The sequence below is a fragment of the Danio aesculapii genome, chromosome 14, assembly GCF_903798145.1.
Source record: "Danio aesculapii chromosome 14, fDanAes4.1, whole genome shotgun sequence".
NCBI lineage: Eukaryota > Metazoa > Chordata > Actinopteri > Cypriniformes > Danionidae > Danio > Danio aesculapii.
Window position 1 is genome coordinate 26,059,422 of NC_079448.1, and position 139,722 is coordinate 26,199,143.

The window sequence follows — 139,722 nt, forward strand, 5'->3', positions numbered from 1 at the left end:
CTACAGTTTACATTATAAATACAACCCCAAATCAGAAAAAGTTATGACAGCATAGAAAATGCTAATAAAAATGAAAGTAGTGATTTCTAGTGAGTTCTTTGACCTGTATTTCATCGCAGGCAATATGAACACAAAATATTTCATGTTAATATTCTGTCTGGTCAACTTCATTTTGTTTATTAAATATACATCCTTTCCTGTCATTCAGACCTGCAGCACATTCTAAAAAAAGTTGGGACAGGAGGAGTTTAGGGCTAATAATCAGGTAAATTGGTTAAATAATGATGTGATTTGAAACATGTGATGTCAACAGGTGATGGTAAATATAATTAGGTACAAAAGCGGCCAAGAAAGGTCTAGTCCTTTAGGAGCAAAGATGGGACAAAAAAAAATTGCCAGTTTGCCAACGAATATGTTCAAAAATTATTGAAATGTTTAAATACAATGTTTCTCAAAGAAAGATAGGAAGACATTTGCATATTTAACCTTTAACAGTGCATAACATAATCTAGAGAAATTTCAGTGAGTAAAGAACAAGGGTGCAAGTCTAAGCTGAACAACCATGATCTCCGATCCCTCAGGCGGCATTGCATGGAGAATCGTCATTCATCTGTAAGTGATATCCCCACATGGGCTCAGGACTACTTTGACAAACCTTTGTCAAGTACCACAATACATAGTTACATCCACAAATGTCAGTTAAAACTGTACTGTGCCAAAAGGAATACCTATGTTGACAGTATGCAGAAGCGGCGTCAACTTCTCTGGGCTCTGAGGCATCTGGGATGGACCATCACACAGTGGAAATGTGTACTGTGGTCAGATGAATCAGTATTAGGTATTTTTTGGGAGAAATTGACACCGTGTCCTCCAGAGAAAAGAATAAAATGATCATCCAGACTGTTACTAGCAAGTCCAAAAGCCAGGGTCGTTCATGGTATGGGGTTGTGTCAGTGGTAACTTGCACTTCTGTGATGGCACCATTGATGCTGAAAAGTACATGGAGATTTTGGAGCACAATATCCTGCCTTCTTTTCCAGCTATGCATATTTCACATTTTTCACACACATTTGCACACTTTACAAAGTTCAGACTGCGGAGGAAGAGGATACAGATACTTGACTGGCCTGCCTGCAGTCCCAACCTGTCTCCAATAAAGAATGTGTACCTCATTTTGAAGCACAAAATGTGATAACGAAGACCCTGTACTGTTGCCCACCTTAAGACTTTTTTGAAGGAAGAATGGGACAAAGTTACACCCAAAACACTTCATCACTTAGTGTCTTCAGTCCCCCCTTTTAAGTGGTGTGAAAAAAATGGCAACATTGCAAAGTGGTAAATGCTTTACTGTTGCAATTTTTTTAAATGTGTTGCAAGAACAAAAAGTAGAACACGTGTTTATTAAAAAAACACACACATTAAATAATGATTGTTGTATTGTCTGTAATTAAATACAAGTCAAAGTAAAATTAGAAATCACTTCTTTCTTTTTTATTTGCGTTTTCCATACTCTCAACTTTTTCTGATATGTGGTTGTATTATTACTATATTAATAAATGTTATTAATTACAAATGTTTCAGATTCTATCATGTGTTATGTGGAATGTGTCTTTACTGATTCATTTAAACTAACATAATGCAGACTAAAACATCCAAGCACCTTATCTGGACCCTGTCTACTTCCACAAAGGGGGCCATCAGCTGCACTACAATTACTTTATTTATAAACTCCATCTGGTTAAAACTGGACTAGACAGAGACACGGATTAGACAGGACACACTCACACACAGCACACTCGTATTTTGTGGGCATTATTGCAACAACCTCAGTTCTACAGTAAATAGATACATTTCCCAATTTAACAGGCCACTTCTTTTTTTTTCCTTTTTTATGCAACTCAAAACTGATCATTTACTTATAACCAGTATGCTCATAAACATCCATAAATAAAGTAACAACAAGATCATAAGGGCAGTGTGCTAAAGAAATGGGTATCTAAAAATCCCCTTTTCTTTACAAAATGGAATGATGAACTACATCAGACTATATTTAGCAACCGGCGATGACAGAATTCATACATCTCAAACAAAGATTTTGAAAGAAACTGCAAGAGCGGCTAGAGGTTGTGTAAGCTCTCATCGACTCAAGACCGTTCGTCAGCTTTGAAGATGTGATTTATGGGCTGCTGGTGGCCAAATCTAAACTCACAGATCACCATGTCTTTGATGATTTTTCAAGTGTCCACATTCATCACTTCAGCCTGAGAAACCAGTAGTCATGTCCACATTGATCTGGATTTGATCTTGAAACAGCATGACCTTAATCAGCAAAGAGTCACTGAAGGAAATAAGTGTCAGCAAACCTTGTCTGGTGAGAAAACTCATTTAGACGTGCCACCAACACAAGGTGTTTTACTAGCCATGCTGTTTAACAATGTACATAGACCAACTAGTAAAACTAATTAGTAAAATTTCTGAATCGTGTTTTTTTTTTTGGTCTAAAGGTTTAGAGCTTGAATTATAACTAGGCTTATAGTTCTACAATTTTTGGAATTACTTTCATAAGTGTTTTTTTTTTTCAGCTGAGAGACAACAAAACTACAGCGATATCTGTTCTGCACTAATAAAGTTGTTATAGGTCGTTCATTCATTCAATTTCCTTCAGCTTAGTCTCTTTATTCATCAGGGGTCCAAATCTGAACTATATACTATATCTATAGCACATGTCTTTGGACTGTGGGGGAAACCGAAGCACCCAGGACTCGAATCAGTAACCTTCTTGCTGTGAGGTGACAGTGCTAACCACTGAGCCACCGTGTCGCCCGATTGTTGTTATAGGTATTTTATATAAAAAGAATTATCTGTTTTAAAATGTAAAAAAATAAATAAATAAAAAAAAATTAGTAGATATGTATGTTTATACAGCAGTTTCGTTAGGAAATACAAAGTTCAGTGTTCAGGAAATTTCTGGCTGAATATCTAAACACACGCACACACAAGATGAATGTAATAGGCCTAAAAATTACAACTTGCAGACTTGGAAATCTTCCTTATTAAATGTATTGTGCTGTACTTCAGTGTGATTACCTACTTACTCATATTGCCTTACTGTAACAAATGACTTATTATGGGACTAAACATGCCGTATTCATCATATTATATATATATATATATATATATATATATATATATATATATATATATATATATATATATATATATATATATACATATATATATATATATATATATATATATATATATATATATATATATATATATATATATATATATATATATATATATATGTGTGTGTGTGTGTGTGTGTGTGTGTGTGTGTGTGTGTGTAATCTGATTTACCCATTAGCATTCTACTGTATATATTCTGGCTTTTAACCTCACAAACCTGTACGGAATTATTATTTTGCAACTATAAAACAATAAACATTTGTAGTAAAATGATATTTGTAAAGGACAGGAAAAAATAGGGGAAAATAATCCGTTTTCAGAAAGTCTACGTTTAAAACTGACTAGTAAAGACAGAAAAAACACATCTGTTTAATATAAGATTCCCCATTAGGTGGCCTCGTTGACTTGATTTAGGCTGTGACATCTGACAGTCTGACCCAAAATGCGAGTTCTTTGATTTATCTTATTTCAGGTAGGTATCTATCTTTTAATTTTCGGTTCGGTAAACATTGAAATGAACATCTGTATCATGATATAAAACGCAATTCATCTATTTAGTAGCCTAAATACTGGAGTAAAAATAAATAGTTAGATAATATATATATAAATCTATAACATCACTAATCAAACGTCGACGTGTCATTAACAGCCTGAACATAAAATGAAGATTTAATGATGAACGGACCATCAATCGTTCAAGTTTGATAGATAGTCGTAATATCAGAGCGCATCGCGCACGTGCACGGAGCTTCACTGTGACTCACAATGTTTATTTTTTTAAAGCACGGACTCGAAAACTGGACGACCTACTGTTAGAGTAATTTCTCAAGCCCCTCGGGCTCGGACACGACACATCTCGGTGTGAACTGTGTTTGTCATGTCACTCTTGGTGGATCTCACCAGCCTCGCCACGCGCGCTCAGCTTGCAAACGACGCGCATTCGTCGCGTGGGGCTCACGCTGCTCGGGCATCCAGAAGGAATAACACCTTACACCCGACAGGATGAAGGTACGTTAGTCATTCATCGAGGACGAACACGAAACAAGTTTTATGTTTCTTTTATTTATATCAATCATTCCTTACGGGCAAGATGGTTCACAGAGCAAACTGTGCAACATATTTCGGAAAAATGCTGCTTTACGCACAAAAGAAGCTCTTCGGTTTCATCTAACAGGTGAGGTTAATTATTTTGATTGTTTAGTACGCAAAATATAGTAGGTTACACTGCATATTTATTCGTTTAATATCACTTTTGTCTCTTTTTTAACAGAAATGGAGGAAAAGGCTTACTGGAATCTGAAACATGTCTCATTCCTTTATAGCTTAAGGACTCACGATAGCCCCCAAATATATAAGAGAACACGGAACTGGTGAGTAAAAACTGCCTTTAGAGTGGTCACTTAAACTTATCAGAATTGTTTCCATGGATATAAGATCACTGATATGCTGCTATCATAACGTTTCTCTGATCATCTGAACTCAACCTAAAAGGACATTATTTGTGCTGGAATAAATAAACTGGAATGCAGGACATTTTTTTGTGCAATGGAACATGAACTGGAAATATGAATTTTGGCTTGAAAAAATGTAATCAATGTCACCTGAGGTGTGACTAGTCTTTAAGATGACGTGATTGAACACTTCATGACTTGTTCTTACGATGTGATCAGTTTCTAAAAATCATGACAAAATGGCAGTAAAGGATTTGAACGTGACAACGGTCATTGACAGTGGTTTCATGGAAAGTGACCAGTCGACGCGGGTTCTGACCGGTTGCTTTCTTTCCCTTCTAATCCTCTCCACCCTGCTTGGGAACACACTGGTTTGTGCAGCTGTCACAAAGTTCCGGCACCTGCGCTCTAAAGTCACAAACTTTTTTGTCATCTCGCTGGCTGTGTCAGACCTGCTGGTGGCCATTCTTGTCATGCCCTGGAAAGCTGTGACAGAGGTAGCCGGCTTCTGGCCCTTTGGTGCATTCTGTGACATTTGGGTCGCATTCGATATCATGTGCTCCACGGCTTCCATCCTGAATCTCTGTGTTATCAGCGTGGACCGATACTGGGCCATTTCCAGCCCCTTCCGCTATGAGAGGAAGATGACTCCCAGGGTGGCTTTTGTGATGATCAGCGTAGCTTGGACCCTGTCTGTGCTCATCTCCTTCATCCCAGTACAGCTCAAATGGCACAAAGCACAGCCAACGAGCTTCCCAGAGGCCAATGCTTCTCACAGAGCTTTGCTGACGGACAACTGTGACTCCAGCCTCAACCGAACATATGCCATTTCCTCTTCGCTCATCAGCTTCTACATTCCCGTCGCCATCATGATTGTAACATACACCCAGATTTACAGAATCGCCCAGAAGCAGATCCGACGGATCTCGGCTCTGGAAAGGGCTGCGGAGAGCGCCAAGATCCGCCATGATAGCATGGGCAGCAGCTCCAATGTGGACTCGGAAAGCTCCTTCAAGTTGTCATTCAAAAGGGAGACGAAAGTCTTAAAAACCTTGTCTGTTATAATGGGGGTTTTTGTGTGCTGCTGGTTGCCCTTTTTTATCCTGAACTGCATGGTGCCGTTTTGTAAGAGCACTTCAGCCGGTCTCCCCTGCATCAGTCCAACAACTTTTGATGTTTTTGTCTGGTTTGGATGGGCTAACTCTTCTCTCAATCCTATAATATACGCCTTCAATGCCGACTTTCGCCGAGCTTTTGCCATCCTTTTGGGATGCCAGAGACTCTGTCCAGGAAGCAATAGCATGGAGACACCAAGCCTGAACAAGAACTGAAAAGCAGCCCTCATGTCACACCAATCCTTTGCCAACGAATGCTGTTGGAAAAGGAAGGAAATGGATTTGGGATTAAGACTCTGGGAAGAGAGCCCTCCTGCTGTGCTGGAGAGCAAGGGAAACTGTTGCGACGTCCCTAAAGTGAGATAATCTCTGCAAAAAGCTGTATTTCCCCAAAGAATGACGCAAAGGTGGTCTGTGTGTTCCCAGTGTCTATTTTAGACAAAGCTACTCAAAAGATCATTAAATCCACAAGTGACTTGCTGAAATGAGAGAAGCAATGTTTTATCAAAAGAAATGTTTCTTTGCAATTTATTTTACAGTACTAAATGAGTACTTAGTGTACTACTTTATAAAAGGTATGGGTTAAAAAGTATAGTTTACTCATTTAGTCATTCAAGTTTGAAGCAACTGCAGGGTAAGTTTAATTTTTAACACATGAAGAATTTTTGTAACCAAAAATAAATTTTTATAGTAGGGAAATATATATACTATATGAGTTATTACACGATTATGATAAGTACATAGTATGTACATGCAAAACGGGACTGTAAAATAAAGTGCTACCAATGTTTCTTTTATTGCGTTTTAGAGATCATTGTAGATCATATTTTCATTTTGAAGAAACTGGGCAAAACTGCAATACATTGGAACAAATGTTGTCCATTCACTGCAATTGAAGACAGAATTAGTTCTTAAAGCTATCATTCCATTATTTATCATTGGAAAAATATGACCATCAGTAGGGCTGTGCGATTAATCAAAATTAAATCGCAATCGCTGCGATATGAAATATTTATGTATTATTTAATTTCCCCCACCTAGAGCAAATGCGATACTGCTGTCTGTGTGTGACAGTCTTACTAGCCAATTGAGTGAGCACACTTTTGTTCTGCCCAATCAGAATTACACAACCGAACTTTGCGGAATGCCCACAATAGAAAACAAAAAACAAACAAACAGGAAAACGCGGACGAGTGGGATGATGGCGTCTGCTGTTTCAGAAGCCTGAATAAAGAAGTTAATATCAAAGAAAAACAGGACATCTGTAATTAAAGTCACAGACACTAAATAAAAACAATTGTTGCCACAGCACAAGGAAATATAACAACTAGCACCTAAAAAGCACCACAGGCAGCTATATGAGAAGTGTCTTGCTAAAAAGTCAAGTGAAAATATTGCCAGTGACACTCAATCTACCCAGCAGGCACACAACATCATAAGATGTTGATATTATGTTAGATTTAGGTCATGACGTCAGGTGACCAAAATTTAATGTCTAGCCAGCCTCTAAGGACAACCTTATTTTGATGTCCAATAATGACGTCAAATTACATTGATATTTGGTTGATTTTAGGTTGTGTTGGAAAGGGACCAAAATCCAAAGTATTATAGATGTCATTGTGGTAACGTCCACTCAACTTCAAGGTGTAACATGATTAGACATTGATATTTGGTTGATTTTGGGTTGGACGTTGGGTTCTGATGTCAACCCGATTTTCATTTCCAAACAAAATCCAACGTCCCCATGACGTTGGGGTACATTGGGGTATAACGTCAGTATGATGTCGTGTGCCTGCAGGGTAGTAGCAAGCAACAGCAAAGTACAATTTCAGTTATTTCAGCCATGTTAGTTTGCTGATTGTTCTGTATTTTTATAATTATTATTTTTTGTTTGTTTTTATAATAAGCTACGCTATCTCCCTAATTTGAGTTCAACTTGTTTACAGAAACAAAAGGTCATTTTATTTGTGTTTACTGTTTGCTTTAGAGAAAAATGAGTGTTTCAATTCTGAATATTTAAAAATAAATTTGAATAAATATTTAAGTAAGTTATTATCTTTTCAGTTCCTTTTTTTAACTAACACTCACTGCATTTTAGCGGTAAGAAGATACGATACAGATTATTGAGCTGAAGTTTAACTACAAAATTAAATCACAAATCAAATCAAAATCACAATATCTGTCAAAAAAACAAACAAAAAAAACAATCGCAATTAGATATTTTCCCCAAATCGCACAGTCCTAACCATCAGTCATTTTCAATAGAGTTCTGTGTAATCCGAATCCGAATACATCACTGCTTGATAAATATCTATCTCATCCTCTCCACTCTCATTACATTACCTTTACGTCTTGCCTTATTCATGAGACTTCACTTTTTTTTTTCCAAAACAAAAGGGCAGATGGTCAATCATGAGATGGCCATCCCATTATTGCCATAATGAACATGTATATTGTTCTGTGGTACTTGTTCTCTTCAGAGCCTCTGATTCATTATTAAACTGTGAAAGCTAAACACTACGACTAGCAGAACAGATGGCCATAAAATAAAAATGCAGATGTGGCAGTGCGCTCAGTTACGGTTATCAAGTAATAGATACGTTATTGTTGAGATTGTAATTATGTTCTGAAAGCGTATGGGATCCTCTGTCCCTGTACAAAATAACACTGGATTGTTATTATGTCAGTGGATGTGATGCAATGTGCCATGTGATAATGTAGAAAATGAAACGTGGAGAACCTCAGAACAGTCTGCGGCAAACTGAATGTAATTAATCGTGATGAGTCTAATTATGTGGTCTAATTTTGTGCCGGAGATGTTTTCATGCTTTCACAACACGTCATTTGGTGCTGTCGGTTGTATTTTGCAGTACTGTGTGTGTGTTGTGGTGTTTAGAGAAAGACGATGATTCAGTGATATAGCATTACAGATGTTGATGTAGAGTGATATTTAACAACATGCTGTATGTAAAGCAACCATTTGGTCAATTAAAATGTGCCCAATCTTTCTTCGTGACCATTGTGTTTGTAAACTATGCAAGGCATGATCCACTTTATATCTAGAAAATTTGTACAAATGCATTTTTAATTCTTCAGCACTCAAGCGCTTATTTTCTACTTAATGAAACTTGAATAGGAAGCAATAACAGACAGCAGGAACTGTGGCTCTCAACCTCTTAAACTTTCATTTGTCACCGTCAAGCTGTCTTGATGCTGTGCAAAGCTGGCATAAATAGAGATAATAAGCTCAGGCCCGGCTCAGAGGAATAGGAGAGTCAAATTGTTTTTGTTTGCCAGCCTCCGTGAATGTGTAAGAGTCAAGCTCTCACAGCGGGGCCCTCAAAGCTGACATTCCCACTCAACCTCAAATACACCACTTTCATATTAGACACAATAGGAAGCATATTGGATGAGTTATTAAACAGTAGACGCTGTGTTCCAGATCCAGAAACAGCAGTACATGAGTCATCACTGTCATTTACTTAAATACGCTACGTTTTGTTTGGTCTACGTCAGCCGACAGGAAACAGTGGGGCCACTGTGTAATTAGCGTAATGAAGAGCATTAGCACTGTATAGCATACTTATGCATACTTAATGGACAGCTACCATAGGTGTGTATATTAAATTTGCTGGTCTACTGAAATAAAGTCACACACTGATGTTGAACTAATAATGCAACCTCTGTTTCTCTTGTAGTGGTAACCTCAAATCTCTGGGAACTATTTCTTCTTAGTTTAAATTAAATAGTTGAACTTTATCTGTTTAGCCGTGATTCAGACACATCTATCTATCTATCTATCTATCTATCTATCTATCTATCTATCTATCTATCTATCTATCTATCTATCTATCTATCTATCTATCTATCTATCTATCTATCTATCTATCTATCTATCTATCTATCTATCTATCTATCTATTAGTTCATTGAAATATTGAGATCATACTGTGTAAATCTTTACACTGTTAAACGTGCTGTATTTGTTTATATCTATTGTTATTTATCTGTTTAATAGACTGTATAATTGTGTTGAACATGAAAGGAGATGTTTTGAAGAATGTTAGTTACCAACAGTTGTCAGGCACACAGGGTCAGCATTAGTGATAGAAAGCACTTGGGAAATGAAGTTACAGTTTTTCTCAGTGGCTTTGGTGCATTTCTCACAACACTATTTACATTTGCACAACAGTAAATTAATTTCTCAAAACAATTAGTACAAACCGCAAAACCTAGTTGATAACTTGCAAAAGTGTGTCACTTGCTCAAAATGGATCGCTCATTCCTCAAAAGCAAGTATTCATGTCAATATAAGGGTCAGTGTCATCAAGATGAAAAGTCCTGACACCATTGTTTAGGAACAAGATTAGTCAGATGGCTTTGTCATGTTTTCATTATGACAGTTTACTTTGTAAATTTTTTCCAATGTAATAAAGTCTGATTTTGGTGACACTCCCTGAAAATGTTGAAGACAGCACTATATACTATTTGCACAGCCATTTGAAAATTACAGTAATGTTAGACTTCACTGCATTTAGTGAGGTATCTGAGTACAAGACACTGAATATGTATGTTTCACATTTTTACTGCATATGCTCTGTGCAATACTAATTTATTCACAGCATTGTGCAAAAGAATAAATACACCCTTATTTACTCCCTTTGGGTAGAGCTGTGCACAACTGTAAACTATATTCCAGTACATATTGGAACTGAACCTACAACCTACATACAGTAGGTCTGTAAATCATTCATGAAATTGTTCAATTTACAAGACATTTTCAGGAAAAAAAGATTTAAAATTTTTCATAAAATTAGCTTGACAGATTTTAATAACTAGTTCAACATTTTTGTATGTAATGACTCAAGTAATGAAATGAGGACTATTAGTTTTATATATAATGACTATTCAGCATTCACAAGTTTAGTTAATTTTAACTGACATGACATAAGCAAATAATAATGTTATAAAACAGCTGTTGTATGAAAGCAATTGATGCATGTCCAAAAGCATTTGCAATTTGTTGGAAGGAATGAGAAACTGCTACTATGATGTGCACAAATTATTAATTGTTTTAGGAAATGGATTTACTGTTGTGCAAATGTAAATAGTGTTGTGAGAAATGCACCAAAGTGACTGAGAAAAACTGTAAATGTAAAAGGCGGTGACTATATTTATGGCAAGATTAACACATGAGTGAATACTAAAAGCTATTGAAAGAAACAACTTTCTGAAATGTACTGCATGTCAAATAATTTGCAGAATCAGTGTTTGAACTGCAGAATAATATAAAAAACATCTTGTAAACCATGTCACATGACATTACATTAAGCTCAGTAAAGCCACTCAGTATCCAAAACTCATTAGTTAGAAGGGAAAACATAATATAGATGAGTGATTTGCTGAGTAAATGCACTAGTTTACTAACAACACACACACACCCACACACACACATCCATCCATCCATCCATCCATAGTGAATGTTCACTCTGCATTCCACAGGAAAACGCATATGCCTTAATGCCTAATGCTTAGTTTCAAACATTCTTCAAAACATCTTATTGTGTGACAGAAATATGGAGAATTGCATAAGCTGAAAGTGAGCTAATGATGACAAATTCTTCTTGTTTAGGGGAACTATCCCTATAAGGGAGCAAGTAACTTTTTTTAGGAGTGAAGGCTAACATTGTTTTCAGTATAAAAACAAAGTTAATATATGTAGCTCAACGTTTAAAAATAATAGAGTGACTACATCTGAAACAAATGATCAAAGATATTGTCTGAAAATAAAGGCAGAATGGTGCAAGTCTCTTTCTTAGATTTAAGTAATTATAATTTTTAGGTTTGCTTATGTAAAAAGTTCCCCCATACAGACAATAGTGTTGTGCAACCCACATAGACAATAAAGAAGCATATAGTCCATTGTTGTTTTGTTTGTCAAGAACTCGCACATGTCTATAGACTTAACACGTTATGTTATGTGCATGCTCATTGCTATTACAAAATTTACAGGTAAAATTTTAACACTTTTTTGTAGTTTACACAAACTGCATTTTTAAAATGTCTGACGGATGACAACATAGCCAAAGAGATTCCCATTTCTTAGCGAGAAAAACACCACCTGGCGATGCCACTTTATATGCTCATAGACTGAACACATATGTAATATTTAACACATAATGTTTCAGTTTCATTCTCCCTCAGCTTAGTCTCTTTATTCATCAGGGATCACCACAGCGGAATGAACCCCCAACTTATCCAGCATATGTTTTACACAGCGAATGCCCTTTTAACTGCAATCCGGTACTGGGAAACATCCATACACATTCATTTACACACACTACGGCCAATTTAGTTTATCAATTTCACCCGCATGTCTTTGGGAGAAACCAGAGAACCTGCAGGAAACCTCCACGAACATGGGGAGAACATGCAAGCTCTACACAGTAATGTCAACTGACCCAGCCGGGGCTCGAACCAGCGACCTTCTTGCTGTGAAGCGACAGTGCTAACCACTGAGCCACCGTGTCACCTGTTTTCAAACAGATTATACGTTATAATATATATTTTTTGCTCAAATGTTTGCATTTCCGGCACTCAAACATGTGAATAATGTGGAAAAGAATGGCTGAATTGCTTAAAATGTTGAAAACACGTTAAAAACCCCTTAGTCAGCTGTTGTCAGGGTAGATTTTAGTGGACGTATGAAGTCATTTCTCCTCAAGTTCACACAGGTGTCCAGCAAAGTAACCTGGGGTGTAGAGAATCACATTAAATATGGAAACAAATCAGCACTAAAGGTGCACAAGCAGAATATATTTGTATTCATTTGGATTGGCACGATTATTATATCAAACCTAACATTTCTCTGTTAAAACTTGTGTTTGAAAAATCCATGTGCTTTTTTTGTCTTTGGGAAAAATTCCACTGGCTTTTGTTATCTAATGCCACGACAGTCATGCATTTTTAAGTGTAACATAAGCGTCCAAATACTGTTGTGGTCACTGTAGTAGCCTTCAGAAGTAATTGGTTACTGATGACCTCAGAGAAACAGTGAGACAGGATGAGGCCCCCTTATTGATAGACTTGCATTTGGTCAGTTTTGGTCAAAATGTGGAAGAATCATGACCGTGTTTCACCATGCATGTCATATCCGCATTTCCCACTTTCATATTCTGAGCAGCATGGAAGCAGAATGACGGAAGAGCAATCAGTCCCCTTAGATTAATTCTATCCCCGCTCATTTAAAATGTATAGGCTGAATCACAACTGCTACTGTATGTATTACCAGAGCTAATGCATTTCTAATAGCTTGCATACAATTGCTGAGGCAGATTAATAAGTAAAGGGTCGGCAACCGTGAGGGATTCAGCAGTAATGCATCAACAGATCCTCATGACGGCTGACAGAACAGCACGTTTAATGTTAAAGGCTATGTGTACGTTATGCTTTAATGCTAGCATATGGGTGAGTGATGTTTATGTTTTTGCACAGCCGTTTAACCTGTCAGCGACGCTCGGTCACTCAACCTCCCGCGACCTTATTACATGTGGAGATTTGGATTTGGTAAACAGGAATATACCAGCGCCCGGTATTATCCGACCTTATTACAAAGTAAAGATGGGTGGGTGAAGCCTGTCGGGAGCAATAACACATTGTACCGCTAAGATAAATCTCAGCAGCCATCAGGCAAACTCTTGCATTAATCCATCCTAATCCTCGCAGTCCATTCACATGTCAGGCCCAAATGTTGCTCCCACTTCGCCAAAGAAGCCCCTGACCGGGACTTAAGAGTGATGAGTAAATTTCTCTTTAAACACTGAAACATGTTTGAGCTGCGTTGGACAGATAATGCTAAATCAATTGACAAAAGAAAATGTCTGTGTTTATAATGACTCACTAAAGATGTGCCAATGAATTGAGATGGAACTCTTTGGGGATGTAATGTTGTATGTGTTATGCTGTCTGTTAGTCTTACTAAAAAAAATTTTTATTCTAAATAAATCTTTAAATCTAAATATTTTTTACTATAGGCTATATGGGTCAAAGACAAAATGAAGCAATTTTAAGGAAAATCTGCAATACAACTTTATTTTTTTGTCTAAACAAGAAAGTAATAACTATCATAAACTAGCATGACCTACAGAAGACAAAAATAAAATTCTCAGTCATGTATGACACATTAAAAACAAACTAACAAAAAAAAACTAAATTAAATAAATTGCTGCAAAATAATTATTGACTAATTAATTGTTTTCTTAAATCTTTAGCTGTTAGATGTATTCTGGACATTATAATAATGGTAAATTATTACATCTAATGTAAGAAATAATCTTGTGACTTGAATCTAACCATGTTAACTAAGGAAAAAAGGTACTACTTTTATTACAAACTCATTGATTTACATGTTAAGTAAAAAAAAAACTTAAAGAGACTACCTTTAATATGTAATTACTCTCCCTCAAGTGGTTCCAAACTTTTGTAAGTTTCTTTTTTCTATTTAATATATTTTGAAGAATGTTAGAAACCTGTAACCAGCCACTCTCATAGTAGAAAAAATACAAATACTATGGAAGTCAATGGTTACAGGTTTTTAACATTTTTCAAAATAACTTCTTTTTTCTGTGTTCAACAGAAAAAAGAAACCCAAATAGGTTTGTGACAAGTGAAGGTTGAGTAAATAATGCCATTTTTTTATTTTTGGGTGAACTATGCTTTTAAAATATCTGTCTGAAGATATATTTGATTATTTAAAAAACTCATTTCTACACCTATAATTTTTTTAATCGTAAATAATTGACTGTAAAAGTTTAAAATGACCTGCCACCTGCCACCTCACATATCACCTCTTCAAATTTCTATCTGCATAGAGAAACGCAGATGCTTAGCAAATTGCTGTGGTTAGTTTGAGTGCCATCTAGTGGATTAGAGAAAAACAAAACATCTGCCTTTTACCAAAAATGTGAAAAATGTGTCTTTTACCTATTTAACTCTATTTTGTTTATCAATATTCGGAGCCAGTGACACTTAGTCCAGACCGTCCCATAAAGCAACAATTAAACCACAGTGTGACATCTGAACTAAACTGAATTTCATCTGTGAAAACTGGACTGAAGCAGTTTGCATTTGCTAGAACTTCTTTTAAGTTAAGCTGCTTTGAAACAGTCTACATTGTAAAAGCGCTATAGAAACAAAGGGGAATTGAATTGCATCGAACGCACTAGCTAAAAATGCACGCTCTGTAGTTTGTTTCATTACTCTCATCTACTTATCTGTTATTTAATTTGCTCATCTCTCTGTACAGTTTGCTCTATAAATATCTTCATTACAACATATCAGTTACGGCTATAGTTCTGTCCAAACATACTTTTTAATTATTATTTTATATTAACAATTCATATGCCCCAAGGTGTTCTTTAATTGTGTAAAGCTCTAGATTAATGGTCTTTACAAACAATACATTTCAAACAGGCCTTTAAAATAAATTAAATTCTTAGTGGCTTTGCCACTAAAATTTTATTTCTTTCTTTCCTGTTTAGAATTTAAATTTGAAGCATTTTATTTTCATTTATAAGAGATTTATAAAGAATAAATAGTCCTCACTTTAGATTAAGTTACAAAAGTGGATGAAGTTAAGTTAATGAAGCGTTCATTAACATACAAATTAACTGTTTGTATATGCCTGAATAATAAACCCTTTTCACACATTTCTGGGTTTCTCAGTAGCAAAAGTAATCATAGTTGGAAAATCTTAGAACGCAGTGAATGGGAAAATACAACAAATTTTTTAACAATCTTATTTGCTCAAATAATAAAAGAAAAACTCATTGATAATGTTATAAAGACTTGTTATGTTATATGTTATATGTTGTTATTTTAATGTTATAAAGACTTTCAGAAAATAGACTGATGACGACAGCCAGTGGACAGAATAACGTCACATTTACTGTCCTGTTCCATAGACGCTGCATTAGAAACACCTTGCACAAGCGGTAATTCATTTTTTGTAATTTGAAGCAAAGGTGATATGCTACATACATAAATACATATAAATGTTCATAAGTTAAAAAATTATCTAAATATTAAAAACTTTCAAGGATTTAAAATTCTGATGACCGTTAAAAGTGTCATAACAGGCTTGTGAAAAGGGTCCATAAGATATATAAATGTTAATTTGTAGTTTATTAATCATTTACTTACGCATTCTGAGCAATCTTTAAAAACCAGCAACTTCTCTCAAATAACAGGTTTGTAAATAATGCGATACTTAATTTAGTAATGAAAAAATAATAAATAACAATGTATGAAAATACAATCATTAAGCACATTATATATGTGCTTATAAATCAAGATTACAGCATTTGTATCTGCAGTTAAAAACTGCTTACAAACATCTGTTAATGTAGAGTTAATGCTTAAGAGATAATGAATTCACTATTTGCTAATGCTTAATAGATGATCCATTGTGGGTAGTTATTATAAAGTGTTACCCAAATTTTTAAGCAAATACAAGTTTCTTTAATTTTATAGATCACTGTTCTAAATATTTCACATAAAAATTAAACAATTTTGAAAAAAAAAAAAAAACAAATCTGAAACTGGTTTATTTATGAATAACTCAAATCCGTGCAAAATGTTTGTGCTTTTAACATGCCTTGTTGAACTGTGACCTGTGTGATATGGTTTGTGCCAGCAACATGTTACGCGTGAGAAATGAAGCCAGACATAATGAACGTAATGTAGATTAGAGGTTGATGATTTGGCCTTTCCAAAATAGGAATGCCCATTGAAGGACGGAGTCAGGGGAAGCTGTGTCATGTTTGAATGGATGCAATGCTAATGCACTGCCCTTTAGGCCTGTTTTTGAAGTGCGGCCTGTCCAATCTGACTAATCTCATCACATCACTGCCATTCGCCGACAGATGCCCTCTATCAACAAAACAAGACACCCGCCTCGGACTGAGAGGATGAGAGACTGAAAGACTTGGAAAATGAAAATGAGGGAGAAAATTTGTTTTCCTGTACATTCCCTCCAGGAAAACACGAACGGATTGGCAACATACATGCAGTCCTGAAGTGCAGCATCTCCACAGTGAATGGTGTTAATTTCCAGATCGGCAAAGACGACGTTACCTCTGGTGCGGTTTTGGATGGCGTTCAAAAGCGCGGGGCACAATCAAGCATGACTGAGATTCTCGTTTCCTGCCAACAATCTAGACCTCCAACAAGGGTATCCAGCTCTCAAATGATGCTGCAGCACTTCCTTTGCGTCTGAATCACCTTTGGGAGCACCTGAATTCAACAGCTGCATGAGTCACACAGAACAAAACGCTGATGCAAATAACAAAGGAACAAACAGAGCTGAAAAATATGGCAGATCAGGAAAGATATCGCATGTTTGTAGAGCTAGCAATCCCACCTGCTTATGGGTATTATGTGCATCAAGCCTTTCCATTTCCATCCAAGAGAATAAAGCTGAGATTTGAGTCTGGCTTTAGCAAAGAAACAAACAGTTTGGCGTTCAACAAAACGGCTTTAAATAATAGAAATTCTAGATTCTCAATGGGAACGACAAATAGAATGCTATATATGGTCCTGTTGAAAAAAAATGCTTGTGTCAAATGGGTTCCTGGGAGCCAGCCGACCCCTTCTGAAAAGGAAGAGTCAAACAAACTCGGCCACAGCTGTGTAGGGTTTTTGCATCCTGAATATTTACAGCGTAATCCAAAAACTGACTGCATGAAAAACAGGGGCTTTTAGACTTCAGCCGTCCCCTTTTAGATAAAAATATTAACATTTAATTTCCATTTATTTTAAGTGCATATTACATTTAAATCCATTTTCAAAAATACAAAGAATTATCTTTACAAAGATTCAACAAACAAACATAATAATAAATATACTGTTTTAACTACATGTTAGCACAATATCTGATCAGCCAATCACAAGGTAATATCTAGGCATTGTGCAATTGCATTTCGAGGTGGTCAAGTATATCTGCTGAAGTTCAAACTGAGCATTGATATAATTAATAGTTGGATGCGCCAAAACTTTCTTCAGTTAAACAAAGAGAAAACTGAAGTCATTGTATTTGGGAACAGAGATGAGTTTCTCAAGGTGAATGCGTACCTTGGCTCTAAGGGTCAAACATCAAAAAATAAGGTCAAGAATCTTGGTGTGATTCTGATTCTGGAGTCAGATATGAGTCTCAGTAGTCATGTCAAAGCAGTAAGTATATCAGAACACTATCATCTCAAAATCATTGCAAGAATTAGATGCTTTGTTTCCATTGAGGACTTAGAGAAACTTGTTTATGCTTTTATCACCAGCAGGGTGGATTACTGTAATGGACTCCTCACTGGCCTAGGATCACAATACATTACAGATATGCTCACTGAATACAAACCTAACAGATCACTCAGATCATTAGGATCAAGTAAATTAGAAATTACAAGAGTTCAGTGAAAGCAGGGGGAATCAACTTCCAGAAACGATCAGATGTGCTCCAACATTAGGCACATTCAAATCAAGACTTAATCTGTTGACTGTTTGATCTGTTGACTGTGCCTTTACTGATTGAGCAATGTGCTACATCTGACAGATCATGCTATAATGTATTTCTTTTCTTTTTCATTCCTTTAAATTGTGTTTTAACATGTTTTTTTTATGTTTCAATCATTTGTAATTCTTATTTTCTTGTTACCTTTATCCTTGTTTATGTAAAGCTCTTTGAATTTCCATTGTGTATGAAATGTGCTATATAAATAAACAACCCAGGCACATTCTGAAAACGTACCTCTATATACATTTCTGGAGGCCGCGAAATATGTCCCAGGAGGTACGTATTTTTGAAGTTTTTGTTTACGCGAATCCACAAGAGGCTGCTGTGTACGCTTTTTCAAATCTCAACTTTCTTTCGCGAGTGCCATTCACGCCTACTGTTCTCGCATAAACCCACCAGAGGCCGCTGTTGACTGACTGACTGAGCGATCAATCAACTGAACCACCCTCCTCCTTCCTTAAACCCAATCAATTTTATCGTTTGACCTGCCCACCCAATTCCCTAAACCCAACCAACAATTTTCAAAGGCAATCTAGAAAAAGTAAAGCCCTTGTCTGATTTTTACCATGTTTTCAGATTTTACCACATTCTCACCCTGTTGTGTACTTGTTTATTTCATTTTTTGGATTCTGTTTTTGTCTTACCTGCATTCTGGAACCGTCCTTCACCGTACTTGAACCCTATGTACATGGCGAGCTATAATGGGACAAATTGGTTACAGCGGAAAAGCCGTCCACACAAAGGTAAGCAGTCAGCTGGTAAGTGCGAAACGCAATGGCATCATACCGCCCCGTAGCGTTCGTTTAAAAAATGAAATGCAGTCATACGTACCTCTTGCTACATAATTTGCGGTCTCCAAAAACGTATAAGCCTGTGTTGTAAATAAACTTGTGGGCCATTCTTAGGATATATGAAAAAGTATTATGAACTACTCTGATGAAGAGATGTGGATGGAATACTTTTGCATGTAGAGCAGTATACGTTTTAGCATTGCTGCAGCTAGTAAAATGCTTATTAAAAATGAAAGACTACTGATATTTTACCGAAATCTGACTCACTTTTTGACAAATCTTTTCCCATGCATGATTACATATTTGAACAAAGAAATTGCAGGTAAACTCACAACATTTGATCTATCTTTCTTTGTCCACAGTTGGCACTAAGAAGGAAAATAGAGACATTGTCTTAGAAATGTGTCAGAACAAAGGATTCAAAGGCTTTTATTTTCATAAACAGTGCGTATGTTAATACATTGACATCAGAAAGTTCTGATTCACCAGAGTAGACATCATATTTACAAGTTCAGAATTTGTATGTATAATTTTCTCTCTGTTCACACAAATCAGAATTCTGGGATTTCACTGGTAATGGCAGATGTAATGTCACACATGAACTCTATACAGCAATTTTCTAGTAATTTTCAGCGTTTGAAAGGGGCTATTACCTCAAATATCCACTTATTACAAAAGAAGTCTGCGGAATAGCATCTCACATCAACTTGAAACAGATGAGCTACAGCAGAAGAAGAGGACACTAGCACCACTCCTGTCAGCTCAGACAGAAAAACAGAAAATTGGACAACAGAAATTGGAAAAAGGTTGCCTGGTATGATTACATATCACTGTCAACACTGCCAATTTTACATTGTCCTGTTTTTTTGGGAGTATGCTGTTGTATGTTGTTGTATTTTCCACTGTCTGTATTTTGCACTGTCATTGTATTTTGCACTGTCTGTATTTTGCACTGTCATTGTATTTGCACTGTCTGTATTTTGCAATGTCTGGAGCCAGCACCTAAGCTTTTCACTCATCACAGCACACGTGCTGCTGATGATGTGACAATAAAAGTGATTTGATTTGATGAGTCTCCATTTATGCTGCATGAAAAGCTCAAATCGTCTCATGCTGACTTTTTGAACATGACAGCAATTTCACTGTACTCATATGGCCTCCTCAGTCACCAGATCTCAATTCAACAGAGCACCTTTGGGATGTAGTAAAATAAAGAGATTTGCATCACGGATGCAACACCAACAAATCTGCAGAAACTGATATGTCAGTATGAGTCAAAATATCAGAGGAATGTTTCCAGAATATTATATTTTTACCATAGAAGGGAATCTAAGCTCCAGCAGAATTATCTTTTTTTTATATGGAACAGTATAAGCACCTTTGTTGCAATATTTATTTATGATATTTTTAGAAAAGAAAAAGAAGAAAAAAAGTGATTCCTGGACAAATTCACAACCAGATATACCTTTAAATTTACCATCAAGTACACCAAAAGTTCCACATTTAAGACAACAGATTTAGCTATTTTCACTGAAAGCTGTGATTCAGGGCAAAAAACTGAGGGCCTAAATGGATAAATGAGAAACCAAACCAGACACAGGTGAACATAATCAGTGACCCATTATTATAAATTCAATAAAAATTTCCTTAATATTCATAATTAGTTAACACATTGGAAACTCATGGTGTTGTTTATGTTGACACGTTGAACATCATAAAGTGCTGATTAATTTTTATGCGCAGATGTAAACTTAAACTGCAAAAATCTTGCCCAAAGCTAAATGATCCCTAACCTAAATCTTATAATGTGCTATTATGTAACCTTGTGTTAAAAGCCACTGGGTCTCTGAACTTGTAACAGATTAAGTGCTTTGAAGCTCCAGGTTTTATTCAGCAAGCTTAGAATCACAATCTATGTCTCAGCTCTTTGATAAAAGCAAGAAAAAGAGGCATTTATTCACATGTTACATTCGCCCTACAGTCCAACTGTGAAACTGATGACTCATTCAAAGCAAGAGCAACAGCTTCCAGAGGAGAGGAAAAATAAATATAAAACTGAAAACAGCTGCACGATGCTCTCTTAGATCAAGCAAACGTGTGATTCTCTAACATTTGTAAATGATCCGAGGTAAAAAGCGGTCACACGATTCTCTCAATATTCATTGGCATGATAAATTCAGTTTATCCCATCAGCCAAAGAGAATCAGTATTCATTGAATGGCATGTCTACAATCCTAAAGCACACACTGAAGCAGATGCTGCAGCGTACATAATCTCCCACAACATTCCCACAGTCATCACATTCAATGTGCTGTACAAACACTCCCTCAAAGAGAGGTCAAAACACTATACTTTGTTATTCTGACCTTAAAACGTGTGCAGCACACATCCTTTGGGAACATATTTTTGTATACATTGCATCTGAACCTAAAAATAGTTTGTTTGTTTGTTGAATTAAGGCAACAGTCCGTGTCAGTTTTATACAGATGGCTTGTTCTTGCAGTGCTGAGGTGTACAGTACAACTGAATTCAGTGCCGTGGTTGAGGTTATTTAAAGCTGCTGTATTTTTAGTTCACCGACTTTTTTTCCTTTTTCTTTTAGCACTTTTGCCTTGCCAGTGAAATATTTATAATGGGCCCAACCTCTAAGCTAAGACCTCTCAACCTTGCACATGGAGGGGGGAAAAAAGGCTCCACTTCCAGCCCGGAGTTCAAAGTCACTGAAGTGCAAGCTCTCGTTCAGCAAAACAATGTCCACACCATTGGCATCAGAGGACCAAATCTGGGTTGTTCTACATCCTGTGATGGAAAATCGCAGGAACAGAGATATAACATTCTCAGACAGTAATAGCCATAGGGGGAGAGCTGTGATCCACAAAGTGTTGGATGGGAGGATGTTCCTCTCTCTGTGTGATTGTCTCCAAACCTGACACACTTCAGCCCAGGGCAGCGATTCTTAACTGGTTTTGCTTCAGGAATTAGTTTTTACATTGGACATTGAGTGATGATGACCGAACATGTTACTAAAATTACTTTCAAAATAAAGCATAACACTGACATCTTAATTTAATAATTTGTTTCTAAATGACCCTCCTTGTCAATATTATTCAGGAAACAAAGTTGTATTGCAGTCAGTACAATGCTAAAGGTAAGTGCGATCCTAAAATAAAGAGATTTACACACACAAAAAAATAGGGCAAAGGCTTTTATGTTTGCTACGATTCGGCAGAGGCTGCTTTGTTTTTGCCAGTTTTTTTAGGGTGCCCAAACCACAAGCAGGCCTTATTTAGGGTGCTTTCACACTAGCACTTTTGGTCTGCACCCAGGTTCGTTTGACGTCAGAGTACAGTACGTTTAGCTAGTATGAATGTGTCTTCTGAACTTGGGTGAGAATCCGTAATCTGTACCCCGGTGTTCGGTTCTGGGGTATTTGGGTACGGTTCACGTGAACTCTGGTCCGGTTCACTTCTGGTATGAATGCAAAAGTATCAAATCAATAGCATTAGTTTTCATTAACGTTCATTCATAAGTGTGTGTCTATGTATCACGTACTGTACCTTGGTGACAACGGGACTGAGCCAGGGCAAGCACAGTGATAATGTCTGCTTGTCTCCTCCATAAACAGCTTCTGCAGACATCGCATTATGTTCTGAACGTTTAGAATATTTTTGCGGCAGATGGACGCGAGACGCTTTCTGTATGACCAAAACCAAAAGATTCAGTAAATGCAAAAGGACCGCGATGTGCGTAACATCACATCTTTCCATTTTGCCGATTTGCTTTCGTGACTGTCACCTAGCAACAACCATACACTCAACAGCATTTCGATGACGCAATCGTACCAGGGTTCAGAAGGAAAAAAGATAGAGTGAACACAAAGCAGCAGAGAAGGTGGCAAAGCGGGACAATTGAACTTGGGTACAGCCCAGGCAATTGAACCAAGTGTGAAAGCACCCTTAGAAGTGTGGGGGGAAAAAAAATCATAATATAAATTGATTCTACAATTCTGAGCTTAGTTTTTAACAGGGCTCTTCCTCATGAGCATTTCAGTGTCCAGTTAAAAACTATCCTAGAGCCCCATCTGCTGATGAAAACTAAGCTCAAAATCGATTCAAGAGAGAATAGCTATACATTTTGGAAATTACAGACATTAAAACGTTTTTTTTTTACCACTGTTCTAGCATCTTTGTTCTCACAGGTGATTTATTGATATCAACAATGCGATGCACATTATTTTCCTTTAAAGTCCCTATGAACCGGAAGCTGCAACCGTTATTTTTTTCGTATTGTGATGCTAGAGAAACGGGATTTTAAATGAGAAAACAGTGGGCGTGGCTTGTTTTTTTCTACTGCGAGCTGAATGGATGTAGTAAAGTAGGCATTTCATTCAGAAAGATCAGGAAAAGTGTTTGGGGAGAGTTATTACAACCTAACATACCTCCTTCTAAGTATTTCTGTTTGTTGTGAAAACTGACAATTAGAGCAGCGTGATTAAATATGTTAGACACCCATTTGCATACATATTTGCTATACCTAATCTGACAATAACTGGAAAAAAAAAAACAGGAAGTGCATTTTCAGATTTCAATTAAAGATAAGAAGAGAATTTTTTTTTCTTAATGACATTCACTGTTCACCCCAAAACTAACAATGTAACACAAAATCCTATGGCTGATTTTGATTTCTTGGGTTCTTCAAAACGATCAGCTGTCACACTTCATTGTAACCTCAGTATCAGTCCAATTTTTTCACGACTTTAGATGTGCTACGAATTAATGTTAATGTTGTTTTTTTTTTAAAGTAATCAGATCATTTATTCATTATCTTTTCAGAGTCATCCCTTTATAATTAAGGGGTCGCCACAGCGGAATTAACAACCAACTTATCCAGAATATGTTTTATACGCAGCAGATGCCCTTCCAGATGTAACCCAACACTGGGAAAAGTAATCAGATCTCTTTTTTAATTACATCAGTCAAGTTATTCATTGCACAATAAGTAAAGCAAATATTTACTTTTTGTGAGAATGCAATAGTGTGATGCATTACTTTTAAAAATGACTTTCTTCAAAAATGCATTGGTAATAAAAACAAGATGCTATTCCCGAGACAGCGTCTGTGCATGTGATTTAAGGAGGAGCAAATCACTGACAGGAGAAGATGAGTTTGGCCTTGGGTGTGTGCTTAAAATAAAAAAAACACACACACAAAAAGTCAAAATTACAATTTTGGTGTTTGCATTTAGATACAGGCTTAAATGGACAGAATTAAATCTTTACTAGACAAGGCCCCTCAGGGTTCTTTGTCCAAAAATCTACTCAGTTTATGAAAATTATGGATATACACAAGATGTATTCATAATGCAATTCTAATAGACATACTGCAGATTCAGAATTGATTGCTTTAAGATTTATTTTGAAAGGCTAACTCTCATTTATGATGAAAAACATATATTGCATGCAATGCAATTATTTTGCATCCACAGGCACATTGTTTTGATGACATTGTGCTGTTTACAATCTTAATCAACAATGTTGAAAACAGCTGCTGTTTGTGTGCGTGTGTGTGTGTGTTTGTGTGTAAACCGTAATAATTTCTTTCAGCGTTATTTAACAAATAGGCTCTTTAAAACAGCATTTTCTATTATCATTTTGTTCAATTGAATGCATCCTTGTTGAAGAAAAGTATTTTATTAATTTCTACTAAAAAAAAAACATCTGAGCAGGGCCTTCTTTTTGCAGAACAAGGTTCTTTATTTGCAGTGTAAACAGACACTGTCATTGCTTTCTGCATTTGTTTTCCCCTGCTATCTGCAATGCTGCAAATCATTTTTGACTCCCAACACACTGAGAATCACTGACCTGAAATATTAATGACCTTTTTCTTTTAATAAATGTTTAACATAAACAGAAATTAACATCTTACCCACCTGAATTAGTTTTAGCACTCTGTGTCATAATTAATTGAAAATGCATATAAAGCTAGGCATTAACAGCACCTGCATAACTAAGAGAGAAATCTTCCTGGAGGATTTCTTTTAGATGGCCTCATTCCCCTGCCGTTAAGAGGCTGAATAAAGTGATTGTTTCATAAAACACACCTGCTCAAGGGCTTTGAAGCGAGATAAAGGGATTTCCCATAATGACACCATCTGAAATAAAAAGAGTGCTTCATTTCAGCCTCTGGAGTACTGGAGCCTGCGTGCTGAGATATGACTCTTTTTGTGCTGTACTCGCTCTGAAAGATGGATTTTCATTGTGTAAATATATCTTCCTCCATCTAAATGTGACATTTAATCTTATTTGGATAAATTGAACTGTGTAGTCATGCCGTATTGCTGTAAACAAAGGAAATCATTTGAAGTTTTGCTGGGATGTACAGAAAATATATATATAGCTATGTGCAAAATTAAATATTCTCTGGATTTAAGAAATTTAGAAAATTAAGAAATTCTCTGGATTTACTGGTGAGTGTGTGTGTTTGTACAATTTTAATATTTGTTTCATTTATTTATTTATTTATTCATCAGAAAACTACAATTTGTCGAAATAACTGTTAGATAAATGTTTTCCCTTGTTGTGTTTGAAAGTGAGTATAAGCATGTCTCAAAACATGGAACCTATAGAAAATAGGATTGTCTCAATACAGCGCAAAGCATTCCGGGAACTTAGGACATGGAAAACTAGACCCCTATTGATTTATTGCACTGTGATAATGTAATGTAATGTATTTCTTATTTAATGCCATGTCAGCAACCAAGGCTATTTTCATGGCAGGAACATTTCAATAATAAATATACAATTAAAAATCAACAAACAAATGAATACATCAATTAAATAAGATTTTTAGTGTTAATACATGATAAGAATTAAAATCTTTTCTGGTGTCACTTTGCTAAAAATGTCCTTAAGAGAGTTCATTTCATAAAAAAGTCTTCTGGAATCATTAAAAGAACGACAGTCCAGTAAAATGTGTTTTATAGTAAGGGAAGTAGTAGGAGCAAAAAACCATGGGTTATTCTTGTATGTCCAATACGACATCTGGTAAAAACCACTTAATCAAATCTAGTCTTAAAATTTCTTAAAATTCTGTGTGAGATTTCAGGTTGTATTTCATGTAATTTATTATTTTCCAATGCATCCCACTCCTCTTGCCACTTGTTTAAAATGTAGACATTGATAAAAGGTCTCATCTCTGAGGGAGGAATTTGGCATTTGTTCACCACTTGCTTCAAAGCATCCTTAGCAGCTGCATCAGCTCACTCATTTCCTGAACGCCCGACATGTCATGGAACCCAGCAAAAAAACGATGTGATAAAACTGATCTTGTCGTTGGTGAGCTTTAGTTAAAATATTATCAATCAAAGGATGATCATTTTTTGAAGATTCCATAACTTGGAGGCATGATTTGGAGTCAGTAAAAATGATAGATTTCTTTTGTTGGACATTTTCTATATATTCCAAAGCTAAAACTAAAGCACTGGCTTCATCTGTGAATATTGTGCATTCTGATTCCATAACTTTATTGCCTAGTTAGCGTTGCTGCTGCTACACCATTTTCCACTTTTGAACCATCTGTAAAAATAGAGTGTTGAGAATATTGGTTTCTAATATCCAGATATTGTTGTCTATATACATTAGGACTTGTTCCTTTCTTCTGATATCCTAAATCCATATTGATTATGGGCTTCTTTAACTTCCAATGAGGCAGGAAACTGAAGCGTATTTGACTTAATATGTCCAGGTTTATATTTCAATTTTGTAAATGTGTATTAAAGCGCACACCAAATGGTCTGATGGTTTTTGGCTTAGTCTCATATAACTGCACAAATTGTGGGTTAAAGACTGCAGAATAAGCCGGGTTGCTCTTATTTGCTTTTAATTTAACAGCATACTGTAATGACCGTTTCAGCCGTCTGTTTTGGAGTGAAGGTTCATTGGCTTCAATGTACAAACTCTATATAAGTGATGTTCTGAATGCTCCTAAAGCAAGCCGTAATCCTTGATGGTGTACTGTATTGAGGATCTGTTTATATGAGTTCCTGGCTGAATCATAAATTATACTCCCATAGTCCAAAGGGAATTGAATGAGAACTCTATAAAGAAGCAAATGTACAGTAAAATCTGCTCCCCATTTAGTTTTTGCCAACACTTTGATTATATTCATAGCTTTCAAGCACTTGTTTTCTAACAATTTCAAATGAGGGAAAAAAGTCATTATGTTGTCAAAAAGTAGGCCCAAAAACTTGATTTCCTTAACAACTTTGATCAGATTTCCATTAATAAAAAGTTCTGAATCATGATGAAGAGATCGCTGGATGCAAAAATGTGTAACAGTTTTTGTTTTAGAGAACTTAAAACCATTTTCAACTAGGCATGGGCCGGTATAAGATTCTGACGGTATGATAACCTTGAATAAAAATATCACGGTTTCATGGTTTCACGGTATTGTGATTACTGCTCTAAAATATGTTCTTTTTAAATGTCTGGGTAAAAAACTAAAACTTTTCTCCCTTTGAAAACAATATATTTTATTTTTTGAACGATTTATAATATTTTGGAGCAGTAAACATGTCAGGCTAAATAATTCAAATGAATCATTGACTTCTGCCGTCTTCATCAGTTTCAAAAACACTGATTTATTTACAATTTAAAACATCATCTTTTGATTTTTTTTTTCTGGAGATACTGTTGTCCTAAAAAACAAAACAAAAAAATGTAAAATATTACACATACTGTACCTTACGAACGGTATTACAGAAAATTTTGGTGGCTTTAAAACCTTGACTTTTCCAAATTGCGGTATAGCTTGAAAACGGTTATTGTCCCATGCCTATTTTCAACAGACCACTGGTTAATTTTGTGAATACATAATTGTAGTTGCCTTTCAATTGTGCTCATATTCTTCCCTCTGTAGCAGATACAAAGATCATCCACATAAAGGCTGCAGAACATGTTTGGTTCAATGATTTCCACAATGTTATCAATCGTGATGCTGAAGTGTGACAGAGTATGCTTCCTTGAGGAACTCCAAGTTCTTGTTTGTGAGCATTTGATATTGCATTGTGATATATAGACTCATCTCAAAAAAAAAATAAAATAAAATAAAAATCGCTCACACTACAAATAAAGAAGAAAATCATATATGGCAATGTTTTACTCTAACTATATGACAGTTCATTTATTTTATCTGCTCTCTCTGCATCTGTGCTCGACTTCTTTAATTCCACTTTTGACTGGAGACAGAATAATATGGAATTAATATTTTCAGTTTCTCAAAAGGTGTTTAAAGGTAGCCTGCCTATCTTGACCATTTTATGCCATTATAGGTTAGTCCATGCTATTGAGTGTTTGTAAAATGTTTTTCAAAAGATACCATAAAACAGTCGGCTTTTCTGTTGTTTGTACTGGTTTACACTGTACGTGTCCAAAACCATGACCTACATTCTCTATAAAACACTGAAGCAAAACTGAAGGTTGTTTGTGATGAATGACTTTTTGCAATTTACCTTTTTATTAGCCACTGTGTTTAAAAAACCGTCTCTTCCTTTTTCCCTCTTCCTTTCCTTCAAAATTTCTGTCGTCTTGCCATCTTGCCCTTTACCAGAAGGATGCAGAGTTTTTGAAATCTTGAAATCTCTATCTTGTCTTGAAACGTAACTTTTCTGAGCACATTACTTACCGACACCGTCTTTTGAACTATTTTATAACCATAGTTTACAAATAAGTCGACAAAACGAAACAAACGTCGCGACAAACAATAACAAATCACTTACCGTGTTTGAATGCTACGCTAATATAAACGCTAAAGCTAAAGGTAAGAAGGTAAGAATTAACATTGGTACGCAACGTACGCCAATGACGTGCCAGACCATAGACATCTAATATAATTTATTAGACTGTCTAAACATCATGCATAAACTGGGATTTCTCTAATTTTTGAATTAGAATAAATCGTTTGAGTTTTTATTTAAATTAATTTGTGTTACTGAAGGTCTTTTTTCTTTTCTTTTTTAATAGGCTAGCCTATATATTTTTTCAGTCGGATGTAAAAAAAAAATATCCAAAATACACTTTTAAATGCTTTTGTCGCACTCTTAATTCACTATACATATTTTTGAAGGCCGTTTTCTCGCCATTTGTTTCATGTCCTACATGAGCTTAGGCCTGTCACTGAGAGATGCATCTCAGCTTGCGTAATAAAGGCTGCATCCAGAAAATATTGCCTACATAGGCTACTTCAAATTTCAGTTTTATTCCTATTTATTCATATAAAGGTTTTACATTATGGGTTATATGTAATATTAAAGTTTATTTAGTAAAACCTTTTATTCCACAAAGAAATGTGATTATATTATGGTTATTCGTGGGCGTTTTGGGGTATTTTCTGAATTACAGAGTGGTAGAGAGCTACCCAAAGAAATCCCTCCGTAAAAAAAAATATTTGACTCTAAAGTATCAAAAAAATGAAACAAGAATTTTTCACCAAAACTTCTTCCAGTGTTATGCAAATATAGTTCACTTTTCATCAAATTATTAATTTTACATTTATCCATAACATTCTAGAAATGTGTTATTCAGAAGTGTTTGCAATTGTTAATCAATCAACATGGGGAGGTATGGTGATAACTATTAGCAGGTCCGTATGCTAATACAGGTCCGGGGGGGGGGGGGGGGGGGGGGGGGTTCCTTTATGAGCTCATTTGTCCCATTTTTGACAGTGTGCTGTCATAAATTGTGAAAATAACTAATAGAAGAAGGCTTTAGGACAAATTTAATATTTAATTATTCAAATTTATAAATTCTGACTGAGGACATGTGTTTGTTATTTACCTACAGGGCTAGTTTTTAGTTGGTTTATAAAGTTTTAATAGATTCCTAATAATTATGTATGATAATAAATTTGTATTTTAAAAAATATTTTTTTTCACACTTCTTTTAAAAAAATGTTTCATTTAAAATTCTAATCTCATAACATTATCTATAAAACTAATACAGTTTAAATGCACATTTATAAATAAACACTTTGTGGTAAAATAGTATGGTAAGCACTTTAAATAGAAATATTTTTGTTGCATCAAAGTGTATATGATAACCATGCAACAATCTAATGCAGCATAGATGAGTGCTTAAAATGTCACTAAAATGAGTTTGAACCTCATAATTTAACAGAAATTTTGGAGAATAACTGCAAAAAGATCCACTTTTTCAGAAAAAAAGAACTACCCCTTTCAATAAGCTACGGGCCTGATTAGTTTTGTTTTTTCAGCTGCAGTGTTGCTTGCATTAATAGAAACAACAACAACAACATTTTCTTTAGAATACAATAAAAGTTGTCTTGCATAAGTGTCTGTCAAATTAGTATCTTTAATTGAGGATACAAATTATCATTAAGTCATTGTACTGTACCTGATTCTCTCAGCAGCCTCTTCTTTTGAGTAAACATGTTTCTCCAGAGCTTAGTGAAGAGGAAAACACAAAGTCTGAAGTTTGTTTCTCTCAGACTGGTTTTGCTGCATGCTCTACTGAGCAGAGAGATGACTGAGCCACTGGTCATGTTGGCAGGTGTGTGGAGCAGCACAGCAGCATCGGTTGGCTTCTTTTCCTCCCCATCAGAGCCATTGTGCACTTTGTCAATCATTCGTGAACTGCTTTGAGCAATTAACCATAGTTTATTCCACCTCGGATGCACCTCACATATTTTATGTAAACATTTCACACAAACTATTTGCTCCTCAGAAGATGGAAGTTGTATTTGTGTCTATAAATTCACAGAAGATTTGCTCACAGATGTAAACTTGAGAAGGTAAAACCTCTGCAAAACCACAAGGTTATATATGGTATATGCTATTTGCTCTATGGTATTATAGCTATATGTGTTACATGGTATATCTCTCATTAATATTTCTTCTTTTTTTTAGCTGCTACTTCTGATATGAAATATAAATATTGCTGTTTTCATATAATGTGCTGTGCACTGTTAAATCTAGTGCTACAATCAGTAATTGCCATGTTATTAAATATTTCCTGCAGAAAATAACAATCATAGTATTAATTATCATATAGTTTATTATATATCACAATAAAAGTAATAATTATAGTTACAATAATCATTAATATTATTTACAATTATATGAATAATACCAATAAATATTTTAAATAGTCTGTCTTGTCTTTATTTTCTCAAAGAGATTGCTACATCTAGTGGACAAATTGGTATTAAACATCTAGTGGATAATACTAATGCTACCAACATTTAGCACTGCTGAATATCACATCACATACTTGATACAAGGTAACCTAAACCAAATCAGTTAGATCATTAAAATGAAATAGTTGCATATCGGAAACTCAGTAAGTTTACACTTCCTGAGCAGATAGTTTTGTTTTGATATTTTACTGTTTGGTTAGGATTATGGGATATATTTGCAAAGTAAAGACAGTAGAATTTATGTGACTTGAATAAATCAAATACTGATGTGTTTATTTAAAGGTAAAAAATTATGAAAAAAACAAACATTTTTTTCATTTGTAGTTAAAAAGGCATAATAATAGCAACCCCAAAGGGATTGTTCATCCAAATAATGAAAAATTACAATTTACCCACCCTTGAAATCTTAGTTTTTTAAACCACTGATATTTACAGTAAGAAAAAAGAATCTGCTAATAAGCTACTGGTAATTGCGAGGAAAGTACAGAAAATAAACGCTTGGCATGGTGTCAAGATGTAAGAGAGAGAGTAATGGCAGAGTATCTGTCTGAAAGCACAAACCCAGACAATTAATCCACGATTCAAACTTCTGCAATATAAATACACTCTCAGAAAAACAATGTACAGTGGTACAAATAATGTTCCTTGAGAAACAGTTTTGTACCTTTGTAAAAGTTGTACCTTATATGGTACAGAAAAAAACTTATGAAAATGTCCTGTACCTTTTATGGGACAAAATTAAATGAACGTACACAATTGCACTCATAAAAAAGCTACATCAGTGTTGGACAACTCCTTCTTTTTTACAATATCTATGAAAATAAATATTACTTGAAAGGAAGTGATTTATGAATAATTTCCATAATAAAACATGAATCATCATTTAAAAGCATGTTTAAAGAAACTCATAAACATTAATTATTAATTTCTTAAATAAATTGACTTTAAGGTGATACAAAAAGTGAAAATTGTAGAAAAAAATGTTTTAACATTTTTGTGAAAAGTGTTGTGAAATGTTTAGCAAAAAATAGATCTTTTGATTTACGTTAAAGTATTTTTTATTCTTTTGTATTTCTATTGTAAATGGAAAAGGTGCATTTACACAAAAAGAAACTTTTTTTTTTTTTTAAATATGATGAAGGTACAATATTGTATCTGCAGGTTTTAAAAACCAAAGCTACATTTTGGCTCTCCATGGTACAAATCATGTCTTTAAAGGTACAAACTGCAATGGTACAAATTTGTTTCTTTGTCTTAAGATACAATTCTGTTCCATAAAAAGGTACTGCCCCAGTGACAAGGGTTTGTACCTTCTTTGGTACAATATTGTACCATTTTTTCTGAGAGTGTGGAATATGAGACTGTACATAACTCCAGAATTACTACACAAATTTAAAGAGATAGGCACTATATCATTGTTTATGGAAGTGTCCTTTGGTTGAACATTTTTGGAAGAAAATTAAAAACTTTTTATCTATAGTATTAAAACGGGAGACCAAATGTCTAAAACTGTGTACTCTATACATTTTTCCGATTACAAGCACTTTTACTACTTTAGATAAGAAACTGTTAACTTTCTGTTTATTACATGCATTAAGTTTTTACAATAGATAATTTTTGGAAAAATCCAGAAAGCCCACATTTTGGACAATGGTTGCGGGAATTGCTTTATTGTTTGGCTTTAGAAAAATGAACTTTTATAGTCAAGAAAAAAACTGAAAAATTTGAAATCTCTTTGCAGGTTTCCTGAAGAAAGCTGATACAATTTTTTTCTCTGTATAACTTGTATTACCTGTTACTGATATACCATTGTTGTTATATGATGTACCTTTATATTGTATGCATTTACTTATATATTTGTAATTTTTTTTTTTGTATTTTTATTGATTTACTTTTCATCTATTATTATAATTGTTATTTTTATTTTGTATGTTTGGTTTTGATTTCTGTTGTAAAAGTTAAAAGCTACTAAAATCAATAAAGACGTTAATAAACTAAGTTACCAAAATTCTTCAAAATATCCTCTATTGTGTTCAGCAGTAGAAAGAAACTCAAACAGATTTCAGGACGGTAATTTCAGGACATTTACTTTGGTAATCAGTACAGTTGGTATGCCTAAAAAGGACTTCTATATCCATAGACCATAAGGGAAATCCATACGTGCATATTTTGTTAAACAGGCTACCTATATGTATATCTAATGTGCTGTGTTTTAGTTATGGTGACATGGTGGCTCAGTGGTCAGCACTGTCACCTCACAGCAAGAACGTCGCTGGTTTGGGTCCTGGCTGGGCCAGTTGGCATTTCTGTTTGGAGTTTGCATATTCTCCCTGTGTTGGTGTAGGTGTCCCCTCCAGGTGCTCCGGTTTCCCCCACAGTCCAAAGACATGCGCTAGAGGTGAATTGAATAACCTAGTGTATGTGAGTGAATGTAAGACTGTATGGGTGCTTCCCAGTACAGGGCTGCAGCTGCAAGGGCATCCGCTATATAAAACATATGCTGGATAAGTTGGCGGTTCATTCCGCTGTGGAATTAAGGGACTAAGCCGAAAGAAAATGAATGAATGAATGTGTTTTAGTTACAGTAAACAGCTAAATGTTGAGAGTTTAGGGTGAGTTGAAGGTTAATATTTAGTAAATGGTTCCTTTGTTCTAATTTTTAATAATTTTTAGTCTGAAGTGCTCAATTGGCATGGATTAAAAACACCTTTGTGGACCTCCCTGGTCGTCAGTCTCCAAGATCAATGTTTCAATTAAAAAGGAGTAAAACTACCCTCTCAGGCCAAAAGTCAATTTTGTGCGACAGAAAGATCTCTTATCAAACTAATGTTGCAGCTTGTTTTAAAAACAAAGAGACAGAAATGGACTGTGAAATGACTGCTAATTGTAACATGGTTGTAGAGTAACAAGAAATACTTAGCCGGTGCCAGACAATGCCACAGTTAAGTGAGCAAAAGAAGGTGAACCCAATCATGTAATGTTTTTTATCGCCGAGGTCTTAACATACACCATTTCACACTAGTGCAGTTAAACTTGGAGGGTAAGGATAATTAGTAAAGGGTCTGGTTGACATAGAGCTCGGCATTCACGATCAGTTAAGGCTCAAAGTCAAAACGCAATACAAAGCCAAGGGTATTTTCTAAAGGGGAGACCATGCGGAGAAGACCTATCTGTTTTCTGGTACCGAGGGACATGCTAAGACACAGTTGGTGTCTATGGAGAATAAGCAGTTGTGTTCAATTCACTCCGGCTGAGGGACTGTTACTGAAGGGGGCTATTATATTGGCCTATTTTTACTGTGTAGATACCCCACGTACATACAGTAATTGGAGCAGATTATAGATAATTCAATGGAAAAGTCAGCTGTACAACAAAGCCAATTAATCGATCATGAATTCTAAGCAACTACATTTCTTAAGATCGTTTTGGAAATGCATCAAGTTGACACATTCCTTGTCAAGCACACAGCGAGATTTAAGAGCTGGAATATCTGCGCGACTGACGCAGTGTTTTAGTGCGTCATGTAATGGACACCGTTTAATTAACTTTCCTGGGACCCACCAGCATAAAGAGGTCGACCAACATTTCTATTGATTATGAGCAGGGACGCTTAAAAGCCTCTTTTCAGCAGCTCAATTTAAAAAGCATTAGCAATCATGCGGCTTTAAAAGGGTGAGCTGATCTCCTCCAATGTTTCCCTAAAACACTCACATCTCAAATCTGAGCATAAAAGGTTTAATCTTTAAAGTTCTTTCATTAAAATTTCCAATTAGGATACAAAAAATCTTGCAAATTATGTAAATCAAATAGAAAATAATGCAAACATAAAATGTAAAATATAAAATATTACATCTGCTTTTCAGAAACACACTTGAATTCTGAATCCTTACACAGCTATGCTTTATTCCAGAAACCTATTTGGTAAAATAATAATTTTTCTAAGTTTTTTTCAGTAGTGTGATTCAAAGTCACACTAAGATTGATATTTTAAACCAAAATGGCAGAATGGCATTACATTTTGTGACACTTAAGATCAGCAAACCTCAAAGTAGGTTCGTTAGTTCTTTGTACTGTAGCTTCCAAAGTAAAGTTGGATTTAAAAATAAAAAAAATGAAATACAAAATATTTATAAAAAATTGTATGACACCCCATGTTTGGTGTGCCAATATAAAAATGTCAATATGTCCAGCAGAATAAACGAATAGTTAAGAAAAGCTCCTCTAGACTGGCTCCACCGCGTAGCCGTCTTTGGAGGAGAGGACACATTCTGTAACCCATCGGTGTGGAGTATATTCCTATTGGTGCAAAAGGCAGCATATGTCTGCTGAAAGGAAAGACTGTCCACAAAATAGAGCTGCAGTCTGAGGTTGTGTACAGAGTGGAAACGGTAAAGTAAGGCCAGGATGTAAAATGGGTTTGCTGGTCATTTTGAGCCTCTCCAGCTTGCTTCTGCAGTCGTTTGGCTTTCGCTCTTCGGTTCTGGAACCAGATCTTCACCTGTGTCTCAGTCAAGCTGAGAGAGCTGGAAAACTCAGCACGTTCAGCGATTGACAAGTATTGCTTCTGACGGAACTTCCGCTCGAGGGCCAAGAGCTGAGCAGTGGTGAAAGGTGTCCGGGGTTTGCGGTTGTCTTGTTGCTTTCGGAGAGGGCATACTGTGGGACTCTGTGAGCCTATAAAATAAGTTTATAAAAAGATCAGGTAGAATAATTTGTTTTAACACAGGACAAAACCTATATTTAAGTTCCCATACTTGATGCTACATTCTTTAATTAAGGTTTTTATTGAACTTTTAAAACCAAAGAAACTTAAATACACACATTTTTTTTCAATGGTTTTCTTTTATATTTAAAAAATGGTTCCTTTAAGAACTGTTCACTGACAGGTTCTTCTGAGCAACCAAAGTTTTATTATATCATATGTAACACCTCCCATTTGGAACCTTTATTTTTAAGAGTTTATATTTTTTTCAGCTAACGTGACATTTTAAATTGGGAGGATACTGTCTATTTTCTATTATATGATCTATTAAAACTAGATATATAGACAGACAGACAGATAGATAGACAGATAGATATAACGATTTTAAAATTCAGACCTGCTCTTAGAATTATTACAAAAAAATCACTGACACCAGTTAATGCTGTAAAAAAAATAAAAGTAAAGAAAGAAAGAAAACGTTTCACAAGAAATAATCTTTCTGCTTGGAAGAAAATCGCTTTTATTCATTCGGTTAGCCTACATACAAACTATTAATTGTTCAAGGAATTTTAAATAGAATTTGTTAGAATTACAGCCTGGAGTGAATAAAATAAATCATTAATATTGTTTGTGCTACATTGCTTAAATCCAATAGACATAAAGTAATTCAAGCTTATTACGTTACTATTTAATCTCCATTTCTAGTCTGGCAACTTACGTGGTGATGTTGACAATCTTGGCTTATTGATCCACGAAGAGTCCTCTTTAACAGATTCACATCGTTTGGTGAAATCCACAGATTCTGAATGTCTACTGATCGATCATCTTGATTTATGATGCTTGGCATAGAATTTGATTCCTGTGAAGTTGACTCGCTCCTTCCGTTTGTCGACATCAGGGCATCGACGCTGAACGGGAGGCTTTGCGTCCGCACTGACCGTGAGCCGTGGTCATCGTCATCTTCATCGGAGGATACTTTACTTTTATGATTAGCTGAAATCATTCCGGAGAAAATGTCGTCGTTTTGGGTAAGAACCATTGACCTGTAAACGCGCTCGCTCTCCCTTAACTTTTAGCTACATGTCTAACAATAACTTGACAAAAGTTACAAGACTCTCCAAAGTTTAAGCCAATCATCGTTCAGTCAGAATCTGCGTCTCAAATCATATAGAGCCGCCTACTTAGAAAGCCTTTCTGGACATCCTGAGACACAGAAATGAGTGTTTGTAGGGAGGTGAACGCGTGATTGCCTCATCAAGAGATCTGCAGTGAACTTCCTGAGCCGTTAAATGATACTCTTCACGGATAAAGAGCTTATATTTAGACCATAATGTGGTGTTTATAGTGGGGAAATACAGACGCTAAAATTAGAGCTGAAGTTTTTCTTCAAATTACCCCTGGCATCAATAATTTGTTCATTTCAAGACACAGTCAAGCTTGTCACTTCATATAGACCATTTCAATGTGGTGATGCCATTGGCCCATGAACATTTCTTTCTTGTTGTCAAACTATTTTTTCTGTAACAAGAGGCGATTCAGTCATAACCTGGTGTTATAACAGCTATTGTAACATTATTTATCAATATGTGGAACTTTTAAGACTTTCAGAAGCTGTGGAAATTAAAAATATAAAACAGGAAATAGGTCAGGACCATTGTTATTGTTTACATCCCTCAAAATGGTCACAATTTGGTTTACAAAACTTTTCAGTCAGAATAGTACTCTAAGAACGAACAATCCTCTATGCAGCAACAGCAAAATCTAAATTATAAATGATTACATTTGTGACATACATTTGGAGAGGAATCAGTGTTTCAAGCTAGCATGTAAATTACAGTAATTACAATGTTGTTGCTATTAACACCTTGTAATTAGGCTCCTCGAATCCGGTTCTTTTTTAACAGGATTTAACTGTAATACAGGAAAATTGCTACCTTCACAAGGTGTATGGCGCCCACTTACATAGCCTGAGTCTGTCAATTTAAAGGTTGTGAACTCTGCTCTGCTTTGTCAGAGTTCACAAGTAAATGTCACGGAATGCATCTAAAATTAAACAGAAGTAAACTGATCTTAATAATAAACCTAAATATGCGTTGAAAGTCTTTGCGCAACCCAGATTGATCAGTAATGTTTATTTAAAGCATTCAAACAAACTCAACGTGAAACAAACCTAACACGCAACTCTCTTTTTCCCACTGCAGGATTTGCATTGCACTGTGGTAATTATTTGATTCCTAGAGAATGCAGAAGTACAAGTCAGTCCTGTCAAAACTAACACTTAAGTGTCTCCACCAAGTCTGGGCTCCTGCACCATTATTACAGCTCTCCAGAGGAGTCATACTCTGTAATCGTGACAGGTTTAATTCTGTGGCAAAGGCCTTGGCTTATGGCTTCATTAAGCTTTATGAATCACAGTGTTCGCATCACTTACGTTCTATACTTAAATGCTTTGCGAATCATCTTAGCATTCACCTTTACATATTCCCTTCTGTAATAGCAGTGATTAGGGTGCACTCTTGGGGTTAAAAATCAGGGTAATTTGTGCTCTTTGCGGTGTCTTTTAAAATGATTTACATTGTTAAACTAGAAAATTAGAAGAAGGGGAAAAAGTCACTTAAGACTAGCGAGAACAACATATTGTGCTCATTAGTGGAGAAAGAGAAAACGTCGAGAAGTTCACTCCTGCCAATACTGTCACATAATATGCAATACAAACAGGGTCAACACTGGAGGGAAGTTTTAACAGATAATCCTTGACAAGGATTTGGCTGCTGTGGCCTGTGGCGCTGTAGACAAGGCAGATTATTATACAGTATGAGCCCAAAGGAATGATTGTTACTGAAATGCTACAGAGAGCTTGAGAAAAGGCGCACCAGGTGGATTGGAAAACTCTTCAGATACTTGGTGATTTTGATTTGATTAAAGTATAAGAGCTAGTTAAGTCAAGACACATATTACAAAAGGAATTCGGACAGAATAGGCAGCCAATAGTACATGATAAATTGGCTGTATGCGTTTTAATTTGAAAGCAATGCTCACACAACTTGGTTTTCATTACTTTGGTACATAAACGTGACATAAACCAAATAGCAAATCGTGACACAATCTCACACGCAAATGCTGTGACAAATAAATATAAACACACCACAATTTTAAATGTCTACTCACTCTGAATATTTATTATTTAAATCCCTTTAACGTGGTTTGGTCTTTTAAAAAAAAAAACTCATGTCCATTAACACCCATAGAAATGTTTAATAAATTAGTGTCCACACCAGCTGCTAAACATGCCACAGAAACCTTAGTTAAATGTACTGTTACTTTTTTATCTGTTGTAATTTGAGATTTCTTGTAGCTTGCTTTTGTTTTGTGCAGCTTTTTGAGTATTGTCATATAGCATAGAGAAAATTTACTAATCACCATAAATCACTTTCCAAAATTTCTGCAATATTTGGCAGAGATATAACTATTAGTAAATCAAAATATTGAGAAATCACTTTTAAAGTTGTCCATATTAAGTTTCTAGCTATGCATATTACTAACAAAAACTATAAATATACAGTATTTACGGTCAGAAAATTACAAATTCATGGAACATAATTTTACTTAATATTAATGTTTTTTTGCATAAACAAAAATCTGGTTCTCAAAAAGAGGACACTCAAAAAATGTATATTAATGTTTTAGAATTTACTTAATTAAAATGGAATGAAACTTCGTAAGGACATTGGCATGGACATCAATAGCATGATTCAAAAAGGTTAAACAGCACTGAAGAAATATATATATATATATAGAATTTAACCATTTTAGAGTAAAACAGTTTGGAAAAACACTTTTAACTTTTTCCTTCTTCAGCAATAATCTGCCACAAAAGTTTTGTTCAAAGATTTCAACATTTAAAAAAAATAAATTCTATGGGCAAAACATGATTTTCAATTCATAAATGGATTACAACTGTAATGGTGCATTAAATATTGAATAAATAAAAACATAATTGAAGTAAAATGTAATAAATTAATTTAATTAAAAACATTTTTGGCTGCTACGTGAACAGTATTAGAGGATATTTTTTAATTGTTCCAGTTGTTATCGGTTCCAATTAGTTTAATTGCTCCAGATTACTTTATATAGTAAATAACTGTGAACCAGAGACAAAAATAAATTGAAACTTCAAACAAATACTAATAAAGAGTGATGCAACTCATTTTAAAGAATATGCAGCATAATACATTGTTATATACTTGTAATATTACAATATAATAAGTATTAAACTTTACCCATTTTTTTTATTGCTTACTTTGTCCCAACATGAACTGTAATTTTCACTGGAGTAAGACCACTTGCATTTTAAAGAGCCCATATTATGGGTTTTTGAAAATGCCCTTCCCTGTAGTGTGTAACATAGCTCTAAGTAAAGTGAAATATCCAGCTAAGGCTTAAATCTGTAAGTGTACAGTGTTTAAAACTATTGATTCATCTATAAAAGAGTCGACTCATAGTGCTTCAAACGAGTCGTCTTGATAACGAGTCATTAGGTGTTTCGCGATGACGCAGCTACGAAACACAAGTAGTTGGGCGCGCAAACCGGGAGATTTGAAACCTGCGGCCCCGCCCACTAACAGAAAAAAAAGTCACACACACACACACAGAGACACACACAGACACTGGTCGAATGAAGTCACGCTGTGCAGATGGATATTATGGACAGTCTAATCAAAGATGAAACATCAGCAATATAGCCCAGCCTTGAGCAGTTCTGAGTGTTTATGAAAACTATATGCTTTCAAAGAAGACTTCATCAGTTTGTTAAAGGAAGGATCAGTAAAGACTGATGGATCAGTGCATCATGAATCAGTTTCTACCCCCATTTCACAAGTGTAAGTAAGTGCGATTAAATTATTGCCTCGTTTACTCTATCTTGCAAATTATGTATTTAGTTGTGTTTTGTTACTTGTAACTGCGTGTACTGTATCAGGTTAACTCTTTATATTCTCATATCGCGTGTAAAGCCACGTTGAAAACGCGACGCGTGCCGCTTTGATTACGGATCGTCAGCTGTTTACACACATGCAACGGACAAGTTTCAAAATATTTCAGCTCAATATTATTGTCTCCTCGTGTGTGTAACGCACGGGTATTCGCGGATATAACTGAGCGCCGCTCCTCTATGGACGCGCCGGCCCTGTGTGTGTGTGTCTGTGTCTCCTCGTGTGTGTAACGCACGGGTATTCGCGGATATAACTGAGCGCCGCTCCTCTATGGACGCGCCGGCCCTGTGTGTGTGTGTGTCTGTGTCTCCTCGTGTGTGTAACGCACGGGTATTCGCGGATATAACTGAGCGCCGCTCCTCTATGGACGCGCCGGCCCTGTGTGTGTGTGTGTGTGTCTCCTCGTGTGTGTAACGCACGGGTATTCGCGGATATAACTGAGCGCCGCGCCCTCTCTATTCAGCCGCTTCTCTATGGACGCGCCGGCCCTCTGTGTGTGTGTGTGTCTGTGTCTCCTCGTGTGTGTAACGCACGGGTATTCGCGTATATAACTGAGCGCCGCGCCCTCTCTATTCAGCCGCTTCTCTATGGACGCGCAGGCCCGTGTGTGGTGGGTGTGTGTGTGTGTGTGTGTGTGAAAAGAGCAAGAAGACTGTGACCTCCTCGCCAGTTCTTGGACTTTTTGCTCAATAAAATAGTTAGTCGTCAGTATTTCTAGTCCATCGTCTGTTTACATTCACCCACTGGCAGCCAAAATCCACTATGAAGCGTGTATGCACTGTGACTACTTTTATATTGTAATTAGCAGCTGGGCATTTCACTCTGCCTCGTGCTGAAGCCTGTCAGTGTGTCGACCAATCGCAGCAGGCTGTCATCGGTCCAATCAGCGCAGATTAGCTTCGCGCTGAGGAGGGGGTTGGGAACAAATGAATCGCTGAACGATTCATATGGGAGTCGCTGGGATAATTAGGTAAAAAAAATGCAGATTATAAGACCATCAAAGTGTTTTTTGACCTTGCATGCATATTAGACTGTTGTTGGAGACCCTTACAACCTAAATATGACCCTATTTCATCTATAATATGGTGGCTCTTTAAGTGCTACACAGTTCAACCGGATTTAGTAAATGTTGTAATAAAGATTAAAGCAGGGGTCACCAATCCCGGTCCTGGAGGGCCGGTGTCCCAGCGGTTTAACTCCAACTTGCCTCAACACACCTGCCTGGATGTTTCAAGTATACCTAGTAAGAGCTCGATTAGTTTGTTCAGGTGTGTTTGATTAGAGTTGGAGCTACACTCTGCAGGACACCGGCCCTCCAGGAACAAGTTTGGTGAGCCAAAGTACTTACACATTTAAAATAATAAATTTATAGATAAGGGCACTAATAATAAATCTTCTTTACTGGCATTGCATGACCCAATGAAGAACATTTAATATTTAAACAACCTTTTCATAGCACAAAAGGTGCTATAATGAAAAAAGATTATAAAAATATTCTTTAATCTAGGAAAAAGAAAGGTTCTGTAAACAACTAAAATTACTTTTCAATGGCATTGCTGTAAAAGCTGTGTGGAATTTTGAAGAGAGAACATAAAATGATCCTATTAGTTGCACAAATTAAGCAATTTATGGATAAATTGCTAAATTTAAATTGCTTGAGAACTTAAGTTGCATGTTAGCAATTAAAGTTATTTGCATTTATTAAACCACAATAATACAAATCCTTCAAAAAATAAAAATCAAGAAGCCAAGAGTTGAAATGGCATTATTCAATTTGAATTCTGTTAAAAACAAACAAACAACAAACAAACAAACAAAAAGGCCCTCATAACAATTTCACTGCTCATTGCCTTTAAACAGTTCATTCTCTTCATTAAGATCCACTGCAATGTAAGCAGACCATTATGCACAATTTATGTCCCATGAGATGGAGTATTTGATGCAGCAGACAACCCCACTTTTAGGGGTGAACTGCACTATGGGAACATTCAGTACATAAATGGAGCACCATATCAAACTTGACCCCATTTTTTTCTGACTGTACACCAGATGAGGCTCTTCACGTGGCAGGCAAAAACGACATTCGAGACAATTGCACAGACCGTTTCTGTTTGATAGCTCTCTCCATTAGACCCCATACAGTGAAATATGCAGTGCCAGTTAAGAAGGAAGCCACTATACTGTGACTGAACACTGAGTGTGAATGTGAGTAGTTCACATACCAATAGAAACATGCACAGTGAGACAAGTCTAATGTTTCTGACACAGCTGGACTGCTTGCCTGCGTCGCTCTTGGCTATATGGATCCAGGTTCTTATTACGCCCTCATCAGCGCTTGCACAATGTAAAGCGCTTGAAGGCTTCTTCCTGACACCTTTCCATTTCCTCACAGCAATATGCAATTATACCGGTGTGCTAGCAGTTAAGACGACAAACCCATTTCTGGGAAAAGTAGGATGTGATTTTGATAATTTCCTTACAAACAAGTTTTTTGGTGTGGAGGAATTTTCTATTTGTTATATTGGGATATGTTTTAGCTGTCGCACAGGTAACTGCACCCTGCAGTTGCTTCTGTCAAGGACTTTTTTTACAGCGTGTTTTATAATTCAAGAGGTAGAGGGGATTTTATTGCTCTCTGTCATGTTGTGAATTAAAAGCTATAAAGCACTATTTAATGAGATTGCCATCAGCCAGAGTCAGTGGTTCACATCTATTTAATGAATTGAAGCCGATTGTCTGCCTTAAAACTTATATCCCACAATCTGATATTTGGTCTCTGTTGGGCTTTTCCACAAGTTGGTCTCTCCAGATCGGCAGTTTTAAATGTTCCTGCATTTATCATGTTGTGTTGACTCAGTGCTTATACCTCACCGCGCCACTTTATTAGGTTACACCGTGGTTCAACTGTCTTTTCAACGCAAATTTCTAATCAGCCAACTTCACATAGCAGCAATCTCAGATGCTTTAGGCCTGTAGACATGGTCAAGCAATCTGCTTGCAGTTCAAAACGAGCATCAGGAATGGTGGGAAAAAGGAAGGGGGGTGATTTAAGTGACTTTGAACGTGGCATTTTTGTTGGTGCCGGACGGGCTGATCTGAGTATTTCAAAAACTGCTGATCTACTGGGATTTTCACGCAAAACCATCACTAGGGTTTACAGAGAATGGTCAAAAAAAGAGGAAATATCTAGTGAATGTCAGTTCTGTGGGCGCAAATGCCTTGATGCCAGAGGTCAGAGGAGAATAGCCTGACTGGTGTGAGCTGATAGAAAGGCAACAGTAACTCAAATAACTGCTTGTTACAACCGAGGTATGCAGAAGAGCATCTCTGAACGCACAACACATCAAACAAGGCGAGGGGGATGGGGTACAGCAGCAGAAGACCACACCGGGTGCCACACATGACAGCTAAGAACAGGAAAATTCACACATGATCACCAAAATTGGACAATAGAAAATAGAAAATGATGCCTGGTCTGATGAGATTTCTGCTTTGACATTAGGATGGTAGGGTCAGAATTTGGCATCAATAACATGAAAGCATGGATCCATCCTGCTTTGTATCAACAGTTTAGGCTGGTGGTGGTGTAATGGTGTGGGGGATATTTCCTTGGCAAACTTTGGGCCCATTAGTACCAATTGAGCATCGTGTCAATGCCATGGCCTACCTGAGTATTGTTGCTGACCATATCCATCCCTTTATGACCACAGTGTACCCATCTTCTGATGGCTACTTTCAGCAGGATAACGCATCATGCCATAAAGCATTAATCATCTCAGATTGGTTTCTTGAACATGACAATGAGTTCACTGTACTCAAATGGCCTCCACAGTCACTAGATCTCAATCCAATAGAGCACCTTTGGGATGTGGTGGAATGGGAGATGTGCATCATAGATGTGCAGCTGACAAATCTGCAGCAACCGCATGATGCTATCAAGTCAATATGGACTAAAATCTCTGAGGAATATTTCCAGTACCTTGTTGAATCTATGCCACGAAGAATTAAGGCAGTTCTGATGGCAAAAGTGGGTCCAACCTGATCTAAATAAGGTGTACCTAATAAAGTGGCCGGTGAGTGTATATATTTACAGGTAGCAGTAGCCACAGTCAATTATTATTGGTGGAATTAGTGTTCAAGCAGCAACTAAAAAAGCACTTATGCTTTTACAACAGTTTTTTAAAAAGTGGTGGTGGTGGGAGATTTAAATCGAGTTCCAAAAATTCAAAACTCTGCTATTTTCACAAAAGCTCATAAAATGCATATTTTATCAAATAAAATGTTTCTTTTTTTTCTATCTTCTGATTCAGTTTAATAAGCTTGTCTTAGCATGTTGGATTTTAGTTCTTAAACCTAAACTCTTTTAAAAGTTTAACATAATTTGATTATTTTATTCCAACTGGTCTTAATGGTTAATCAGTGAATCAGTTGGTAAAAATCAATGCATTTCTTTATAGATACAGATTTTTCTTCATGGCTTGCAATTTCCAAAATGGATAATTAAGCAAATGATTGATTGTTACAGAAGCAATTTAAAACACATAATAACCACTATGTTCAAAGTGTGTGTGTGTGTTTAAGAAACAAAGAGCTAATGAGAAAAAGGAAGAGAGAGAGAGAGAGAGAGAGAGAGAGAGCGAGAGAGAGCGAGAGAGAGAGAGAGAGAGAGAGAGAGAGAGAGAGAGAGAGAGAGAGAGAGAGAGAGCTAGAGATTTGCTATTTGTGAACTAAAGAGAGGATAAAAGAGATTATACAATTAAACCACTTTGGTGCTTTTTTCCACGATAGTTGTACATTTTCAAAATTGTTAAAGCAAAAATACAAACTAATTATGCTTGCGACACATAGTCAGATATCACACTTGCATTAAAGTTAAGTATATTTTTTAGTAAACATCATAGTTCCAAACTAAATAATTACTAAAATAAGAAATGAGAACATTTGGTTTATTTACCGAAACACAACAGCATGGAATCATGCCACATTAGCCACATTCTATCAAAATAAAGGACAAATGTTGTTATAGCCATTGTACCACAAGACTTAGAGTTTGTCTTTTTGGAGGGTAGAGTTGCAAAAATGTGGTAATGGTAAGGCCTGTTTACAGGATCACATGACTTACTCTTATGTAAAAGGTTGTGCTTGATGCCGTCTGTCTCCCTCATTCCGATGTGTCTCTGATCAATCTGATGTTACATAGTCATCGTTTCCTCTCCCTTGTACTCTATCCTGACTATATGTTCACAAGGTTCACATCACACACATTGGGCTTTAGTGTTACTATAAACATGACTTTTATACAGGGGCAACATGATAGCACAGTGGGTAGCACAATCGCCTTACAGCAAGAAGGTCGCTGATTCGAGCCCCGGCTGGGTCAGTTGGCATTTCTGTGTGGAGTTAGCATGGTCTCCCCTTGTTTGCGTGGGTTTCCTCCGGGTGCTCCGGTTTCTCCCACAGTCCAAAGACATGCGCTATAGGTGAATTGAATAAGCTAAAATTGGCTGTAGTGTATGTGTGTGAATGAGTGCGTATGGATGTTTCCCAGTGTAGGTTGCAGCTGGAAGGGTATCTGCTGCGTAAAACATATGCTGGATAAGTTGGTGGTTCACTCCGATGTGGTGACCCCAGATTAATAAAGAGACAAAAGTGAAAAGAAGATTAATAAATGAATGATTTTTATACTGAACAAACTGGCTATATCTTTCTGTACATTAACTCAACCCTTTTTTCAGCAGTTTTATATATTAAAAAACTAAACATTTTGTCACAGGGACAAAAAAAAAATCAGGTTATTATTACTAGTTTTAGTACTTTAAATCCCCACTGTGAATACCTGAACTACACACTAAGCGTTTTAAAATTTTTTTTACAAATTCATTCATTCATTTTCTTTCCGGCTTAGTCCCTTTATTAATACGGGGTCGCCAAAGCTGAATGAACCGCCAACTTATCCAGCATATATTTTACGCAGCGGGTGTCCTTCCAGCAGCAACCCATCTCTGGGAAACATCCATACACACTCATTTACACGCTATGAACAATTTAGCTTACCTAATTCACCTGTACCACGTCTTTGGACTTATGGGGGAAACCAGAGCAGCCAGAGGAAACCCATGCGAACACGGGGAGAACACGGTGGCAAACTCTACACAAACGCCAACTGACCCAGCCGAGGCTCCGACCAGCGACCTTCTTGCTGTTGCAAACGTGCTACCCACTGCGCCACCGTGCAGCCTTTTTTCTTTTACAAATTACAACATTTATTTACAACATTTATGAAACTGCAAAAAAGTTTTACAAAAACTACGTCTATTAGAAAGAGATTTACAATATTTTAGATGTACCTAATAACTTATTCTTCAGTTTAAATGAATCGGAATTTAAAGACAAACATATGAAAGTAAACAGGAAAAGGGGTGAGTAAATAGTGTGGAAGCATTATGAAAGGAAAGGACTTTAATATAAATATTTGTATTGATGAAACATATTCTGTATTGATTGAATATTTTCTGATAATGAATATTGAGAATTGAACTGAAAAAACTGATGGTCCATTGTGATATTAGTCATACAAATTTTGATACACAATTTTAAAAAGTGTGGGACTGTAAACAGAGGAGAAAGCTAAAAACTGCAGTATAGATGTTTAGTTAGACATTTCATGGCCATACCTTTATCAATCCTTCTGATGACAAATTGGACAGAGAGGAAACTTTCAAAGGTGTCAAAAGTTATCTTTTACACATTAAACAGAAGAACCACTTTTGGTTCCCTAAAGAACCTTTCAGTAATGAAAGCAAGTGATCTGGTTTTGAAAGTCTGACCAGCAGCATTGCAAGTGTAATAAGTCTTTGTAAGTACAACTTTCATTTAAAACATTGCACCAAAATGATTAACTATGATAACTCCTGTATGCCTCAAACTAAGTTTTTTAGCCTCAGAACTAATTCCAGCTGTTCAGATGGAGGTGTTTCATCAATTATGGATGCTGTGTAGTTAAAAAGGAAATAGGCTGTGAGGGGAAAGATGTGCAAAAGTAGCATAAGGTGTGCGTGGCACAGTAAAGCTGAGTCATTGTCATTGTCTTTGTGCACATTCAACCACATCAAGCTTGTGCAAGGTCGAGAGCTGAAGACAAAACAGTATAGAGATTCTATCAGTCTACTGGAGCTCATTATAACATAAATGTGTCATTAAACACAATATATTAAATCTGAATGCCAAAGACGTGGAAAAAATGATAAATAGCTTTATTGTGATGTAGAGAGGAGAAAATGAAAAACGGCGCTGTACTGAAGTTAATGAGCCAACAAAGCTAAATTCAAAGGGAACATGAAGCAGAGCTGATTATAGAAGATTCCGTATCTGCAGTCCCAGCAATACCTGAATGATGTGATTACATAAAAATAAAGCAAATTAAACAACAAAAAAATAAGAAAGATGTATAGAAAAACTGTAATTATCCTACAGTGCTGTTGTGTACATTGATGCAGTGTGGTCTATCTTATCCTTTGAGAGATAATTTGTGTTTTCCCTGTTTATCCGCAAATCATTATGAAAATTACATTAAGCAACCCCTGCTTGTGGCTATGGACTCATAACAGCGCTAAAGAGAAGGTGTGGCTCCACTTGTTTAGCGTGTTTCAACACAGGAACCTAAATGAGCCTGGTGGTGAAAATAATTACAGCTTAATTCAGTGTTGGAATCTGTATCAAATGTGCAAGGCCAGAATGTCACGCAGTCATGGACAACTACAGCTCATTGTTCTGGGCTTTTTATATATATAAATACCTATTTTAACACTTTATGGCAGTTTGATTTTACATATTTCTTTGAATTTAATGCTGATTCATTTTGAGAGGGACACTTTGTAACTGCTATCTACTGTAAAATACGTGTTTAGCTGGTTATTGTTCTAAATCTAAACATCCCTGAGCATCCATTGCCTTTTTTTTTTTTTTGTTGGAGTTCTATAATTGATCCTAATCTACAACAAACATTTACAGTAGTTGCATTTAACCTGTATTTAATCTTAGAGATCTACCCACTGTTATTTAGCTGATGCTCAAAGAAAACACATAATCATCGCAGGCGCCCAGGAGAGGGGCCTAAACTATAAGCATCATTGTCTGAAATCAAGCCTGGGGTTTATTGCTCCATTATACAGACGTGGTTTGACAACATGATTAATATGTCCCAATTTAAACGTCTGAGGTCATGTTCTTGATAAAAGCTTCTCTATTAGATGTCTTATGCCACAAACCCACAACCTGCACAAGCAACATGTTGATCTCCTTCTACCGTGGAAATCGAATGCAATTTATTTTTATTTGTTGGTTAAATCTTTAGTGATGATTGATTTTAGTTTCTGTTTTTATCCTCCAGAAGCAAATAAATAAATATACAGATGTAATGATGATAGTATTTTAATTAATTTACTTTTTAAACAAACAACTCGCAACAAACACAATGTTGTCACGATATAACAAATATTCACAGCAACACTGAAGTGGTAAATCAGCATTTCATGGATGAACATAGTCATTAAAAGTTAAGTTACTTACATTACTGGCATGAATTAGCCCAAAATACAGATATACAAATGAAAATAAATCAATAAATACATATTGATAAATATTTAAAAGGTAACAAATAACTAGTAAAATACTTAAAATTGCAAGTTAATAAATAAATAAATATTTACATGTGAACCTCAAATCGGTTTCTTTAGCTGCTTTTAATTTAGGAAATATCACCACCTAGTGGTGATCTATCAGTCATACTAGTTTCCTCTACAATATTTTATTTAGTTCTGAAATGTGTAACATATATTGAACTTATAAGTCATATAAAACATTTTTTAGAGCAATCGACGGAAAGGTGAAGGATCACCAAATTCCCTTCTCTAGTTTACAAAAGCATTTAACAGAGAATTGTCTTTTCCTCTTAAATGTTCTTTGCATGTGGTACCACCTAAAAATGAAATATGGAACACAAATTAAAATTAATTTAATTAAAACAAGTATTTTGTCATTATAAACCATTTAACTGCGCCACCAAAAAATGGATTGCATTTAACTCCTAATGTCGTTAGTTAACACACTTAATGCATTTTTGGTGAACACATCCCATAATTTCTAAAATATCAACCTCTACCAAATGGTTGACATGTCGGTTTATGGTAAAAGTAATGGATTTAATACAAATACTATGAAAAATCAGAAAATATGAAGTGTAAGACCAGTTTATTTAAAAACATAATCAAAACAACCCCCCATGCAACCCCCCAGTCTACAGAACAAATCAGCGTTATACACAAACTTTACTAATTTCCCTAACCTGCCTAGTTAACCTAATTAACCTAGTTAAGCCTTTAAATGTCACTTTAAGCTGTATAGAAGTGTCCTGAAAAAATATCTAGGAAAATATTATTTACTGTCATCATGGCAAAGATAAAATAAATCAGTTATTAGAAATGAGTTATTAAAACTATTTTGTTTATAAATGTGTTGAAAAAAATCTTCTCTCCGTTAAACAGAAATTGGAGAGAAAATAAATAGGGGGGCTAATAATTCTGACTTCAACTGTATTAACTATTAATTAATATATTAATGATAAGGAAAAAAAGCAAGATAGCTATAGTTAATATCTATTCTCAACATGTTCTTTACACAGCTTTTTTCTTAAATATTAACGTTAGTCTGTTATTACAAAGCCATAATCATATGGCTTAGTAGAAGCCTAAGGCACAAGCACAAAGACCTACAGACTTATTCTATAGCTATTTTATAGTGTAGTAGGCTATTTTTTTTAGTTCTTCAAGATAAATATGAACACGTAGTTCAAAATGAAGTGACTCTTTAAAAATATTTTTTGTTAATCATAAAAATTTATCATACGGGCGTGAAACATGAGGGTGTGCAAACATTGACGCAAATTACTTTTTATCATGTGCTTTTACCTGCAGACATATGCAAACCTCATTTGCTTCTGCTCATCTGCCTCAAGGTGAGTAATCGCACTCTGATGACCCTGTTCTCCTCCACCATTCTCTTGATCGTCCTCAACACATCCTGTTTTGTTCGGGCCTGACAATGAGGTAAAAAAAGAAACAGGTCACAAAAATAAAATGCCATAAAACTCTGAACGCCTACCAAACCCACCATTTTATTTTCGGTTCGAGTCCTTCTTGACGGAAATGCAAAATCATCAGAGGATGGTTCTACAAAAAGCATAAACACATTTATATTCTAACGTTTCTGTATATTACAGAGTATGCAAACGTGTGTGTTTTATGTCCTCACGGACCTCTCACTGAATGTTTGGCGCGCTGTGGTGGTTTTCTGCCGTTAGATTCCCTCAGATTAACCGACGATTTTTTCTTCGACATCCCCACATTCGAGTAAACCCTCAAAAGGTGGTGTATTTTCACCTTTCTTGAAAAGCATGGTGTTATTTCAGGACTCGTGTCAAACATAAGTGGAGTTCCCTCTTGAGTCAGAGTGTTCTTTTTCTTTCTCAGTTTGTTTTCTCCGTTTCGTCCTGTTTTCTTGTCAGGTTGGAACGACTGAGAACCGAAGAGCGGCGTGTAAAGCAGTTTACGGTAAGTTGACATTTTAAACGGCGACAAAACACAACAATATATTTACAAAATAAAGTAGTTCACGTATTAGAGTGTTGTGAATAGGGACAGAAGTTTCTTAGACGAGTTCATCAACAGTACTATAATGTATGCAAATGGCGGCACATAAACTAGACTGTAGGCCCTTAAAGGAGCAGTTAATGCAAAAATAACAGTTCATTAATAAACTATATTTTCCCTTAAATGTTTTCAAATATTATTTTGTTTAAGTTCTACGACTTAATTGTGGTAGAAACAGACAGAATATGTACGTAATTAATAGTTTTTCTGTCATTTTGCTCCATAGTTCATTTACAACCTCATTAGATTTTACATTAAATATGGTTCCAGTGGCATGTTTTAATGCTTTATGACGACACACTGATGAATAATGAAGCTAAGTTCTTTTCATTTTACATTTCCTAACACACTGATTATGTGCTGCACTTTCACCATTCAAGCAATTGTAATTTAATATAGGCGTTCTCAGTAAAAAGTAATATAAATAGGTATGAATTGTGAAATATGTTTATTAATGAAAAATAAAATTACATAAATAATTTACATTTACTTCAAAAGAATTTACTAAAACGTTATTTTGAGTAACGTAACTAACGTAGCACATAGATCCTTTAACTAGATAGATCAACATAAACTACAATACAATTGATTTGGACATAAAAATAGTTATAAATTGATGTCCACTTGTTTTGATGCATTAACAAAAGTCCCGCCAGATGGCGCTTTTTCCATCTGCAATAATCGCGTGAAGGCGGCCTACTGTATCTGCATTATAAACGTTATTCAGATCTGATATAAAATCAGTTTATATATAAGTAAATTCATAGAACAATATCCATTACAGCACAAGGGGCTGCCAGCAATGCGTTAGAAGTACTAATTTGCATATCTCATGCATGCCTTCATAAAAGATGCATTAATATGCCCTTACGCTATAGTACAAACAGTTATCAATCTCAGTAATTCCAGAATAATCAAGGTCTCACCGTTTTGTCCTCATAATCATAATGCTGTCTTTGCACGCTGCATCAAACAAGCTAAAAATAGGTTTGACCCCATTCTCAGACAACGTGCCAGCAGCTTAATGCATTTCCAACTGCGCTCTATCAAAAGATGATGCCTTACACCTTTGAAGGTTGAGTCAACTTAACATTAATTACAGATACATTTCTCTTCTATGTTTCATTCCTTTTAATGGACGAGACGAGACCCACGTTGTTTCCTGCAATCAAGTTTATTCATTCAACATTTCACATTACAAATACTTTAAGCATTCTGTTATAAATATTTAACCGCAAATAATCAAGACTCAACTACCAAAGCACATGTATGACTAACCCAACTATAAAATGATATTTTTTCTTTACATAACTCCATATGGATTTAAAATATAAAAATTAAAACTTAGAAATGACATAGCAAAAAAATTATTCCTCTTATAAAAATCTATTGATAAATACACCTTCCCATACACAGTTATAAACTATGTAAATTTAAATAAGCAGTTACATAGATAGTTTTCTGATATTTTTTTCGTATCCTTCTGTAGACATGAAGCACAATATAGTGATTATTAAAACTAGAAAATCTAAGTGTACTGATCAAAAACTATAATCAAAATGACAATTATTACATTCCAATTAAAAATATATCAGTAAATGGTCAAAACATTATTCACTTAATATTTACATAGTTTGTAATCACAGTAGCATGAACTCAAGTAGGAAAATATGTGAATACATAAAAGTAAAAACACCTATATATATATATTAAGTAGTTCTTCTTTACGGTATAAATCAGAGAACAATAAAGGATATAATGGCTGAAGGAGGGTTCTTGAGGTGAGGTGTAGAAGTAATGGATTTGCACGTAGTTTAAAATAAAAGTAGGTCTCTGGGGGAAAAGTATTGCACAGATCTCACTGTCAATATTTTGAAAGTGTTTTCAAGTAAACCCTGAATTAATACGTGACTAATCACCCTCTTTTTGTCAACTAGTAAATACAGTAACGTGGGTTATGCACGGTTTGTGCATGGGGAAGGTACACAACTGAAAATGTGGCTAAACGTTTCCCACAACATGGCAAAAGGTTTGAAATAAAAGTACTATTTAAAGAAAGAAACCATAACTTAGATTTAGCTCATGCGTACCTACTGAATTTATTTAACCTTGTTGCCTCTCTGAATTATACACAACAGTAAACATTAATATTTTTAATATGGAACATTCATTATTGTGATACAAGGTGCATCCTAACATTACTCTAATTTACATTGTTAATTATTTTCTAAAGCCAATAATGAGGGATTATCGTCATTCTCATAACCGATAACGGGTAGGTACCATATAGGTATATATTTATTTTTCTACATGTACCACACATTAAGGAATTTGTGTCATGCTAGATTATTTACTTTGCCCATTAAGACAGAAATGAACACTGTTTTCATTTTGCAAATATTAGATATTAGTTTCAACAATACAGTCACCTAAATATATATATATGCGACAATCTAGGGATTTCAGCACGTAAATACATAGAAACCTAAACAAAATTATATTTGCATTTTCTTTTCTTTTCTTTAAGGTATGCGCTTGCGTTATAACCAGATCTCTTAGTAACAAAAGGTACAAAATCTATATTCAACAAGTGAAAAAAAAAAGTTATCACAAAAGGACTTTCCATTTGTGGAAAAAAGTGACTTGAAAAACAATATTTAGAAAAGTAGTGCATAATGGTTTTACGTCCATGACAAAATAATTAGCTATAAAACACAGTACAAAAATCAGCAGACCATGTAAAAAATAATATTCGTTTTTCAAATTCTTTGAAATGTGCTCAGCTACTGCAATGCTCAGTTAGAACACCAATGAACCCATGGCAAAACCCATGCAGTAAAACACTATCATCAATGCAACACAAGGTAATTTCTCATTAGCAAATACTACGACACTGAGTTAGCTTTTAGCACAAAATCCCTGACAAATGAGCCAAAGTTACTGCCATAACCATTACAAGAATCATAAATACTTAAGTTAATAGAATTATGTTTTAATCCATCAAACCAATTACGTTTTTAAACTTTCTATCATGTAGATATATATTATATTTATATAATCTTCATTGTATAACCACAGACAGTAGGATATCTCTAAGGCTCATCTTTGGTTTGCCTGACTAAAATCCTGCGCATCAAGCACAACATACAGTCACATCTTTTATCACTGCATCTCTACTGTCCTTTAACCGGCCTCAGGGTCATATACGCTTGATTACGTTACAGGTATCTTAGATGTAGTTTAATAGCAATCTGTATATAATGATTCAGGATTGGAAAGCCTGAGTCTGAGCATTTAAGAGAACAACGTCTAACAGGTTTTTGACAACTTCATAATTTTCCTGCTAAATCACAAAGATCTGCATGTTAGAATCAGTCCACATAATCGTTCCTGAATAGACCCCTTAAAGAAAAATGTCATTTTATATCATTCGTACGATAGCTTGTGGTCTTTTGCAAGCTGCTACTATGCGTTTGTTTGAAAGGAGTAACTAGAAGATTCCGTATTTGCCATGCAACCATTTAAGATTAGTCATTGAAATAGCAAACCTCAACATTAAAGTCATATGAACGAGGCTTGAATCCTTACATTTCCAGCCTCTTTGTGAATAGCCTTCAAGTGAAAATGTGACCCATTACGAACAGAAGATGAGGCTCCGAGAGAATAAAGATAGAACAGTAATTCAGAGTCAAGTCAGGCTAAACATCTATATTTTTAAATCTAATGCATTCAAGTCTTCATGCGCACCAATGTAGCTTTTCAACAAAAATCAGGATTACACCATTTTCTTTTAGCATTCTCTTCTGCAAAAAAAATTAAAAACTTAAGAATAAATACAAATTTTTAGACTTAAAAAGAACTCGAAATAAAAAGGACTTAGCAAAATGAAAAGTGCATGTATAGGAATAGCACAGCCTTGACGTCCCAGATCAGTTCCAGCGGAAGGAGATGTGGCGAGGCCGGTCTCCTCCCTCCTTCACTAGAGGCTTGTGAAACTCACGTCCGGCACGCGAGTGAATGGCTGCCCAGCAGTATTCACAGTAGTATTGAAGACAAGTGACATTAGCACAGAAGAACGGAGCAAACTTGCCCCCGCAACGCGTGCCCTGACACTCATCACACAGCTGGTCATCCAGTACATATGGCTTTACTTCCACCTGAAAAAGGCAGACACTTTTAGCTTAGCAAAAATGCAGAGGCAGGTTAGTCCTGACCATGAAGAACAAAAAAATGAAGACCATAAACCGTTTAAACCAGGCATGTCAAACAAGGCATCTAAAATTGGCCCATGGAACAAATTAAACAAAAATATCAAATAATAATAAATATTCGTTTGATAAATAAAATGTGTTCACTGCAATATTTTGAGGCACAGCTTACAACAAAAGAAGAGCAGCTATGCAACATTAGCTACGTTTCCATTCACTTATTTTTATGGAAGTTGATGAAAATGCCAAGATGCACATACATTTTGAAAATGTGCATATAGAAAATAAATAAATAAAATTGCACATAACCGTGTAGGGCGACGCAGTGGCGCAGTAGGTAGTGCTGTCGCCTCACAGCAAGAAGGTCGCTGGTTCGAGCCTCGTTTGGGTCAGTTGGCGTTTCTGTGTGGAGTTTGCATGTTCTCCCTGCGTTCGCGTGGGTTTACTCCGGGTGCTCCGGTTTCCCCCACAGTCCAAAGACATGCAGTACAGGTGAATTGGGTAGACTAAATTGTCCGTAGTGTATGAGTGTGAATGAGCGTGTGTGGATGTTTCCCAGAGATGGGTTGCAGCTAGAAGGGCATCCACTGCGTAAAATAAATGCTGGATAAGTTGGCAGTTCATTCCGCTGTGGCGACCCCAGATTAATAAAGGGACTAAGCCGACAAGAAAATGAATAAATAACAGTGTAGGAAGTTTTTTTTTTATTTGATAAGAAGAGACAAACTATGATGGAAACACTTTTACCAAACAAATTTCAGTATGTGCATTAAAAAAAAGGTCATGTGATTTTGTTATAAGAGATCATGTGATGATAAAAATGTGTGTTAATGAATAAACCAGCAGGCTGAGCACATTGTAAAACATCTGAAATGTTGTTTGGTCATTCTAAAACGCCTGAACCATTTCAGTATTAGTGTAATTATATTATTAGTTACCTCCAGAATTGCCAAGAGTTTCTGTGCTCTGCGTCTGATGCCTGTCGGCATACTGTCTTCTGAGGCACAAGCCATTTATTAAATAAAAGACTTCTCCTACCATAGTAAATTTTGATTTTACTTTTGATATTTGGCACCAGTTAATCAGGAAGTGGTCATTTTGTTCTCTTTGACTAGTTGGATGGAAACGCTGCTTTATTCGCACATATTTTATACAATATTCTAGTTATGCGCGTAAATGTAATTTACATTATTGGATGGAAGCATAGCTAATGTCTGCTATGATATAATAATTGTGGTTTTAGCAAGGTACAAGATGCACATCCAGTCCATGAAAATTCACTAAATGAAGCCTATTAAAATGCAGTTAGAGTGACCCTATAATGCCACGAAGACAATACTAAACTTTCCCTCGTTTTAACAGCATGATCACAAAGGATTATATAACAGTTAGAGGGAGAAATTGTATAAATACTAATGTTTGTTTTTGCTCTGTTCGGCCATCAAACACCATCCTAAAATGATTAGTATGGTTGTTAATAATAATAATAATAATAATGATTTGGATGGTTGTTACTGTGAGCAGTAGTTTAACAAATTCGGCCAGTACATAGGGACACTGCCCTTAATTCGAGTTTGACACTCCCAATTTAAACAAGTAAACATTTGCAATGCATTATGAAAAGATTGTAATTTACAGTAAACAAGCAGTCTTTTTAGCGGCAGAAAAAAAACGTAAGATGGGATCTTTTTTTTTTTTTTTTAACAGAGTAATTGATCAAAAAAATAACAAATGAACAAAACAACCTTTCTGTGGCTTCATTTAAATATTTTAAGAGTAACCCCAAGGAACTAGACACACACCCATTTGAATATGAATTGCAGAGCAATAAATGCTGACCAATTCACAAAAACTAAACTGTGAACGATCTGATCACCCAGAGAGATTCAGAGAATACAAAAATGACTGCATCAGGTGAACAGCTCTGCGGTAGATGGAGCTGATATTTGATATAAGGAAGAACTAGCTGAAGCTAAGCAAAATGGGCTTGACTATATCAGTTTGCATAAACTACATTGCTCAAAGCTCCGACCCCCACTCTCACCCGTTTATCGATCTCTCCATGTTGCAGCTGCACAAAGCGAGCGCTGATAGCAGCAATGTAGCTCTGCTGATTGGAGAAGGCCACGCGTCCAGCCCCTTTTGGATACTTTAGCTCAGGGTCCGTGTCAATGCCAGCATAACACACCCCTCCGTACAGTCGGTCCATAATCATCGCCAGCTCCACTGTGATGAAAAAAACAATTGAAAAAAAATAAATAAATAAAAGTATTATAATAAGTGGAAGAATAAGATTTCAAAAATCAAAAATGCAAAAATCATTATACACCAACATGAATACATATAAATATATGCAAAAAAACAGATCAGATTTACTGTGTTAACTAAAAAGAAAACTGACAGTTCCTGGAAATATCTGGAAGCCAAACAAACCAGCTCGTAGAGGCCGTGGAACTCCCCCAACAAAGATTGTTTTTCTGGGGTCAAGGGGCTGAGAGCCATCCATCACAAAATCACTGTCGTTCAAATTCCAGGGTCGTATCTGGACCTAAAGATACACAAACATAAAACCATTGGTTTGCCATTTTCTATACAGCAAATATCAGTAAGATGTCATCAAAACAATGGAGTGTGTTTATTTTTCACTGTAAAACGCTCCAACTGCTTTCACAGAAGCCTAAAAACAAATAGGACAGGAACAACAGGCTTTTAATAGCTTACTGGTGGTTTGTGTTATGGCCATTTCTATGGCAAGAAAAAGGAATCCAGCAGATAGAAATTATATTGAAGTTCTACAATTTATTTAGCTAAAACTCTAAACCGTATTTGAATTAACAGTATTAAAGGTGCTCTATGTAAGTTTTTGACTCTTCTAAAGCATAAAAATAGCATATGTTTGCAGATATTGAAGAAACATGCTAAGTGAACATTGTTGTTTATCTGAAAAACAATGCTGAAGTCAGATATTCTGATTTGAAAATGGGAGTTCCGTGCCATAGCGCTGTCTTTATTTTGGTTCGTTTGACCCACCCAATGCCAGTTTAGCCAATTATATTTCAGCATCTCAGGTTGCCTTGTTGGAAAACCTCATATTTCATTCATTCATTCACTCAGAAAGGCTCTCAAAGCATGCGCCCGTGGCCGAAATGCAACCTCTGGTAGACCGTAGCAGACTCCGAAATAAGACACAGTTCCACATGAGGTTATTAATTAGCAAATAACATAAATATTACAAGCGTAAACATTAGGTGAGCAGGTTATATTGTACCATATATTGTAACAATATGCTACGTGACGAGATTTGCAATAAGCTATTTGGCTTTTTGCACCAGACGAAACATGACAGAAATTTAAATACAGCCATTCAGAAGCACAGAATATGCACTCACGAAAATGTAAGGTTTATAATCTAATTAATACATATTAAAACTCTTTAACATTATTAAATGTACATGCTGAATCACTGATATGTGTTGGTTTTGAGTCACAGTTCTAAAGTTCAATTTCAAACCTTTTTTTTCCCCCAAGATCTGCTGCTGCTTTCAGTAGTATGGCAATAAATGTCAAACTCACATTATTAGCATTTAACACTGAATAAAGCACATGAGGTGTACCTTATTGTCAGTTTTCGGTTGTTCAGCTGCAAGAAATAGAAACCGTTTCTAATATATCAATTCAAGGTGTTGTTTTGAAATGAAAACTCCTTTTGGAAATTATTCCTTCCATCGCGTGCTGTTGCTTTTATATAGAACACGACTTAAATCAGCCTTTAGGCTCAATCATCAGACTTAATTGGTCCTCAATCTGGCAACCTGTGCTTGTTTTGATCCCGGAATGCAATATCTAGTTCATCCACGGAGTGTCAAACTTACATACTGCACCTTTAAAAATTGCTTCAAAAGAATGAGCTGAATAAAAAGTTTCTCACAGAATAAAAGCAGACTCAATCGAATTAAACATGCTTGACAGTTAAAGTGCTTTTATAATTGAAGCGTTTGAGCAACTTTAGGTATTAAAAATGTGTCACCCCAGAGTGACGTTTCCTATTTGTCTCTCTTATCATTAATGCATAAACAAATTATTGGTTTTAGGTCCAAAAGGAGGTACTGGACAAATTTGGGGTTTGTTTATAGTGCTACTTTTGCAGGAAAGTCTGCTTTTTCATTTCCTGTAATTTCACAGTGTCCAGGTACCTAACAAAACCAGATATTAAAATTTCAAAAAGTATGTGATAAATCTCTACTAGTTCCAGATGATAATTACTAATAACCATGAAGACATGACTTTGAATCTACAATTAAAATAATTTTTGTTTCATAGGCCATCCATTCCAAAGCCAATATAATAGCATTCATTTCTACTGTAAAAATTGAACTGAATTTAAGAATTGATATTCCTCTTTTTTTTGGTGGTTTATCACAAATGCTGATGATATACAATCTTCCGAATTGGAACTTACTGGTTTGTCTTTGATTGTAGGGCTAGAAACACAGAGATACAGCTTCCCATCCTCTTCCATACAGGCGTCGATCAGTGCCTGGACTGAGCTCTCGTCTTGAAACAGGAGGAACGCATAACCTGAAAGACAACAGGTTCACTGAGGGTATGTAGGCAAAAAAACAACCAGTCACTCTCAATAACCTTGACCTGCAGCTTTTTCAGTGGTGATATTCATCTTGAGTTCAGCTTTAAACAATGGGTTTGCCATCTACACACCCACTTAGCAGTACAGAATTGAACTGAAACAAAAGAAGCTGATGTCTGCATGACTCATTTCTTATTCAGTGTGCAGTCCTTGCAAATGATTCTGAAACTCACCTTTAGGTGGAAAATAAGATTTGCTTTCTGCCTTGTGGGGCCAGTCCACAAACAAATGTCCAAAGCGTCGGAAACTGGCAGTAATCTCATCTGAAATTGCATACACAATACATATGAAGAATTTGTTTTGGTTGCTGCACAAAATAAAAAACATAAATAAATAACTAATAATAAAAACAATACAGTGCATCCGGAAAGTATTCATGGCACTTCACTTTTTCCACATTTTACAGCCTTTTTCCAAAATGATTAAATTCATTTATTTCCTCAAAATTCTACACCCAATACCACATAATGACAATTTGAAAAAAAGATTTGTTGAAATTGTTGCAATTTTATTTAAAAAAAAAAAAAAAACATTCTCTTTTCACTGATCATTCTTGAGATGTTTCAGCAGCTTAATTGGAGCTGACCTGTGGTAAATTCAGTCGATTTGACATGATTAGAAAAGGCATACACCTGTCTATATAAAGGTCCCAGGGTTCACAGTGCATGTCAAAGCACAAACTAAGCATGAAGACAAGGGAATTGTCTGTAGACCTCAGAGACAGGATAGTCTCGAGGCACAAGGCTGGGGAGGGTTACAGAAAAAATTTTGCTGCTCTGAAAGTTCCAATGAGCTCAGTGGCCTCATCCGTACGTGGAAGATGTTTGGAACCACCAAGAGTCTTCCTAGAGCTGGCCGGCCATTTAAGCTGAGTGATCGGGGGAGAAGGGCCTTAGTCAGGGAGGTGATCAATAACCAGATGGTCACTCTGTCTGAGCTCTAGCGTTCTTCTGTGGAGAGAGGAGAACCTTACAGAAGGACAATCATCTGTGCAGCAACGCATCAATCAGGTATAGTAGAGTGGCCAGATGGAAGCCACTCCCCCTCCTGGAATTTGCCAAAAGGCATCTAAAGGACTCTCAGAACATAAGAAACAAAATTCTCTGGTAAGATGAAACAACAATTGAACTCTTTGGAGTGAATGCCAGACGTTATGTTTGGAGAAAACCAGGATCCGCTTATCACCAGGCTAATACCACCCCTACACTGAAGCATGGTGGTGGCAGCATCATGCTGTGGGGAAAGATGCTGATTGAATGCAGCAATGTACAGAGACATCCTGAATGAAAACCTGCTTTGGCGTGCTCTTGACCTCAGACTGGGGCGACGGTTCATCTTCCAGCAGGACAATGACCCAAAGCACACCACCAAAATATCAATGGAGTGGCTTCACAAGAACTCTGAGAATGTCCTAGAGTGGCCCAACCAGAACCCAGACCCAAATCCTATTGTACATTTCTGGAGAGATGTAATAATTGGTGTACACCGTCGCCTCTCATTAAACCTGATAGAGCTTGAGTGGTACTGCAAAGAGGAATTGGCAAAAATTCTTAAAGACAGGTGTGCATCATTTTCAAAAAACTAGAGGCTGAAATTGCTGCCAAAGGTGCATCAACAAAGTATTGAGCAAGGGCTGTAAATACTTATGTACATGTGATTTTTCAGGTTTTTTTTTTATTTTTTAATAAATTTGCAACAATTTCAATTTTTTTCACAATGTCATTATGGGGTATTGTATGTTGATCTGGGGAAATACATGTATTTAATCCATTTTAGAATAAGGCTGTAACAAAAAAAATGTGGAAAAAGTAAAGTGCTATGAATATTTTCCGGATACACTGTATATATTAGGGCACCAAGAAATCAGGTCTATTTTATCCCCAAATTCAGCTTGCTTTTTGTTTTATTTTTATTATTGTAATCGTTTTGTATTTTTCTGCTTTAAATTTTTCCAGACTCCTTTTTATTGGTTAAAATAAATAGTAATAATTTCCAGTTAATTCAAATCATGAGAAATCAGTTTGACAACTTAATAAAACTGTAATACCAGGAACCCTATGAAGCTGTACTTTCAAATTCTCTATCATTCCTGTTAATTTTATTACTACTACCACCAGTACTTTGAGAAGTAAACGTGCAAAGTATTTTTTTTTATTACTTTGATAGGTTGTTGTAATGCGTTTGTGTACATATAACATAAAATGCCAAATACACATGGAGTGACACTCAGAGCAGTAAATGCTCAGTGTGTTCATCAACACATAAAGGCAGACGACAGATGGTAAAAATGCTAAAAGCATCAAACATGCTTGAATATGGATATAGTAAGTGAGACCTCACCATTCACTCACAGACACATTTAACATGCAGACTTCATATTTAAATAGTCTTTTTGCAGTTTAATATACAAAAACACTAGTCAATATATTTTGACTGAGTAGAACACTGCTATCTGACGGTCCTTTTTTAGAGCCAATTTATTTGAATGACTGACATCTTTTATCTCTTAATACCTTCGTCTATGTCTGGAGGTAAACCACCAACAAAGACCTTGCGAGAATATCGCTCGATCCGTTCACCATTCTGGTGAGGGAAACTGTGTGGTGAGCCCAGTCCACTCAGACTCTGATCAGACCTCTCATCTTCTCCATAACTCCGCTCATCCTCCATGGGAAACAATGATGAGTGACCTGTCACAAAATAGCCCCAAAATCCATTCAGTGTAATTAATACACTTCCTCATTTGAATACAATGAGCTAAGACTCTAAACACAACAAGAGTACAAAAACCCTGCCTAGGCAACCAACACAATTTAACATAAGGCATGCTGTAACTTGAAAAGAAATGACATGAACCAACAGATCAAAGGTTTAAATATAATTCCGAGATCTTTACCTCGTCGCCTCCCATAATTCCTTGCTGCATGTCAAATAAGACAAAATAAAATTGTCTTATTAGGAAACACTTAGAAATTGCTATCAGATGCTATCAAATAGTCAGATGCTAACACACACTGTTGGTAAAACTGATTATCAGTATTAAAATGGTCAATCATATTATAAACATTTAAGACCACAAGTATTGGAAAGCATAAGATAACCGCTATCACACTCTGAACAAGAAAATAATACAATATACAATACAATATAATTTGGTTTACCACAATTTTTCAGTTTTAATAAATCATTTATTAAATTCAGTATTCATTAACATTATGCTTCACTGTGACTAAAATGTATACATTAGCATATATAACTACGTGGAAAAACCAAACCAGGTCTGTGCAGCAACTACATGTCAAACTCTTCACTGTTTGTCCTAGATTAGCCTTCAAATCCTGAAGGGAGCTTAGGTGATATATTGAGAGAGTATTTCAATGTCTCCTGCACATCTGTGGCTGTGCTTTTTGAAACACTCATCCTATGGCATCAATAAATCACAAAACTGTAAGTTAGAATGTGGAGACGTATACGTTACTTAAATGCTGCAAAAGGTTACAGTAGCTTGCGTGTCAGTTTCTATTTGGCAGTAAATCAAGCATTGATACAGCAAATTTGATACAAGTATAGAATATATGAATTGAAAACAGCATATCTGATGTAAAACATGCATTAAAAGAACAAACGATACAGTAAAACTACTGTGTTTGAGATGAGATTGCATACTAGATCTAAACTCAGGGGCAGTGAAAAAAAACTAATCTAAATCCAGCTAACAAATAGGAATAAAGACAGAGCTACATTTGCATACAGGATGTATAAAATACATTTACATATATAACACTTATGTATTCTATAACAAGTGATGAGACAATAGAGTTCCTGTGCCTTTGCCTAAAAATTCAAATGATTAATCAATAGACTATCTATCTTGAATAAATAATCATTTACAGGATACGCAATGATTACTACCAAATTACCTTTCAAAGAATCCTGTTCGGCTCTCATGATGTCGATTAGAGAGTTCTCTAGAGAGTGCATGCTGAAACCATCAAACGACCGGCTACGCTCCTGCAAAAAGGACCAAAAAAAAAAAAAAAAGTGATCAGACCCCACCATTCAGTCTTAAGTAATAAATAGATTTAGCAAAATAGACAAAGAACTTTGAGAAACATCAACAGTTTCCAAAACACCATGCTGCTGGCATAATCCTATAACTTTGTTTAGAACATATCAGGATCAGTTAAAACTGCATCTAGCTTGTTTACACGAACCCTTCAATTCTACTCGAGACTGACACAGTTTGACATGTACATTACTAGTATTATTCGATAACTTAAATCCTCATAGAAGGCTTACTAAGCCTACACACCTAAAGAAAAGGTTTTTTGTGTAACATCTGTTTATTTGCCAAAAAACTATTTCTACAGTGGTCACCTGATTTTTGGTGCCTTCATAACCTGGATTGACTACAAAATCTTTTATTTTGATGAAATGCACTATTGCCCTTGGGAGTTAGCACAACAGCCCTGTGCTTACCAAGAGAAAAAGCCTTTCAAACACAATACAATGTTTGTTCTTGGTATTAGGCAGCAAACTGAACTGGGAGGACACTCTGAGCATGTGAAACAGTGAGCGTTTTCACAGTTGTCACCATGGTTTGAGCAGGAACATAATCTTGCTGTGTACCAAAGCATATAACAATGCTGTTCACTGGTAACAGGTAAAGCTTACCGATTCCACCAACAATTAGCTACAGTACCACAGTTGCTAGATAGCTCGGAAATGATGTCCTAAAAAGCAGACAACATTCAAAATCACAAGATATTGTTTATCAAATTATCCATTGGTCTTCCACTGTTTTGAAATCCATGTCAGACACAGAGGCCTCTTTGACCACATTTCGAAAAGTTCCTGGTATTTATGAAAAAAAGTTCATATCTGGAATAACTGGTAATTGTGCTGACATAAGTGGTTAAATGAGAATCAACATTTCCAGTTCCCATCCTGTTGCCTGTGCTGTGTGCCATCCCCTGACTTTGACTCACTCATCCATGTCTTTTTATATCAGTGACATTCACAGCTTCCAGAAGTGGAGCAACAGCACAGCTTTACTCATCTAAGCTTTGATCTATCACAGCTATATTATCTAACAAACAGGCCACATGAGCGCTCTGTCACTATCAGATTAGGCCAAAGGGAGCAAATGCAGAAAGAAAAAAAGAAACATTTGTTTTCATCTAATCAGCAATACACACATCTTTGCAAACACATTACCTGCAAACAATGCTCCCCAATCAAAATCATCAAAAGCACACAGCTAGCAAAGATCAAGGTTAAGTTACCTGAAATGGAAAGATGCTTTCGTTGCGGTTTATGGTATCCTCCATCCAGGGTTTAGTGTTGAAGCCAGAGTTGTTGCGGGGATACTTCTGTGTTTGGGTCTGGTTGTTTGGGAAGGACTTCTTTAAAGGTGAGATCGAATTAAGGGGATTGACCCCTCCCCTGCGATATTCCCGTCCCTGAGAGCTACCCCAGCCTCCATACCCTCCACCTGGGCTCCAAGAAGTCGAAGATGGGGTGGAAGAGGGGCTCTGATAGCTTCCCCAAGGGGACGGAGGCTTGCTTATGTTATTCCCCAGATGGGGTAACTGGTTGAAAGCAGCACTGCGGTGGGAGAAGGGAGGTGGATGAGGGCTAGCAGAGGACCTGCGGTGTTGATTATGAGGATGTTGAAAGTGGGGATGAGGAGATGGATGGTGTTGAGATAGAGGCCCAATCTGGTGGGAGAAATTCCCCCCAAATCCTGTGCTAGTGTGATGAGAGAAACTTTGAAATAGCAGCGGAGGAGGAGCATTGTTAGTAGTAGCAGCCTGATTGAAAAAGCCAACCTCTTCAATCAAGGTGGAGGGGTTGGGGGGTATAGCAGTGGACCAACTGCTGAAGCCAGTAAGGGACGATGAGGAAGAGCTACTGGATTGTGCTAGAGTACCAATTCCAGTCGTCTCCTGGTAGTCAAACCCTGATAACACTGGAGATTCAAGCCGTAGCGTCTCTTTTCCATTAGCATTCTCCATGGTACCCTTTTCCAGCTGATTCTCCTCTGGCATGGCATTGTCCAACTCAGATATGATTCCTGGGGGTTCCTGGTGACCTGGTGGAGAGAGCGTTTGCTTGTCTTGTCCTTCCTGACTCTCTTGTTGCAATTGGGGAGCCTTAGACATCTCAGACTCCAAAACATCATCTTGCATGTTAGAGTGGGGCGTCACAGCTGGAAAGAGCCAAGCAGACCCAACACTTCCACCATTGGTAGTGTTGTTGTTGCTGATGAAAGCTGGGGGGCTTGGTGGAGTGGTCTGGTGGTGGACCGTATGCTGCAAGTGCGGATGGATTCTTACTGGGAAAACTGATTTGTTTGCAGCGTTGTTTTTAACCAGAAAGCCGTAATCCCCCATTTATGTAGCCTAATCAGGTAAATCTTCACTTGTGCGTAATTTCCTCAGTTTGTCTCAATACCCTTGTGTGTGAGAGAGAAAAATGCTTGAATTAAATTTTTCAACCATTATGTGCTTATTCTATTCATCCTCACACTTACATCTATGGCCATCATTCACAGGCAACACAGTTAAATAATGGGTCTATGTACTTTGCAATCAATATTCATGGAATAAAGGAGGAAAACACGCTGCAATGAGAAACGCCAATGGGAGTGCACCGTTGATTTCACCGACAACATTTCTACAAAGCAAAACGGGGTCGTCTTTAAACATCACGACAAACCATCATGACACAGGCCACCGTATCTAATAATTCAGCACGCCCGCTGAAGGAGGATTTCCACGCACGCATTTTCAAAGCATTGTCATCGCAAATGTTTCAAGTAAAAGCAAATGACCTACCGGCGTTCTTCCTTATTTCAGCAATGACCTCCTCTCTCTCAACCATTTAAATACAGGAAAATGTTGATGACGTTTCAGTCTATGTGCGATAGGGGTAGTGTCCCCCTCGGTGCAAATTCTACCTGATAAATTCTCACATTTACAGCGTCTCGTCGATTAAATCCAACGGGTGCGATGTCAAAAGATACTCGGTGAATTTCTAATACATTTGCTTCATATGCAACGCTGGATTATTTGAGATCTCTCACTGCAAACGCCAGCGTTCGTGTTCTGCTTGCTTAATGACACCGTGCATCGCAGTCGGCGTTATAATCAAGACAGCGAATAAAAACGATCACGCGTCATCGTCGGCCAACAATTCACACTCGACGCGTTTTTGGATTTGCTAAAGATTGTTCAGAATCAACAATGAGAATGATACAGGTTTTCTTACGTTTCCAAGTTGCAAGGACAGGCTGCAGATGACCATGGTTTGTGAGTATTACAAGCGAACGACCAATCCGGTTGAACTTCCGTCTTTAACCCCGCCCTTGTATAGTAAAATCTCCGCCCAAGTTTGGGAATACGCGGTATTTGATTGGACCTGAGAATCTCAACCACACCTCCTTCTCAACCAGTTACTTTCTATCATGGAGAGAAGGGTGACTGTACCTGCCCAGAATGTAAATACCTTATACGACCGGTTTGAAATGTTTAAATATTTGCAGTCTGCACGTTGTGTCTAAGATTGACATTGATCACATTCCTAAATAACACTATATTCAACAATAGATAAATATATAGAATTAATAGTGACTGCCTGTAAGGAACCTACATGTCTTTAAATGGTCTATAAATGAATCAATGCACCTCTTTTGTCATTGTCACATTGGTCATGGTTTAAATAGAATAAGTAGTTGAGAGAAATAATTTTTAGATTTTTTTAAGCATTTTCTTGGCTTGAAAAAACATGCGTGACTGGATGAAAAATAAACATTTGCTGTCAGGTGTTAAAGAGTAATGTCTGATGACGGTACAGATTCATGCCTTGTTTTTCCTCACATTCATTCAGCCTGCACACACTGCTTTTACTTATGGGCAGGCACAGTCTATAGCTTTTTAATGATGGGTTTAGAGGCTCGTGGATGCCTTCAGTAGGCCAGTTCTGCTGCTCACTGCAGCCTGCAATCCCATTAAAGTAAGCTGCTACTATTTTCAGCCTGTAATCGAGTTTTAGTGCTTGACTATTCATGCCTAGACCAGATAAAATCAATCCATTTCTCTGCAGCATTGACTTATAACAGTGGATGTCATTCGCTGGATGGCTGTCTTAAACCAACCGATTTGTGTATATGTCACAGTTTTTATTCTAATAGTTAGTCTGTCTACCAAAATAGGAATAAATCAAGACATCTTTTTACACAGTCCAAATTTAACCACATACAGCGCTCAGCATCTATGAGTACACCCTCCTCAATCTCTCATTTAAATGACTATTTTCTATAGGAACCTTTAAAATATTATATTGTGCATTTTTTTTTTTTGATAATTTTGTTGAAATTATCTTTCCGTTTCTAAAGATGTTCTGTGACTAAAATATTACTTTAATAAATACATCTTTTTAATAAATCTGTTTTGTTCAAATGCACCAATATATATTACCCATATTCACTGAGAAATTGATAAAAATTATTAATTTTCAAAATGAGGTGTACTCATTAATGCTGATTTTTGATGCACACCAGACATACGTGATTTTGTGTGGCTTTTGTCCCTTTAGTAGATTATTAAATTAGATACTTAAATGAAACTGTTGCCTTCATAATTAATAAAATGCAAATTTTGAGGGTCAAAACATCATGTAAAATTACAGGTAAAATCAAAATGAGCACCCAGGAATCCTAAAGATAGACTGAGGAAATTTATTTACAACATTATTACATTTGTGCATTAGGAAGAGCACACTGCAGAATGCGGTATACATGCTAAGGACTGCAGAGACTGGGGATTAAAAGTAATACTATAATCAATGTTGATATTCAGGCCTGCCCTCTATATCGATGTGTATATATTTTTTGTTTTACTCAATGTACCTGGGGATGAGAAAGCTGACAGCAAATGTAAAACATTTTGGGTGAACCAATTTTTAAAATTAAAATAAAATATACTAAATATTAATGAACTCAAATAAAAATGAAGCGTTCACAGAATATTATTGCTTATAATCTTAGTTTAATAAATTATATAGTTCAAAAAATTGTTCACTAACTAAGCAATTGCATTGTGACTGAGAATATAGTGATTCCTCTTTCATGGCATGTATTTAAAAAGAGGTAAATCAGCCATAAACAGCCACGAATGAATCAGCCGTGTTTAAAATGCATCCATCATTGACATCACTCACTTTCTGTTTCCCAGAAACCAGGCAGAGCCAGGACCTGAATAACCATTTGTGGTCTTTCCTTTCATCAGTCTGTCTGTGGGTCTGTCACAAGATACCGCGCGCAAGGTCATCTTGCAGAAGGACAAGTACAGAGAGGGGGCTGCTCAGAGGATTAAAAAGACAACTATCTTCACTTGTAGCTCACAGTAATGCTGTTCTGTCTCACGCATCTGTGTTGTAGTTGCCTGCTAGACGTATCTCCAATTGATGCATTCAGTTTTGTGTTATTTCACATTCTGTTTAAAGATTTAAGAACATGATGTGAGCCAAATTTCAGCTTTTCAAAGAATGCAAGCTTAAGGTGTCACAAAAATATTTCAGTTGCCATTGTAATGTTGCATGCATGGATTTCTGAAGCAATTAATATCTCTCTATGGCAACAGTATTACTGACGCAGCCCTTGGTTTGAAATGGGGGTTACATGTTGTATGCAGTATCCCTCAAGGTTAAAGATGTGAAGGAATTATAAGAGACATATTACTTATAAGATTTAAGACATATTACTCATTCAGAAGCTCTTCAACCCAAATTCCAGAGTCCCTATTTGACCCTCAGCACATTTTAGACCCACGATGGGTGAACGGTGAGCAGTGTTAGAGGAGGGATTGAGCTATGCCTACTGCAGTGTCATAAACCATGTGCAAACACTGCAACAGCTGGGAAAGGACCCCTCCCTCTTGTTTCTCCACTGTTACACTAACAAAACACAAGGATATGTGCGCACACACACGCACACACTTCCCTCTCCCTCCCTCCCTTTCGGTCTGTCCTGATGTGTAGCTTAAAGCTAAGCCGATGTCAGTGTATGTACAGGGACAGCTGGGAAGATGACCATGCAATTCATCTCTCTCTCTCTCTCTCTCTCTCTCTCTCTCTGTCTCTCTCCTCCTTTGACCTTCCTCAGTTTCCTCACATCGATTCCCCTGCAGTCTTTTTTCATGTTCTCGGTTTCAATTAAAATCTTCAAGCTTTTGGCCACAGGTCTCAGTCCCTCTCCTGTGCTTTTTTAAACTGTCCTTTATCTGGTTTAAAGGGGAGAAGCTTTAGTGTTGGTTTGCACTGACTGCTAGCGCTGCGTGGCACATGCCCAGGCCATGTGACTAGAGGCTTTGGCCATGTGAGAACTTCTGCTTTGGCCTGGCAGCAGAGAGTCACAGCGCAAGAGGATGAACAATAACACACACAGACACACGCACCAAACGCAATGCAACAAGACACACTGTGCAGGAGCACAATGACAGTTTTGTTCTCGCACTGAATATTCACTTCACGAGTCATGCACAGAGCAACAAAGCTGTTCTGGTGAAAACTTTGAAGCTATTTTCCTGGTAATGTCTAGCTTATATTTTTTTAATTATTTAGAATTTGGAGATTGCCTTAGTCATGATAGATGCTAATTTGATGCTAGTGTAGACATATAGTAATGGTGGATATCTTTCAATTCACGAATCATTGAAAATACAGTCAATTATCAGCTTGACAAGGTTTGAAGATTCTCAAAGCCTCGATTTAATTTGAATCAGATCTACTCTGATTAATATCCATTGACCATTCTAGCGTTGGATTCTCTGTACTGTAACAGGATTGAACTCGTATCATAAACAGCAAATCAGATAACTCTATCAAAAACATTGGAGAAAGGCACTGATGAAACTTGTGGCCATAAAATGCAATTCAGAACTTGGAAGGGTCAGTCAATACCTCTGAAGGGAGGTCAGCGTAGTGTTTATTGACCACTGATTCACTCACTGTGCCTCGTCGAGAGCTTGCAACCTCTGTTAAGCTAATGTAATGCAGCTCGCTGGGCTGCCAATTTGTTATCTAATGTTTGCTTGTGATTTGTTTGTTTCCCTTTGGTTATTTCATTATAAAGCTAACATTCCTTCACAAAAATAAATACTTGATTAATTGTTTACGTACAAGCAACCGAAATAAAGAGACTAATGATATCAATCAACCTTGTCAGACCTGGAACATTTTATGGCCCCTGTGGATGTGCTGTTGAATGTGAGCATTCATTTCCTCTGGAGGGTCTAATCAATGGAGACAGGTCATTTTCCTATTCTTTACACCTGAGTGGGTTTCAGGCTTGAAGCTAACACAGCAGTATTGTACATTTAAGTCCACTTTAACCCAGGCCAAAGAATTAAACCCCCCGAGAGCATGCTGAGCAAGTTAGATGAGACAGGATTTTGAAAAAGTGATAATCCCTCTGACCATGTGAGTGTTTTAAGGAAGTGAAAAGGAAAGTGAGAGATATGTTGTGTGTTTCAGCCTGCCTCCGAAAGTGCTGATGTTGTCTAATTTCATTCAAGTGGAAAGAAACGTGTTCTCAGAGCCACACACCTAAGCCCGAGGCTCCAATACTGCTTGGCGTTCCTAACTTTTCACTTGCTGTGACTAGAGTGTGCTTGTGGCCTTCTTTTACTCCTGGTAGACAACTGTGCAGAGAGAATTAAACATTTAGTTGAATACATACACATTCAGCATATTTTGGACTGAGACCAACACTTTTTAAAATTATAAATCAATCTGAAATTCTGATTAAACATAAGCATTTGTCATTTGATCGGGTATGCTAATTATTCCTCAGCTATTGATGGAAAGCAGCACCCAACATGCATGCACACAGTTCTGTTGGCCAAGGACATGCAGACTAAAGGAGCATAAGCCAGACAGTGTGTTGTGTATTATCGAGGTTGGGTGCTTGAACAGAACAGAAATAGCTCAACGGAAGCAGCACTGCTCTCTGCTTTGGTCTGCAGATTACACCTGCAGGAACACTCGCAACACTGTATGAGAAGTGATTACACACATACACACACACACACACACACACACACTAATGGACTGCATATATTGCAGAATTGTAGTACATGTATGACCGTATTGATTTATGACTGCAAACAAAAACCACAGTAAATCAAGGTCCTATAAACGTGGATGTAGTCTGCATAGTCAAGCTCAAATCTCTGCGTGAATGTTTGTGCATAATCTACGATGTTTAAGTGAATGTCTTGATCAAAGTCTAAGATTGATCCTGTCATGGACTGGTTTTAACTTGTCTAAGCCTGGCTTGGGTTATTCAAGTGTAAAGGGGGTGGTTAGTTTTGCACAAAGTGAAAATAAGTTAGTAAACGCACAATCACAAAGTTTGGGCCGTTTTGAACCTTTGACCCTCAGACCTGAAAACCATAGGACTTCAGCGGCTTTCTGCTTTATCTCCAAACCACCTTCATTATTCATCAGACCTTCATAATCACTTATTCATGGCCCACGGAGATCCTGGGAGCTTCAGTTTCTCTCTCTCTCTCTAAAAGGCCTTTGATTTATAATGTGTCCTTTTTCTAGACTCCTGTTTTTTTCACTTAACAAAAACTACGTTCTGCTGTGTCAGGATGTTTGTGTTCTTTAAAGCAGAAAATGTGGGTTCTTCTGTTTTGACGTTAAAACAGTAAATAGGGGTGTTCAGTAGGAGTGTCAAACCTTTTTACATGTAAATATGTCATGGCAATAATAAAACTAGTAGGGATGCTTTAAAAGACACCACTTATAAGAATACATATTATATCAAATAATATATTCTTTGATATATTCTCTCTTAATTTTACCATTGCTTATAAAAATCTTTTTGTTACAGGGTGGGGCTGAGGGAAAGAACCAAATATGTCCTTATCTAGTGCGAGACAAGATAAAACTGATTTCTTGGAAACCATTGTGTGTTTATTATTGTGAAACTGATCCTACCTTTAAGCTTACATTTTAGAATTATATAGTGTGAAATGACATAGATGTTTAAATGAAAGGATATTTCGAGCAAACCAGGGCAAGCATTAAGCTGCTAGCTCTCTTTCAGGGAACATCTGTACTCTAAAATAGTATCCCATGTGTACTTCTTTTTACAGACGTACACAAGGGACAGGCATGGTTTGGAAAGCATGTTTTATTTCACAACTTCTGAAAGCACAGTCTGTGGAGAAATTAACGGAACAGTTCACCCAAAAAGACAATTCTGTCATTTACTCACCCTTCACTTGTTTCAAACCTGTTCTGTTTCTTCTATTAAACACAAAAGAAGACTGTAAGACAGATTGTAAGTGTATTTTTGTATGACAATGCAGACTATGCATGACAATGGCAGCTGGTTTCCAACATTTTTAATCCTTCTTTTGTGTTCAACAAAGGAAAGAAACTCAAACTGGTTTGGATGGTGGATGGTGAGTAAATAATTTATTTAATGTAACAGCTTAAGATGTACCACTATCATCTCAGGCATTATAGCACAGTCTCTAAAATCAGCTCAGTTCACTTAAATGGCTGTCCAGGTGTCAGCCAATGTATATGAATCGATCATGTACCTCAGCTTTCAGACATCCTCCGACCATTTAAAATCACAACCACATTTCATTTCAAAATGTATACTATCACACACCTTATAATAACCTGTATCAAAACTGTGAATCTGTCATGCCTGATGGGACTTTGGCTGCCATAGCAACTGTGTCCCGTCTTATTCAGAATGGCGACTGGAGACCAAGACTGATAAGCAGCCAAGCAGCTGGCAGCCCATGCAGCTCAAAACCCCTCACTGCAGCCTCTCTGTTGGCATGCAGCATCTGTCACTTTCTGAGTCCTCTTTACCCACAGCAGAGGAAAACAATAACTACCTACATGACACGTCTAAGAATTGTCAATGCATAAAAATTGTGATGGATGTGACAATCCATAAAATGTAAGGTAAAACTAGGATTGTGGTTGGCATGTTGTAAAAATACAGTTGTAACTAAAATAAATTTTGAAATTTAATGGTAAACTACTGTATTTCATCAATTTATAGTGGCTTATCGGTCCCAGAGAAACATAATATATAGAAGGCGCTTAGTGTCATTCACACTACCAAACACCATCATGGTAACACACATAATTTAAAATAATGTAATGAACATTTACCAAGTTAGGCAAGTTTAAATGTATATATATATATATATATATATATATATATATATATATATATATATATATATATATATATATATATATATATATATATAAATAAATGTAAATAATTAATGTTTAAAAAAAAAACTAAAAAGAATAGTGATTTCAGCAAATTCAACAAATTTATTCACCGTACATATTAAGAAAACTTACTGCTAATCAGGTTACCATTTTTTTTGTAGCTTTTTTACAGTGTAAATACATAAATGTGTAAATACATACACTCCTAAATCAGAAAAAGTTAGGACAGTATGGAAAACGCAAATAAATAAAGGAAATGATTTCTAAATTTACTTTGATTCATTTCATTGCAGGCGATACAACAAACATCATTTATTGTGTTCCTCATGATTTATTGTTTTTTTTTTATTTTAATAAACACGCATTCCATTTTCGGTTTTTGCAACACATCTCAAAAAAATTGGAACAGTAAAGCATTTACCACTTTGTAATGTTGCCATTCCTTTCCACAACACTTAAAAGAAGTTTAAGGACTAAAGACACAAAGTGATGAAGTGTTTCAGGTGTAATTTTGTCCCAATCTTCCTGCAAACAAGTCTTAAGGTGGGCAACAGTAGGGGTCCTTGTTGTCGCAGTTTGCCCTTTAAAATGCGCCACACATTCTCTATTGGAGACAGGTCAGGACTGCATAGACCAGTCAAGTAATGCGGAATGTGGTTTTGCATTGTCTTGTTGAAATATGCATGGGTATTCCTGGAAAAGGCAGCATGTTGTGCTCCAAAATCTCTATGTACTTTTCAGCATTAATGGTGCCATCACAGAAGTACAAGTTACCTTTGCTGATAACAGTAGATGATCCTTTTCTTTTTTGGTCCAGAGCACACGGCGTCCCTTTCTACAAAAAAAATACCTGAAATACTGATTCATCTGACCACAGTGCAGTTTCCACTGTGTGATGTACATCCCAGATGCCTCCGAGCCCAGTGAAGTTGACGGCACTTATGGACACTGTTAACATAGGGCTTCCTTTTGGCATAGCACAGTTATAACTGCCATTTGTGGATGTAACTATACTGTGGTACTTGACAAAGGTTTGCCAAAGTAGTCCTGAGCCCATGTGGTGATTTTGCTTATGGGTAAATAACGATTCTTGATGCAGGGCTGCCTGAGGAATTAGAGATCACAGTTGTGAAATTCCTCCAAATTTCTTGAATCTTTTAATTTTGTTATGCACTGTTGAAGTTTGATTATCCAAATGTCTTCCTATCTTTCTTTAGGGAACATTGTTTTTAAACATTTCTATAATTCTCTCTTTTGCTTCTTAAGCACTAGACCTTTCTTGGATGCTGCATTTGTACCAAATCATAATTACAACCACCTGTTGACATCACCTGTTTCAAATAACATCATTATTTAACCAATTTACCTGATTACTAGCCCTAAACTGTGCCTGTCTTAACTTTTTTGGAATGTGTTGCAGGTCTGAGTGACAGGAAATGATTAATTAAAGTATTTAAAAGAATCTCAAAATATTTACAAATAAAATGAAGTTGACCAGACAAAGCATGAAATATTTTGTGTTCAAATTGTAAATTCACTACTTTTTTTTTAATTGCATGTTCCATACAGTCCCAACTTTTTCTGATTTGGAGTTGTAACAAATAATGGTAATATCTGTAATAAAACAATCAGAAACAATAGACCATTAATCTTATTTTTATTCAAGTAAGCCCTAGATTTTTATCCATAAAAAATCGCTTCATATTAAAATGGCAATAAAATTTGTCATAAATACACGGTTTGTAGGGTAAGTAGTTTATTGCCATTTGTTATTCCTTGTCATCCACCCATAGGAAAAAAACACAGAATCGCCTTAAAAAATGACCAAATAAGGTGAATACTGTGAACCCACTCATGACCAAAATGAAATGAGTATAATTACAACATTCATCAAGCAACTCGTTGCTTTAAAAAAATGTTACGATACAATGCAATAATATCAAAGCATTTATTAAAAGTAAAATCGTAAAATAAAAAAGTAAAATAAATGTTGCTTCCATTTCCCCAGCTGCAATATGCTCAAATAATAAACAAAACAACAGAGCTGTGTCATTTTTTTTTTTACTCAGCTCAGCATGTGATATCCCCTTACACACTTACATTTCCTTATCTCTCACCATTAGTTAAAGTCAGTTTTCCTAAATTTAGATTAGGCCAGATCTATTGTATGGCACAGCAGAAGTTTGCCGCAAAAGGGCGTATTACACTGCTTGATGCTCAGTTCCAATTTGCCAACTACCAACTTCATTCATCTTTAAAGGTCAGGATGACATTGGTCTTTTAAGGGTGGAAGAACATTAATTCTCCATTGTCCCACTGACATATGATTGCATTGACAGGAAATTTTCAATCTCACCAGTTTTATGGCAGACACAAATCCATGTATTTAATTCATAGTAGATTTACACAAAACAAAGAGACCTGAAACCAATATGAGAATATAGGAATTCGTGTTTTATTTTATTTTTTTGTCTGTGCCACATGTGAAGAAAGAAATTGGGTCACTTGAACCATAGTATATGCATAATATGCAATATAAATAATAATATTTAATAGCATACAAGTAATAAAAAAACAGTATGACAGTGTCAATCCTTTTATGTTATATAAAAGGATTAAATAATTATATAATGTACAATTAATCTTTAAGCTACAAACTTCTAATTTATTGTGCCCAAACGGCTTGAATTTGCTTTAAATTCTTAGAGTCAGGTCTTAAAAACACAATCAAATAATAAACTTTCACGCTAAGGTTAAAATCTGAAATTACTCCACTATGTTATAACTGTAATGTCTGGTCAACTATAATGTCAACTACATTGCAGATCACTGCGATGTGACTATTGCAAACTCACACGTTGCGATATCGATGCTGAAATGAAATATTGTGCAACCCTAGTATTTATGTATATAATATCAGTTATATCACTTTTCAACTTGTTTTTTTCCATTGAAAACCGACTGAATACAGTCATATCATTTAATACTGCAATTTTACATAAAATAAGCTACTTGTCATTTTAGATTTTTAAAGTAGGAGTGTGTGGGCACACAGATGTGAAGTGTTTTTTTCCCTGTCATTTTTTTGTGTAATCCTGATGGTGGATACATCTTTGTGCGAGTGTAATTCATGATCAGGTTATGATATGAAACAGTGAGTCATCTTTGAATCACTCCTTTGCAAATGCAACTCAGGGAGGCTGTTTCACTCTTGCATTTCTAATGTGCAGTTTTTCTAAAACTAGATTTTTCATCATCTCTCTAGTCTAGAGCACACTTGTTTATAGAAGATTTAGAGATATTTTAACCTCTGGAACTGTAAATAAAAAAGTAAGAAAGACAAACAGCTTCCGCAGGCACTGGCCAGTGGCAAAAACAATGTGTGTTAAGGTTAAATTGCCCTGTTGGCAATTTTCTGTGAAGAATATCAGCAGGAAAGCACATAATCAATACACAGTCATGCAGAGTCATGTAGGCTGCAGGCCAGGATCATTAAAACTTCAACAACTTTCCTACAATTTCACTCTTACTGATTCAGATGCACAAATACAGTTACTGCTGCTCTTCTGTCTGAGATTATTTTAGGTTATGGCAAGAGAAAGCTGACAGAAAAGATTGCATCATCCACAAAACACAATTTTGTCTAAAACTTCAGTACAAACCCAGTGAGCTGTCATTTTTAATAAATCTACAGCTCATGTTCAGGGATTGCATTTTTATTGTGAATTCACAATAGCATACTACCATACTACTGTATCTAATTCTGGGATTTTTATAGAAAAAGCGTGGTAAGGCAGTATGTTTTTTGTTCAGCCTAAAATCTGTTTCAGTGTTTAAAATAAGTAAGACAGCACCCTCTAGTGGTACACAATATTATTATACCCATTAAAAGGCTAGAATGTACAAGAAGTTACATACACGCTCAGGTGCAAATTAAACACAAGTACACAAACTAAATACACCAAATATGTCTGTATTTATTTATTTATCTATTTATTGTATTTTATTTGGCTTCTTTATATTTCCTCTGAGCATTAAGACAACACATCATGTCCTCTTTTAGACAGATTCATAATATCTCAGTTGGGTTGGAAAATTTTTTATGATTTCCTTGAAAATGGAAGCAGGATTTTTCAAAGTTTGAGCTATTTTATTACAGCCACTTTCTATTTGTGGAGCTCAACAATCTTTTGCTGCACTTCAGAACAGTATTATTTGTTTTATTTATCATACAGGCCTGTGAAATTCGCAGTCACATACTGTATATGCTAAACATTGTGAAATATAAATAGGTAATATACTTCAGAGATGTTTAACTAATAATAATTTTACACTACCTGACAAAAGTCTTGTTGCCTATCCAAGATTTAGAAACAACAAATATTAACTTGACTTTTAGTTGATCATTTGGTATAAGAAGAGGCTTAAAGGCAAATGCCTCTAGATTACGTTTATTTTACCAAAATGATCATGCCTTGATTTTAAGTTATTTAATTTGGACAGTAAGGTCTGACTTTGCTTAGACAAAAGTCTTGTTACTTAACAGAAATAATGTATAGTCTAGAATATAAAGTTATGGTGCAGTGGAAAAATATTTAATACTGTGTATGACTCCCATGAGCTTGGATGTCTGCATCCACACATTTCTGCAGTGATTCAAATATCTTATTAATAACGTTTTCTGGAATGGCAAAGAAAAAGTTCTTACAGAACTCCCGGAGTTCATCAAGATTCTTAGGATTCATCTTCAATGTCTCTTCCTTCACTTACCCCAGACATGCTCAATAATGGTCATGTCTGGTGACTGGGCTGGCCAATCCTGAAGCACCCTGACCTTCTTTGCTTTCAGGAACTTTGATGTGGAGGCTGTATGAGAAGTGCTATCCTGCTGAAGAATTTGCCTTCTCATGTGATTTGTAATGTAATGGGCAGCACAAATGTCTTGATACCTCAGGCTATAGATGTTGCCATCCACTCTGCAGATCTCTCGCACGCCCCCATACTGAATGTAACCCCAAACCATGATTTATCCTTCAGCAAACTTGACTGATTTTTGTGTGAATTTTGGGTACATACAGGTTCCAGTAGGTCTTCTGCAGTATTTGTGATGATTGGGATGCAGTTCAACATGTTTCATCTGAAAAATCTACCTTCTGCCACTTTTCCAAATGATCAACTAGAAGTCAAGTTATTATTTGTTGCTCTTACAACTGGCATCGACGACAAGCCTTTTTTCAGGTAGTGGCAGCAAATATTGTGGCCAAAATTATTTAAAACATTTATCTCATAAGGTGGTCCCCACCACTTTAATCTGTTTTAATTTTTAGTTTTAATGTTCACTTTAGTATTATTTCTTCTAAATTAAAGGTAAAAAATAAGCAATGCACATTTACTTTTACACCCTTCTTTGGTAATATATCAGAATCAGAAATCAGAAAGAGCTTTATTGCCAGGTATGTTCACACATACGAGGAATTTGTTTTCGTGACAGAGCTTCTACAGTGCAACAGGATTACAGAGACAGGACAAAAAACAGATAATAAATATATTAAAAATAAATAAATAAATAGAAGTAGTGAGTGCAAATATACAGATTGACAAGTGTATGTACATGTTTATTACTATATACAACGTTATATGTGCAGCTGTTATGTGCAAATTGGCATGTAAAGTGTGTTGTTAAATAAGTGTATATGTGTATAAAAGTGTATGGCAAGTAGTGATGTTGGCTCCACAATTATTATCATCAAGTGTTCATGAGATGGATTGCCTGAGGGAAGAAACTGTTTCTGTGTCGGGCTGTTCTGGTGCGCAGTGCTCTGTAGCGTCGACCAGAAGGTAAAAGTTCAAAGAGGCAGTGTGCTGGGTGTGAGGGGTCCAGAGTGATTTTGGCAGCCCTCCTGCTCGCTCTGGATAAGTACAGTTCTTGGGGAGTAGGAAGGGTTGTACCAGTGATTCGCTCAGCAGTCCGAACTATTCGACGTAGTCTTTGGAGGTCATGTTTAGTAGCTGAGCTAAACCAGACAGTTATATCTAAAAACAGTTGTTCTTTCTACCTAATCAAGTCACTAAAACATAACTGCACATTTGCATGTAATGTAATTAAATTTATTTCTAAATAATATGCAATTATGGGGCGACAGGGTGGCTCAGGGGTTAGCACAATCGCCTCACAGCAAGAAAGTCACTGGTTCAAGTCTCGGCTGGAACAATTGGCCTCACTGTGTGGAGCTTGCATGTTTCACAGTCCAAAGACATGCAGTGTAGGTGAATTGAATAAAAGAAATTGTCCGTAGCTTATGAGGGTGTGTGGGTGTTTCCCACTGCTGGGTTGCAGCTGGAAGGGCATCCGCTGCGTAAAACATGCTGGCGGTTCATTCCCAGTGGCGACCTCGGAAACAGAGACTAAGCTGAAGGACAATTAATGAATAAACATGCAACTATTTTTTAAAATAATTTAAAAGAATAAGATATAAAAGCTATGCTGAATTGACTTCTTTATCCAAGGAATGTACTTTGCAATGAGAAACAAGCTTATCACAGTTCCTTTATTCCTTTATAATCCAGTGACACAAAAACCCCATTATCAGAATTTAAGTGTGTTTGCTTTGCAGCCAGTATGAAGACAGTTGGAAAAATGAGTTGGCACAGCTCATGGCACAGCCAAGTTTGTAAGAACTGCCAGTAAATCATGCAGTAAAGCATCATTGCACAGACTGATTGATTGAATGTGTGTCTGTTTATGTGTGTGGTTTTGTGCTATCATCTGTGCAAGCTGAAGCAATTGTGTGTGAATGGGGAGGATCGTGTTTCCGTTTATGTCATGTCCAATAAATGTGGCTTTGCACAATAATGACATCATCATCATCATCTTCTGTTAGCGCTCAACAGTGGCACACAGACCACGCAGGAGGCGTACAATGGCAAAGTCCACCTATCCAACAGTAATTGCCCCTGTCATAATGTTCTGCTGTAGACCATGTCCAGACTGCTGGCAGGCCATTTACCATGCTGACTTGTTTCCATGCAATTTGAGTTAACCAAGAAATGAGGTAACGGCATTGCTAATGGGGGTAAATGATGAGCATTGTAACTAGACTTGCCTAGAAGGTCTGATTACCACATTTGACTATAGATTATTCATAAGGAGACAAAAGAAGGCTTGGAGAGAGCACTGGAGTTTGAGCACGTCTCTGTTTTGGGTCCCTAACTGCCCTGCAGTGCCACACAGGGCATTGTTAACCACAACCCTCTTTGTGTGTGTGTGTGTGTGTGTGGACGTCAAGTCCTTGGCACTTTTATTTGAGTTCCTGTCCAAAGTGCTAGCACTACGGGTGACGCCAGCCTTGCCTCGGTCACACGGGTGTTCAGAGTTGCTCATTTACGCTCTTTGTCAAAAACTGGACTGTGTGACTTTGTTGTGTTCAGGACTTTATATTTTAAAAATAATTACTGTTAACCAGTGGTGTAAAGTAATAAATCACAAATACTCAAACTACTGTAACTGAGTAGTTTGTCTCCGAAATTGTAATTTACTAAGTTTTAAATATGTGTACTTTTACTTTCCCTTGAGTTCCCTTTTTACTTTCCCTTCCTTTTTATTGCTGTATTGGTACTTTTACTCCATTACTTTCCTTCAACCTGCAGTCACTACTTTATTTTTTCTTGTCTATGGGCATTAGAAAAAGCAGTCCTGTGATTCCTGTCCAATCAAATCACACATAGAAGGATAATCGTATCTTAATGATCTACCTCAACATGGGCGCTTTATAATTGCAGCAAACTGTTTGGAAGCATTAAAAGTGTCCAAGAAGATGTCCAAAATCTTTACATGCATTTACCGAGACTATTTAGATGCATGTCACTGATGACAATGATGACAAAAGTCTTATGATGTTGTGTGCCTGCTGGGCAATAACTAAATGCGCTACAGAATGTTACGTTTACACACATCCACAAATTACATGTAAATGCATCAGCTTTTTATAACGTAATACTCACTACTCACTACTCTTGAGTACTTTTGAAAGGTCTACTTTTTACTCTGAGTAATATTTACAACAGATACTTTTACTCGCACTACATTTTTAGGCAAGTAATGGTAATTGTACCTAACTATGATTTTTCAGTACTCTTTCCACCACTGCTGTTAACAAATTTAGCTTCCACCTCAGGAATAAATAAACTGAAATAGCTATAGAAATAACAGAAATAACTACCTAATAATTATTTAGGTTTTCCTAAATACAAGTCCAAAAAAGTGCAACTAAATCACTTGAGAATATGTGATTTACAGATTCTATTTAACCTTCATTTAATTGACAAAGGTACAAAGAAAATAATTTCTCTGTTTTTTAGTGAGCAAATAAATAGTATTTTGTAAATATAAACAAATTCTAATTTTGATAGCTTCATCATATTCAAAAAAAAAGTTGGAACAGAACTTTCCTTTAATTACAATGTTTAATCATTTGGAAATTGAGGATACTAGCTGTAATTTTTTACAAGAAAATTCTTTGTTCAATCTGACCATTTTTTGGAGCCGCTCAACAGTCTGTGTTTGCCATTGTCATTTTAAATAAGAGACAGATCTGGACTGCAGGAGGCCAGTCAAGCACATTCACTATGTCTTTACAAAACCACACTGTTGATGCACATGCAGAATGAGACTTAATCTAATAACCATAAATTAATGATAGCTGTATTTCTGTGCTGTACTGTCTGATCTGCTGCTCTTCATACCATGATAGATGTTTGCTTTTGCAGTTTTCGCTCAGGAAAGTCTAAATGCTCCCTTTGGTCTTTGAGAATAAGAACTCAATAATCTTTTTTTTCCCTGAAATAACTTAAATTATACATTCATTAGACCACACAGCACACATTTCTACAGTATTTTTTTGAGGTGCGGCTGGTGGTGGTGGGGGGGGGGGGGGTATTAATTGAGAGGATTTCTGCCGCCCCCTTAAAGAACCTGTTTCACCATGAGGAGTAAAACTCCTGCAGACTGATCTAAGTGGCAGTGGTTTTCTGAAGTACTGCTGAGCTTATCTGTTTTATTTAACAGCACATTCAGCTGAGGCCTCCTCCCTTGTCTGACAAAGACTGTAATGTTTACAGTCGCAATCTTTTCACAATATTATATATAGTAGTAGTTGATGAATGATTTAATTGGTTGTAATTTGGCATTAAGTAATTCAATTTTTAATTTCTTTGCCAATTCTCACATTACTTTTGGCACAAATTGATGAGCCATGATCTAGGTTTACATGCTAAGACTAAGAAGCAACATTTACATTAGTAAGGCCTCATGAATTACCAGATCACCTGCTTAGTCTCTTTAACCTTTTTCCAACTTCCAAAGACTCTTGATTTGATTACATTTAACAAAATGTCCTAATTTTGGGGTTGATCAGATTCTATTCAGTTTTAAACAGCTCATTTATGGGACAGGCAACAAATAAACTGTCAAAGTTTCCTTATGTAAGGTCATTTAACTTGTTAGCCATCTTATTTTTGTGCAGCCGTTTCTCTTTAAACAGAAAACATTAGTTTCTCAACAACTGTTTCATATTTTAATGCTGAAATAGCTTTAATAAAGCCCCTATTTTTATGCTACACCAGACAATACATGTGTGCCATGTCACATATTAGAACACAATTTCTAAAGCAATCTTTGTTTCTAATGGCAGCTGCGATTTTGCGATGACATTTAGTGGCTGATTATTTTTTCAGACTATCAAATGTTTTGCATTGCACTTTCTCCTATTCTTGCTAAATGTAAGTGCAACATCTATGTATATCTACAGTAAAGTCTTTAATAGTAATATCCATTGTTTTGAACAGACTTAATCCCAATATTTTGGTTGAAATTGAGGTTACCATAGTAAAACTTCCAACTATGTGACAAACAAGAAATACAGAAATACTTTTTTTTAAGTGGAGAGAACAGAATGTAATGGTGTGCGGTGAAAAATGGTGCCAAAATCAACCAGGATTAAGCATGCTAAATTTATTTGGCTAATAATAAACTTTGAGGCTGACAGTAAGCGTTGTGTGAGGTGAGTGCTGTGGAGTCACCAGGCCGACTTGGGGTAGCACGTCCTGTACAGTAAAGAGTTGACCTCGAAGGGATCCACAGGGGAGCTAGTGTCCCTGGATCCAGCACTTCTCTCTAATGCAGGCTGACAGCATGAGAGCAGGGCTTGTACTCCCTGGGCCGAACTTTCTAATTGCCACTGCAACAGAAGGGGCAGCACAGAGTGCGTCTGTGTTCCCAGCAGGTCAGGCATGCTGGAGACGCTCTGTCGAAGACAGAATCATCACTCAGGTGGTGCAGCCTAGGCCTAGGCCACATTCACCGGCCCCATATAGAGCACAGCATTCATCAACTTTTGGCTACTGGGGAGAAGGAGACCCAATGTGATGCCTGGGTCTGTACGTTGAATCCCCAAACAGATGTATGAGTGTCCTGAGGTTGCACGTGCATACTGTTTCATCACTGCTCAGTTGTAAGAGTGATAGGGCATCAGACCACATGTGCTGTCAGATTGGGTTAAATGGATTCTGAATACAACTTACAAAACAAATGTCTGAGTCATTGGTCAAACATGTTTATTTAAAGATCTGTGGCAGAAATGACACTTTCACATTTCTAAATGTGGTCACTCCTGTCAAATATGCAAATCATTTACTTAATTTGTCATTGCATTCTATCCCTTATGTCACTACAAGTCCTGGTTTACAGGTCAAATTTATAAATTTGTAAATAAACAAGCAAACACATATTTGGCATCCAACATCCCTTTGACTTAATTTAGTCCAAGCAATTTGGAGAATGAAGAGATAAATCACGGATGCATCGTTGTTTGGGATACAAAGTTGATCGTTTGGTGACACAGTGGTCCACAGCAAGAAGGTCGCTGGTTGGAGTCCCAGCTGGGCAAGTTGGCATTTCTGTGTGGAGTTTGCATGTTCTACCCGTGTTCGCGTGGGTTTCCTCTGGGTGCTCCGGTTTCCCCCACAGTCCAAAGATATATGCAGTGCAGGTGAATTGAATAAACTAAATTGGTCGTGGTGCATGAGTGTGTGCGGAATGAGTGTGTACCTAGTACTGGGTTGCAACTAGAAAGGCATCTGCTGTGTAAAACATGTGCTGGATAAGTTGGCGGTTCATTCCAATGTGGCAACCCCTGATGAATAAAGGGACTAAGCTGAAGGAAAATAAATGAAAGTTGATAATTTCTTCCTGATTTTCTAGGCATTATATGTGCCGTAAATATTTATTTTTTACTGTTTAAGTGTTCACTACCCAAAAAAACTGAGAACCACAATTTGAGACACATCACTTTGTTTGTTGTCTAACACAGGGTTAAGACAACGCAACATTTTTAAATCTGTTATTATAATCACTGTCAGCCTGAAGGGATAGTTCAGCCAAAAAAGCTCCTTCTCTCATTAAATACTCACCCTCACATCATTCCAAATACCTTAGACATTTGTTTATTACGGAACACAAATTAGGATATTTTAGATGAAATCTAAGAGATCTCTGACACCCCATAGACAGCTAGGGTCGTGAGCCCAGAAAGGTTTATTCTGAAAACAGTCTACGTGCCTTCAGTGGTTCTATCGTAATGAGTGGTATGAACCTAAGAACACTTTTTTTCTGCACAAAAAAACAAAAGTCTTCAGTGTCAGTTTCTGGCACCAATGCTTTGAGCTCTGAGCAAACAGAGAAAGTGATATGAAACAATATGATTGTGAGTAATTATCGACAATTCATGCAATTAATAAAAGCTCAAAAACAAGTTAATAGTTATTAAGATAATAATTGTGTTTAGCTATTTTGTAGGATTAGGGATGTAGAATAAGATCATACTTTATAATAATTCCTAATAAACTGTTAATATCTTGATAATAAGCAGCAGGTTGGTAGGTAATAAGCCAGTAGGTGATAGTGTGACTTGTAACTTAAAGGGCACATAGTTTACCCCTTTTTTAAGATATAATATTAATATTATGGAGTGTGCCAGTTTAGGTTCAGTTCAAAACACAATTCAGATTGTTTTATTATAATGTGTTAAAAAGTGTCATGTTGGGGGCGGGTACACAGCTCGCTGTTTTAGGGGTGTGTTGCTTCACATGAAAATCAGTTTCGACTTCCCGCCCAACATAACAATTGGGCGGAGCCAAGAGCTCCCCCGCTCTGTGTTTAGCAGCAGACAGGTAGACAGAGAGAAGCAACATGAGTGAGAGGACCAGCGTTCAGCCGTACATGTATGAGTCGGACACAGACCAAGCAGAGAGTACAAAATCATTTGTGTCTTTGTGTAGTTTTACAGCCAACTGTGTGCTAGTTTGAAGTGCAGAGCTTATACACCGAGACTAATAACCCCGCACTCTGAATTAACTTTGACTGAGGCACTGGATGCGACGCTCAGAGCCGCGACACGGCACACCAGACATGCACATTCGGATGTTATTTAAAATGAAACAATTCAGATGGCACTCTGTGGCGCGGCAGAAATATGAAGTGTCCTGAGTGGTGGCTGGGCGCCGCGGACAGCCGCCGACTTGAGGCACCGTTTTGTGTACCCTGATAAAAAATACCTATGTTTATAATTCTAAAATGCATGGCGCTGCGTGGCGTGATGCTGAGCGTCGCCGAGCGGCGTTTCTGGTTTGCGACCTGCAGGCAAGTTCATTATTTTATTTCCAATGGAGGGATGCGAGCGTGAGGCAACGCGCTCGCACTTTCCAGCTGCACCTAGTTAAGATCACAGGGAGCTTCTGTGACCGCGAGAAATGCAAACGGCTGAAGTTTAAGGTAGACGCAATGAAAAGTACACACGTTTGCAAGCCTACCTACAAACAAACTAAGTTACAAACAATAATTCCGATTAGAGCATTCATGTGGTGAATGCTGATCTTGTGTTAAGCCCAATGAGCCTTACATCTAAAAACTGAGCAAGGGTGTTCCTTTGGTGCCACAGCTTTGACTCACACGCTGAAAATGGCGGACGTGAAACAACAAACTGAGGATATGATGATGCGTGCCCGTCAATCAATATTGGTGGGCGGGGGGTATCGCACTCCTACGTCAAGTTGCGCTCGCTCTGAAAACCGCTCCAATTGGTCCACCGTTTTTATGTTGTTAAATTGAAAAAAAAAGGACTCTGTGTGTTTAGATCAGCCAAATATGACGCTCTATACACTATACCTACACACATGTCTGTCCAAACAGCTTGAAAAGTAAATTTTTCACCATAGGTGCCCTTTAAAGGTGCAGTATGTAAGTTTGACACCCAGTGGTTAAACTAGGTATTGCACTCCTGGATCAAAACACATTTTCACTCATCACCTCCTCTGACAAGTCCACGCAATTGCAGGTTGCCAGTTTGATGTAAGTGTGCCTGACTATCGAGCCTAAAGGCTGATTTTGGAAAAAATTGAACTTTTTTCTTAATAAAAGCAAAGGCACGATAGAAGTCCTATCCAACACCTGAAATTGATGATTGATGATTACCTCAGGTACACCTCATGTGCCTTATTCAGTGGTAGATGCTAAAAATGTGTGTTTGAATGCCATTTTGCACGACATTTATTGCCTTACTACTGAAAGCAGCAGCAGATAGTTCACCTCAGATCTTGAAAATAAAACAAACCGTTTGAAATTGAACTTCAGAACTGTGACTCAGTGGAAGCCAACAAATCCCAATCATTCAACATGTATATATAATAATGTGAAAGAGGTTTAATATGTATTAATTAGATTGTAAACTTTAGCATTTCACTAGAGTGCAGTGTAGAACTCAATACACTGCTTCTGAATAGCTGTATTTAAATTTCTATCCGTTTTTCGTCTGGTGCACACAGCCAAATTGCTTATCACTGCAAATCTCCTCATGTACCGTGTTGCTAGGACAAGTGGTTACAATCAAGCAGCAACATCCTGCTCTCCCTCGTGAAGCTAATATGGAAGTAACTGAAACGTTGTCATACTGTGTTATGCCTGGATTTCATAAATAACCTTGTATTTACTAACACAGACTATAATTTAAGTGTTTGGAAGTAATAAGATTTAGCGTTTTCCTCCTGTAGAAAAACATCATAGGAACAATGCTTAGTGGCTCAGTGTATTACAGCATGTTTTTAAAAAGCTAAACACTTTATTGATATAGTATACAACCAAGCACATGTGGTCAGAACACAAACAAATTGCAGGTAATGAAGTATTAAGCGTTTCTCCCAAACAAAAGCCAGTCTAAGCAAAATGCTAGCAGGCATCTGTAGTTCCGCTCACGCTCCACCTCTTTGCCTTTTTTTTTGCCTACCCCCAGTCGGTGTGATGATGCACAAACAAAATTGTAATGATTGGCCACGCCTAATTATAGCTTCAATTGCACTCTTCAGAAACCTATGGGTGTTTTCATAGATACTATGTCCATATTTTTTACAGTCTATGGCAGGGCTATTCAATTGGCGGCCCGCAGGCCAAACTCTGGCCTGAAGCAATTTTTTCCAGCCCTCCAAACAGTGTGACCAAGACATCAAAAATAGGATTAGTTCAGTTGAAAAACGGTCACTATAGTTATGAAGTGATGTGCGTCTTATCAAAACAGCACAAGCTGCCGTTAAAGACTGCGTAGTGAGTGAGTCACCTGACATTAAGTGAGTGGTGCGAGCAGCTGAAAACATTTGGATATGTTTGTAGAAATGTACAATGCACTGATATCGTTATTAGGGATGCAACGATTAGCCGATTTCACTATTGACTATCGCTTTAATTCGTCACAGTTAATTAATCGTAAAGTCTTCTCTAAGCCACATTTCTGTTGCACGGAACAAATCAAAACTGCTGCAATTAAACAAAGTTATGCCAAGTTGCCAACTGTGGGCTAGTTTAAAGTTCCAAGCTTGTACACTGAGGCTAATATGCACGCACACCGGATTAACTCTAGCAGCGGCCGTTCCCATATCACGTCTTTATTGCTTGCAAGTTTGTTATTTCCTATGTAAGAATATATGCCAATATGCGGGCACAAGCGGAGCAACGTGCTTGCGGCTTTCCGGGGGCACGCAGTAGAAAACATCTCACGGTGAGAGTTGTGCGTGGCTTTCAGTGCAATGTAAACAAAAGATATGTTAGATGAATTATTATTGAAATGATTATGCGTGCATGAATGCAGATGGCAACAACAGGTACTATAAATATCTACTTACCTAATAAAAAGCTTGAATTTACATTAAACGTGATAACCGTAAAACCATGATTATTCTTCAGACTATAAAGTCGTTCAACCAAAATCTATAATTGTTGCATTCATAATTGTTACGCAGTTCAAAACATAACATAAGAATGTGTCTGAATGTAGAAGAAACCTACTTAAGCAATGCACTGCTTTTGTTTTGCTTTGAAATACAACATTTGAATGTTTGTTAAAATAAAAAAGTCTATTGTACAATGCTGTGATGTTATGTAGTTTCATACAACATATTAACATTTTAATGTAGAAAAAGCCAACGTGGGTGTTAAAGAGCAAAAATATAGCATATGGGCTATTATATGCTATTGTGTCATCACTCATATAGCAAGTCATATCTCTCTGGCCCTTCGTTTGGGATGCTTTTCATGAACCGGCCCCCATGACAAACTAATTGAATACAATGTAACCTGCTCACTTAATGTTTATGTTTGTAATATTTATATTATTTGCTAACTAATAACCCCCTCATGTGGAACTCTGAATCTGCATCTCATTTCAGGGCTGTTACTGTCCACTGCATTTTCAGTCATAGGCTCATGTTTTGAGAGCCTTCCTGACTGAATAAATGAAATGAAATACGCTGTTTTCCACCAACGCAACCTGGGGAAATATAATTGTCTAAACTGGCATTGGGCAGGTTAAAGAGACCATAACAAAGATAGCCGTTCTGGCATGTAATGCACATTTTCAAAGCAGAATATCTGACTTTAGCATTGCTTTTCGGAATATCAAGTATGTTTACTTAGCTTTTTCTTAAATATCTGCAAACATATTATGATATGCTTTAGAAGAGTCAAAAACTTACATACAGCACCTTTAAACTAAAGTGTTACCTTTACTGTTATCTTTGTTGTGAATTTAATGGCTAAATTCTTATGTGACATAGACTTGAAACATGTCAGACTACACATAGCTTCCTGGCCAGTCATCGTTTGCCATCTTTAACAATGCGCATGGTATCTTTGAGAATGTGCAACTAGCGTCAGACTTCTGGAAACAAGAGTGTAACAAACCTGAAGCCAACATCATAAAGGCAGGGGTGGTGGTGTCATGCTAAGGTGTGTACAAAAGGCCTTATGTGCTTCTGTTTGTCACTGTCACAGATTTTATGGAAATGGCATGGAAGATCATCTGTCAAACCAGTGATTCTGGCATAGGTGGCAAGCGGCAACCTCCTTTTTAAACATGCAACTAATTGTTCATGATTTTGTAAAGTGTCCCATATGTGGCTTTGATTGTCATCTACTTTGACTTTCCATAAAATGATCACTTCCTGTGCACTGATGCCTATTACTCTTTATGAATAGACATACATAAAACAAATTGTGTAGCCTGAATCCAGCCTTACCATTTCTTGTAAACCAAGTGAGCCAGGAATGCCATTGGAGCCTATTCAAAAAAGTGACACCCTTGTGGCAGATTATGGCTATGTGTGTATTTGTTTCATAGTGATCTTTCTGTTCTAGTGCAAAATTGAAAAGAGCACTGAGCCCATGGCAAAAGGTGTCCTCCAAATCCTCCAAGTTATGAAATCCTCAGCAACTGCCAGGGTGTAAAAACTCTCCTGTTGACAGACAGACAACGCATTCCTCTGGCCTGAGCTGCGTGCCACCCCAGTGTTTGGAGGAGAGGCTTGCGTTTTTGCACATACATGCTTCATTTCTGTGAGTGGCCAACGAACACGTACACCTACTTAAGGGCCATTTTGCTTCCAGAAGCAGAGCACAGACTTCACTGCAGTGAGTGGGGAATCAAGCGAAAAATCTTAAATATTCCCAGCACGGACAAGGATTGATTGCTGCAGGCTGAAGGGTGTTGGATCCTCACCTTTCCGCCATACACAACATTTTCCACAGCCAGGCGAGTGAAATGCCAGCCTTACAGCGCTGATCCCGTAGTGGCCTCAGAGTGACCAGTTGTTCTTGCGCTAACTAGGTCATACACACAAACACACATAATCACATATTGTGAATTACACTAACAGACTTATAAATTATAACAATACTTTGGAAAATGCAGTAGAGAAAGCAATAAGTAGAACACCATACATTAAAAAGAAAATTAGAAAATTGTAAATGCAATATGGAAAGGTGCATCGTCTTACACTGAAAGTCATCTTGGTCTTGTTAGTGAAGCTTGCTAATACAATAATTGAATGAAGGTTAGTCTAGTAAATAAATCTTTAGGCTTTGGACAAAAATTATATTACATTTTCTAACATAAAATTAACAATTTTGTCCATGTGACCTGACAGACAATTTGCACAATAAAAAAAAATAATTGGGGTACACTGAAATAACAATTTTGGGCTGAAAAATTCTTGAAAAAACAAAAGCGAAAATGTTTTGTAATAATCAATATCCTTGAAAAGTATTAAGTTACGGTTAAAAAAATCATACAAAAACAAATTGCCATTAGTTGGTTGTATATGCTGGTCATAAGTGTTGAACCTTTTGCTGAAGTCATTTTGATATGCTCCTTTGTTTAGTTGCACTATTTTTATTTTTTAAATTTAAGTTAATAGTTTATCAAGTCTTTCCGCTTTGAAATTTTTGAACTTGGTTTTATTTTTTTTCATTCATACATAAATTTTCCTTTGGCTTAGTCCCTGATTATCAGGTTTCGCCACAGCGGAATGTACCGCCAAAAATTCCAACATATGTTTTACACAGCAGACGCCCTTCCAGCCGCAACCCAGTACTGGGAAACACCCATATTTTCATTCACGCACTCATTAATACACTACGGCCAATTTAGTTAATCCAGTTCACCTATACTGCATGTCTTTTGTACTGTGGGGGAAACTGGAGCACCCGGAGGAAACCCATGTAAACACGGAGAGAACATGCAAACTCCAACTGGCCCAGCCGGGACTAGAACCAGCGACCTTCATGCTATGAGGCAACAGTGCTAACCAATTTTTTTTAAGTTATTTGTTTATGCTTGATATTGTAGCTTGTTGAACATGTAGCCTGAAGCCTGTTCAGTCTGCCAAGTCCTCTAAAGTGGTCAAATTCAGGATAGTCTTTGGAGAAGTTACCAACTCTACCTTTGATATTTCTTTGCCTGTCAAGTCAGTCGCTGTTTTGTCCAAGTCTGCCATGTTCAGTTCTGATAACCCAGAATCAGTCAAGTCTATCCCAAGTCACCCCATTGACAGCACAAGTATCATTATGCCCTTGGAATTAAATGGGTAATAGGGCCCGTGCCGGAGGGTAAGGGCCTACTCACACTATGCTATCCGAACCGTGCCCAGGCCCGTTTCCCGGATCGTTTGAGAAGTGTGAGTGCTCTGAATCGGGCTCAGGCACGGTTCACTTGGCCAGCCCTGGCCCGGTTGGAAGAGGTGTGCCAGAGCCCGGTTCACTTGGGCTAAACGCACCACTTGGCCAGCCCTGGCCCGGTTGGAAGAGGTGTGCCAGAGCCCGGTTCACTTGGGCAAAATGCGCTAAAGGCTGAAACTGAAAGCGAGACGTGACTTTTAAGGGACTGTTTCATATGCATTTATTAATCGTTCTTACCGTTCAATGAACGCAAACTGTCATAGTTTATTGAAGTCGCAAACCCCTCACTGCACGAAAGCTCCGCACCTACAGCAAACCTCCTAATACCTGCAGCACGAGGAATTTCTGATTGTTTATGAGCGTCAAATGTGGCTGATCTGTTCGGCGGAATATTTGACTGCGTGTCACTGCATATCAAATGACTTAAACAACGATATAACTAAAGAAATCTCCACTGTGCTGAGCGAGAGCGCTTGTGACCAGCGCATCATCGATGACGTAAGCATGCCCAGGCCCGAATGTAATGTGAGTGCGGGCCGTCAGGGGTGATGGGAGTGGGGACAAGCATGCTTTGGCCGGGTTCAAGGCAACTGTACATAGTGTGAGTACGCCCTAAAACTCCTCTGTCAGAGGCCCTTCATGCACCAACACTGGAGAATCCAAGCTGCCTGCCCTTCCAGTCTTGTTTTGAGCAGTCTCTTCTTGTCATGGAGGCCAAGTTCTGAGCAGCAGACTTTCCCTGTTGGACTCTAAGCCACCAAGTTTAACCAGTACTGATCATGTAGTTTTGGCCCAAAGGAAGAAGAAAGAGAGCAGGGTACATAGGGAAGACCAAGGAACAGGTGAAAGCAATCATGTAAATGAGGACTAAAGATCTAAACAAGAGGTCATGGTAAAAGGAAACAAGGTGGCAGGACCACCAGCACATGGCCAACCCAAACAAAGGCACAGCCACATGGTGACACACAGTATGAACAGAGACACATGCTCCGGTTGCTGAGGGTGAGCCGCAGCTGACCTCTGCTAAATGTTTCGAGGTAACAGAAAAATACATTTTCCTTTTCCATCCAGCCCTAAATCTCATGTGTCTCTTCTGATTCCACCCACCTCTGAATAACATTTACTGTCTACTGGTTCCATCCAGTCTTGCATGTTTTATATCTCTGCTGGTTCTGCTCAGCTCTGGGTTTCTTTTGTCGGCCAGTTCTACTTCTTCTTTGCCAGTAACAGATCTCCTTGGCTTCTCAGACCTTTGTTCTCCGCCAAACACAGCCAGTGCACTGGCCCTGTTCTTACAGGCTCCCTCCAGTCCCTTAACTCTTCCCTCATGCACTCTACTATCTAATAAGGGTACATCTCAGATCTTCCAGATCCCAGCTCTGTTCTGGCAAGAGGATCTTTTGGCTCCAGCTCTGATCTCTTAGCCCTGGATTTCACCTCAGCCCTTCAACACTTGTGCTTTTCAATGGCTCCATGCTCCCTCATCTCGACTAAGGTCTGTCAGTCAGGCTCCGCCAGTCTCCCTCATTCCTACATCATGTCTTACATCTTGTCAATCATTGACCTGTTATTGCCATGGTATTTTACTGCTCTGGCTGAAACGCATTGCTGTATCCCTTCACTAAGTCACAAAAGCTCCCTTCTCCATTAGGTCCCTCTATGTTGGCCTTGCAGGTCTTCAATTTCATCCCAGATATCCACTTTCTAAACTGAGTCTTCAACTCTGTCTCCATTTATCAGCCTCCTGGTTTTGTCATCCAAAACTTCACCACTACTCCTCCTTCTATTACCTTCACTGTGGGCCTTCTTTGTAGCTTGATTCTGGCTCCCCACCTGGCTCCTCTTTCTCACTTCCCTTCTCTGGCTCCATCATCTTCTTCAAGATTCCCCTCACCCCTCTGTTTTACATTTTCTTTTTTTTCCACGTAGGGGAGTAATTTCACTGTGCACTGTTTAGTGTAGGTCTAGTGTTCCTTGTTTCTATATTTGAGTTGACCATGTTTGTGTGTTTTTTTCCCTTTTCCCTTTCTATAGGTTCTGATTAGTTCACACTTGCTGTCTTCTCTGATGGTTATTCCTTGTCTATTCCTAAGTCATTACTTCTCTCTGTTCATTGTTTTGACATGTAATCACTTTTTGAAATAGAGGACTGTTTGTGTATGTGTGGATTAAAAAATATTACTTTAAACTAAATTACAACTGCTTGAATTTACAATTCTTCAGTCTTTAACACATGTAATGGGATATAGCATATAAGCCTATAGGCCAAAATATAGGTCAAGTAAGCAAAATATGCAAAAGTAAAGATAATAAATAAGATAAATGTCCAACACTGTGTAATATAAATCATCTTGAAATCTTACTAACATTATAAAAGTTATTATTTGGTTCATTTTATACAAATATGTGCATAAAATATGCTAGTATTGACCAGGTGTAGCCAAGTTCACTCTTATAGAGCAGCAGTCCTGCAGAATTTTAATCCAGCCTTAATAACAACTCATCTGATTGTAACCTTTCTGTTGCTCTTAAACGTCGATAAGCTTGTTAAATTGTGTTTGACAAGAGTAACTCACATACACTTGGACTAGGTTTATATAGTTATAGTATCACTCAATAATTGATCATGTTTAACTGTTGCAGTAAAATCTTAATACAAAAGAATCAAGATAAAAATGAATGTTGAATGTGCTATTAAAAGAAATTCATTAAAACTTTAAATGACATCTGTCAAAACCAGATTTGCCATTGAATCCTAGCACAGTATTTGCTATTCAGGCTAAGCATCTTCGTGGTGTGTGGTTTTCTGGCTGACTGAGTACTTATCCATGATTCTGTGAATCTGCAATTAAGAAGGTCAGAGGTCATGACCACACTGACAGAGAGGTCCTTGTGTGTCAGGAGCAGGCACTAATTAGTTCCTCCCTGCTCTGTATGTGAGATCATGGCATTTTATGTGAAAACACAGTTCACAGACAATGGGTATAATTAGGGGGCAACTGGGCAGATAGGAGTATATGCACATATTCTCTGCCTACAGGACCATTGTATGGAAGAGTTTGGAAACAGACAGCAGGCAAAAAGACGACAATAGACAAATGAACAAGCAAAAAAAGCGGACCCTAAGACACAGTGTCCCAATTCGATAATGATTTCCCATGTTTAAAAACCTTGGGCTTGAGAATGGGGTTTTTGTACAACGGCACAAAGCAAGCACATGGACTGATGGAGGAAGTTGGAACGGAGAGAGAGAGAGTTGTGGTAAACCTCACTGTTTGGTGTGAGAGAGCATGGGAAATGCGTGGGACCAAACACGGTCATGGTAAGTGGTTCTGGCCTGTCACTTTGGGGCTTGTCCAAATCTGACATAGAATGGGAACCAATGTCCAGCAAATCACTCCCCAATCAGCCTGACCAGCCACTCATCTTCTGCTCTAGGCCAAAGCAAAGATGCTCGTTGACATTTATGGCTTTTCATAGCATAATTGACAGACATTAATGTTTCCCTTCAAAATGACTGAAATGGAACATGGCTTCCTGTATACCATCTGATCCCCGCCCTGCTAAGGTAACTCAAACCACCCACTGAAGCAGACAAGAAGAAGTCTTCCCTTAGGCTGAGGAAGCACCCTGCCGTAATGATTGGCCAAGGTCATTTTAAAGATGTATTTACTATTTAATGTTGGCATGTTCAATGTTCAGTCAAAGAAATGCCAGAAGGAATGAACACTTCCAAAGGAGAAAGACAGGTGCTGACAGGTTTCACACACCTGGAAAGTGCATATAGTCTATATATTTGAAAGACTATCATTTTGCATCTTTTAAGCTCAAATATTAATCCATGGAAATGATGACACTGAGTAAACATTATTATCATATTAGTGAATGATTTGAATCCATAACCGTCTTCAGGAGAATCAAAACTAGGTCGTTTTAGTTGGTGTTTTAAAGTGATGAGAGAAATACAGCCACCAGGGGGCAAAATTATTTCAGTTACAACAAACTACTGCATTTTGTGCCCTCTTAATCTACACAGTTTATTTTTCTTTCTGTGTTCTGTGCCTTTTAAAAACACAAGGACTAAACATTTTAACAAACACATTGACAGATAACCAAAAAGCTCCACTTAATGGTAAGATACACCCCAAAACTAAATCTGTTTATTTTGAGAACTAAACTGGACCACCAAAACCATAGCCAGATATTTTTCTCAAGAGTTTCACTCAATGACAAATCACAAAACCACATTTTTATTCTATTGGCACTCTCAATATAAAGTGGGCTGATAATAAATATCATTACAGTCTCAGAGCAGCTATTATAACCACACAAAAGGCGAACTAACTGTTTATGCTGACTGTTTATCTAATGACTTTTTATTTCAGCTACTAGCATTTTAATTTTCATTCATTTATTCCATTGACTGTAGCTGAATTCCTCGCACCCCTTCAAGTATTTTGTTATCCTATGTGATAATGACATCGATGATTGCCGATGCTGCAGCCAAACCATTCGAAATCAGAAAAGCTGGTTGCAATGAGTTATGGCAAGCCATTAACAAAACATGGAGCGCTTTCTGGAGTGGATGAACAAAGTATAAATAGATGTCTCAGAGCACAACAACCGAATGCTTCATCAGAAATGTTTGGCATTACATCACTGCCTGTGTGAGAGAGACTCTGGAGTTACCAGACGCTCTCTGAGCCAGCTATTATGGTTTGTACTAATGTTCTGGTTTTAAAATCCAAACATTCTCAAAGCTGTTATTTGCTCTCCCTTTTTCCTTTTACTCAGAAATTCTGTCTCTCTTTCAGCAAAGTGCCTCTGTCTATAGTGAGGAGAGACAGATTTCACAAGGCCTGTTACTGTGTTTGAGACTCTTGGGACTGTCCGGTGGCAGAAATCGGTGCACACGCGTACTCACATGCGCTCAAGATCCAGGACTGAACATGCTGAAATTTATGGAAATAATGCATCTTTGTCTGGATTTGAAGGATGGAGTTTTTTTTTTTACTTTAGATAACAATTAACTCCCTCTTCATCGATTTTATACATATAAAAGGTCATATCAGGCTTCTTTTCATATGTGTAATATGGGTTATTTATCTGATTGTAAAATTGAAAATGACTATGATCAAAGGTGCAGTAGGTCAGGAGTTTTCAAACTTGGTCCTAGAGGGCCGGTGACCTTCATAGTTTAGCTCTATCTTTTTTCAACAGACCTCCCTGAAAGTTTCTAGTGTACCTGGAAAGAGCTTGATTAGCTGGTTCAGGTGTGTTTAATTGTGGTTGGAACTAAAATATGCAAGACACTGGCCCTCCAGGACCTTTGATGAGTTTGGACACCCCTGCAGTAGGTGATCTGCCTAAATGCTATAGGTTAGCATAATATCTTTGAAAACACAGTCACTCCCCTGCCGTCCAAAGCCACGCCTCCTGAAATCATGAACGCACACATTAAAGATGACAGTAGACAACCCACTAAATCATGCCATTCGCCAGCTGGAAAACTTTATAGTACTTTATAATACCACAATTCTGAATGAAAAACTGTATTCAGTGTTCAGTTGTGTGCAAGCAAAACTTGTCATAATGTGCAATATTTCATGCATGGAAGGATCACATGGTGATTTGCCGGCAGGGTGCAGGATTTACACTTATTTCGAAGCCATACTCACATGTTATTTCAGACCAAATGGTTAAAGTAGCATGTTAAACAGTATAGGGAGCTCATCACAAGTTGTCATTGTTCAAAAATGAACCAATGTAATGTGAATATAAAACCAACTACACCTCAGTAAAGCAGACTATGCGGAATAGCGCTATTTACTTATGTTTTGTTGTTAAACTAAATAAAAATCTACGTTATTGATGCTGTAAAAGCTCCCTTATGAAATTGAAAATAGTCACATTAATCTTTTGTCTGAAGATTTCAGTGACTGAACAACACTTCCGTGCATATAACCCATTCGTAAACAACAAAATCTCCATTAGTTTTGCATGACCAAAATAGTTTTAAAACATAACATTACCTGTCTAAAAGAAATACCAGCCATGGTGTCGTCTTTCCTCCAATGTGTAAAAGTAACTCCAATATTGATTCAGGATTTTAAAAAGTTTTGATTCAGCATTTGTTTTTAACCACTGTCTCTCTCTCGTGTGCACATGAATGGAGAATCCAAATGGTGGATGCGTGACCGGGGTGTGCAGATGAAAAAAATCTACATTTGTTGACAGACAATTTGGGCTACTTATCAGAATTTTGGGAATTGTCGGCTTTGTTTTAATTGGACAAACATTTTTTAGTCTTATGTCTTACACAGAATATAAAAATCCATATAAATACATTTAGATCATTTACTTTCATCATTACTATTGGAATGGGAAGAGACTTTCAACCAGCACAACATTAAATGTTTCTGAAGACAATCACCTACTGCACCCTTAAGAGGCTTTATCAAGAATTGGGTTTTGGGTAACTCTTGAAACCACGACAGAATGAGCCACAAACCACTTACAATTAATATACAGCTGTGATCGTCAACACTAGCAGGCACATCGGCACATCTGATGATTGTAGCAAAAAACAGACCCTCTGATTAAGCTCTAAATAATGCTTTGATCCCAGTCCTTGCGTTCAAGTGCCCAGACTTCAAATGAAATGAGTGTTTCTAATGTATGGTATTGACATATATTAAAGCTGAGATTTTATGTCCTCATTATCACACACATGCACATTACCAAAAACTCAACAGATCTGTTAGACCTACCATCGCTGCATGACATATAAACTCACCTGTAAAAACTTAATCTTGTCACCCTGAGTAAACATTCTTATTTATCTATCATTAAAAATGCCGAGTGAAACAGTTTGCCTGCAGAGTGAATGAACAAAGCCAAATGTTAAATATTGGACAATGCATGCTAAAGAGTGCCAAAAGCAGAAATGTCCTTGAGGAAATTCCAGAGCAAAAATAACTGAAATATATAAACAGCAAGGTATTATCAAGTAACGTTATTACATTGCGGTTTTGGCAGTTCACAGCACTATAATTTAAGCTTTTGAGTAGGTGATTTTCAAGGCAGCAGTTTTAATGCATGGTGATGTAATGGTTTTTGAAGGGACCTTCTGATATTTTGTTTACCACAAATTGAGGAAATGAAACTAATAATAATAATACTACTATCATATAACTGGTACCACCATTCTCATCTTTGACTGCAATCTAACACAATTGTTTTTAAACAATGAATGGAACAGAAAAGACCACTCTGTGTACCACATAGTATTTAGAGGAATTTAAATTATATATATATAATGAATGTGACGTTGTGAAGGATGGATGTAGGCTACAGTTCATTCAGTAGGTGGCATCTTTTTTTTTTTTGACAGAAGAAAGACAGTCACACATAATGACACTAAAGAAGCTGTATTTGTAAATCCTTTAAATTCTAACCACTTTTAAAAAATAGTGCCTAAAGACTCCTTAACATATTTCCATCGCACCAAAGTTTCTTCATAGAGGAAAAATGTACATTTGCATAACTGCTACAACCCATTTTGGAAGCTTTACGTTGGAAGAAATAAAGGTACAAGAGCTGTCACTGGGGTGGTATCTTTTTAAAAGATACACATTTGTACTTAATGGGTCCATAATGGTATCTTAAAAGCTTATATTTGTACCTAAACATTTTAACAGGTACACTTTTGTACTTTTTAAGCACTAATATACCCTTGATGAATTAATAGGGACCCTTTTAGGTAAATGTGTGGCTTTTAAAAAGGTACCACCCCAGTGACAGCTCTCATACCTTTATTTCTGAGAGTGTAAAGTAACATTAATGACCCGTTTCCACTGAGTGGTACGGTACGGTTCGGTATGCTTTTATGGCCATTTCCACTGTCAAAAGATACCTAAAAGCAAACCATACTGTACCATTTTGGTAACCTTTTGCAAACGATACGTAGCAGGCATAAAGGGTACCATAAGGCGGAGCTAGACGCGTAGTTGAACGCTATTGGTTTACAGAGAAACGTCACTCACAGAAGTAGGAGAATGAAAACAAAAGAACCGCCATGTTTTAAATACACAGCCGAGACATTACATCGTAATACTATATGCATATAATAACAAGCCATGGTTGACCCGAGCTCAAACAAACCTTGTCGTTGTCTTGATGTACAGCCACAAAGCCAAGCTGTGTCCTGTTTTTGTTTTACGAGGCCATCTAAGGCTGTATTTACACTGCAAGGTTCAAGCGATTTTTTTTCTTCCATGTGGCACAAATCCGATATGGCCCATTTACTCAAATCAGGCCTTGTTCATATGTGGAAATTTATCTGATATGAATCGGATCTGTGTCCTTGTGTCTGCAGTGTTAAGCAGGTAGATCGGATTTTCACCTGTCAATGCATCATTAAAACCGTAGCAAATTATGTCAACTCTGCCGCTTTCATTTCAGAACAGACTTTAGCAGAGTCCCAAACCTTAAATCTCATACATAAGGACTAAAAAAGCTTTTTTATTGTCATGTGGCGCAAACATTTAAGCATGTTAACGTGAGAAAGCGCAATATCAACCACATAACCAATATAAACTATACACAAATCACGACATGGGCATGACATTAAAATGCCTACTGGTTTAAAAAGGCTAAATTAGATTAAAAGAAGATGGCCAAATAAGAACTTTTCTGTCATAAACTATAGTGAAACAACTTGTCAAAAAGAATTTAAAAATGAAGCCCTGCGAACACATTAAATACAGGAATGGAGAAAAGAGCGCTCTTTTATTATCAGCTGTCAGTCAGTGCCCACTTTTTTTCCTGCTCATTACGCCTTTTGCCGTGTGCTGTGTAAATACAGACAATCGGATACCGGTCACTTTTAAAAGATGATGTAAGCAGGTCAGCAAACAAATCAGATACAGTTACAAAATTGGAATTGACCTTTAAGATCTGCAGTGTAAATGCAGCCTAAAAGTGCAAGCAGTTTCGTTTTCTTCAGGGAGCTCGCGGTCGCGTCTATATTTGAAATAATGAACTTCTTGAGCTGATGACATCCGATCCTGTCGGAAAAGGAAAGGACAAACGCAAGAGTGATTCGTAAAAAAACAAAGGAGAAGCACGACAAAACACAGAAGCAAGTTGTTTCAGCAACCTGAATCATGAAGAAACTGCCATGTTTATCATCGCCTTTTGGACTATTATGAACTTGGAATGACAGAATTACTTTCTAACAAGAGGTTACATGTGCTGGCGAAGATTAAAGACACATATGAGAGGTTTGCACTGACTGTGGGCTATATTCCGTGTTGTTTTTGAACCCAAATAAGGACTTAATGTATGCTGTGTGTAGTTTTTCTGTATTTGGTGACATATCGGAGACTGTAAGGGTCTGTATGTATTCATATATGTTAAATTTATTTACAGTACGCTATTTCGCATCTGCAATGACGTTACAGTACGCTATTTCGCATCTGCAGTTATAATCAAATCATGTTCATAGAAAGGTTAGTAAAGAACATTTATACAAAAGTATTTATGAAGTGCTTCTCATATGATATGTGAACGACCTGTACAGTTTTGCTGTAGACATTTGCTCGCGCGAGAATGACATTGACTGAAACTTTCTGTCGTACACCATGCCCACCAAAAGGTATCCTTGGTACCCTTTTTAAGCAGTGGAAACGCAAGCCTCACAAAGGTGACCCGTACCGTACCGTACTAGTCAGTGGAAACGGGCCATAAGTGACATTCTACTACTTTATTTACATTCCAGAATAGAACTAAATAGAGTTTAAACTATCTGTTTAATATGTAACTTTAGAACACCCAAAATTGAATTCCACAAGTAAAATGTGACAAGTGATTTCATTTCCGAGGTCCTCTCTTCTGCTTAGCTATTTTTGGGTATGGTTAAATATATACTGGAATTTGCATTCGCATTTCGGATGGCGAGCCAACCGCATGCATGTGGGAAATCAAACGTTATTATAGCAATTCAGAGCTGAGAGAGAGAGAGAAAGAGAGAGAGAGAGAGAGAGAGAACGAGAACGGACGGACATATGAGCTGTCATTCCACGCGCGGGGGATTCAGCGCAAACATTCCCGCGCGGCGGGAGATAAGGAGCGACTGGCTCTGTTGGCACATCGCCGTGATATCTGTTGAATGCCAGTCATTTCTAAAGCTCCCGGCCGAGCTGTGGTGTTTATGCACGGGTGACTGTGGAACCGGCAAACGTCCCGGTCAGCTCCATCCAAACCATCTCGCCTGTGCACATCTGCCTCTCTGTAGCCGCTGAAAGTTTGAAGCCTGTGTCTAATTACGCCGTTTTGGACTCGAAACATCACATCTAATTACGGGCGACGAGTCTTCAGCAGAAGAAGCCCCGATGAGAGACAGAGCTTTCCGTGAGCGAAATCTTCAGTCCTGCACGACAGGTCCAGACCTCAGTCAGTCCCCCAGCACGAGTGGCTTGCATGCGTGGGACGAGCAGCAGTTGTTTATGGTTTATTCTGTTCTCCTCAAAGCACATGTGTCACGCTCGATGGAAAAATAGCAGATTCTATGGACACACACACACACACAAAGGGAGAGAGAGGAGTGGACACTTGGCTTTATCCAAATATAGTTACAAACCTCAAAAAGCAAAGGCATGTAGCTAATGGAACAGAAAATAGGTTTATCTTGTTATTTTGGGTCTTAATTATGTACTCCATATTAAATAAAATATAGAGAAAATATCCAAAGGCAGTCAACTTAAAGGGACAGTTCACCAAAAATGTACATTTGCTTTTACTTAATCTTCTTGGGCCATCCAAAATGTTGACTTTTTACTGTTATAATCCATAATTTTGGCAATCATGTGCCATTCATGACATAAAGCCGTATATGCTGGCATAAACTGACACTTATTTACAACCTTTTTATATGGTTGCTACCAGGGTTTGAAATTACCTCTCAAATGCAGTGAAAATGCCTGAGGTAAGTAATGCATATCAACACACCAGCCAGTTTAGTGGGTTATGATTCATAAAATTAAGTTTCAGCATTTTGTATGTGCAACCCCAAATCAGAAAAAGAGACAGTATGGAAAACACAAATAAAAAAAGAAAGTAGTGATTTCCAATTTTGTCTGGTCAACATCATTTCATTTGTAAATATACATCTTTTTCTGTCATTCAGACCCGCAACACATTCCAAAAAAGTTGGGACAGGAGCAGTTTAAGGCTAGTAATCAGGTAAATTGGTTAAACAATGATGTTGTTTGAAACAGATTATGTCAACAGATGATTGTAATTATGATTTGGTACAAAGCAGCATCCAAGAAAGGTCTAGTGCAAAGATGGGCCGAGGATCGCCAGTTTGCCAACAAATACGTGAGAATATTTTTGAAATGTTTAAAAACAATGTTCCTCAAAGAAAAGATAGGAAGACATTTGGATATTTCACCTTCAACAGTGCATAATAAATAAGCTGACCAACCTTGATCAACAATTTCTCAGGTGGCACTGCATCAAGAATCATCATTCATTTATAAGCTATATCACCACATGGGCCCAGGATTATGGCAAACCTTTGTCAAGTACCACAATAAGTAATTATATTCACAAATGTCAGTTAAAACTGTACTGTGCCAAAACAAAGCCCTATATTAACAGTGTCCAGAAGCACGGTCGACTTCTCTAGTCTCTGAGGCATCTGGGATGTACCATCACACACTGGAAACCTGTACTGTGGCTAGTACTTCAGGTATTTCAGGTATTTAAGGGAGAAATGGACGCTGTGTGCTCTGGACCAAAAAAGAAAATGATCATCCAGATTGTTACCAGCAACCAGGCCAAAAAAAGGGTCTGTCATGGCATGGGGTTGTGTCAGTGCCCTTAACAAATTAATGCTAAAAAGTACATAGAGATTTTGGAGCACAATATGCTGCCTTCAAGAAGACATCTTTTCAAGAGACGCCCATGCGTATTTCAACAAGACAATGCAAAACACATTCTGCACACATTACAAAGTCCTGGCTGCGTAAAAAGAGGATACAGATACTTAAATTGGCCTGCCTATAGTCCTGACCTGTCTCCAATAGAGAACGTGCATTTTGACCACCGTAAGACTTGTTTGCGGGAAGAATGGGACAAAATTACAGCTGAAACACTTCCTCACTTGGTGTTTTCAGTCTCCAATTGGTCCATAAGTGTTGTGGAAAGGAATGGCAAAATTACAAAGTGGTAAATGCTTTACTGTTCCAACTTTTTTAAAATGTGTTGCAAGAACCAAACATGGAATACCTGTTTATTAAAAAAAAAAAAAAAAAAAAAAAAAAAATCCAGAGGAAAACACATTAAATCATGTTTGTTGTATCGCCTGCAATGAAATACAAGTCAAAGTAAATTTAGAAATCGATTTCTTTTTTATTTTCTGTTTTCCATGCTGTCTCAACTTTTTTTGATTTGGGGTTTTGTAATTCATGTGACAGGACGCTTGCAATTCGAATGTTATTATCAGACCATTTGCAATGGTTTAAATGTAACAAATGCTCAGTTTGTTTCAAAGATAGATTGTTTTGCTTAATAAGATCATATAATAATTTTATGACTCCCAAATTACCACAGAATGCCATTATCTGGATCACCAATATTATTCGATGTATTATTATATATAAACATTTTTAATATCTATAGTTTTCTAAATCTAAACATCACATTTTGAATATCCATATTCATATGCACTCCAAAAATATGTTCATATGAATGTAAAATGCAAAAGGAGTTTAGTATATAGTCTTGACTGCTTTTTATCACACAGTGAAAGTGAATGAGGTTGAATACCCATAGAGATTTAAATGCATCATAATCTACTGCCTCATCACTTTTCAACCATAACCATTTTATGTTAAAACTGAGCTGAAAAGTAAAAAGCCTTTTACGGTTTAATTGTGGTATCGAAACTTTCTTAAACTCCATTATGGTTTGCTGCAGTGGGGACCTGTCTGTTATTAAAATGTCTTACCCTCTGGGTATCTTCAGAAGTCATTCTCATTCTCAGTTGCATACTAAAGCAGTTCTCTAAATGAAACTAAAACCCAATGTTCACCAACCAGAGCTTTTTAAATATAGTATAATGTGTGCTGACTTGAATTTAAGATGAAGACATTTACCCTCAAACTTAAAGGAATGTTTCAGCCAAAAATGTAAATTCTGTCAATTACACACTTGACATAAAAAGCTATTTTTAAGAGTTTGATAACAGCATTCTAAAAACAATTCATTTTTTTGTAATGTAAGCCTTTAAAATGTAGTAAAAATGAGTAAATGACAGAGTTACGATTTTTTAGGAACCTGTCCCCTTAAGATTACATCATCACTTAAACTGGAGGAGCATTGTAATATGTCATCCAAGAGTCAATTCGCCAGATTCTTGCATGCTCAAAATAAAATTTTAACGGATGGCATTGGCTTGTCATTCCCAATTTCCTTCTTATTCACAAAAATGCAATACCTTCACTTAAACATCTAAACAGAACTCTGCAATGTCGAAACATTGTAATTTCAATTTGCTGGTCTAAATCATTACACAAAATGCAGGTATTTTAGGTAAACTGTTTTTATTATTTTTAACATACTAATTGCAAGGCAAATTCCCTTAATTGTAGCCCCAGACTCTGAAATAAACAATGCTGAAAAATATAACCACCAATTATGGTTTTCAAAGTCCTGATGTGGTATTTGTGAAGCTTTTGCCAAGTCTGTTTTCATGTTCTTCTCAAGTTACTGCTTAACATAGTTTCCCTGAATCATTCATCAGCACACTGCCCTTAATGAATAGTCTAAAACACTCAGCCAGTTAAGAGATATATGCATTCTATTTGGCCTCCTCGATTCATTGCTGTGTCAATAGAATAGTTCGATATAATAATCATATCCTTAATAAATCAACCAATGATGAATTATGCCTAAAAAGAACTGGCCAATGCTATCGTCATTCATTCGCTTCCAAGTAAAACTGGGCAAGGACTTTAGTTTGCAGTTATCTCGTGTCACATGCTATATACATTTTCCTAGAATATGCCAAACAAGACTCATAGCTATCAAAATATGCTCGAAACCTCAAGACTAGAAACACAACTTTTGCTGACACACAACACTGATCGCAGTCAGAGCTGCTGGTCTACGTATGCAATGCACAGTGGGACCAGTAGTGGCTTTTCTCAAGAAGGTTTTCGTATTCCAAGGGTGTTAAAGGGCACTGGGGGAAAGGTGTATACAAACACCCACACAGGCCAAGAAAAATGTGTTGGCGCTTTGCATATAGTATAATTCTCGCTGGCTGATAAAAATATCAAACACAAGAGACTGAAGAAAACAGGCCCCAGCCTAATTGCATGCAAAATAAACATGACATTAGAGGCATTCTTCCAAGGCTGTCATGACATTGCGTGGCTCTAGTTCAGTTGCATACTTGTCTGTTTCATTTAGTGTCAACACTGACATTAACTTCTAAAAATTGATATCATCCAGCAGCAAACCAGAACACCAGCCACAGATTGCAAAGTTAATAAATAAACAAAGTAAGTTTCATTTTATTTTGATGGGCTCCTTTAGACATTCTGGTGACATTAATTAATTACATGTAAACTAGAGTATTATTAGACTGTTGTGTTAGGGTAACTCTTAAAGTCACTTCTTAGTCAGCTAGGAGAATTTAAGTATAAAGTGTTTACATATATTAAAGGTAGTGCTGGGCAATATTGAAAAAATGTTATCACGATATCATGTTTTATATCATTCGATATCAATAATTATTGAATATTTTTTAAACAATACATTTAGAAATATTAGGATTTTATTTTATTTAACCACTTTATTTTAATTTACCAACATTACTAAGGCAAATACTTTAAATTCTCAAAAACAAAAATATTTAAACAAAATATCTGATCTCTTTATAATAAATTAAAATAAACATAAGTGTTAAAGAAACTTGATAAATAAAAGTTACAGAGTGTGTACAATGGTAAAGGTAGATCAACATCTGTAAGGTATCAATAATAAGAAAATAAATCCAGTCTTCCAAGCAAGCAGGTGGGGGTCCACCCTCTTCCAGGTGGTGGAAACACTGATCTTTTATTTTTATTTTTTTCAATTTCTGCTCGGGGGCACCAACAGCTCTTAGTTACAGCCTGGACGAGTCTGCCTATGTCATCAAAGTGAGTGTGACTCCTTGGCTCTGCAGGTGGGGGCCACCAGTAGTATGCACTACTCACTCACTCACTCACTGCCTCTGCTTGTTCTATGGCCAGATCACCACGCATAAGACAAACAGAGCCTTCGGCGCTGCTCAGTTGTCTCTCAACAAGGAAGAATACAGCAGGTTCCAGAGGTTCTTGGAGCTGTTGGCTGCGCGTCTCCGGCACATTGGGAAAGAAGCAGGGGGTCTGTGGCCAGGCTGTATACCCGAGCAAGTGCGTCCGTTTCCCGCGAGCCGTTGGCCGCGCGTCTCCGGCACATTGGGAAAGAAGCAGGGGGTCTATGGCCAGGCTGTATACCCGAGCAAGTGCGTCCGTTTCCCGCGAGCCGTTGGCCGCGCGTCCCCGGCACATTGGGAAAGAAGCAGGGGGTCTATGGCCAGGCTGAATACCCGAGCAAGTGTGTCCGTTTCCCGCGAGCCGTTGGCTGCATGAACCCGGCACATTGGGAAAGAAGCAGGGGGTTTATGACCAGGCTGTATACCCGTTCAAGTGCATCCATTTCCCGTGAGCCTTCGGCCGCGCGTCCTGGCATGGTTGAGAAAGAACCAGGGGGGCTGTACATAGACTAGCTGCCCCAGCAAACGCGTACGACCCCCTAGCCGTCCATGTAAGGCAAACATGGAACTCTCATATTATCTGTTGGTAGAACTACGTGTCGTTGGTGCACCCCAGCCACCTCGATAATCGAACACAGCCTCAGGTAGTGGAACTGGGAGAGGCTGGTGCACCCCAGCTATCTTCAAACCACAGTACATCAAGGTGGTAGAATGGGGGAGAGGATGGTGCACCAGAGCCAAGTGGGTCACCAACGGTACCCTGCGGGGCCGGCGCTTGCCCTGGAAAGAGTGTGGGTCCCCGGGTAGAGTGGGTCAGACTTGGGGGTATGGAGATCAAGGGTTCCAGCCCCCCTAATGTGGGCCCAAGACTCCTGGGGTGGGCTAAGTATCCCCGGGTAGAGTGGGTCCAACTTGGGGGTATGGAGATCAGGGGTTCCAGCCCTGCTAACGTGGACCCAGTCCCCCCGGGGCGGGCTGAGTATCCCCGGGTAGAGTGGATCCAACTTGGGGGTATGGAGATCAGAGGTTCCAGCCCCCCTAATGTGAACCCAGGCCCCCCCAGGCAGGGTGAGTATGCCCCGGGCAAGCTTTGGTCAAGTGAAGCGAGTCTGGGGTGGTGGGTCTTTCTAGTGAGCGTCTGGAAGACTAAGTCAGTTTCTGGGATGGTTGGTCTTTCTAGCGAGTGTCTAGAATGACCATGGTCCAGTTGGACGATGGTGGTCTCTCGAACGACTGGTGGGAACGGATGGCGCTCACCGGTAGAGTTGATTAGACCCAGGCCCAAGCACGCCAGGCCTTGCCTGACGGCAAGCCACCTTTCCCGGCCTACCTGTCGGGACGTCCCACGCCTAGAGGTACGTCTCAACGCCAATTGTCTCTGACCTGCCATCATGGATTCGGCAACGCCATGAAATTGTAGACTTAGCCTCTGACGGTTTTGTGCCTGGACCACTCTGCTGACCGATAGGAGCTCGTTGACGCCCCAAGGGTTAGGCCCACACCGTGGCCACCAACACTGGTGGGTCAGCCTCTATGGGTGTGGTTGTTTCCTCCCTGTCTTGGGCGTGCTTTGAGGGAGGCATGGGGGGTGTCCCTCCGCACAAACATCCCGCCTCTATCTTTGGGAGAAGAACCCAAATGGCCCGTCTGGCTTTGACCTAGAGCATGTCCGCCGCTCTGCCCGCCCGACCCCCTGGGTTTTTTCTCCCCCCTTGAGAGAGGGCCATGATGGAGGAGGAGGAGGAGGAGGCTGCAGGCAGAGAAAGCCACCCAAGGAAGGGGCGCAAGAGGACAGAGAGTACCGGGTCACCCCTGGTAAGTCAGTTCCCATATCTGTGTCATGCAAGTCTAATTTTTAAATTAGAGATATACTGTAAGATAGATTTTGGTTTTCTTTATATAAAGTGTCTTCTGTTTCCAAATGTTTCTAAAAAGGACACCAAATATATCCTTATTCTTAAACTTCTTATAGATTTGAAATGATATGCTGTGATTAAATGATAATAGCATTTTTATTTTTGGAGTGAACTAACTTTTTGAAACAAATAGTACAATAACATGCAGAAAATGTCCAAAGGCCCTTTATCAAATCAATTTTACCAATACATCACAAGATGTCTGACTCTCTTGATTCCTTGCAAATTTTAGCAAACAGTTGTGGCATATAGTAACGTCTGTGTGACCAGTTTACAGTGCCCGTGGGTTTGAAGTACCTGCAACTTTCCCAGTGTACCCGCAGGGCCAGGTTCCATGACCACCGCCAAGGCTGCTCTGAATGTGGGCTCACGCCAGCACAGCAAACGGGGTGGGCATGCTGCCAGTGTTGTGTTTGGCCAGATGCATTGAATGCTCTTGGGTTAGCAGAACACCCACTTTTTTGAAGAGCGCTGGCAAGCATCTGCCAGCGTTGTCACACAGAGGGGCAATGATTTAGGGTCCCAAATTAGGCTGTACACTGTACTTCATTTGTTCCTCCTTGTTTATAGTTCATTTGCAACACCATTCCCACTTCTGCAGGGTCTCCACACCTCCCTAAAAAACCAACAACCTTCTTAGTCCAAAACATCACGGTCTTTCCTGACTAGCAAAGAAATAGAACAGTGCTGTAGATCACTGTGTAGTTTTGTACATGATTAAACTAAACTGCATTCAGGGTTTTACACCTAAAAGTTAAACAGTAGATACAGTATTTGTTGATTGTATACATTTTCGAATTGTAATTTAGTCATGATTTCCAGTATGTCATCTAAACATACAGAATAAGAATAAAAATGACTTGGTTTATGCTTAAAAGAAGCACAAATATTGCCAATGGAACATCACATTTATTTTTGAACCTTATTTATAGCAATTTTAATGCATTTGGCATAAAAATGTTTAGCGTTAGAATGTGTACACTTACAGCAGATTTGGGTTGATTAAACAAACACGTTTATCATTGCTTTGTGTTTGTTAGTGCAGTTCAATTGAGTAAGTGTGAACACCATCATCCGAACCCATGTGTACATCAAACAAGAGAACCAAGACCACTAAAAACATGGGTCTCAGTCGGTTTACAAAAAAACTCTGACTGAAATATGAATGTGTGACAGACCAAAGGCATCTATACAAATCAGAAACAGGTCACAACGTCACAAGATGAAACCATAAAAACAAAAGGACAGACTGTTCAAGCATACCTAATTTTTTTCATTATACTGTACTCGCAATGTTGCCTATTACTATTCAATATGGCCTTTGTCAAACACACCTCTTCACAGCAGATCTTTGTTTGTTTTATAAAACATCCAAGTCTACATGTATAAACAGCCTGATCTCTTGAGAATTTTTATACATTGTCAGAAAAGTTGCTGATTTTTGAAAGGATGCGTGCCCCCAAACAACATCCCTAACCCCCACCATCATTGGGCATGAGAAAATCATAGTAAAATGTATAAATGAGATTGTACAAATTCATATGAAAAAGCCACTAATTCTAAAAGTTACAAATTGCCATGAGATTTCATTGGTATGAACTAAACAAAAGCACCATTTTACAATTCACTCCGTTAGCACTGTTTGACTTATCATTTACACTACCATTTTTAGGACTTAATTTAAACACACACACACAAAAATACTTTTATGGCTTATATTTTGTAACAGAAATTAGGCTAAAAAGAACTCCTTAAACGGGGGTCCACTGGTATCATATTTTAAACTTTAGTTCATGTGTAATGTAGCTGTGTGAACATAAACAACATCTCTGAATGTAAGAAGCTCAAAGTTCAATGCAAAGGGAGACTTTAGCTTTTAGAGAGTTAGCTTAGCAAAGCCTACAGCGAACAAAGTTTGGGGAATACAAAAAAATACATCCCGGTTAATGAAATCAAAAACCCTTCACCTTACGCACATTCACCAAGGGCATACACCCAGCACAGCAAAGGGGCGTGGCCAGAGGCGCTGTAATGTTACAGCAGAGAAAGCTAAAAGGCTGTCCAAACACTGCTATTTCCATAGAACTTGTTCTGTTTCTGTATTTGGACTTCCAAAGGTCACGACACAAACAGAGAATTGCTTACAATTTATTTAAATTATGTTCCAGAGAATTATAAATATATATATATATATATATATATATATATATATATATATATATATATATATATATATATATATATATATATATATGTATATAGCTAGCATTTGACAAAGGAAAGCTTCCAGAATCTCTCTCAGTTCAGTGCTGGATATGGCTGAAAACTGAATTGTGAGCCACAACCTGTAAATATTTTTCATTTGTAAAAATTGATCTATTACATACATAGAGTCCAGCATTAACAGTATGTTGTAGCGAGGACATAAACACCGTTGTAAAGAACAGGAAATGCTGTTTGGCACTGTTAAAAATTTATCCATCAAGCGGCTGTAAACACCCACAATCTTCAGCAGCGCTGCAGCGTCTCTCTATGTGGCCGCTATCCCTGTGTTCTACATCTCAAGTAATGAACTCGCTAAAGATATCTGAACGCTTCATATTACTTACACTTGCTTATAATCAGAATATAAGTGAAAGACATGCGTTGAGTTAGGTAAAAAAACAAACAAAAAAAAAGCAAGATAACTCGCCTAACTTGTGTCGCAGCAGAAAAGTCAATCAAAGCTCACACGGGTCGCATTCCACATTTTGCGCTTCATTCTCCTGTCAACAGCGTCACTGTATATTACAGAAAAATAACTTTATTCGAGCATCAGAGAAAAAAAAAATAAACATTGGTCCTGCATACATGCGGTTCTCATGTTATATGCATCATGACTGTTCACACACACACATAAAATGTCGATTCTCTCCTAAAGGAGCCACACCCTATTTTCATTCATTACAGACACTTGTCAGATTTAAGAGAGCAGGCATCCTTTTCAATTACTGTCTGATTATGGCTCAACTGATACTGCTAACAACTGACAGTATTTACACAGCAGAGGAAAAGTGCATGCTTGTAGAGGCGTGACGCTTCACTGGTGACGTGGACCTGAGCATAGCACATTATGTTAGCTGACCAATCAGAGCCTCTTAAGGCGGGCCTTTCAGAGAAACTAGGAAATATGACAGTTGTTTTCATGTTAGCTGAGTAGCTGTATATAATTAAAGTTAGATATATGAAAAAATTACGTGATTTTATACAAATGAAGCATGAGCACACATTGCTTTGCATCTTATAAACACAACCAAGCCTTTAAATTACACTCTGGACCACCCCTTTAATATCTCCTCAAGTCAATGTATCTTATTTAAGAATGTTCATACATTCATACTGATAAACAAAACTGGGATTTTTTGCATTGCAGTTGCAGTGTCCATTTTAAGTGCAAACGTCTGGAAATGGAAGAGGCTGTTTCATGTCTGCATGAACAGATTTAGAGTTCCACTAAACACCCTCTCTCCATTTTTTTGATAGAAAACAATATTTAACATAAAAATACCGATATTAACATTCAGTAGGACTTTCTGTACTTTTAAGAGAACAAACACTTACTTCCAGACTTCTATAAAATTCAAAGTCAGAATAAGAGATCTGTTTCTTGTGCTCATCCACCTCATCTGGCGCTACCTCCGGTAACCCGTCTCCTCTCACCCTCCTCTATTCAAATGTTATACTGGAAACTGACATAAAAGTCAGACTCAGATTTCCTCCTCAGCACTGGACAAAGTTCATTTTAGGGGAGATATTTTAATGAGTTCGCACTGATCTGCATAAGCCAGCGGGATCGGGCTCTCTGCAGGGTTCCTGAGTTCCAGCGACTGTTTCTCAATCTTCACTTGAGGCGAATCATTAGATATTAAACAAATCCTCTGTGCTCTCAGCTCTTTTAAATTTCTAATGAAAATGAAACTTTGTAGCGCAGTGCACTTGCTGTGTTGGTTGCGTAATGTGAGATAAGGAGATTGTTGTGGCATGAGAATGTACAATGAGAACTATTAAACCCTGTGCGCTAAATGCTTGACATTGAAAAGTTAGCAAAATACTTTGGGGCATAGATTAAACGTTATTAGCAAAACCAGACATGTCACACTCAGACTTATGTTTTCTCATATTTAACTGTGGATGTAGGTTTGTAGTATTTTATAATGCCCAACTATGCATTTTAAACATTACATTTCATATAGTTTGAAATAGGTGTTTGTGAATGTAAAGTCTACAAAGTACACAATGACGTCACTTCTGTAACTGTTCTGCGTTGATCCATAATGCCATTATGCCATTGACATTGTAACTTGACTCAAGAGATGGTCAATCATTATGGGAGTTTATGTCAATTTATAGGTCAGAGGGAATTTTAACTGTTTTGCGCTTGTGCCTTTAAATACAAATAAGCTAGTTCACCCCGCCCACTTTTCAGGCAAGATTATTATTAGATGTCAGATAAACACAGCACAATGACAAACAGCGACTGAGAAAAAGATGAACCAGTCACAAATACCAAATTCAAGACTTGAACCAGAAAGTTTCCCAATGGGTATTTTATGTAATTGTTGTGGAGTTTATTCGGCATTCAATGAACGAGCCACACTCTAACACGCCCCGTTCACACAGTTTGTCAGGGTCAACGCTTCAAAAGGCTTTCCATTCACTCCCAGCGACGTCAAGCATATACACACTGAATTGTGGGTAGTTGGAATTGTGAATTGTAGTTGGAGAACTAATCAAGTGTCAGCAAATCAGATTGCTTTATACAAATACCCCAGCTCAGACAGTAGCCAATTGTGGACTTACTTCATTGGTTGATGCTGCTATGACGATTGCGTCAATCCCAACTTCAGACACGCCCTCGGTCAAGCACTGACACTTAAGCACTGTGTGAATCGGGCATAATGCAGTTGCAACCTTTGCTGTTTGGGCGCACACACACTCATCTACTCATGGCAAGTGCGACAGGATGCCCACCAAACAGGTAAATATGCTGCTGTATAGAGATCCATTATAGTTAATTACAAAATTAATGTACAAAATAAACATGATTTAACGTCTACCTACCAGGACTTCTTTTGTGGGATTGAAACATCTTCGTTCATAGTTGTGAATTACGTACCTTAAAATGTATCATTCAAAATACTATAAAAATACAAAGTGTAGCAATTACTACTTTTTGAAGTTTAGTTGGATCCCAGAGTGTTGATAGAGATCTTTTAATCCCAGTTTCTTTGCAAATCCTGTCTTGTGGACATGATAATACGCATTGATACTGGCATATGGTGCACATCTGTCAATCAATTTTGTTGGGCGGAGAAAGCTGCACGGCTACATCACGATGTGGTGGGCCTCAAAATTGCAGGGGTTTGGATCCTAGTTTAATGTCAGGGAATTTAAAAAAAAATAGACACTTGATGGGTGCCCTTTAAAATTTCAATTACTATTTACTGTTTTTACAAAGCTGGGAGAATTGAGGATTCAGGATATTATTTAATGTAAATAATTTTGCCAAATTAACCAATTCAATTCACCTTTATTTGTATAGCACTTTTACAATGTAGATTGTGTCAAAGCAGCTTCACATAAAAGATCATAGTAAATTGAAACAGTGTAGTTCAGTTTTCAGAGTTTAAGTTGAGTTTAGCTCAGTTCAGTGTGGTTTAATAATCACTACTGAGAGTCCAAACACTGAAGAGCAATCCATCGATATGCAGCTCTACAAATCCCGAACCATGCAAGCCAGAGGCGACAGTGGTGAGGAAAAAACTTCACCAATTGGCGAAATTGAGGAATTAAAAAACCTTGAGAGAAACCAGGCTCAGTTGGGCATGACCATTTCTCCACTGGCCAAACGTCTTGTGCACAGCTCCAGTCTAGGCGCTGGAGGCTGGACCTCAGCGAAGACTCGTCTGTCACTGGAGCGTCACAGGAATCAGTCTCATGCTCTCCACTCCTCTAGACCACCACAGTAGCTGCTCAGGATACGGCCTGGTCCAGGAAATGGAAACCTTGGGATCATCTCATCGCTGGTCTTGGATCGAATCAGTGGCGCTGCATAGTCTGAGGGCCTCGGGATGAGTATCCCCAGGTGGAAATAGAGAACAAAGAGAATAATTAGCGTAGCTGCTGTTCATAGTGTATATAAACGAGCATGGAGCATGGAGCACATTCATGTATCATACCGCTAAGTGATGCACTGAGTGTATGCTTTACTAAAAAGATAGGTCTATAATCTAGTTTTGAATTAGGAGCGTGTCTGAGCCGCAGACATTATCAGGAAGGCTATTCCACAGTTTAGGAGCCATAAATGAGAAGGCTCGACCTCCTTTACTCGACTTTGCTATTCTAGATACTACCAGAAGCCCTGAGTTTTGAGATCTTAAAGAGCGAGTTGGATTGTAGCGAGACAGAAGATTGGTTAGATAAACAGGAGCTAGATTATTTAAAGCTTTATAGGTAAGAAGCAATCCTTTAAATTCAATACGAAACTTAACAGGCAGCCAGTGTAAGGAGGCTAAAATTGAAGTGATATGATCATATTTTGTAGACCTGGTAAGAACTCTGGCAGCTGCATTTTGTACTAATTGAAGTTTGTTAATAGAGGATGCTGGGCAGCCAGCAAACAGTGCATTACAGTAATCCAGCCTAAAAGTCATAAAAGCATGAACTAGTTTTTCTGCATCTGAGATGAATAGCATACTTCGTAACTTAGCAAATACGTTTTTTTTTTATTAGAGAATAAGAGAATAAGTTTAAATTAATTAGAGAATACGTTTTTTTTTAGTATTCCATTAATTACAATGCTGTCATAGATGTACTATAATTATGTAGTGCCATTTTAGTTATTAGTTAATAAGAAATTACTTCAGATCAGACGCAGCATTATTCAGAGGATGATATTGTGTTACATGCAAGTTATTGATTCTTATGGTAGTTACATATTTGGATTCATAGATGTCTGATCACATCTTTCAACAGCCATAATGAAGGTTAGTCTCATGAATTTCTCTTGGATATGCATACTCATTAGAAAGGGCAACCCCAAGAATGTCATGTTTTAACATGATTTGAACATCTAGAAACAAAATCTATGAGACGGTTGTAGTTAAAACTTATTGGAAAAAAAAATAATTGTAAGCTTGAAAACCGGTTTTGGAGAATTAGATGTTTTCCTTTTCAAAGTGGTTGGAGCTGCATTTTCATGCCTGAGAGGCATTTCAAAGATGGCCTCTGAGTATAGTTACCTGCCTTAAAGTGATTTGTATAAAACTTTATACAACAGTTCTTTCTGATTCTCAAATCTGATTGGCTCACAGCCATGCAATATTCTACTAGTATCAGCACTGTTTAAGCCTCTTCACCTGTATTTATCACTTTATCGAGAGGGAAGCGGAGTAAACGCTATATTTTGACCTTACCTTGGCTCATGGACCACAAAATGTATTTTGAGACTTTTTTTAGGCAAGAATATCCACTGTGGTGATAAATAAGGGACTAAGCCGAAGGAAAATTAGGGAATGAATGAACATGAAGTTTCATTAGCAGTTGATTTCATTAGCAGTTGATCATTAGCAGTTACATCGTTTCAGCATAAGATGGTAACAGAGACCATATTATAATCAGTCCTACATTGAAAATTATGTTAAGTACTCACCCCCGAGACATTTGTTCATCTTCAGATAACAAGTTAAGAGATTTTACATGAAATTCTGAGAGCTCAATCATCCTCCATAGACAGCAAAGTCCATAAAAATATCAAAATTCCTGTAGTTCGGTGGTTCAATTGGAATATTATCAAGCTACAAGAATAATTTTGTGTACACACACAGTTGAAGTCAGAATTATTAGCCTTCCTAAATTATTAGCCCCCCTGTTTCTTTTTCCCCAATTTCTGTTTAACGGAGAGAAGATTTTTTTTAACGCATTTCTAAACATAATAATTTTAATAACTCATCTCTAATAACTGATTTATTTTGTCTTTGCCATGATGACAGTCAATAATATTTTATTAGATATTTTTCAAGACACTTCTATACAGCTTAAAGTGACATTTAAAGGCTTAACTCGGTTAATTAGGTTAACTAGGCAGGTTAGGGTAATTAGGCAAGTTATTGTATAATGATGGTTTGTTCTGTAGACTATCGAATAATTTTGTCCTTAAAATGTTTTAAAAATTTTTTTAAATGATTTTATTCTGGCGAAAATAAAACAAATAAGACTTTCTCCAAAAGAAAAAATATTATCAGACATACTGTGAAAATGCTCTGTTAAACATCATTTGGGAAATATTTAAATGAGAAAATTCAAAGAGGGGTTAATAATTCTGTCTTTACTGTATGACAAAAAATAATGACTTTATTGCCTCACAGCAACCCCAGATTAATAAAGGGACTAAGCCAAAAAGAAAATTAATGTATGAATTATGCTTTAAATGATGCCAGGAAATGTTTAAGTGACATTTTTGAATTAGCAACGGGTTTTGCTGTTCAAATGGTCAGCTGCAGATGCATGGCTGGAGAATGCTGTTCCTTACAAAAATGTTTTCATGACTCCGTAGTTAATTTTATTTCTTATTCACTCTGTATTATGCCGTTAAGCTGTAAAATGCAATGTAACACTTGTTGCACTGTGATATGGATGTATATCAGCACTGCTGTGAGTTGCGCTGCAGTAAATGACAGCAGTGTTGATATACATCCATATCGCAGTGCTACAAGTGTGATTTTGCATTCATACAGCTTACCAGCATAATACAGTATGACATTCTTTATATTAAGATATAATGTCATGTGATATTGCTCATGGGGGCAACGCAGTGGCGCATTAGGTAGTCGCTGGTTCGAGCCTCGGCTGGGTCAGTTGGCGTTTCTGTGTGGAGTTTGCATGTTCTCCCTGCGTTTGCGTGGGTTTCCTCCGGGTGCTCCGGTTTCCCTCCACAGTCCAAAGACATGCGGTACAGGTGAATTGGCTAGGTTAAATTGCTGTGTACGCTTTTTTAGATCTTAAATTTCTCTTCTGTCAACTGACAGACTGATCAACCGACCGATCCCCCGAACCACCCTCTTCCCTAAACCCAACCAACAGTGTTTTAAAAAGCACTGACTGACCCGAACACCAACTTTTCTAAATCCAACCGCAGTGTTTTCAACAGCAATCCAGAAAAAGAAAAGCCCTTACGGCAGCCTGATTTTTACCATGTTTTCAGATTTTACTACATTCTCACCCTGTTATTTACTTGTTTATTTTAGTTTTTGGCTTTTGTCTTTGTCATACCTGTTTTCTGGAACTGTTCTTCACCGGACTCAAACCTCGCCATCGTGGTCAACTTCGCATTGCGTCTCAAGTTCGCCGACATGTGTGGCGAGCTACTGGACAAACTGGTAATAGCAGGAAAGCTGTCCATATGGAGGTAAGCACTCAGCTGGTAAGCAAGAAAAGGAATGGCATCATACCGCCCCGGAGCCTTTGTTTTAAAGACGAAATGCAGTAATACGTAGCTCATACATAATTCGTGATCTCCAGAAATGTATATAGGGATAAGTTTTCAGAATGAGCTTATGTTGACTTTAGCTGTGGTTCCATGAAAACAATTGCACGCCTCACAATGTTTATCAGCCAATCAAAATTCAGCATTCAACAGCAATAAAAAATAAGTAAAAACACACCGATAATTGTTTTGAGTCATGCTTGCCATGGAAGTTTGAGTTGGTCATTCGGTTATTTTATCTTCAGACATGGTAAAATTAGTCCTAATCCCTTTAAGGTGCTACAGTGTGTGCAATTAATGAGATTTTGGAATGAAAATAGGGCATTTAGTGTCCTACACCCACTGTAAGCAATAGACCAGTTACAGTAGACTGGCCATCTCACAAATCACAGCAGAGTATGCTTGCATAAAGGAGCAGTTCAGACAGAATGAATCTTTAAACAAATCCTTTCAGACTGAAGAAGATTTGAACAAAATTAACATATTTTGACCTTGAATGGATGTAAACCTCCAAAACAAAATTATAAAGCTTTAAAATAGCCCAAAAGGGCACTTTGACACAGTGAGATGGGCTGTAATCATTGCGCTTATGGCTGTAGTATTACAGGTTGAAGCATACTGCTAGTCGTTATAGCAGGAAAAGATAAAACTAGCACTTGTGAAAATAAACATATAGTGGTCATAGTAATAGTATTAGTAATGGTAGTAAAAGTAGAAGGAGTAGTATCAAAATGAGCAGTTGTAGTGGTATAAATAGCAGCAGTGGTTGTTGTGGTTATGGTGTTGTTAGTGGTCACGAGTCTAAGGCCAGTGGTACCAGACCAATGTGGTTAGCTGAAACACAGTACAAGAATTTGAGGCTTAAATGTGGGCGAGCAAAAAATGAAAGCTTTTAAGTATTTCGAAGCTGCTCTTGGCAGCTGTACCGACGAGCACCTTTATGGCCACTGATGAATTATTATTTTTTCCATGACAGGCATGCAGGTTTAGCAGACATCAACAACACGGGAGCTTTAAGTTACATCACATAAAAACTGAGTCACTGGATAAGTTTCGTGCTTGAGCTGTGTTTCTGCTCTCTGGTTGCAAACATCTTTATTTTAACTGCGAATTCTCCATAATCTCAGTAATTCCTTCATTTTAGTTTCACGCTCTCCTTACCTCTGATCCTTTGATTTGGGGTAGTTCAGATAATAAATGCTACCCAGAGAACCCCTGCTTTGTCCTCCACTTATCCACTCAGTCAAACGCTTACATCTTGGCCTGGATATGCAGACAGTATGCAGAGTCGGGCTCCTCTTTGCCACTATCTTCTGGCAAAGACTCCCTCGTGACTGAACGTGAGCCTTCGGAGCCTCTATTTTACTGCACATAAGCTGATTTCTGGAGCCTTGGGCCAGTCCTGCGGTTGGCAAAAGAAAGCCATTAATATCAACTTTGGTCTCAACGTAAAGTGAAAAATGTAGTCTGTCTATGTATGCAAAAACCTGATGGAATGAAAAGACTCACCACAAAAGGATTACACTTGGCCTAACATCCTTAAATGCCATTCATGCAAAAACATTTTGACAGCAAAAACCAAATTCCACAAGGATTTGGTTTCTACTCCTCTCCATTGTCACTCCCAGGTTTTTAAACACTCTTTCATTAGCCTGTAGTCGAGCCTCTGGAGAGCGGCAGAAGAAGCCGCTGAGCTCTCAACAGTTTGTTTAGAACAAAACTAGAGCAAAGTGCTTCCACAAATGAACTTAAGGCAATAGTTAACTTAAAGCAATATCCAAAATTTAAAATGTACTCACTATTTACTCTCCCTCGAATGGTCCCAAACCTTTATGAGTTTCTTTCTTCTGCCAGACACAAAAGAAGATATTTTGATGAAAGCTGGAAATCTGTAACCATTGACATCCATAGTAGGAAAAACTAAATATGGATATTCCTTAAAATATACAGCGCTCAGCATATATAAGTACACCCCTTACAAATCTTTCTTTTAAATTCATATTTTTAATAGGAAGCTATGCAATATTATATTTGTGCATGTACATTAGATTAGTCAGTTCTGAAGACAAATCTGGAGCTTATCTGACTAAATAACTTACGATAACTGTCCAAAAAAACCTAGTACACCCAAATTTATATGTTATAGAAAAATATTAAATACAAATTTTAAAAGAGAAGCAAAAGTTTTGAAAAATGTAGTTGAAATTTTGTAGTTTGTAATTTTTTTTTTGCAATATTTTGCATTATAATTGTGTTATCTTTCAATTTCTAAATATGTTTGGTGACTAAAATATTATTTTATTAAATATATCTGTTTAATAAGTCTGTTTTGTTTAAATGCACCAAAATATATTGCCTATATTCACTGAGAAATGGATAAAAATATTCATTTACAAAATGGGGTGTACTCAATTATGCTGTGTTTAACAGAGGAATGAAACTCATAAGGGTTTGAATTAGGTGAAAGTTGACTAAATATTTGGGTGAACTATCCACTTATTTTTATCCAACAAAATGTGCTTTAAAAAAGAATATAAAAATATATTCTTATAACAAAATGTGCAGCTCATCGATAGTGAGCGGTATCATCCTTTTTTACTTTTCTAATCCTTTTATGACTATGAGGGGTGTAGTGCTAAAGAAAAATCAAGCACATGTCTCCGTTTTAAAGGGAAAGGCTAACATTTTAGAACAAATTGAGGCTCTGTTTTCAAATTAATTCATTAATATTTCTTATTTTCTGAAGAAAAAAATATAGCTCAGATAATGGTGTAAACTATATGGGGAGCTCTGTTAGGTGCACAATACTGTAAGGCTACAATTAGCAGCCCAATTATGATTATGATTCAGTTGTGAAGATTATTAGTTCTGTTTATTAATGCTGTTAGAGAGACACCTTGCAGTACTTCCAACGTGGGTAGCCATACTTTCTATGGAGCATTTTAACCATCACGCTACATGCTTATAAGCTTATAATTGAGTCATTTTGAATATTAAACATAGACATGGACTTAAGCTGCATCCGAAATCACATATCTCTGTTCACTAAAAACAGGATGCGAGCCGAGTAGTCTGTCTAAATTCACAGAATTCGAAAAACATTATGTGAGAAGTACCCGGATGACCTATCGCTTCCGGCGAGATTCTAAAGTGTGCATCGGATGGACGCTACGCTATCCCATGATGCACCGCAAGAGAATTCATTAATGGGAGTGAAGTGACGCAACTGACTTGGGTCAGTCACGTGATGATGACAAAATAGCAGATGTTGCATGTCAGAGTTCCATTTATACTGCTCACATTCATACTGTATAGAACGTACTTTTCTTACGGCCGAGTAGTACGTTTAAATTCAAATGCAGTATCATACTGAGTAGGTGATTTTGGACGCAGCCCTAGTTCTGACTTTTCTCTTTCCTTGTCTGCCATCTTGGATCTATTTTTTTAATTGAGCTTATTATTATAGCTATAGTACATCCAGAATCGCACAATTCCTTATTATAAATATATAAGAAGAAAAAATCCTGTCAGAATTCTTAGTCCTCAGATGATTGACCTCTTGTGGTCAGATTCTGAAGTGTGCTTACGATGGATACTTTACTATTTTAGCAACATAACTGATTCTGCTTGGCCACATGATAATGACCACATGGTGAATGTAGAGTGGCCAGATTACATAAATATACAGTGGTATGTAACTACTGAAGAATGTGTATGAGTTTCGATGCAGTCAGATTTTTTTATTCTTAGTTATTATCATTTTTTTTATTTAATACATTTTTTTTGACGATTTTACCCAATGTTTTATGCCTTTAGCATAAAGGATTTATGACTGATATGAAAAATAGTTTTTTGTGCCATTTCTCTATCAAGAAAACAATACAATTTAGCTGGAAATTCGGTCAAACATATTAAGTAATAAGTAAAAGGTCTCTCATTTGATTATATTCAGTTATCAAACTATAAATTTCCCCTCATTAAGTATTAATGATAAGGAATTCATCAAAATAATAAATTTTTAAATCTATAATGCAATAAACTTGCCAGGAATAGGTTTAATGCCCCAGTGAAATTAAGATAATTTATTTGTGTGTGTGTGTTAGTGTCAGTATTAGTATAAGTATGTTAGTCTTAATCAGTGGTGTAGTCGGGGCTATACGCACGTATACTCCGTATCCCTACTTTTTTCCACTAGCTGTTTGGGTATTACGACTTCTGAGGATCAATACTTGCATATACCCTCGGTATACTCACTTGTTTTGCTGATTAGACTTCTCTAATTTAATCCCCTTTAACTGTATCCCAAATTTTTTTTAACTCCCATCTTAATTTGTTACAATTGGTGCATTTTTGTTTATATTTTGTGCCATTCCCCGCCCCCTGACGGCCACAGCAGCTGAGAAAATTTTGTGAGTTTTTCTAAGTCAACTGAATGATGTCTTGCTGAAACGTTCAGGTAAAATTATAAAACAGCATGGGCGGGTTGGGTGGGTAATAGTACACCACCTTTTGTTTTAGGACTACACCACTGGTCTTAATGATATATATAAGCTAGTGTGATCCAAAACAGTGACAAAATTCACATTTAGAAGACATAAACATCCAAACATGCAGTCTGTCACTTGCTCTGAAACAGATGACTGATTTTTTTTAATTTCAGCTCATACTTTAGTTACTCATCAAATCCGCTGACCAATCAAATGTCCTATAGTATCATGTCCCGCCCCTTTAAGACACTTTTCATTTGATTTTCAGTTGATACGGTAGAGCTCAATCACACTCAGTGGCTGTTTTTCTGTTTTCTGTTTTTTCTGTCTTCATGTTTCAGTTGAAACATCACACATTGAATAAAAATGCACATTTCATAGCTCTTCATTAGACTTTAAAACAGCACAGTCTCATTTGAAATATGTAAAAATGTGTGAAACCACAACAACGTACTTAAAGTAGGCATGAAACAGAAGATTTCGTTAAGATATCAATAGACGTTAAGATTGCCCTTTCTCCTCCACCATGATGTACATCCACTTGAAACAATAATGAAATAAGAAAAAAATGTAGGAAGGTGCATTATTTCATCCTTTGGGGACTGATTGGATTGTCGAAAGATGGTTGCTAACAAAATGTAAGAAGATTGAAGAATGGATGAAAGCAGAGCCAAAATGAAAAGAAAAGGTGTTCCATGTGACCAGAAGTGAAGAGGAGTTGTTATGAAGAGAAGAATGCTGTGGGGTTAGTATGACGCCACCAACTTTTGTTTCAATGTGTAACACTATTGGTTGAGTTTAGGGAAGGGTTTAGGTCAGTGGATCGCTAGGTGATATGTATGACAAGCTCAGCCTTCTTGTAGACGTGAAAAAAAGTGAACAGTACAAAAAAATATACCCTAAGTTAGGGTTGTGGTGATACCATTAATTCACATTACGATACTATACCAGCTAAAGTATTATGATGCCAAGTAGTATTACAATAATGTAATTTATAACTCAAATCTATGAAATGAAGAAATTTGTCAGAAATACTATGTTAGAAAAGGTTGAATTGAATTGAATTCACAATTCCTTTATTATTGAAAAAAGTATTTGCACATCACTTCACCTAAAATGCATTAGTTTTTTTTTTTTGTTTATTTTGTAGATAACTGACCAACAAAACAAGACATTAAAATAAAGATACAAATTATACCGAACGAAATTTGTTACAAATAGAGCAAATTAGGCTATATGCAGTGGTCAAAAATGGTTTCAATGTTTCCTGTTGCTCTTTTGTGTTTTTCATCTATTTTATTTAATTTTTTTTATTGTTTTATCAGGTAAGAATCCAAAGTAATTCAAAATTTCACTTTGTGAGTTGTTCCTTTTAAGAGATTGTTGCGGTTGTTGTAGCTACTAAATCATATTGACAAGACCAGAAATGAACTGATTCAGATGTGCATTCGATTGAAGTGTCAGAAAACGTGCAACACAGTAGGCTACCATAAAAGGCATGAATTCTACACAGTTTTGCAACCTTAAAGTGCCCAAAGTGTTCAGGCTATTCAAATAAAAAGGTCTATTGTTGCACAAGCGCGTGAGCATTTTAGTGACTTTTCCACATACAACATTATGTATTGTAGATAGACCATTAATCACAAGACTACTGTTTACAAACTACATAGGACATAGGCCAGTATTTTCAACATAGGCTCATTCTGTGAACGTAGCCCTATATACGTTTCTGGAGACCGTGAATTATGTAGCCAGAGGTACGTATGGCTGCATTTCATTTTTTAAACGAACGCTACGGAGCGGTATGATGCCATTCCTTTTCACACAATAAAATAAACAAGTAAATAACAGCGTGAGAATGTGGTAAAATCTGAAAATGTGGTAAAAATTAGACGAGGGCTTTTCTTTTTTGGATTGCTTTTGAAAATTGTTGGTTGGTTTTAGGGAAGTGGGTTGGCGGGTCAATCAATAAAATTGGTTGGGTTTAGGGAAGGAGGAGGGTGGGTCAGTCGATCGGTCAGTCAGTCAGTCAAACAGTCAGTCAACAGCGGCCTCTAGGGGATTTACGAGAGAACAGCAGGTGCGAATGGCACTCGCGAGAGAAACTTGAGAACTCAAAATGCGTACACATCGGCTTCTGGTGGATTCGCAAAAACAAAAACAGCAAGAAAAGAACCTCCTCTGACATATTATGTTTTCAGAATGAGACTGGGTATTTTGGAGCAGTGAAATCACGATACTACTATAGTACCAGTAAACCGTGCAACCCTACCCTAAGTATTGTATTTCAGATTTATTAATTGTAGACAGTGCGCACTATTGGTTTTCTCAACTGAAATGTGCAACAAAATGTATCTGGTGCAACGTATTTTACATTTTGCAATGATGTGACAGACTTGATTTACAATAAGATTTTGATCTCATTAAGCGTTTGAAGCCTTAAAATGTTCCCACTTTAGCTTACTCACTAGGTTTTGTAAGAGAGTGAGTGTGTTTATGGAGATAAATGTGAATTCTCACAGGTTTGACAGGATATGGCAGTACAGCACCCAAAATTTATGCGATCAGCTATGCATCTCCTTAGTCATCTAGATTCACATCATTATAAATCTATAAATACCTGCTCCAGTGTGCAAAAATAGACTATTAAATCCGGATTTATTGACCATTTGGCGGATTTTGTAGAGTTTTTATTTGCTTTCATTCAGCCAGTTTCAATAAAATCCAGAGTTTTGTTCTCAATATTAAGTCCTAACTCAACACAAACTCAAAAGGTGGCCAGAATGCAGGTGTTATTCCTTTAATGTGATTACGGCGAGAGTGAAGAGTGAAGTTCCTTAAACAGCTCAACAGATGGAGAAAAGCGTGGCAGCGAGAAGATGATGCAGGGTGTCACGGCCTGGCACGAAAAACTGGAGACCAACAATCAGCAGCTGTGACACGCACAAAACTTCAATGACCCGGAGATGTAAGCGTGACTAAAAATACCAAGAGGAAAAAAAGAACTATTAATAACTTAGCCGTGAGAGGAAGGAGTGAATTACTGCAACAATGAGCCATGAGACACACACATGCACTTGGACCTTGAAGCGACTGGGGTACAAAAATTGGTACCAGCTGTCTAGCCTGCAAATATGTTGCTGTGGAAAGGCAAAAGTGTCCAAATGTGAGGAATTAATCATTTACTCATAAAATCTGGCCACTTAAGAAACCTCAGGCACTCCATGTATTTGCTTCCATTTATGTGTGGTGGTTCTGGCTCTGCTCTTTCTGCATCAACTTTGCTATTCAGTTTTGCATGGGAATGCTGAGCCGAGGGGGAGATGTGAGAAGCGTACCACCTACATGCCAGGTGCTTTACAGCAAGTGACACAAACAGCATAACACCGTTTAACCCAGATCTCCAAACAGAGGTTGACAACCGTTTACAACAGTACACTGAAGTTGAACAACTGTTTTGTTTTGTTTTGTTTTGTTTTGTTTTGTTTTGTTTTGTTTTGTTTTGTTTTGTTTTGTTTTGTTTTGTTGGAAGTTGTGATCACTTTTAAATTGGGCTACAACAAGAAAATCAACTTGAGTGAATCCTGCAAAATAACATGCATTTACTATGGTTACAGTTCTGAAGGGTTAGTAGATCGATCAAGGTGATCTTTCTGTCTCAGCCATTTCAATCACTTTCATTTATTTTCAGAACACAAATGAAAATCTTTTCTAATGATATTTTTTAATATAATCTAATTAATATTTTTATAATAATATTTCTAAAGTCTATTCCCCCGAAACAATGACGCTTTAAAACATTCTTATTGAAATCATAAAAAAATGCATATGTTTGTTAGCTCAAATTCTAGAAATCTAAACATTGTTTGGGGTGGCATGGTGGCACAGTGGGTAGTGCTGTCGCCTCACAGCAAGAAGATTGCCAGTTCGAGTCCTGGCCAGTTGGCATTTCAGTGTGGAGTTCACATGTTCTCCCCGTGTTTGTGTGTGTTTGCTCTGGGTGCTTCGGTTTCCCCCAAAGCCCAAAGACATGCGCAATAGGTGAACTGAATAAACTAAATTGTCCATAGTGTATGAGTGTGTGTGAGAGAGTGTATGGGTGTTCCCTAAAACTGGGTTGCGGCTGGAAGAGCATCTTCTGCGTAAAACATATGCTGGAATAGTTGGTGGTTCATTCCACTGTGGCGACCTCTGAAATACAGACTAAACTGAAAGACATTGAATGAATGAATAAACAATGGTTGAGGATCAGTGATAATAATGTAAAAAAAAATGTATTAAAACTATTTATACACTCACTTTGCATTTATTTAGATTTAGTTTTGGATGAATAGATTTTCAATGGTAAAATATTTAAACAATATTTTAACTATACAGTATAAAATAATGTTACGTTAAGATTAAATAAGAAAATTTAAAAAAATGTTGAATTAAAAATAAAAAATCAAGGATATCTATTAAAAAAATATAAATCTGACCTAAAAGCAAAGGGGTGGTCTACTATGATATCATATTTTAAACTTTAGTTGATGTGTAATGTAGCTGTGTGAACATAAACAACATCTCTGAATGTAATATGCTCAGTTCAATGCAAAGGGAGACATTGGCTTTTACAGGGTTAGCTTAGCAAAGCCTACAGCGAACGAAGTTTGGGGACTACAAAAAAAATACATCCGGGCTAGTGAGATCACAAACGCTTCAGGTCACGTGCATTCACCATGCATATACACCCTGCGAAGCAAAGGGGTGTGGCCTGAAGCATTGTAATGTTACAGCAGAGAAAGCTAAAATGCTGTCCAAACACTGCTATTTCCACAGAGCTTCCTCTGTTTCTGTATTTGGGCTTACAAAGGACACGACACAAAGAGAGAAGTGCTTACAGTTTATTTAAATTATGTTCCAGAGAATTATAAATATATATATATATATATAGCTATCATTTGACAAGGGACAGCTTTCAAAATCTCTCCCAGTTCAGTGCTGGATTCAGCTAAAAACAAAGAAGGAGCAGCTACAACCATTATAGAAGAAGCTGTGGATTGTGAGCCACAACCTGTAAGTATTTTTATTTGTTAAAATTGATCAATTACATGCATAGTGTATAGCGTTAATGGTATGTTGTAGCAAGGACGTAAACAAGGATGTAAATGCTGTTTGGTACCGTTAACAATTTAGCTACGAATTCATATTTATCCATCAAACCCCTGTAAACAGCAACAATCTTCAATAGCGCTGCAGTGTCTCTCTATGCGGCCACTTTCCCTGCGTTCTACTGTACATCTCAAATATTAAACTCGCAAAAAATATGTGAACGTTTCATATTACTTACACATGCTTGCTTATTCCGAATACATGTGAAAGAGGCTTGTCAGATTTTATTTTACAAAGCAGGCATGAGGTTCAGCTGTGTCTTTTCATTTTCTGATTCAGGCTCAAACTGCTTACAGCTTCTCTGACTGACAGAGGCCATTTTGTTATGCAATTATGACATTATGTTAGCTGACCAATCAGGGCCTTTCGGGGGAACTAGGAAATATGACAGTTGTTTTCATTTTAGCTGAGTAGCTGTATTTAACCAAAGTAAGATACATGGAAAAATAACATGATTTTTTACAAATGAAGCATGAGCACACAATGCTTTGCATTTTATAAACACAACCAAGTCATAAAAATACACTCTGGACCACCCCTTTAAATTACAGCGTAACTAATAAAAGCAAATATACCCTTACATTTGTTCATTTAGCAGAGCAACTTACAAATGTCATTTGGCCAATAGAAATACGTAAATTCACCCGAAAAGCAACAATATACAGGCTGTTGTATACAGTATATATAAATTCAAAAATGTTTCAAGTGTCACCAAGTACATACTGAATGCCTGTCTTTATAGTCTGAAGTGTAACGGCTCACTCTGACTCAATGGATTCCTTTCCCAAGTGTCAAGCTCTTTGAATGACTCAGAAATCGTAAAATAAGTGCTTTTCTCCTGTGTCATATGTAGCGTCGACCAATGCCTTCCATTTCACAACCTCTGGCTTGCCTGACTTTTCATATCAAACAGCTCCACTCATGGGGATGGCATGAAAAAGTGCTAAAGGCAAATTTTACATCAACGACTATACAGTATATCACACATAAGTCATTCTGTGCTGGCCTATTTGGCCGGGAGATGAGTTGCTACATTTGCTGAACTGATGCCTCGGTATCTATAAAAACCTGGCAGACACTGCACTTATATCTAGTGACTTACTCCCAAACATTCCTGGAAAAGCAGGCCTGATTTCAAAGAAGGACTTGTCACACATCTCTATTTAACACAGTGAAGGGTGACATGATCTCAGCGTTAACTCCAGTGACTCAGTGCTTTTGCTGAAAAAAAAAATCAGTCTTTCATATGTGCACACACATATAAACACACGCACCGTAGCATCTGTGAGTCTTTGGTTTATGGGTCTAGAGCCGCTCCACTGCCTGAGAGGACTCTGTTGACACGACTGTTTTATAAGTCAATAAAATATCATTCAGAATCACTGGGCTCTTGTATAACTTGAAAAGCCACATCTGTGGACCGTTGATCTCTCATATGAGTCCGCAGGGAATTGGTTCAAATACTACAGGCTGCACAGACCCCCATAACTTACATCTGAGAAATCTGCCCTTTCTAATTAAACCCTCTGTTACTCAAACACAGCTGAGGTTTGAAAGCAGTCCTGCTTATCCTGCAGGTTCAAAGTCTGGTGTTCAGCAAATGAAAATGACACGCTACACCAGTGTGTGCTGAACACTTGTAAAGGGCTGTTGATTCAGTTTTCATTATGTAATACTGCATCGGTTTGAGTCCAAATAGAAAATTATCAGTGTGCTGTGCAGTATCTATGCATGAATTCAGCTAGAGATGTTTTTATGCATACACTATTGTTCAAAAAGCTATTCAAGTCAAATGCTTTTCCAGACTGCATTTATTTGATCAAAAATACAGTAATCTTGTGAAACGCTATTAGATTTTTAAATAACTGTTTATTCGAACGTTTTTTTAAATGTCATTGTGATGCCAAGGTTGAATTTTCAGGAACCATTACATTAGTCTTCAGTGTCATATGATCATTCAGAAATCACTCTACTGTGCTGATTTATCACCTAGTAATCTAATCCGGTTGAATGAGTCATATGACATATTCCTGATTTAAATCCAACTTGTTAATTACAGGGTGCTCAATATGTGATTTATGGTAGTCCTTTATTCTTGTCTCTTGTTAGACTGTACAACCTATTCTTTGTATGTTTTTGCGCTCAGAATTTTAAAGTCAGTTTCTACACATTGACCTAATTAGAATTAAGCAAAATTTACCTTATTAAGTTATGTTAAAGAAAAATAGTTTGGTGAGAATTTTAAAGCTTTCTTAGCAATAGAGCAATTCCAGTGTTATGGATATGACATTTGCAATTCAAATTTCAAACATAAACTGACATAAACAGTATGTGTTAGCGTTAAATTGAAATTATATTGAATTAACAATTATATTGTTAGCGTTATATTGAAATTATATTGAAATACCTATTTATATTTTCCAAAACAACTAACCACAGAGTTGTGGGATCAGAAAAATATCAATCTGTAAATAATTTGTATATTTTAAATGAGGAAAATAAACATGCGTTATGGATGTGACTAAAAAAGTCTGTGAGTTTACAGTATTCAACATACTTTGTAGAAATTCTGTAAATTAAACTGCACAACCAGCCTGATCTCACGAGAAAACGTAAGTATTTTACGTTTTATCAGTTTAGTGGCTTATTTGTAATAATTCGTTCGAGTTTAGTCGTACGAAATTGTACGATTTTAAAAAGGAGGCGTGGCACCTAACCCCACCCCTAAATCCAACCGTCATTGGGGGATGAGCAAATCGTACTAAATTGTACGAATTAGATCGTACGAATTCGTACGAATTAGCCACTAAATCAAAAAGTTACGAATTGCCGTGAGATTGTGTTGGCACAACCCAAAAGAAATAATAACAATCAAAAGGATAAGAGTTGTCTCACTATAGAACAAAAATGATTGATATTATTTTATTAAACATTTTTGCATTTATGAGAAAAAAGTTTCGATATGGACGTGACAATTGACATTTTTGAGTATTTTTAAAGTACTGTAAAATACTTGCTTAAACAAAAAAACGTAGAAACAATCTCGCCATTTTGGTGAAAACTTAATTTTTTTTCATGGTACATGGTTGACATTTGCATGCAATTGCTCAATGGCCTTTTTCAAGTACTCCCATGTTTTTGTGTGTATGTTTTACTAAAGTCCCTTTAAAGCCTTATTCACACTACAACCAACTCACAGTGGCAAAGCGACAAGCGACCGTTCATTTCAACGGAGAGTGAGTGAATTCTGGCGACCTCCGTCTACACGAGCGTCAGCAACCGTTGGCGACCAGGTGGGCATGTCGAGCGACGTGACAAAGTTGAGAATCTTTCAACTTTATGCAAATCAAGAACAAGTTTCTTGAGCAACAGCCAATAGGAGCACCAGTAGAGCTCATGTAGTCTTCTCTCAGCTCCTGCAGAGGCTGGTTATATTCTCTGTGCTGTAGACCTACACAGACCTGCGTTTGCAGCAAATCGCCACCCAGAGCAACAGGCAGCTACAAAGTCACTGCTAGTGTGAATGAGTCATAAGTAGGCCCACACGGAATCTGCACGCGCAGAATTCTGCAGATTTTAAGCCCATCATTGATTCTGTTTATTTACTTGTGTAAATGTGTGTACATTTATATTTATTTAGTTTTTAAATTAATTTCAGTAATGTTATTGACTAACATGAAAATTTTCATATGATTTATTTTCAATATAGTTTGTAAAGTAACACTTTCTGTCTTTTAGTAGATATATTATATAAGAGACTTGCTTCATTTACCAAACAAAGCGGATCTAATTGGATTTGCATTGTAAACATTAAATAAAAAGTATTATTTTTTATTTCATATATTAAGTTTTCAGTTATGATACTCCCAAAATCATTCAGCATAAATCCGCAGATTTTTAACAAAATTCTGAGCAGAAATTGCAAAAAATGTCCGCTGATTCCATCTGGGAGTCATTTCACTCGGCGGCCATCTTTGAAACACTTCTTGTGCAGTATGCACAGGCATTCTGTCTGAATGGGGAAACATCAAATTCTCTAAAACTGTTTGCCAAGCTTACAATTATATTACATATTTGGAATCACCAATAAAATGAAACAACATCTGTCTCATAAGTTTCGTTTCTTAATATTTGAATTAAACTAAATCTGCATTTTTTTCTGGTTGCCCAAGCTAATGCGCATGCACACTCTAAAGGAACGAGATCATGACACCAACCTTATTTGTAGCCATTCATTACATTATAATTCTATAGATAACATTTGCCTGATCGTGTAGCGCTTCTGAAGTAATTCAAAACTTGGTCTTGATGGCAAGTCTCCTCCAGAAATTACAGCGACTCTTGGTTTACATGTTTGTAGCCGTTTGCGTAGTTGCTGTTATGTGATGTGAGTTTGACAGGATGGATTGTACCTCGCATTCATTTCATACAGATTACAAAACCAGAAAACTTTTGTTTTCAAGTGTAGTTGGTTCACTTAAAAGTACAGATTTAAAGCTTTATTTGGACACATTTCTTATGTCTGTGAGGCAAGTATTCGCTGAGATTCCAGTGCGTTTGTTGACCACAAAAACTGTTGTAACAGCTGAGATGGTCTGAGATTCTCCCCCAGAGGAACGTCAGTCTATAGCGATCAATGATTAGCTCCAGTACTAGTAGATGGCGCTCCATATTGACTGTTACATTTTCCCCCATTCAAAACTATATGTGTGACATGTCTTGTGTATTCTATAGTCTTTGGTTTTACTTCAATACTCAATACCAATTACCTCAATACTACAAAATACACAATGAAAGAGTATGAATTTGTCATTTTAAAACTCCATATGTCAATAAACCGAAAATGATTAACCCTTGATCAATCATTACAAATAAAACAGGAAAATGACAAAAATAATTACATGATGAGAATGCCTGCATCAGAAAGAGTAGGTTTGCTTAATTGTACTACTTTGCCATTTCCTCAAAACAAATCATTGTAAACATAACAAACAATTACAAGTGCAACAAACTTAAAAGTTCAAGCTTTCATTTTTGAAAGCTTCAACTGTGTACTAATATAACATTTACTTGTTTTTATTCCTGCCTGAATAATTTAATGTATAACTTAGATTTTTTCTGTACTATTTGCTTAAGCACCATAATTACTTAAGAATCCCTTTTATCAGTGCAAAAAAAACATAGTAATAACTTTTATCATAGCTTGTTGTAAAAGGAAAAATGGGTGGAAAAACTGAGCAAGAACGGTCTGGAGTAAGAAGTTCTTGAGCTCCTAGAGTCTTGATTTGTTGGTTGTCAATAGACATCAGGACTGTGCCTCAAAAAAAATGAAAACTAATCAAATTGGTGATCAGCTGTCAGTGAACATCAAACTACAATAGAATACTAAATTTTATCGAGGACCAGAGTAATCTTTTAGGATTTGAAAAAATCTTAGATGGAGAAATCATGGTTATAATACCATAGTGTGCATCTGGATTTTGGGCTTAGAAAGTAAAACAAGGGGCGGCAGTAGTTAGCTCAGTAGTTAGCACTGTCGCCTCAGCAAGAAGGTTGCTGGTTCGAGTCCTAGCTGGAACTGGAGTTCTCCCCATGTTTGCAAGGGTTTCCTTCGGGTGCTCCGATTTCCCGCACAGTCCAAAGACATGTGGTATAGGTGAATTAGGTAAACAAAATAGTGTATAAGTGTGTATGTGAAAGCGAGAGTGTATGGGTGTTTTCCAATACTGGGTTGCAGGGGCTGGGGGATACTGGGCCATCCACTGCGTAAAACATAGTTAAAACATAGCTGGAATAGTTAATTCCACTGTGGTGACCCCTGATGAATATGATATTAAGCCAAAGGAAAATGAATTAATGAAAATAAAACAAATGTCAGTTTAATTGGAAAACACCTCCGGTTAACCTTGGTTCCTTGAGAGAGATGTGAGTAACAATAAATTGCTATGGGCAAACCAAACACTACTGAAGCCTTGTTAAATCACCCCAGTCAAACTAGCCAATGGTGTTCAACTGCGCAAAATATGAGTTGAGTTGGGTTATACTTTATTGTTCTTTTCAGGAAGTTGGTCTTGGACTCAAACAGCACATTTGTCTTGGACTCATAACAACACATATAACAGAACAAAAGACAACAAACAACATTTTTCCAAGGTGGTTTACCATTTAAAATGCTAATGGAGTCGGGTATAAATGACTTCTTGTATAAAGAAACTCTGTATCACTCCCCGATGGCATACATAGGAAATGAAACATGTTTTGGATCTTTTGCTATTACTTGTGCATTCCTAAAAACCCACAATATTTATAATTATAGGTTGATATGAGGGATTCTCCTCTCTATATAAGGTATAACTTGTACGTCATCCATTCAGAATCTTGACTAAAGAAATTTGGCATTTGAAGATCTTGACTTCTGTGTGACTAGACAGTAGGTGCAATGTCTCATTGTCTCATCTCAGGAAGACGAGGACACATGAGTAATCAGAAGATCCTATGGGGAATGTATATAATCCTGCTGTCACAATGATGGATCATGGCTTTGACTAGTATGTTATGTTTCATGTACATAACCAAAGATATTTATGCTCTTGGCAACAAAGCTCAGCCTACAGCAAGAATTAATTTTATTGTCTTACAATATGCCTTATTTGCTCAATGTCTCCCAAAAGAATTGCTTAACGGCATTCTGTGATGATTGGTCTGATGACCTAATCTTGACTGGTTTACTGCATGCAGCGTATTTTGGAAAGGGAGCATTTATGACAATCACTGGATGATGGCTTATCAAGTATTGAGGATTTTCTATAATGTATGAACAGACAACATGGCAACATCGCTTAGAATCCTTAACATACATGTGTAGCACAACTACAGGGCACGAGTTTAAGTGACTCTGGCCCGGCTGGTGATTCAGGAGGGATAGCATACACTAGAGTGTTATGACTTGTGCTTTAACAAAAAGCAGTCCAAGACCTGTGAAGAAATGATGTCAAGGTATCCATAATCTTGGGCCAGGCCATATCCTGAGCTGAGAGCGGAGAGCATGAGACTGATTCCTGAAAGACCACTGTGACAGACGAGTCTCCGCATTGATCCTGTGGGCCAGCCTGAACATTCGCCGGTCACCTACTCACAACTGCTGTTCTCCACGATGGACTACCAGCGTTCTCCAGCCTCCAATGCCTAGACTGCAGCTCCACACAAGAAATTTGTCCAGTGGAGAAATGGTCATGCCAAACTGAGCCTGGTTTCTCTCAAGGTTTTTTTCCTTCACTTTTGTCAATTGGTGAAGTTTGTTCCTCGTCACTGGCTTGCTTGTTGGAAGCCTGCTATAATGGCCACACACACTCTTTTAATGTGGATGGTGTATGATCAAGAGATTTAATGTAGACTTGCTCTTGACATTGGTGGGGACTGGTGAATCTAGCCCCACTCAGTACTGAACTTGACTTTAAGTGACTTCCATTTTTCTTTGAAAAGTAACTCATGTCCATTTTTTTTGCTGCCATCCACACTAACTTATGACACCCATGGGTCACCCATATCACACATGAGCCTTGCACAGTAAAGTCTGATTTCTTTGTCAAGTGATCACTGTACCACACAGCACATACCTTGCACACAGCTGTAAGCCTTGTATAGACCTGGGAAATATCCTTGCAGTTTTGGCGGGGCTAACTTCCAAACAAACCACAGCCTCTCACGTTACAGCAGGCAAAGGCACAGCCAATGAAACAGCCCATATCTGTTTGGGGGAGGTAGGACTCAAGTAGAGAATGTGATTTAACTCTTTCTGAACATATATTTCATCACATTTTTGAAGGGCGTTAAATTATTGCTGAGGACAATTCCATAGTCACTGGATATTGCTGGGAACATGCTAATTCCACTACCTTACATATGACCACTTCACTATTACATCACTCTTGAAGAAAGGTGAGAATTATTAGTATTAGGCAGCTGAATGGGTCTTCAGCCCGCAACTTAAACTAATTCAGGAAAATATCTGCATTTATGTGTGTAAATCCATCAAGTAGACGTATCTCTGGATATCCACAGAAATTGTGTTCAAAGACCTCAGGGAGTCCATCTGTTAAAGGCAAGCCCTGTTGGGTGCCAGACATGAGTCAACCTCGACTTTGGATTTGAATGCCATATTGTTAGATTGAAAGTGCAGGTCTTTCTTCTGTGGGCTAGTCCACGGGGGAGCTACCAGCATCTCCATCAGTTTTGTGAACCATGGAGGATTGGGCTATTTCATTGCCCTAAACAGAACAGGCTCTGTGTAAATTTCTCTCTAACTCTTCTCTCTAAATTTTAATTCTCATGCCTTGGAGATTTATAAATGCTACTACCACTGACAAGAAATCTGCCCAAGCATCCTCAGAAAGCATTTCAATGGAGGGCTTTACTCCTCCAAGAGACAGCATCAGGAAGCCACTTTGCTTCCCTTTCAGGTCTTTGGTTCTTTGAGCCCTGATGACATTTCAGCCATGGCTGTCTTGGCTGCAACAGCAACAGAAAAACTGTACAAATTTTCCAAGAGCTGAGGAGGAGCAGGAGCATGCAGGCGGGTTCACGTTGGTGCACTTCGGGAGGAAGTGGCTAAAGCACACTGTTTCTATGTTACACCATAGCGTCTTGTGAATGTCTCCACCCACCACTCTGAAGAGACCTGAGGGATTCACAGGTGCATTCATAACCGCCATCTACTTTGATTCTTTATCTCAGTCAGGTTATGACCTACCACCACCAGACGTTGCATTTTGGGATTGATTGCTCGAGCGGTCACATTCATTGCTATAAGGGACAGATCCATGGTGCATAAGATCTCTTCAGGATTCAGCCTGCCTCTATCCCGAAAGTTTAAAGGTTTGGCCTGCATACTTTTCATATTGGTATCACATGCAGTGCTGAAGCTGTTGGGCCAGTCAGTGGTCCTGCCAGTGATGTTGCAGTGGCGTAGAAAGGTATAAAGCAGAATGTTTGTTGTTTCTCATTCTATAGTTCACCATGGCTGGAACATATAGAGGTATAGCAATGGCTTATTCCAGCCCTGTCCACAGAGGACAAGAGGAGGATCCTGGATTTTACATTAAAATGATAAGAGATGCATGACATGAGAAGGTTTGATTGGCTCTGTAAAACTTAATGCCAACAGGGGAAGAGATGATTGGTGTTCACCGGCATGATTCATTAAGGGTTCACCATCTTAGTTACAATTAAAGTATTAAGTACAGTTAAACTGAAACGCCTGGTTTTAGACCACAATAATTCATTTGTATGGAGTAGGTCCTTTTCTTTGCGGCCAATACAGCATAAGTTCATCTTGAGAATTACAGATACTGGATAAGTCCTGTACAGTGACCAGAGGTATTTTGACTCATTCTTCTTACAGAATAGTGGTCTGGTCAGTGCGTGATGCTGGTGGAAAAAAATGTTTCCTGACTCGCTCCTTCAAAATCTCCCAAAATGGCTCAAATAATATTTAGAGCTGGTCACTGTGGAGGCCATGGGTGATGTTCAACTTAATTTTTATTTTCATCAAACCACTCTGTCACCGGTCTTACTGTGTGTTTATCGTCTGGTGCAATGTCATCCTGATACATGGCACCGCCTTCAGGATACAATATTTGAACCATTGGGTGCACATGGTCATCCAGAATCATTTGGTAGTCTTTGGCAGTGGCGTGTGCATCTAGCACAAATATTGGGCCAAGGGAATGCCATGATATTTCAGCCCAAACCATCACTGATCCACCCACCCCCATGCTTGACCTGGGGCACGCAATAGTCTGGGTGGTATGCTTCTTTGAAGCTTCTCCACACCATAACTCTCTCGCATATGGAAAAGACAGTGAAGATGGACTCACCAGAGAACAATACATGTGTCACGTTGTCCACAGGCCAGGATATTAGTTGCTGGCAGAGTTGA

At 37.3% G+C, this 139,722-nt stretch overlaps 4 protein-coding genes across 7 annotated transcripts; 1 reads left to right on the top strand and 3 right to left on the bottom strand.

Annotated features, from left to right (window-relative positions):
- The first annotated feature begins 4,832 nt into the window (after positions 1-4,832).
- drd1a (dopamine receptor D1a) lies at positions 4,833-6,324 on the top strand. Its single transcript, XM_056472422.1, has one exon. The coding sequence runs from the start codon at positions 4,880-4,882 to the stop codon at positions 5,969-5,971; it is 1,092 nt and encodes a 363-aa protein (XP_056328397.1). The 5' UTR covers positions 4,833-4,879; the 3' UTR covers positions 5,972-6,324.
- Positions 6,325-34,059: 27,735 nt separating this feature from the next.
- Positions 34,060-37,271, bottom strand: msx2a (muscle segment homeobox 2a). The gene is given in 6 exon segments (XM_056472369.1): positions 34,060-35,570; positions 35,572-35,654; positions 35,657-35,766; positions 35,768-35,990; positions 36,737-36,827; positions 36,830-37,271. Coding segments are annotated over 6 exon segments (768 nt in total). The 5' UTR covers positions 37,058-37,271; the 3' UTR covers positions 34,060-35,537.
- A 12,642-nt stretch (positions 37,272-49,913) lies between these two features.
- Positions 49,914-51,707, bottom strand: si:ch211-277c7.7 (uncharacterized protein LOC100538111 homolog). The gene is made up of 4 exons (XM_056472950.1): positions 51,322-51,707; positions 51,177-51,235; positions 50,975-51,101; positions 49,914-49,986 (listed from the first exon to the last, which is right to left on the bottom strand). The coding sequence occupies exons 1-3, from the start codon at positions 51,626-51,628 to the stop codon at positions 50,994-50,996; spliced, it is 474 nt and encodes a 157-aa protein (XP_056328925.1). The 5' UTR covers positions 51,629-51,707; the 3' UTR covers positions 49,914-49,986; positions 50,975-50,993.
- Positions 51,708-52,871: 1,164 nt separating this feature from the next.
- Positions 52,872-121,512, bottom strand: cpeb4a (cytoplasmic polyadenylation element binding protein 4a). 4 transcript variants are annotated; one of them, XM_056471785.1, is made up of 10 exons: positions 121,309-121,512; positions 65,854-67,025; positions 64,489-64,579; positions 63,465-63,488; positions 63,082-63,258; positions 60,742-60,831; positions 60,383-60,501; positions 58,357-58,471; positions 57,968-58,149; positions 52,872-55,872 (listed from the first exon to the last, which is right to left on the bottom strand). In XM_056471785.1, exons 2-10 carry the CDS (start codon positions 66,961-66,963, stop codon positions 55,645-55,647), a joined length of 2,136 nt encoding a protein of 711 aa, XP_056327760.1. In that variant the 5' UTR covers positions 66,964-67,025; positions 121,309-121,512; the 3' UTR covers positions 52,872-55,644. The 4 variants fall into 4 exon arrangements, with proteins under 4 accessions (XP_056327760.1, XP_056327757.1, XP_056327758.1 ...); XM_056471782.1 differs by lacking the exon at positions 121,309-121,512 and adding an exon at positions 67,841-67,920; XM_056471783.1 differs by lacking the exon at positions 121,309-121,512 and adding an exon at positions 67,408-67,548.
- Between the last annotated feature and the right edge of the window lie 18,210 nt (positions 121,513-139,722).

Bases quoted from the DNA above. Each gene is read 5' to 3' on its own strand.
- drd1a (XM_056472422.1), top strand. From the start codon at position 4,880: ATGGCAGTAAAGGATTTGAACGTGACAACGGTCATTGACAGTGGTTTC.
- si:ch211-277c7.7 (XM_056472950.1), bottom strand. From the start codon at position 51,628: ATGTCAACTTACCGTAAACTGCTTTACACGCCGCTCTTCGGTTCTCAG. The intron at 51,236-51,321 runs GTCCGTGAGGAC...TGCTTTTTGTAG, and splicing joins CGCCAAACATTCAGTGAGAG to AACCATCCTCTGATGATTTT. The intron at 51,102-51,176 runs GTGGGTTTGGTA...CCTCATTGTCAG, and splicing joins CTCGAACCGAAAATAAAATG to GCCCGAACAAAACAGGATGT.
- cpeb4a (XM_056471785.1), bottom strand. From the start codon at position 66,963: ATGGGGGATTACGGCTTTCTGGTTAAAAACAACGCTGCAAACAAATCA. The intron at 60,832-63,081 runs GTATTAAGAGAT...ATGCAATTTCAG, and splicing joins ACCTCCAGACATAGACGAAG to ATGAGATTACTGCCAGTTTC. The intron at 60,502-60,741 runs GTGAGTTTCAGA...GTTGTCTTTCAG, and splicing joins ATCTTATTTTCCACCTAAAG to GTTATGCGTTCCTCCTGTTT.